General features: G+C 48.7%; 4 protein-coding genes and 1 long non-coding RNA gene across 10 annotated transcripts; all 5 read left to right on the top strand.

Moving 5' to 3' along the window:
• Positions 1-29036: 29036 nt before the first annotated feature.
• ERBB3 (erb-b2 receptor tyrosine kinase 3) lies at positions 29037-53235 on the top strand. Its single transcript, XM_003252827.4, has 28 exons — positions 29037-29394; positions 32769-32920; positions 34329-34515; positions 35856-35981; positions 36898-36963; positions 37116-37234; positions 37342-37483; positions 37864-37977; positions 38069-38189; positions 42472-42545; positions 42711-42801; positions 43070-43275; positions 43484-43616; positions 43810-43900; positions 44113-44267; positions 44973-45026; positions 45381-45522; positions 46223-46342; positions 46468-46566; positions 46765-46950; positions 47505-47660; positions 48222-48297; positions 48481-48627; positions 49379-49476; positions 49569-49760; positions 49905-49976; positions 50788-51088; positions 51259-53235. The coding sequence occupies exons 1-28, from the start codon at positions 29313-29315 to the stop codon at positions 51783-51785; spliced, it is 4029 nt and encodes a 1342-aa protein (XP_003252875.1). The 5' UTR covers positions 29037-29312; the 3' UTR covers positions 51786-53235.
• A 1322-nt stretch (positions 53236-54557) lies between these two features.
• Positions 54558-63821, top strand: PA2G4 (proliferation-associated 2G4). The gene is made up of 14 exons (XM_030822461.1): positions 54558-54865; positions 56498-56626; positions 56900-57005; positions 57097-57166; positions 57435-57527; positions 59147-59210; positions 59764-59842; positions 60319-60397; positions 60477-60610; positions 60887-60981; positions 61103-61230; positions 61397-61450; positions 62738-62804; positions 62898-63821. The coding sequence occupies exons 1-13, from the start codon at positions 54778-54780 to the stop codon at positions 62801-62803; spliced, it is 1185 nt and encodes a 394-aa protein (XP_030678321.1). The 5' UTR covers positions 54558-54777; the 3' UTR covers position 62804; positions 62898-63821.
• A 2933-nt stretch (positions 63822-66754) lies between these two features.
• LOC100587306 lies at positions 66755-67915 on the top strand. Its single transcript, XR_004032292.1, has 3 exons — positions 66755-66926; positions 67308-67330; positions 67569-67915. It is a non-coding gene; the product is annotated as an uncharacterized LOC100587306 (long non-coding RNA).
• A 331-nt stretch (positions 67916-68246) lies between these two features.
• Positions 68247-77615, top strand: ZC3H10 (zinc finger CCCH-type containing 10). Its single transcript, XM_030822460.1, has 3 exons — positions 68247-68400; positions 69181-69244; positions 70629-77615. Exon 3 carries the CDS (start codon positions 70681-70683, stop codon positions 71983-71985), a length of 1305 nt encoding a protein of 434 aa, XP_030678320.1. The 5' UTR covers positions 68247-68400; positions 69181-69244; positions 70629-70680; the 3' UTR covers positions 71986-77615.
• Positions 77616-78253: 638 nt separating this feature from the next.
• Positions 78254-96314, top strand: ESYT1 (extended synaptotagmin 1). 6 transcript variants are annotated; one of them, XM_030822459.1, is made up of 31 exons: positions 78305-78813; positions 80694-80735; positions 80903-81037; positions 81152-81225; positions 81356-81428; positions 81589-81678; positions 81839-81894; positions 82299-82422; positions 82511-82687; positions 82809-82891; positions 83844-83892; positions 84015-84101; positions 84208-84300; positions 84537-84608; positions 84769-84855; positions 87465-87614; positions 87937-88092; positions 88218-88394; positions 88559-88641; positions 89058-89106; positions 89215-89304; positions 89436-89531; positions 90096-90167; positions 90255-90341; positions 93929-94069; positions 94213-94367; positions 94470-94568; positions 94652-94783; positions 94863-94968; positions 95218-95267; positions 95461-96314. In XM_030822459.1, the coding sequence occupies exons 1-31, from the start codon at positions 78424-78426 to the stop codon at positions 95498-95500; spliced, it is 3315 nt and encodes a 1104-aa protein (XP_030678319.1). In that variant the 5' UTR covers positions 78305-78423; the 3' UTR covers positions 95501-96314. The 6 variants fall into 6 exon arrangements, 2 of the variants coding, with proteins under 2 accessions (XP_030678319.1, XP_030678318.1); XM_030822458.1 differs by having other exon boundaries at positions 84507-84608; XR_004032289.1 differs by having other exon boundaries at positions 78254-78813; positions 94863-95267.
• Positions 96315-106689: the final 10375 nt, after the last annotated feature.

Here is a 106689-nt window from a genome sequence, read left to right as displayed (position 1 = left end):
CCTATAATCCCAGCACTTTGGGAGACCAAGGCAGGCGAATCACTTTGAGATCAGGAGTTTGAGACCAGCCTGGCCAACGTGGTAAAACCCCATCTCTACCAAAAAAAAAAAAAAAAACCCACAAAAACTAGCCAGGTGTGGTGGCAGTTGCCTGCAATCTTTTTCAAATTACAATATTTGTCATTTTGGACAAATGAGATCACTTAATCACTTTGGATCACTTGAGGTCAGGAGTTCAAGATCAGCCTGGCCAACATGGCGAAACCCCATCTCTACTAAAAATGCATAAATTAGCCAGGTGTGGTGGTGCATGCCTGTAATCCCAGCTACTCGGGAGGCTGAGGCCTGAGAATCGCTTGAATCTGGGAGGTGGAGGTTGCAGTGAGCCAAGATTGCGCCACAGCACTTCAGCCTGGGCGACAGACTGTCTCAAAAAAAATTATTTGTTTTTTCATTTATTTATTTATTTTAGAGATGAGGTCTCACTCTATTGCCCTGGCTGGAGTACAGGTGCAAGCCACAGCGCCTAGCTTCTTTCATGTCTCTTTTTTATTTATTTATTTATTTATTTATTTTTACTTTTTTTTTTCTTAGTATTTATTGATCATTCTTGGGTGTTTCTCAGAGAAGGGGATGTGGCAGGGTCATAGGATAATAGTGGAGAGAAGGTCAGCAGATAAACACGTGAACAAAGGTCTCTGGCTTTCCTAGGCAGAGGTCCCTGCGGCCTTCCACAGTGTTTGTGTCCCTGGGTACTTAAGATTAGGGAGTGGTGATGACTTTCAAGGAGCATGCTGCCTTCAAGCATCTGTTTAACAAAGCACATCTTGCAGAGCCCCTAATCCATTTAACCCTGAGTTGACACAGCACATGTTTCAGAGAGCACGGGGTTGGGGTTAAGGTTATAGATTAACAGCATCCCAAGGCAGAAGAATTTTTCTTAGTACAGAACAAAATGGAGTCTCCTATGTCTACTTCTTTCTACATAGACACGGTAACAATCTGATCACTCTTTCTTTTTCCCACATTTCCCCCTTTTCTTTTCGACAAAACCGCCATCGTCATCATGGCCCGTTCTTGATGTTCGCTGTCTCTTCGGAGCTGTTGGGTACACCTGCAGAAAGGCTGTCATTTCACACTTGGAAGGTTGCACAGCGGCCAGGCAGAGGCACTCCTCACTTCCCAGACGGGGCGGCCGGGCAGAGGCACTCCTCACTTCCTAGGCAGGGTGGCGGCCGGGCAGAGACGCTCCTCACTTCCCAGACGGGGTGGCCAGGCAAACGCTCCTCACTTCCCAGACGATGGGTGGGCGGGCAGAGGCGCTCCTCACTTCCCAGACGGGACGGCCGGGCAGAGGCACTCCTCACATCCCAGACGATGGGCGGCCAGGCAGAGACACTCCTCACTTCCTAGACGGGGTGGCGGCCGGGCAGAGGCTGTAATCTTAGCACTTTGGGAGGCCAAGGCAGGCGGCTGGGAGGTGGAGGTTGTAGCGAGCCGAGATCACGCCACTGCATTCCAGCCTGGGCAACATTGCTCATTGCGTGAGGGAGACTCCGTCTGTAATCCCAGCACTTCAGGAGGCCGAGGCGGGCAGATCACTCGAGGTCAGGAGTTGGAGACCAGCCTGGCCAACATGGCGAAACCCCGTCTCCAAAAATACAAAAACTAGCCAGGCGTGGCGGCGCGTGCCTGCAATCCCAGGCACTCGGCAGGCTGAGGCAGGAGAATCAAGGGAGCCCGAGGCAGGGAGGTTGCAGTAAGCCGAGATCACGCCACTACACTCCAGTCTGGGCAACAGAGGGAGGCCGTCTCGAAAGAAAGAAACAAAAGAAAGGAAAGGAAAGAAAGAAAGGAGGGAGAGAAAGAGAAAGAAAGAGAAAGAAAGAAAGAAATAAAGAAGAAAGAAAGAAAGAAGAAAGAAAGAAAGAAAGAAAGAGGAAGGAAGGAAGGAAGGAAGGAAGGAAGGAAGGAAGGAAGGAAGGAAAAGGGAGGGAGGGAGGGAAGGAAGGAAGGAAGGAAAAGGAGGGAGGGAGGGAGGGAAGGAAGGAAGGAAGGAAGGAAAAGGAGGGAGGGAGGGAAGGAAGGAAGTTTTTGTTTGTTTGTTTTTTTTTTTTTTTTTTTTTTTTTTTGGAGACGGAGTCTCGCTCTGTCGCCCAGGCTGGAGTGCAGTGGCGCAATCTCGGCTCACTGCAAGCTCCGCCTCCCGGGTTCACGCCATTCTCCTGCCTCAGCCTCTCCGAGTAGCTGGGACTACAGGCGCCCGCCACCACGCCCGGCTAATTTTTTTTGTATTTTTAGTAGAGACGGGGTTTCACCGTGGTCTCGATCTCCTGACCTCGTGATCCGCCCGCCTCGGCCTCCCAAAGTGCTGGGATTACAAGCGTGAGCCACCGCGCCCGGCCTGTTTGTTTGTTTTTGAAATAGAGTCTTGCTCTGAAATGCTGGAGTGCAGTGGCATCGTCTCAACTCACTGCAACCTCCACCTCCCAGGTTCAAGTGATTCTCCTGCCTCAGCCTCCCGAGTGGCTGGGACTACAGGTGCACGCTGCCATGCCTGGCTAATTTTTGTGTTTTTAGTAGAGATGGGGTTTTGCCATGTTGGCCAGGCTGGTCTCAAACTGCTGTAATTCGCCTGCCTCAGACTCCCAAAGTGCTGGGATTACAGGCATGAGCCATAGCACCCAACTTTATATCACTTTCTTAATGTCTTTTAGCTCACTTTAAAATAAAATGTTATGATTTTCATCTGTTTTGTGAGCATTTCTCTGGCATGAATCTTTTTCTGTCCTCATTATCTGTTTTCTTTTTCTTTTTTTTTTTAACCTACCTATTCTCAATTCTCTTTTCTTTTTTTTTTAACTTTTTTTTTTTTTTTTGAGACCAAGTCTCTCTCTTGTCCCCCAGGCTGGAGTGCAATAGCAGGATCTCGGCTCACTGCAACCTCCATCTCCTGGGTTCAAGCCATTCTCCTGCCTCAGCCTCCTGAGTAGCTGGGATTACAGGCGCCTGCCACCATGCCCGGCTAATTTTTGTATTTTTAGTAGAGACGGGGTTTCACCATGTTGGCCAGGTTGGTCTCGAACTCCTGACCTCAGGTAATCTGCCCACCTCGGCTTCCCAAAGTGCTGGGATTACAGATGTGAGCCACTGCGCCTGGCCTCAATTCTCTTTTTTCTTATAGTAACTTTGTGTGGAATTTAATACGATACTCTTCTGTTGCTCACATTTATATAAATTTAATTTTTCTGAAGGATTTCTTCAGATGGCTTTCCTACCTAGACTAAGCTCCTTCTTCTGTCTGTCGTTTTCTGGTAGTGTTCAAAAACATGATGTCTTGCTCTCTGAGGCTCTCTACCTCTACCCCACTTTTGTTCAAGCCTTCTCTTTGTCTCTACTGTCCATGTCCTACTAAGTTTTTGGGTTTTTTTTTGTTTTTTTTTTTTTTAAGACAGTGTCTCATTCTGTCTCCCAGGCTCACTGCAGCTTTCGCCTCCCAGGTTCAAGCGATTCTCCTGCCTCAGCCTCTTGAGTAGCTGGGATTACAGGTGTGCAACATCATGCCTGGCTAATTTTTGTATTTTTTGCAGAGATGGAATTTCACCATGTTGGCCAGGCTGGTTTCAAACTCCTGACCTCAAGTGATCTGCCCTCCTTGGCCTCCCAATGTACTAGGATTATAGGTGTGAGCCACCGCACCCAGCCCATGTCCTACTAAGTTGTTTTGTTTTGTTTTGTTTTGTTTTGTTTGGATGGAGTCTCGCTTAGCCGCCCAGGCTAGAGTGCAGTGGTGCGATCTTGACTCACTGCAGCCTTGAATTCCCAAGCTCAGGTGATTTTCCCACGTCGGCCTCCCAAGTAGCTGGGACTACAGGCGTGAGCCACTGTGCCCGGCAAGGAGGGATTATTAACTGAGTCACTCAAAGAACAATGAGAGGACACAGAGATGTTTAGTTGGAGGAAAGAAATGTAAGGGGAGCCACACATGGTATCATGCACCTGTAGTCCCAGCTACCCAGGAGGCTGAAGCAGAGGAAGGGGGATCCCTTGAGTCCAGGAGTTCGAGGTCAGCTTAGGCAACATAGCAAGACCCCATCTCTAAAAATTAAAAATAAAAATATTTTAAAGGCTGGGCACAGTGGCTTACACCTGCAATCCCACTACTTTGGGAGGCCAAGGCAGGCAGATCCTCTTGAACCCAAGAGTCTGAGAACAGCCTTGGCAACATAGGGAAACCCCATCTCTACAAAACATCTAAAAATTAGCCAAGCATGGTGGTGCACGCCTGTAGTCCCACCTACTTGAGAAGCTGAAGTGGGAGGATCACTTGAGCCTGGGAGGTTGAGGCTGCAGTGAGCTATGATTGTGCCACTGTACCCCAGCCTAGGTGACAGAGCAAGACCTTTTCTCAAAATAAAATAAAATAAAATAAAACAAAATTAAATTAAAAAGAAAACTAAAGGGGAAAAGAGAGACATTTTCAAAGGTCTGAAGGGTTGTTATATACAAGAGGGATTAACCAGAGGTTAGAATTAGACTTGCTTGGTAGAAGTTATAGAGAAACACAACTGGTCTAAAATTTTTCTTCCTGCCTCCTTCTTTCCTTTCCAATTATTTTATTTTTGATCACATAAAACATGAACAAAATATAAAAAGTACAAAAGAATGTATAGTAAAGTCTTGCATTCAGTTCCTCTTCCTAGAGCCAGTTTCTTATGTATCCTTCAAGATACATTTTAAGCATATATAAACATTTTTTTATTTTTTAAAAGGAATTTAATATGCTTTTAGATAATGAAAATATTTCTTATTCTTGTAGCAGCAGTCTTGCAATGACTGTCTCAGGCATTTCCTGTCCTGGAGCTATTCAGGGGAAATAGACAAGAAATCATCTGAGGTATTTTTTTTTTCTTTTTTTTTTTTTTTTTTTTTTTTTTTTTGAGACGGAGTCTCGCTCTGTCACCCAGGCTGGAGTGCAGTGGCACGATCTCGGCTCACTGCAAGCTCCGCCTCCCGGGTTCACGCCATTCTCCTGCCTCAGCCTCTCCGAGTAGCTGGGACTACAGGCGCCTGCCACCACGCCCGGCTAATTTTTTGTATTTTTTTTAGTAGAGACGGGGTTTCACCGTGGTCTCGATCTCCTGACCTCGTGATCCGCCCGCCTCGGCCTCCCAAAGTGCTGGGATTACAAGCGTGAGCCACCGCGCCCAGCCGGTATTTTTTTTTTCTCTCTTGCAATTTATTTGTTGAAAAAACTGGATTGTACCTCCTTCCCTGTTCCAGGTGAAAAAGAAGAAAAAAAGAAAAAAAAATTGGATTGTTGTCCTGTTGAATTTCCTGCATTCTGAATTTTGCTGATCATGTGGCATCTTTCCTCTGTCCTATGGAGTTTTTGTAAATTGGTATTGGATTGAAAGGTTTGATCAAATTCAGATTTGATTATTTTGGTAAGACTACTTCATAGACAGTGGTGAGTTCTTTTTTTTTTTTTTTGAGATGGAGTCTTGCTGTGTCACCCAGGCTAGAGTGCAATGGCACGATCTCGGCTCACTGCAATATCCACCTCCTGGGCTCAAGTCATTCTCCTGCCTCAGCCTCCCGAGTAGCTGGGATTACAGGTGCCCGCCACCATGCCTGGCTATTTTTTGTATTTTTAGTAGAGATGAGGTTTCACCATGTTGGCCAGGCTGGTCTCGAACTCCTGACCTCGTGATCCGCCCGCCTCAGCCTCCCAAAGGGCTGGGATTACGAACGTGAGTCACTGCGCCCGGCCAGTGAGTTCTTCCATCAGGAGACACATAATATCTGGTATCTCTTTTTGTGATGGTCACAACTCCGGATGCTCAAAGCCTAAATCTATAAACTCATCAGAAGTTGACAAATGGTTGGCTGGTTGGGGTGGCTCACACCTGTAATCCCAGCACTTTGGGAGGCCCAGGCGGATGGATCACCTGAGGCTAGGAGTTCAAGACCAGCCTGGGAAAAAAAGTGAGACCCCCCCCCCCATCTTTACAAAAAATAAAAAATTCAGCCTGCTTGTCGCAGCTACTTGGAAGGCTGAGATGGGAGGATCACTTCAGTCCGGGAGGTCTAGGCTGCAGCAAGGTGTGATTTTACAAAAATTAAAAAATTTAGGCCAGGCGTGGTGGCTCATGCCTGTAATCCCAGCACTTTGGGAGGCCGAGGCCGGTGGATCACCTGAGGTCGGAAGTTTGAGATCTGCCTAACATGGAGAAACCCTGTCTCTACTAAAAATACAAAAATTAGGGTGTGATGGGGCATGCCTGTAATCCCAGCTGCTCGGGAGGCTGAAGCAGGAGAATCTCTTGAACCTGGGAGGTGGAGGTTGCGGTGAGCCGACATCACGCCAAAAAAAAAACATGGCACAAGAAGTATGCTGAGGAAATAGGTGGATGGTGGTATTCTCTCATTACTCTCTTTTGTTTTCCCTCTCACTATTTCTTTTATCTCTGCTTTAGTCTTTATTATTTCCTTCCTTCTACCACTTTTGAGTTTAGTTTGCTCTTCTTTTTCTAGTTTGAGATATGAAGTTGGATTATTGATTTGAGATATTTCTTCTTTATTTGCTTTATTTAGTATTATTATTATTATTGAGATGGAGTTTCGCTCTTGTTGCCCAGGCTGGAGTGCAATGGCATGATCTCAGCTCACCACAACCTCCGCCTCCCAGGTTGAAGCTATTCTCCTGCCTCAAGCTCCCAAGTAGCTGGGATTACAGACATGTGCCACCATGCCTGGCTAATTTTTTGTTGTTGTTGTTGTTGTTTGTTTTTTGAGACAGCGTTTCCTTCTTGTTACCCAGTCTGGAGTGCAACCGCGTGATCTCAGCTCACCACAACCTCTGCCTCCCAGGTTCAATTGATTGTCCTGTCTCAGCCTCCCAAGCAGCTGGGATTACAGACATGTGCCACCAGGCCCGGCTAATTTTGTATTTTTAGTAGAGATGAGGGTTCTCCATTTTGGTCAGGCTAGTCTCGAACTCCCGACCTCAGGTGATCCGCCCGCCTTGGCCTCCCAAAGTGCTGGGATTACAGGCCTGAGCCACCGCGCCTGGCCTATTTCTTCTTTTGGAAAGTTGGCATTTACAGATACAAATTTTCCTCTGAGCACTGCTTCTACTGCATCCAGTAAGTTTTGATATGTTGTGATTTCATTTGCATTCATCTCAAAGTATTTTCTAATATTCTTTGTGATTTCTTCTTTGACCCACTGGCTTTCAACAGATTGAAAACACAAAACCAAAAGTTTGGTTATTTGAAAAAAAATCAGTAAAATTAGCAAACACTTAGCTAAGAAAAAAGAACACAAATAATTAAAATCAGAAATAAAAATGAGGCTGGGCATGGTGGCTCACACCTGTAATCCCAGCACTTTGGGAGGCCAAGGGGGGTGGATCACAAGGTCAAGAGATCGAGACCATCCTGGCCAACATGGTGAAACCCCATCTCTACTAAAAATACAAAAATTAGCCGGGCATGGTGGCGCATGCCTGTAATCTCAGCTACTTAGGAGGCTGAGGCAGGACAATCACTTGAACCTGGGAGGCGGAGGTTGCAGTGGGCTGGGATTACACCACTGCACTCCAGCCTGGCAACAGAGTGAGACTCCGTCTCAAAAAAATAAATAAATAAATAAATAAATAAAAATGAAGCCTGGGCATGGTGGCTCAAGTCTGTAATCCTAATAATTTGGGAGGTGAAGGCAGGAGGATCATGTGAGCTCAGGAGTTGGAGTTAGCCTGCACAACATAGTGAGACCTTGTCTCTATACTATAAAAATAAAAAATAGGCCAGGCGCTGTGGCTCATGCCTGTAATCCCAGCACTTTGGGAGGCCAAGGCGGGCAGATTCCAGCTACTGGGGAGGCTGAGGCAGGAGAGTCGCTTGAACCTGGGAGGCAGAGGTTTCGGTGAGCCATGATCACACCATCGCACTCCAGCCTGGGCAACAAGAGCAAAAATCTGTCTCAAAAATAAAATAAATAAATAAATAAATAAATATGAAGACATTACTACCAACCATACAGAAATAGAAGGGACTATAGGAAAATACTATGAGTATTCAAACGAAACCCTGGTTTCAACACTCCAGTATGCCCTCACCTAGTGCAATGGGGGTGATGCTGCCATCCCAGTGACTCTGGACGGTGAAACATCAAGCCAAAAAGGATTATTTTCTTTTTCTTTTCTTTTCTTTTTCTTTTTTTTTTTTTTTTTGAGACAGAGTCTCGCTCTGTCGCCCAGGCTGGAGCGCAGTGGCACGATCTCGGCTCATTGCAAGCTCCGCCTCCCGGGTTCACGCCATTCTCCTGCCTCAGCCTCCCAAGTAGCTGAGACTAAATGTGCCCACCACCATGCCTGGCTGATTTTTTTGTATTTTGTTTAGTAGAGACGGGGTTTCACTGTGTTAGCCAGGATGGTCTCAATCTCCTGACCTCGTGATCCACCCATCTCGGCCTCCCAAAGTGCTGGGATTACAGGCGTGAGCCACCGCACCTGGCCAAGAGGATTATTCTCAAGGCTTTCAATCTAATGGAGTTTGCCTTGCTCGATTTTTTTTTTTTTTTTTTTTTGAGACAGAGTCTCACTCTGTCACCCAGGCTGGAATGCAGTCGCATGATCTCGGCAACCTCCGCCTCCTGGGTTCAAGCGACTCTCCTGCCTCAACCTCCCGAGTAGCTGGGATTACAGGCACCCACCACCACGCATGACTAATTTTTTGTATTTTTAGTAGAGACAGAGTTTCACCATCTTGGCCAGGCTGGTCGTGAACTCCTGACCTCGTGATCCACCCGCCTCGGCCTCCCAAAGTGCTGGGATTACAGGCATGAGCCACCGTGCTTGGCCTGCCTTGCTCAGTTTTTTTACTTGCATGGAACTCATCACCTTCTTCTTTCTGATTTCTACCTTTTGGAATGGGAATATCTAACTCATGGCTGTTTCACCAGTGTATTTTGGAAGCACATAGTCTGTCTGGTTTCACAGATTCACAGCTAGAGGGAAATTTTACCTAAGTATGAATCATTTCTAGAGTCTCACCCATACCTAATCTGATTTAGATATTTAGATGAGACTTTGGACTTGGAACTGATGCTGAAGTGGTTTTAGCCTTTAGAGAGTGTTGGGGGGTGATAGAGTGAATGTATTTTGCATGCCAGAGGTACATGAATTTGGACGGGGCAGAGAGAAAAATGATATGGAGTGAATTGTGTTCCCTAAAATTCATATGCTAAAGTCCTAACTCCCAGCGTGGCTATATTTGGAGATAGGGCCTGTAAGTGATTAATTAAGATTAAATGGGTCATAAAGGTGGACCCTAATCCAAGAGGACTGTTGTCTATAAGAAGAGGAAGGGACTCCAGAGCTCTCTCCGTGTGTGCGCAGAGAAAAGGCCATGTAAGGACATACAGAGAAGCTGCCATCTGCAAGCTGAGGAGAGAGGTCTCACCAAAACCCAATCCTATCAGCACCTAAATTTTGAATTTCCAGCCTCTAGAACTGTGAGAAAATAAACTTCTTTTGTTTAAGCCACCCAGTCTGTGATATTTTGTTACAGCAACCTGAGTAGACTAAAATACTATATATAGGAAATTCCAAAGAATTTATAAGAAAGCTATTAAAGTTGAATGAATTCAGCAAAGTTGCTGTTTATGAGATCACCACATGAAGATACATCAACCTAAAAGGAAGAAGCCAAGGCAAAATTAATGGTTTTTTGTTGTTGTTGTTTTGTTTTGTTTTTTTTTTTTTTGAGACAGAGTTAGGTTTTTGTTGCCCAGGCTGGAGTGCAATGGCTTGATCGCAGCTCACCGCAACATCTGCCTCCTAGGTTCAAGCAATTCTCCTGCCTCAGCCTCCCAAGTAGCTGGGATTACAAGCATGGGCCACCATGCCCGGCTAATTTTTTTGTACATTTAGTAGAGACGGGGTTTCTCCATGTTGGTCAGGCTGGTCTCAAATTCCCGACCTCAGGTGATCCACCCACTTTGGCCTCCCAAAGTGCTGGGATTACAGGCGTGACCACCGCACCCGGCCAAAATTAATGTTTAAGTAGAGAGTTTGTTTGGGCCAATCTTGAGGATTACAACCTAGGAGCACAGATTCAAGTTCTCCTGAATATACATGCTGATTAGCAGCAGTTACAAGTGGATTTTTTTCTTTTCAAAAAAATTTTTAGAGAGAGTATCTCACCATGTTGCCCAGGCTGGTTTCGAATGCCTAGCTTCAAGTGATCCTCCTGCATTGGCCTCACAAAGTGCTAGGATTACAGGCATGAGCCACCCTGCCCAGGAAGCAAGCAGTTTCAAGAGATGAATACATAGCTCAAACGGGGGGAGGAGGACATGATTGTTGTCTTTTTTTTTTTTTTTTTTGAGATGGAGTCTCGCTCTGTAGCCCAGGCTGGAGTACAGTGGTGCTATCTCGGCTCACTGCGAGCTCCGCCTCCCGGGTTCAAGCAATTCACCCTGCCTCAGTCTCCTGAGTAGCTGGGATTACAGGTGCCCGCCACCACTCCTGGCTAGTTTTTTTGTATTTTTTAGTAGAGACGGGTTTTGTTCATGTTGGCCAGGCTGGTCTTTAACTCCTGACCTCAGGTGAGCTGCCCACCTAGGCCTCCCAAAGTGCTAGGATTACGCCCAGTCTATTGTCTCATTTTTTTTTTTTTTTGAGACAGAGTTTCACTCTGTCGCCCAGGCTGGAGTACAGTGGCGCGATCTTGGCTCACTGTAACCTCCACCCTCTGGGTTCAAACGATTGTCCTTCCTCAGCCTCCTGAGTAGCTGGGACTACAGGCGCCTGCCACCGCGCCCAGCCAATTTTTTGTATTTTCAGTAGAGATGGGGTTTCACCATCTTGGCCAGGCTGGTCTTGAACTCCTGATCTCGTGATCCACTGACCTTGGCCTCCCAAAGTGCTGGGATTACAGGTGTCAGCCACCACACCCAGTCTATTGTCTCATTTTAATGTATCTCAGGGCCTCGTAATTAAAAGAACTGGCATTCCTCAGATGAAAGTTATTTTCTTTTATCATTTCTCTCTCTCTCTTTTTTTTTTTTTTTTTTTTTTTTTTGAGACAGAGTCTTGCTCTTTTGCCCAGGCTGGTTTCAAACTGCTAAGTTCAAGCAATCCTCCCACCTCAGCTTCCCAAAGTTCTGGGATTACAGGTGTGAGCCACCATGCCCCAACCATAAACCATTTTTTGAGAAGAATCAAAGTAAAACAATAATTGTCTGTGGATGACAAAAGACTTTTGGCTTGACTATTCTAGCCATGGTTAATGACACAATTGATAAAGAATATTTCTGTAGCATATAACAATTTAACATAATAACCGTAATTATTACTGATAACATTTATTAAGACATATCAAAATTTTAGGAATTTCAGACAATTTTGAAACATATATATTAATAACATATTTGTACAAATATAACCCAAAGAAAGTTAAACACCTTCAAATTCATATGGAATTAACCAGGGATCCAGAAGAGCCAAAACAACCTTGAAAAAGAACAAAGTTGGTTAACTCACACTTCCCAATTTCAAAACTTACTACAAAGCTACAGTAATCAAAATAATGTGTAACTGGCATATAAATAGACATATAGACCAACAAAATAGAATTGAGAGTCCAGAAATAAACCCATATGTCTATGGCCAATTAATTTTCAACAAGGGTGCCAGGACCACTCAATGGGGAAAGGATAGTCTCTTCAACAAGTGGTGCTGCAACAAGCAGACATCCACATGCAAGGGAAGAAAGTTGGGCCCCTGTTCACACCATATATAAAATTAACTCAAAACGGTCCAAAGAGTCAAACCATAAAACTTAGGAGAAAACATAGGGGTAAATCTTCATGACTTTGAATTTGGCAGTTAATTTTTTCTTTTCTTTCCCTTTTTTTTTTTTTTTTTTTTGTCACTCCAGCTTTCTTTCAATTGGCAGTTGATTCATTCTTTGTTTTTTGTTTGAGACAGGGTCTCGCTCTGTCGCCTGAGCTGGAGTACAGTGGTGCAATTTCAGCTCACCGCAACCTCCACCTCCTGGGTTCAAGCGATTCTCGTGCCTCAACCTCCTGAGTAGCTGGAACTACAGGCGCATGCCACCACACCCGGCTAATTTTGTATATATTTGGTAGAGACGGGGTTTCACCATGTTGGCCAGGCTGATCTTGAACTCCTGACTTCAGGTGATCTGCCTGCGTCGGCCTCCCAAAGTGCTGGGATTACAGGCATGAGCCACCGTGCCAGGCTTCATTCTTTTTTTTTTTTTTTTTTTTTTTTTTTTTTTTTTTTTTTTTTGAGACAGAGTCTTGCTGTCGCCCAGGCTGGAGTGCAGTGGCCCGATCTCGGCTCACTGCAGGCTCCGCCCCCCGGGGTTCACGCCATTCTCCTGCCTCAGCCGCCCGAGTAGCTGGGACTACAGGCGCCCGCCACCACACCTGGCTAATTTTTTGTATTTTTAGTAGAGACAGGGTTTCACTGTGTTAGCCAGGATGGTCTCGATCTCCTGATCTCGTGATCCGCCCGCCTCGGCCTCCCAAAGTGCTGGGATTACAGGCGTGAGCCACCGCGCCCGGCCAACATTCTATTTTTTTTGAGACGGAGTCTCGCTCTGTCGCCCAGGCTGGAGTGTAGTGGCGCAATCTCGGCTCGCTGCAAGCTCCGCCTCCCGGGTTCACGCCATTCTCCTGCCTCAGCCTCTCCCAGTAGCTGGGACTACAGGCGCCCGCCACGACGCCCGGCTAATTTTTTGTATTTTTTAGTAGAGACGGGGTTTCACCGTGGTCTCGATCTCCTGACCTCGTGATCCGCCCGCCTCGGCCTCCCAAAGTGCTGGGATTACAAGCGTGAGCCACCGTGCCCGGCCTCATTCTTAAATATGACACCAAAAGTATAAGCAGCAAAAGAAAAAAATAGATAAATCGGATTTCATCAAAATTAAAAACTTAGCCAGGCATGATGGCGTGTACCTGTAGTCTCAGCTACTCAAGAGTCTGAGACAGGAAGATCACTTGAGCCCATTAAGTTCAGGCCAGCCTGGACAAAAACAAAATTTCTTTATAAATTAAAAAAAAAATTTTTTTTAAGGCCAGGAGCAGTGGCTCACGCCTGTAATTCCAGCACTTTGGGAGGCTGAGGCAGGAGGCTTACTTGAGCCGAGTTTGAAACCAGCCTGGGCAACACAGTGAGATACCATCTCTAAAAAAATAAAATAATAATAGTAATAATAAATACAATTTTTTTTTTTTTTTTTTTTGAGACGGAGTCTCGCTCTGTCCCCCAGGCTGGCGTGCAGTGGTGCGATCTCGGCTCACTGCAAGCTCCGCCTCCCGGGTTCACGCCATTCTCCTGCCTCAGCCTCTCCCAGTAGCTGGGACTACAGGCGCCCGCCACCACGCCCGGCTAATTTTTTGTATTTTTAGTAGAGACAGGGTTTCACCGTGGTCTCGATCTCCTGACCTCGTGATCCGCCCGTCTCGGCCTCCCAAAGTGCTGGGATTACAAGCGTGAGCCACCGCGCCCGGCCATAAATACAAATTTTTTAAAAAATTAGCCAGGCATTGTGGTGGGTGTCTGTAGTCCCAGCTGTTCAGGAGGCTGAGATGGGATGATCACTTGGGCACAGGAGTTTGAGGTTACAGTGAACTGTGATCAGGCCACTGCACTCCAGCCTGGGCAACAAAGACCCTGTCTCAAAAGAAAGAAAGAAAACAGGTATTCAAACAAGTATAAATACTTGTGCAAAATGTTCACTGTAGCACCATTCACAATAGCCAAAAGGTGGAAACAACCCAAATGTCCCTCTACGGACAAATGGATAAACAATTTGCGGTAGCCAGGTGCTCATGGCTATAATCCCAGCATTTTGTGGGGCTGAGGCAGTGGGATTGCTTGAAGCCAAGAGTTCAAGACCAGCCTAGGCAGCAAAGCAAGACCACACCTCTACCAAAAAAAAAAAAAAAAAAAAAAAAAGGCCGGGCGCGGTGGCTCACAACTGTAATCCCAGCACTGTGAGAGGCTGAGGCAGGCGGATCACCAGGTCAAGAGACCAAGACTATCCTGGCCAACATGGTGAAACCCCATTTCTACTAAAAATACAAAAATTAGCTGGGTGTGGTGGCACGCACCTGTAGTCCCAGCTACTTGGGAGGCTGAGGCAGGAGAATTGCTTGAACCTGGGAGGTGGAGGTTGCAGTGAGCTGAAGTTGCACCACTGCACTCCAGCCTGGTGACAGAGCAAGACTTTGTCTCAAAGAAAAAAAGAACTAGCTGGGCATGCTGGCACGTGTCTGTAGTGCCAGATACTTTTGAGAGGCTAAGGCAAGAGGATCGCTTGAGCCCAGGAATTCAAGGCTGCAGTGAGCTATGATTGCACCACTGCATTCCATCCTGGGTGACAGAGCAAGATCCCATCTTTAAAAAAAAAAAAAGAACAATTTGTGGAACCCAATGGAATGTTATTCAGTCATAAAAAGGAATGAAGTCCTAATTCATGCTACAACATAGATAAACCTTGAAAACATGCTAAGCTGAAAGAAGTCAGACATAAAAGATTACATATTGTATCATTCCATCTATGTAAATTATCCAGAATAGGTAAATCTATAGAAATAGAAAGACCGGTGTTTGCCAGAGGCTAGAAATAGGGGGAGATAGGGAGGAACTGTCTAATGGATATAGGGTTTTATTTTGGGATGACAAAAATGTTTTGGGCTGTGCAGTGGCTCACGCCTGTAATCCCAGCACTTTGAAAGGCTGAGGCGAGCAGATCACCTGAGGTCAGGAGTTTGAGACCAGCCCAGCCAATATGGCAAAAACCTGTCTCTACTAAAAACACAAAAATTAGCTGGGCGTGGTGGCACCTCAGGCCTATGTTAACTCTCTTGCCCTCTATCATAAAACAATATGAACAGATCTGACCAGCTAAAGGTCTCTCAAAACATCACTATATTGATCTGCTACATTGATAACATCATGCAAATTGGACTGGTTGAGCAGGAAATGGCAAGTATGTCAGATGCCTTGGTAAGACACTTATACTCCAGAAGGTGGGATATTAACTAACTTTAATTCAGAGTTATTTTCAGGATTAACTGAAGTGCTTTTGGGGTGGTGGGGATGGGCGGAGACCGAGTTTCGCTCTGTCACCCAGGCTGGAGTGCAGTGGTGCAATTTCGGCTCACTGCAACCTCCACCTCCCAAGTTCAAGTGATTCTCCTGCCTCAGCCTCCCAAGTCGCTGGGATTACAGGCACCCACCACCATGCCTGGCTGGTTTTTTGTATTTGTAGTAAGGACAGGGCTTCACTGTGTTGGCCATGCTGGTCTTGAACTCCTGACCTTGCGATCCGCCCGCCTCAGCCTCCCAAAGTCCTGCGATTAGAGGCATGAGCCACCGCGCCTGGCCTAAGATGAGATTTTAATGTGACAAAATTCAAGGGAAAAAGTTTGGGACAAAAGAGAAAGTGTTACATAATGGAAGAATAAACAAGACAGCAAGAAAATATAACCACTGCAAATGTACTTGCCAATATAGATTCAGAATATACAAATACCTCTTCTAAATCTTCTTGCAAACAAGAAAAAAGAAACACAATATACAAATAGTAATAGTTAACTTTACTGAGTACCTTTGATGTGTCAGGCATGTGCCATAGGCTTTATATTTGTTTGTTTGTTTGCTTGTTTGTTTGTTTTTTGAGACAGAATCTCACTCTGTCGCCCAAGCTGGAGTACAGTGATGCAATCTCAGCTCACTGCAACCTCCGCCTCCCAGGTTCAAGCGATTCTTATGCCTCAGCCTCACGAGTAGCTGGGACTACAGGCATGTACCGCAATGTCCGGTTAATGTTTTTGTATTTTTGGTAGAGACAGGGTTTCACTGCATTAGTCAGGCTGGTTGCAAACTCCTGACCTTGAATGATCTGCCTGCCTCGGCCTCCCAAAGTGCTGGGATTACAGGCATGAGCCACCGCGCCCGGCCAGCCTATTTGATTTTTAAGACAGAGTCTAGCTGTGTTGCCCAGGCTGGAGTGCCGTGGCACAATCTCGGCTCACAGCAACCTCCACTTCCCGGGTTCAAATGATTCTCCTGCCTCAACCTGAGTAGCTGGAATTACAGGCATGCACCACGATGTCGGGCTAATTTTTGTACTCTTAGTGGAAACAGGGTTTCGCCATGTTGGCCAGGCTAGTATCAAAGTTGTGACCTCAGGTCATCCACCCGCCTTGGCCTCTCAAAGTGCTGGGATTACAGGTGTGAACCATGGCACCCAGCTGGCTTTATGTGTATTAACTCATAATCTTTATTACAATCCTATGAGAAACTACTATTATTCTCCACAATTTATAGTTATAAAATAACAATTGACAAATCTAGGAAAGAAAAAATATATATTGGATGTGGTGGCTCATGCATATAATCCTAGCACTTTTGGGAGTCTGAGGCGGGCGGATCACTTGAAGCTGGGAATTCGAGACCACCCTGGGCAACACGATATGGTGACACCCCCACCAAGTACCCCCCTTCACCTCCCACCCTCGTCTCTACAAAAAAAATCTGAAAAATTATCTGGGCATGGTGGCATATGCCTGTAGTCCTAGCTACTCTGGAGGATAAGGTGGGAGGATTCCTTGAGCCCAGAAGTTCTTGGCTGTGAGAGCTATGATTTCACCACTGCACCCCAGCCTGGGTGACAGAGCAAGATTCTGTCTCAAAAACAGGCCAGGGCCGGGCGCGGTGGCTCAGGCCTGTAATCCCAGCACTTTGGGAGGCCGAGGCGGGTGGATCACGAGGTCAGGAGATCGAGACCATCCTGGCTAACACGGAGAAACCCCGTGTCTCCTAAAAATACAAAAAATTAGCCAGGCGTGGTGGCAGGTGCCTGTAGTCCCAGCTATTCGGGAGGCTGAGGCAGGAGAATGGCGTGAACCTGGGAGGCGGAGCTTGCAGTGAGCTGAGATTGCGCCATTGCACTCCAGCTTGGGCGACAGAGTGAGACTCCATCTCAAAAAAAAAAAAAAACAAAAAACAGGCCAGGTGCAGTGGCTCATGGCTGTAATGACAACACTATGGGAGGCCAAAACAGGCAGATGGCTTCAGCTCCAGAGTTCGAGACCAGTCTGGGCAACATGGCAAAACCCCATCTCTACAAAAAAAAAGTCTAGGCGCGATGGCTCACGCCTGTAATCCCAGCACTTTGGGAGGCTGAGGCGGGTGGATCACCTGAGGTCAGGAGTTCAAGACCAGCCTGGCCAACATGGTGAAACCCCGTCTCTACTAAAAATACAAAAAAATTAGCCAGGTGTGATGATGAGTGCCTGTAATTCCAGCTACTCGGGAGGCCGAGGCAGGAGAATCACTTGAACCCAGGAGGGAGAGATTGCAGTGAGCTGAGATCGCACCATTGCACTGTCCAGCCTGGGCAAAAAGAGCGAAACTCTGTCTCAAAAAAAAAGCAAATAAACAAAAAACGAAAAATTAGCTGGTCATGGTTGTGCCCACCTGTGGTCCCAGCTACTCAAGAGGCTGAGGTAGGAGGATCTCCTGAGTCCAGGAAGACAAGTGAGCCATGATTGTGCCACCACTGCTCCCTAGCCTGGGCGACAGAATGAGACCCTGCCTCAAAAAAAAAAAAAAAGTAATATATTGTACATTTTTACAATTTTTTTTCTATGATAATGTATTTTTTAAATTTAGGTTTTATTTAGGTTCAGGGGTACATGTTTATTTTTGGTTTAGGGGTACATGTGCAGGTTTGTTAGTAAGTAAATTGTGTGTCATGGGGTTTGGTGTACAGATTATTAAATGTAGTATTAAGCCTTCCTTTGTAACTTGGTACATAGCCATTTTTTGTAAATGTTTCACATGTGCCAGAAAAAGTATATTATCTGTTTGTTAGATGTAGAAATCTCCATATATCATAGATTGAGCTTATTAATTGCATTATCCAGAATTTATAAATCTCTGCTTGTTTGTCTGCTTGATCTATCAGTTTCTTTCTTTTCTTTTTTTTTGAAACAAAGTCTCACTTTGTCACCCAGGCTGGAGTACAGAGGCACAATCTCGGCTCACTGCAACCTCCACCTCCCGGGTTCAAGCGATTCTCCTGACTCAGCCTCCCAAGTAGCTGGGATTACAGGCGTGTGCCACCATGTCCGGCCAATTTTTGTATTTTTAGTAGAGACAGGGTTTTGCCATGTTGGCCAGGCTGTTCTCCAACTCCTGATCTCAGGTGATCCACTCACCACGGCCTCCCAAAGTGGCTTACAGGCGTGAACGACTGTGCCCAGCCAGTTTGTTTTTTTCTTTTCATTTTTTTTACGTACACATTCTGTTTATGTATGATCTATCAGTTTCTAAGAGAACTATGTTGATATTTCCAGTTTCAATAGTGTTTTTCTTTTCTTTCTTTCTTTTTTTTTTTTTTTTTTTGAAACTACGCCTCGCTGGGCGCGGTGGCTCACACCTGTAATCCCAGCACTCTGGGAGGCTGAGGCGGGTGGATCACGAGGTCAGGAGATCGAGACCATGCTGTCTAACACGGTGAAAACACGTCTCTACTAAAAAATACAAAAAATTAGCCGGGTGTGGTGGGAGGCGCTTGTAGTCCTAGCTACTCGGGAGGCTGAGGCAGGAGAATTGCTTAAACCTGGGAGGCAGAGGTTGCAGTGAGCCGAGATCATGCCACTGCACTCCAGCCTGGGCAACAGAGTGAGACTCCATCTCAAAAAAAAAAAAAAAAAAAGAAACTAGGCCTCACTCTGTCACCCAGCTGGAGTGCAGTGTCAGGTTCACTGAAGCCTCTACCTCCCCAGCTCAAGCTGTCCTCCCAGCCTCAGCCTCCTGAGTAATGGGGACCACAGACACACACCACCACGCCCAGCTAATTTTTTGTATTTTTGGGGGAGATGGGGTTTCACAAAGTTACCCAGGCTAAAAAAGAATTTCTGTTCAATAAACAATATTATTGACTGAGTTAATGATAAAAGATTGGAGATATTTACAATGTCTAATATCAAAGAGGGACTAATATCTGAAATAGATAATAAACTATTGAAAATCAACATAAAAAATATGGGAAACTCTATACAAAAGTGGGCAAAGAAAAATAAATAGGTAATGCATAATTCCTTACCAAAAGTAAGGAAAAATGTGAGCAAATGCTCAAACATATTAATAATTAAAATTGCCACTTTTTTTTTTTGAGACAGAGTCTTGCTCTGTCACCCAGGCTAGAGTGCAATGGTGTGATCTCGGCTCACTGCAACCTCCGCCTCCTGGGTTCAAGAGATTCTCCTGCCTCAGCTTCCCAAGTAACTAGGATTACAGGTGTGCGCCACCATGCCCGGCTAATTTTTATATTTTTAGACAGATGGGGTTTCACCATGTTGGCCAGGCTGGTCTTGAACTCCGACCTTGTGATCCATCATCCTCAGCCTCCTAAAATGCTGGCATTACAGGCGTGAGCCACCGCACCCGGCCCATTTTATTTTATTATTTATTTATTTTTTGGAGACAGTCTCGCTCTGTTGGCCAGGCTGAGGTACAGTGGCATGATCTCGGCTCACTGCAACCTCAGCCTCTGTGCTTAAGCGATTCTCATGCATCAGCCTCCCGTGTAGCTGGGATTAAAGGAGCCCAGCCAGTCGCGATGGCTCACGCCTGTAATTCCAGCACTTTGGGAGGCCAAGGTGGGTGGATCACAAGGTCAGGAGATCGAGACCATCATGGTTAACACGGTGAAACCCCGTCTGTACTAAAAATACAAAAAATTAGCAGGGCGTGGTGGCGGGCACCTGTAGCCTCAGCTACTCGGGAGACTGAGGCAGGAGAATGGCATGAACCCGGGAGGCAGAGCATGCAGTGAGCCAAGATCGCACCACTGCTCTCCAGCCTGGGCGACAGAGCAACACTACGACTCAAAAAAAAAAAAAAAGACCAGCCTGACCAACATGGTGAAATCTTGTCTCTACTGAAAAATACAAAAACTAGCCGGGCGTGGTGGCAGGCACCTGTAATCCCAGACACTCAGGAGGATGAGGCAGGAGGAATTGCTTGAACCTGGGAGGTGGAGAGAGCCATGATCGCGCCATTGCATTCCATCCAGCCTGGGTGACAGAGCGAGACTCCGTCTAAAAAAGAAAAAAGGCGCCTGCTCAACTAATTTTTGTATTTTCAGTAGAGACGGGGTTTCACCATGTTGGCCAGGCTTGTCTCGAACTCCTGACTTCAGGTGATCCACTTGCCTTGGCCTCCCAAAGTGCTAGGATTACTGGCATGAGCCACCACGCCTGGCTAAAATGCCATTTTAAGCTCAAGACAAATTGGAAAATTGGAAACTTCAATGATGTCAAGTACTGGCAAGGAAGCTGGGATGTAGAAACCCCACTATTGGTGGTGGGAGGGTAAAGACATTTCGGAGAGTGTAGAGCTCTGTATGCACAATAAATTATAGTACAACCAATTGAGGCATGTAGGAGCATATTTATTGCAGTATCTCTTGTGGCAGCAGGAAGTTGGAGGCAATCTAAGGTTTTGTCACTGGGGTAGCAAAGTGTAGGGATCCACAAAATACAACATCTTGTGGCAGTTAAGAGCAATGAGCTGCCGGGCGCGGTGGCTCATGCCTGTAATCCCAGCACTTTGGGAGGCCGAGGCGGGTGGATCACGAGGTCAGGAAATCGAGATCATCCTGGCTAACAGGGTGAAACTCCGTCTCTACTAAAAATACAAAAAATTAGCTGGGCGTGGTGGTAGGTGCCTGTAGTCCCAGCTACTTGGGAGGCTGAGGCAGGAGAATGGCATGAACCCGGGAGGTGGAGCTTGCAGTGAGCCAAGATCGCACCACTGCACTCCAGCCTGGGTGACAGAGTGAGACTCCGTCTCAAAAAAAAAAAAAAAAAAAGCAATAAGCCTGGGCAACATGGCTAAATCTCATCTCTACAAAAAATACGAAGGTTAAATTTTGTAAGCCAGGTGCAGTGGCTCATGCCTATAATGCTAGCACTTTGGGAGGCCAAGATGGGTGGATCGCTTGAGCTCAGAAGTTCAAGACCAGCCTGGACAACATGGTGAAACCCCATCTCTACAAAAAACAAAAATTGGCCGAGCGCGGTGGCTCATGCCTGTAATCCCAGCACTTTGGGAGGCCGAGGCGGGTGGATCACGAGGTCAGGAGATCGAGACCATCCTGGCTAACATGGTGAAACCCCGTCTCTACTAAAAATACAAAAAATTAGCCAGGCGTGGTGGTGGGTGCCTGTAGTCCCAGCTATTCGGGAGGCTGAGGCAGGAGAATGGCGTGAACCTGGGAGGCGGAGCTTGCAGTGAGCCAAGATCGCGCCACTGCACTCCAGCCTGGGAGACAGAGCAAGAAGACTCCGTCTCAAAAAAAAAAAAAAAAAAAAACAAAAATTAGCCAGGTGTGGTGGATTGTGCCTAAAGTCCCAGCTACTTGGGAGGCTGAGGCAGGAGGACTGCTTGAGCTCAGGAGACAGAGGTTGCAGTGAGCTGAGATCAGGCCATTGCACTCTAACCCAGGTGACAGTGAGACCCTGTCTCAAAAAACAAACAAGGACCGGGCGCAGTGGCTCATGCCTGTAATCCTAGCACTTTGGGAGGCCAAGGTGGGTGCCCTGCTTGAGCTCAGGAGTTCAAAACCAGCCTGGCAAACATGGTGAAACCCTGTCTCTACCAAAAATACAAAAATTAGGCAGGCTGCTGGGCTCAGTGGCTCACGCCTGTAATCCCAGCACTTTGGGAGGCCGAGGCGGGTGGATCATCTGAGGTCAGGAGTTTGAGACCAGCCTGACCAATATGGTGAAATCCCATCTCTACTAAAAATACAAAATTAGCCGGGCATGGTGGCCGGTGCCTGTAATCTCAGCTACTCAGGAGGCTGAGGCAGGAGAATCGCTTGAACCCAGGAGGCAGAGGTTGCAGTGAGCCAAGATCGTGCCATTGCACTCCAGCCTGGGGGACAGAGCAAGACTTCATCTCAAAGAAAAAAAAAAATTAGGCTGGGCGTGGTGGCTCACGCCTGTAATCCCAGCACTTTGAGAGGCTGAGGCAGGCAGATCATGAGGTCAGGAGATCGAGACCATCCTGGCTAACACGGTGAAACCCTGTCTCTACTAAAAACACAAAAAATTAGTCGGGCATGGTGGCAGGCGCCTGTAGTCTCAGCTACTGGGAGGCTGAGGCAGGAGAATGGCTTGAACCTGGGAGGCAGATCTTGCAGTGAGCCGAGATTGTGCCACTGCACTCCAGCCTGGGCGACAGGGCAAGACTCCGTCTCAAAAACAAAAAAACAAAAAACAAACAAACAAAGAAAAAACAAAATAAGCCAGGCATGTTGGTGCACGCCTGTAATCCCAGCTACTCACAAGGCAGAGGTTGCAGTGAGCTGAGATCACGCAATTGCACTCCAGCCTGGGCAACAGAGCCAGACTCCATCTCAAAAGCAAACAAACAAACAAAGTAGCCAGGCATTTTGGTGCCCACCTGTAGACTCAGCTACTAGGGAGGCTGAAGTGGGAGAATCACCTGAGCTTGGGAGGTTGAGGCTGCTGTGAGCCATGATTGCAACACTGCACTCCAGCCTGGGCGACAGAGGGAGATCCTGTCTCAAAAAAAGGGAAAAAAGCCAGGCACAGTGGCTCACACCTGTAATCCCAGCACTTTGGGAGGCTGAGGTGGGTGGATCACTTGAGTTCAGGAATTGGAGACTAGTCTGGCCATCATAGTGAAACCCCATTTCTACTAAAAATACAAAAACTTAGCTGGGCATGGTGGCGCACCTGTAGTCCCAGCTACTTGGAAGGCTGAGGCAGGAGAATCGCTTGAACTCAGCAATGAGCCGAGATTGGGCCACCGCACTCCAGCCTGGGTGACAGAAACAGAACAAGATTCCACCTCAAAAAAAAAAAAAAAAAAAGCAACAGACCAGAAGACCATGAGGTCAAAGAATGTTTTGTTTTTGCTTTTGTTTTGAGATGGAGTCTCACTCTGTCGCCCAGGCTGGAGTGCATTGATGTGATCTCAGCTCACTGCAACCTCCGCCTCCCGGGTTCAAGCGATTCTCCTGCCTCAGTCTCCTAAGTAGCTGGGATTACAGGTGTCCACCACCATGCCCAGCTAATTTTTGTATTTTTAGTAGAGACAGGGTTTCACTATGTTGGCTAGGCTGGTCTCGAACTCCTGGCTTCAAGTGATGTGCCCACCTCAGCCTCCCAAAGTGCTGGGATTACAGGCATGAGCCACCGCGCCCAGCCGAATGTTTTGTTTTTTTAAGATGGAAGATATCCCAGCACATTGGCAGGCTGAGGCAGGTGGATCATGAGGTCAGGAATTCGAGACCAGCCTGGCCAAGATGGCAAAACCCCGTCTCTACTAAAAATACAAAAATTAGCCAGGTATCGTGGCTCAAGCCTGTAGTCCCAGCTACTGGGGAGGATGAGGCAGGAGAATCACTTGAACCCAGGAGGCAGAGGTTGCAGTAAGCAGAGATCAAGCCACTGCACTCCAGCCTAGGTGACAGAGTGAGACTTCTTCTCAAAAAAAAAAAAAAAAGATGGAAGATTTCATCTCAAAAAAAAAAAAAAAAAAAGATGGAAGGTATTACAGCATGTTCGTATGCTAATGTGAATGATCCAGTAAAGAGAAAAATTGATAGTAGGCTGGGCACAGTGGCTCATGCCTGTAATCCCAGCACTTTGGGAGGCTGAGGCGGGCAGATTACCTGAGGTCAGGCATTCGAGACCAGCCTGGCCAACATGGTGAAATCCCATCTCTACTAAAAATACAAAAATTAGCCAGGTATGGTGGAGCGCTCCTGTAATCCCAGCTACTCAGGAGGCTGAGGCAGGAGAATTGCTTGAACCTGGGAGGCGGAGGTTGCAGTGAGCCAAGATTGTTCCACTGCACTCCAGCCTGGGCGACAGAGCGAAACTCCGTCTCAAATGACAACAACGACAAAAATTGATAGTAGAGGAGAAAGGGGATATTGCCAGAAAAACAGTCCTTAAGGCAAGAAGGAATGAACTCCGGTGTAGAACTAGAATGTTGGGGTGGGGGCTGGAAATGAAGGAGTAACAGTTGGCTTTATTTTATTTTATTTTTTAGACAGGGTCTCACTCTGTTACCCAGGCTGGAGTGCAGTGGCATGATCCTACCTCACTGCAGCCTCAAACTCCTGGGCTCAAGTGATCCTCCCACCTCAGCCTCCAGGGCACACACCATCGTGGGCTGGCTAACATTTTGTTTGTGGAGATGGAAATCTCACTATGTTACCCAGGCTGTTCTCAAACTCCTGACTTCAAGCCATCCTCCCATCATGGCCTCCCAAAGTGCTGAGGTTACAGGCTTGAACTACTGCACATGACGAGTTGGTTTTAAATAGAAGCAAGGAGAATTCATTTTAACAGATGAAAGTTAGAACGTATGGATGAGGATGGAGGTAAATTGATCAAATTAGTTGTAGAAAGATAAGGATGTTTCCTTTTTTCTTTTCTTTTTTTTTTTTGAAACGGAGTTTTGCTCTTGTTGCCCAGGCCGGAGTGCAATGGGGTGATCTCAGCTCACTGCAACCTCCACCTCCCGGGTTCAAGCAATTCTCCTGCCTCAGCCTCCTGAGTAGCTGGGATTACAGGCACCTGCCACCACGCCTGGCTAATTTTTGTATTTTTAGTAGAGACGGGGTTTCACTGTGTTGACCAGGCTGGTCTCAAACTCCTGACCTTGGGCAATCCACCCACCTCAGCCTCCCAAAGTGCTGGGATTACAGGCATGAGCCACCAGGCCTGGCCTTACCTAGAATTTCTTTATTATTTTTGTATGATGTAGAGATGGAGAGTCTGGCTATGTCGGCTAAGCTGGTCTTGAACTCCTGGCCTCTGCAATCCTCCCACCTCAGTTTGCCCAAATTGTTTGCATTTCAGGCATGAGCCACCATGCCTGGCCTTACCTAGGATTTCTTACTGTTCTGCTGAGACTGGTGATCTGCCTACCTTGGCCTCCCAAAGTGCTGGGATTACAGGAATGAGCCACCGCACCTGGCCCAGGATGTTTTCTTTTACTTTTATTTTCACAGTAAAATAGCCAAAGTCATCAGCTAAGAGTAAGGAAAGATAAAGGGATGCTGGAAAACTGCAGAGACTGTTCATAAATAAAGCCTCCCTTCTTTCATTTATTCAGTCAGGACAACACCCCACAGAGGTGGCCGGTTACCTGGCAGCTTTATCTACTGTGTATATCCCAGATGCTTAGCATGATGTGTCCCTAAGTGTTGAAGAATCCATCGCATCTTGGGATCTAGCTGAGAGGGAAGGGTTGGGGTTGGGAAAATAGCAATAGATACAGCTAGCATTCATTGAATGCTTCTTAAAGGTTGAGCACAGTAATTCAGAGCTCCACCTGACTTTTCTCATTGAATCCAAACAACAGTCAGCTAGATGCAGTGGCTCACACCTGTAATCCCAGCACTTTGGGAGGCTGAGGCAAGTGGATCACCTGAGGTCAGGGGTTCAAGACCAGCCTGGCCAAAATGGTGAAACCCCATCTCTACTAAAAATACAAAAATTAGCCAGGCGTGGTGGTAGGCGCCTGTAATCCCAGCTACTCGGGAGGCTGAGGCAGGAGAATCACTTGAACCCAAGAGGTGGAGGTTGCAGTGGGCCAAGATCACCCCATGGCACTCCGGTCTGGGCAACAAGAGCGAAACTCCATCTCAGAAAAAAAGAAAAAATCCAAACAACAGTCTTATAAGTAGATACAACAGTTTATAAACAAGGAAACCAAAGAAGATTTTTCTCCTTCAGAACTTGGACCCTGAATACCAGGTTGAGCTGGAGCTGAGTGAGTAATAAAATGAAAGGCCCTTTAATGTGGGGGAGGGTAGGTAGGAGTGGAGACCCTTAAGTGGTATCAGCACTGTTATCTGATGGGAGTGTGAATCTGAACACATGAAGCTCCAGTCTCAGTAGAACAGTAAGAAATCCTAAGTAAGGCCAGGCATGGTGGTTCACACCTGAAATCCTAACAATTTGGGTAAACTGAGGTGGAAGGATTGCAGAGGCCAGGAGTTCAAGAACAGCTTGGGCAACATAGCCAGACCCCCCGCCCCACCCCCGCATCTCCACATCATACAAAAATAATAAAGAAATCCTAGGTAAGGCCAGGCAGTAAGGCCAGGCCTGGTGGCTCACGCCTGTAATCCCAGCACTTTGGGAGGCTGAGGTGGGTGGATCGCCCAAGGTCAAGAGTTCAAGACCAGCCTGGTCAACACAGTGAAACCCCATCTCTACTAAAAATACAAAAATTAGCCAGGTGTTGTGGCAGGCACCTGTAATCTCAGCTACTCGGGAGGCTGAGGCAGGAGAATCGCTTGAACCCAAGAGGCAGAGGTTGCAGTGAGCCGAGATCGAGCCATTGCACCCCAGCCTGGGTAACAAAAGTGAAACTCAGGAGAATGCCTTGAACCCAGGAGGCAGAGGTTGCAGTGAGCTGAGATCACGCCATCGCACTCCAGCCTGGGCAACAGAGCGAGACTCCATCTCAAAAACAAACAAACAAAAAAACAAAGTAGCCAGACATTTTGGTGCCCACCTGTAGACTCAGTTACTAGGGATGCTGAAGTGGGAGAATCACCTGAGCCTGGGAGATTGAGGCTGCTGGGAGCAATGATTGCACCACTGCACTCCAGCCTGGGCGACAGAGGGAGATCCTGTCTCAAAAAAGGAAAAAAAGCCAGGTGTGGTGGCTCACACCTGTAATCCCAGTACTTTGGGAGGCTGAGGTGGGTGGATCACCTGAGGTCAGGAATTACAGACTAGTCTGGCCATCATAGTGAAACCCCATCTCTACTAAAAATACAAACAATTAGCCAGGCATGGTGGTGCACACCTGTAGTCCCAGCTACTTGGAAGTCTGAGGCAGGAGAATCGCTTGAACTCAGCAGTGAGCTGAGATCGGGCCACTGCACTCCAGCCTGGGTGACAGAAACAGAACGAGATTCCGTTTCAAAAACAAAAAAACAAAAAAAAAGCCAGACCAGAAGGCCATGAGGTCAAACAACACAATGTTTTGTTTTTGTTTTCGTTTTGAGATGGCGTCTCACTCTGTCGCCCAAGCTGGAGTGCATCGATGTGATCTCAGCTCACTGCAACCTCCGCCTCCCGGGTTCAAGTGATTCTCCTGCCTCAGTCTCCTAAGTAGCTGGGATTACAGGTGCCCACCATCATGCCTAGCTAATATTTGTATTTTTAGTAGAGACGGTGTTTCACTATGTTGACTAGGCTGGTCTCGATCTCCTGACCTTGTGATCCGCCTGCCTCGGCCTCCCAAAGTGCTGGGATTACAGGCATGAGCCACCGTGCCCAGCCAAATGTTTTGTTTTTTAAGATGGAAGATATCCCAGCACTTCGGCAGGCTGAAGCAGGTGGATCATTCCAGCTTGGGCAACAAGAGCGATACTCTGCCTCAAAAAAAAAAAAAAAAAAAAAAAAAAGAAAAAAAAAGAGAAAGAAATCCTAGGTAAAAGTCTGAGCCCCACCTCCCAATCACCTGATCACCTCAACCACTGTCACCAGCTCGATGACCTTGGAGAGGTCACACACTTCTAGTTCCGTAAAATGGAGTTATATTGCCTAAATCATATAATTTTTATGTTAAGTGACACATTCTCTAAGGCACTAAGTTTGAGGACATACTTTGTAAATGAAATGAGATATGGAAATATCTGTATATGGTAATGGTTTTGTTGTTGCTATTATTATTATGACTGCTATACACGTGGTCTGGAGAAAGCCAACCTCCCCAAAGCAGAGATTCTCCAATAAAGAACAGGCCCTCTAGGTTGCATATCAATAGGGAGCATGTTTAAGGAATGTTAGCCGGTAGTCTTTGCTAGGTGTGAGGGGTGAAATTTTTCTTTATCAAGGCTCAACTGTTTTCGAAGTCTTCAGGCTTGAAGTTCTGGAGAAAATAACTAAGCTTTCCGGGCGAGATCCCGAATACCAGTTTAAGGGATTTGAAATGCAAGGCCGTCTGGGACTCCACTGCCACGGTTAGGCACCAGGCGGCGCCGGTCGAATCTGTCCCGGGACTAGCAAGGCTTTAGGCAGCAACCCGCAGCGAGCCCGACCGCCTCTGGCCAGGTCCGGGCAGCTGGTGGGGGAGGTTCCAGCGGTCCACGCCATTCGTGGACGCAGTCTCTAGTGTCCTCTCCGCGTCCCACTTCACTGCCCCATCCCCTTTCCTGCGAGAGCCTGGACTTGGAAGGCACCTGGGAGGGTGTAAGCGCCTTGGTGTGTGCCCATCTGGGTCCCCAGAAGAGCGGCGGGAACTGCGGCCGCCCGGACGGTGCGGCCAGACTCCAGTGTGGAAGAGGAGGCAGCTGTTCTCCCAAGCGGCCGTGGGGGGCAGCAGAGGGGACGGCGACAGGTGCGGGAGCCCCTCCCGGGGTAGAAGTGGAAAGGCGGGCTCCGGGGTCTGTTCCCAGGCTGGAAACCACCCCCGCCCCCCATCCAAATCCCCGGGAGAGGCCCGGCCGGCGCCGGGTCTGGAGGAGGAAGCGGCCAGAGACAGTGCAATTTCACGCGGCCTCTGTGGCTCGGGTTCCTGGGCTGGGTGAATGAGTTATGGGGTTTCGAGTCTGGGAGAAACTGAGGTGGCCTGGACGTGAGGCAAAAAACACCCTCCCCCTCAAAAACACACACAGAGAAATATTCACATTCTGAGAGAAAATCTACCAAGTGAACCAACCGGCTAGGGGAGTTGAGTGATTTGGTTAATGGGCGAGGCCAACTTTCAGGGGGCAGGGCTTTGGAGCGCTTTCCACTCCCTCATTCATTACCCTTCCTTGGATCTGGGGGCTTTTGGAATCTCGACTTCCCCTTGGCCTATCTCCTGCAGAAAAATTAGGGTGAGCCCCATCCTCGATCTGCTCCGCCAAGTTGCGGGACCGCGGGGCGTGGCACGCTCGGGGCAGGCGGTCCGAGGCTCCGCAATCCCTACTCCAGCCTCGCGCGGGAGGGGGCGCGGCCGTGACTCACCCCCTTCCCTCTGCGTTCCTCCCTCCCTCTCTCTCTCTCTCACACACACACACACCCCTCCCCTGCCATCCCGCCCCGGACTCCGGCTCCGGCTCCGATTGCAATTTGCAACCTCCGCTGCCGCCGCCGCAGCAGCCACCAATTCGCCTGCGGTTCAGGTGGCTCTTGCCTCGATGTCCTAGTCTAGGGGCCCCCGGGCCGGACTCGGCTGGGCTCCCTTCACCCTCTGCGGAGTCATGAGGGCGAACGACGCTCTGCAGGTGCTGGGCTTGCTTTTCAGCCTGGCCCGGGGCTCCGAGGTGGGCAACTCTCAGGCAGGTAAGTGACGCGAGAGCACCGGCGGGCTCAGCACCTGGGAGCCGGAACCCAGTGCGCGCAGCCTCGGAGGGCATGGGTAGGGTCTCAGGCGGCGCGGGGGTGTGGGTGCTGCCCCCGGTTTGCCAGGACCACCTGGGAGAGGGGCGGTCAGGCTCGGGTTATCGGCGTGGTCCGGCCGAGGGCGGCATTCCTGGACCCTCACGCTCCCCTTCCCCAGAGCGTCGCCGACCCTCTAAATGGTCTCCCCAGAAGAGGCTGAGGCCGAAACAGTAGTTCACACTTCTGAGGGGCCCTGCAGGGAGCGGAGCAAGGACCTTCATTCTGTAAACAGGAGGTGCTTGGAGGTGGGGGCCTTGGCGGAAGGGTCTCGGTTTGCTCGCCACCTGCTCGCCACCTGCCCCTCACCCCGCGCCGTTTTCAGCTACCCCTAGTTTCGTTGTTTTGCCGACAGGGCGGAGCTACAGAAGGTTGGAGGGGGTTGTTGTTCTCTGGTGTTGGAAAAACAGGAGCGGCACCTCCTCTTCCGTGAGTGAGCCTGCCCTGGGGAGGTCTGAGATTAACCAGAGGGCCAAGTTCAGGTGACATCAGGCAGGAGGCCCAACAGAAGCTGGCGCCCCCTTTCCTCAGTATAGCAGAGCTTAAGCAACATCTCTTTGTCAAGAACCAGGTCAACGCAACTCATATTTATTGAGCATCTACTATACACAAGGCCCTGGGCCAGGAGCTGTAGGGGCAAGGATGTCCAACCTCTTGTCTTTTCTCTCCCCAACCTGAGGATCAAGAGGGCACCTCTGCTACTTCCTAAGCCTCCTGCCTTGGGGAGTCCTTCCTGGGCTCAGCTTGTGCCCCCTGCCCCCATTTTGCTTATTGTCTGACGCTGTCTCTAGGACCCTAGACAGAGCCCCGGATTGCTCTTCTCCAGTCCTCCCCCGACTCCCATGCTATCTGAGCCCACCCCTTTGGGGTGTCTCTGGGACCGTGGACACCTGAGGATTGAAATTCTGTGGATCTTCTCCCCTCCCCTCAGATCTCAGCTTGGGGTTTGGCACAGCCAGGGCCCCTTCCCCAATGTGGGAGTGGAAGAAACCACCTGTGCTTCCCTCACAGTTGCTGGGCCTAAATTTAGATCCTGGGATTTTTAGATGTGAACACTCCCAGCTGGTGGAGGGGGGTGGTCTGGGGACTGGCGTGGGAGGGAGCAGTGGAGTGACTGTATAACTGTCCCATCCAGACTCCTGCAGTCTTCACCCAGAAACCCAGAAGTACCAGATTCTGGCCACTCTCCCTGGGGAGGCAGGAGGCAGGCATGGTTGGGTCTCTTTACCCTTTATCTGGGTCCTGCAGCCTCTGGGCATCCGGCCCTGTCTCAGTCCTTCTATAGCCCCTTTGTCCTGGCTGTGATGGGGGTGGGGGATGTTGGAGGGGAGGCCTCTGGTTGAGGAGGGGCTGGAGATTCTGGCTCTATCCCACCCCTAGTGCTCTCTACCAAAGGAGGGCCTGTGACACTGCCCCTCCCTATGCTCCCGGTCCCTGGGTACAGAAGGGATTTTTATGATTCCCCTTCCCTGCCCTGCTCCCCAAGCTGCCTAGCTCCTCCCCAGAGGTGTTGTTTGTGCTCCCTTCCTGCCCAGGCCCTTTGCCCCCTGTTTGTGTAATATGGACTTTACCCTCAGGGTAGCAGGGAACTGGGCTACGTCTAACACTGTAGCCTTCCGAGCACAGACACAAAGTCTGCACAAACACTTATGGGCACGTGGGATAGATGGGGCCACCTGAAATACTTCCTGCAAGGAAACCCATCTATAGATTCCTGGGCCAGCAGGACCAATGTGTACGTGTTCGTGTGTACGTTGTGTGTGTATGTGTGTGCCCACACTACTACTTCCCTGTGCAGAAAGCTTGGCTCCTCCCTTATCTAGGGAGAAGTGTTGGCACTATAACTTGGGAAAGGGGGTATCCTGCCAGGAAGGGGATTGGGGTGGGGCTGTTCCAGAAATGACTAACCTTCCTAGTCTCTTTCATTTCAACCCAAAGACCCTGGAGTTCCCAGCTCCTGTGGAACTAGCTATCTTTGCTGCGACTAGCCAGCCTTCACGGGGAGTGATAAGGAGCCCTCCAAGGTCAAGAAGTCAGACTAGGGGTGTATGTTATAGGAGGGATTGGGGCCTCACCAGTCTCCCTCCCTCCATTCCCACTGTTGCCTCCCACTGAGCTACCACCGCCTCAGGGAAGGGTGGCTGGAACAGGTGGTATCTACCCCCTACTCCCCACCCCACACATGGTCTTTCACTGAACCAGAGGAAAGAGACTGGGGTAGGGCTTCAGAGTCCAGGACTTCCCATAGCCCATTGTCCACCACATTTGCAAAGAAGAGTGAACTCCCAAGGCTGACATGCCGTGTACCTCTAGTCTAGGCTCTCCCCTAGTGCGGGTGAGGATTGCCATGGTGAAAGGCTTCTTCATGAACCTCTTCTAACAGTGACATTGGGTGGAGACTCAGTGTGGGGCATCTGCTACTGTTTCTTTCCAGGTTCCTCTGTATTTGCTGAAAAATACTCTAGGGCTGGAAAGTGATGCTGAGGTTGCTAGAGTGTGTTGGGATGGGGGACAGAGTGAGAAGGAAAGCCTGAGTTTAGGAAGGCGGGGAGGCAACTAGCTCCTTATCTTCCAGCTTTAAAGACAAAGCTCCCATTGACCCCCCCTCGCCCCACCACTGCCAGAGCTCCCCCCTCTACTGAGGTCACTTGTCTGAGCCCAAGGCTTGAGGGTGGAGGGGAGTGCTGCTGAGGACGGGGTGTCTAGGGACAGGGTGAGGCAGCCCCCCTCCTGGATAGAATCGCCTCATTGTGGGCTGGACTGTGGCCCCAGGCACTGCCCCCACCCTCTGCCCCCATCCCACCCTCAGTAGACACAATAGGGGCTGTGTACTAGCCCCAAAGAGATATTTATTCCAGGACCTAGAGAGAGGCAGGATGAGGGTAGAGAAGTGAGTGCCCTAGTTGGAGGGGGAGAAGAGGGTAATCAAAGTTGCGGCCTTTTCCTAACTTCTCTTTTCTAGGGAGGGAAACAAATTCCCTGTCTTCCTTCTCAATTAACCCCTTAGTACCCAAAAGAAGCACAGAGGGGTCCCAGGTAGAAAAAGGAAATCTTTTCACCTTCCCATTCATGGGATGGTAAGGGGATTCTGAGAAGAGGGAAAGCTCTCAGGCCACTACAGCTTCTGCCTATCGCTTGTGGGAGGGTTGGAGGCAAATGCCATCTGATCCTTCTAATGTAACTGGAAGACAGCAACCAAGGGGGTGATCTTGGGGGATGGTAGATGGGCTGAGAATTTGTGTCCAGCCCTCAGCCACTCTTCCCTCTGCTTTGAACAGTGTGTCCTGGGACTCTGAATGGCCTGAGTGTGACCGGCGATGCTGAGAACCAATACCAGACACTGTACAAGCTCTACGAGAGGTGTGAGGTGGTGATGGGGAACCTCGAGATTGTGCTCACGGGACACAATGCCGACCTCTCCTTCCTGCAGGTTAGTGTGCCCACCCTCGTTCCTCAACCTGCTCCTCTTTATTCTCCCCTAGAACCCTCCTTCCCTCTTCAGGGCTACCTTCTGCTGGAGTTCACCCTTCCTAAGACTCAGGAGTTCCTAAGATTCAAACCCGTGTATTTATGGGGACAGTGGCTGTCATCTGGGACCTACGGTCTCACTGTTGTAGCCAGGGATATATAGGGGGCAGGGGCAGGGGCAGGTGGTGTTCTATGGTAGTGCAAGGTCAGCAGGGACTAGTGCAGAGAGACACCTGAGGACCGAGAGGGTACCTGGGGAGATGAGGAAGGGGCCCTCCTGGTATGAGGAGCTTTGAGGAGAAAGCTGCCTGTCTTCACTCCCAGAAGTGACACAGTAATGTGACACAGTCTACTCCCTACTCCCAAATAAGAATTAGCAAGAGTTGGCCAGGCACGGTGGCTCACGCTTGTAATCCCAGCACTTTGGGAGGCCGAGGCGGGCGGATCACGAGGTCAGGAGATCGAGACCACAGTGAAACCCCGTCTCTACTAAAAAAAAAATACAAAAAATTAGCCAGGCGTGGTGGCGGGCGCCTGTAGTCCCAGCTACTCGGAGAGGCTGAGGCAGGAGAATGGCGTCAACCCGGGAGGCGGAGCTTGCAGTGAGCCGAGATTGCGCCACTGCACTCCAGCCTGGGCGACAGAGCAAGACTCTGTCTCAAAAAAAAAAAAAAAAAAAAAAAAGAGAATTAGCAAGAGTTAAGGCCAGGTGCAGTGGCTCATGCCTGTAATCCCAGCACTTTGGGAGGCCAAGGAAGGCAGATCACTTGAGATCAGGAGTTCAAGACCAGCCTGAGCAACATGGTGAAACCCTGTCTCTACAAAAATACAAAAATTAGCTGGGCATGGTGGCATGCACCTGTAGTCCCAGCTACTTGGAGGGCTGAGGTGGGAGGATTGCTTGAGCCCAGGAGTTTGACACTGCAGTGAGCGAGATCGTGCCACTCGTGACAGAGCAAGACCCTGTCTCACCAAAAAAAAAAAAAAAAGGCCAAATGCAGATCACCTGAGGTCAGGAGTTCAAGATCAGCCTGACCAACATGGAAAAACCCCGTCTCTACTAAAAATACAAAATTAGCCAGGTGTAGTGGCGCATGCCTGTAATCCCAGCTACTTGGGAGGCTGCGGCAGGAGAATTGCTTGAACCCGGGAGGTGGAGGTTGTGGTGAGCCGAGATTGCACCATTGCACTCCAGCCTGGGCAACAAGAGTGAAACTCCGTCTCAAATTAAAAAAAAAAGAAAAAAAGAAAGGGAAGAAAGAAGGAAGAATTAAAAGAGTTAAAGAGTCTTTAATGCCTGAAAGAGGAGAGGGGATTGAGATTATTTCGCCCTGTTGTCTCTCTCATTGACATTATCTGCCCTGTCACAGTGGATTCGAGAAGTGACAGGCTATGTCCTCGTGGCCATGAATGAATTCTCTACTCTACCATTGCCCAACCTCCGCGTGGTGCGAGGGACCCAGGTCTACGACGGGAAGTTTGCCATCTTCATCATGTTGAACTATAACACCAACTCCAGCCACGCACTGCGCCAGCTCCGCTTGACTCAGCTCACCGGTCAGTTCCCGATGGTTCCTTCTGGCCTCACTCCTCAGCCAGCCCAAGACGGGTACCTCCTTGATGATGACCCAAGACTGCTCACTCTAAGTGCCTCTTCCAAGGTGCCTGTCACCTTGGCCACTGTCTAAAGGTCCATTGCTCCCTGAGCAATAGAGGGCCCCCAGTAGGGGGAGCTAGGGGCATCTGCTCCAGGGAAAGGAACCCTGTGTCCTTGTGGGGCTGGAGTCAGAGCTGGATCTGTTACCCATTTCTCCAACTTCAAAGTACAGTGTACCGGAGACCAGGCGTGATGGCTCACACCTGTAATCCCAGCATTTTGGGAGGCCAAGGAGGGCAGATCACTTGAGATCAGGAGTTTGAGACCAGCCTGGCCAACATGGCGAAACCCTGTCTCTACTAAAAATAATAAAAAAAAAAAAATTAGCTGGCTATAGTGGTGCACACCTGTAATCCCAGCTGCTCGTGAGGCTGAGGCAGGAGACTCACTTGAACCTGGGAGGTGGAGGTTGCAGTGAGCCGAGATTGTACCACTGCACTCTAACATAAGTGACAGTGAGACTCCGTCTCAAAACAAAAAAAAAAAAAAAAAGGCTGGGCGCGGTGGCTTACGCCTGTAATCCTAGCACTTTGGGAGGCCGAGGTGGGCGGATCACAAGGTCAGGAGATCGAGACCATCCTGGCTAACACGGTGAGACCCCATCTCTACTAAAATTACAAAAAATTAGCCAGGTGTGGTGGCGGGCACCTGTAGTCCCAGCTACTCGGGAGGCTGAGGCAGGAGAATGCGGTGTGAACCTGGGAGGCGGAGCTTGCAATGAGCCGAGATCGCGCCACTGCACTCCAGCCTGGGCGACAGAGAGCAAGACTCCATCTCAAAAAAAAAAAAAAAACCAAAGTACAGTATACCTGGATGTCCCTCCTTCCCTAGGAATTCTACCTTTACTCTCCTAAACCAAACCCCTATGAGCTGGAGGAATATAGGGGTTAAAAACCACCTGTCTATCTTCTGCTTCTCCCTGTCTCAGTCAGTTGGAAAACATATGGGCAGGGCTTGGGGGAGGGGATGTTGAGTCAGAAATCTTCTCTCCCTCTCTCCCTTCCCCTCCCCCACTGGCTAAACCGGATCTGGACAGGTGACTGAGGAGGCAGGAGTTTCTTTTGGCCTGACTTCTCATCTTATAAAGGGAGTCTTCTCTGCAGCTTGGATTTAATTGGACCTATCTGTCTGCCTCATTCTCCCACTCCTGAGTCTCAGGTGTCCTTTTGGATGGGTGGAGAGGTAAGGAAGAGGCGTTCTGCTGCGGCCCTTAACCCTGTCACTTCTTTCCCTACCTCAGAGATTCTGTCAGGGGGTGTTTATATTGAGAAGAACGATAAGCTTTGTCACATGGACACAATTGACTGGAGGGACATCGTGAGGGACCGAGATGCTGAGATAGTGGTGAAGGACAATGGCAGAAGCTGTAAGTGGCCGTGATCAAGATTGCTCCCCAGTCCCACCAAACCAGAGTGACTCCCTTCTTTCCATCATCCTTATATTCCTGATCTGAACCCACCTCCCCACTGAACAAACACCTCGGGTCCCTGACTCAGCAGCCCACCAGGAGGGACCAATGCCAGTCTCCTGGAATCTAAACCACAGAGGAGGTGTTTCAAGAAAAGGAGCAGGCTGAGCTTGGTGGCTTATACCTATAATCCTGGCACTTTGGGAGGCCAAGGTGGGAGGATCGCTTGAGTTCAGGAGTCCAAGACCAGCCTGGGTAACATAGCAAAAAATCTACAAAAAATTTAAAAAATCAGACAGGCGTGGTGGCTCACACCTGTAATCCCAGCTACTCAGGAGGCTGAGGCAGAGAATTGCTTGAGCCCAGGAGGCTGCAGTTGCAGTGAGCTGTGATTGTGCCATTGCACTCTAGCCTGGGCAACAGAGTGAGACCTTGTCTCAAAAAAAAAAAAATCTCTGGGTACTAAGCAGGGAAGCCAGATCTTTAGACTCCACATCTGTTACTTGTTCCACTAGAATATACTCCCTTCTCCTTGGAGCCCACCTTCCCCTGACAATTCACATGCATATATTCCTGCATATATTCAGTTTGCCCACGAGGAACTAAGTTCCTGGGTTGGGACTGGGACTAAGGTTGGCATTTGCCCCAGTCCCTCCCCTTCAGCTGCCCAGTGGGTGGTATGGAGGCGTGGCCCCGCCCCTTGTTGACAGGTTCACTTGAGCCCAGCCCTGCTCTCCAAGGGCAGGGAGGGACACAGCCCTGGCTTTTTGCTTCCCGGGATTGAGGTGCCTGTGTGCTGACATCATACCCTGTTGATTCAAACAAGCCTTTCTTAGCCCTGATGGCCCCTTGTGTTGCCTTCCTTCCCAACCAGGTCCCCCCTGTCATGAGGTTTGCAAGGGGCGATGCTGGGGTCCTGGACCAGAAGACTGCCAGACATGTGGGTTTGAACTTCCCTCCAAAAACTTCACTCATACGCTTTCATATCCTTTCCTCCCCAAGCCTGGGTCAACACTGCGGGGGAGGCATGAGCAGTGGCCTCAGAATTCAGTCCTAGGAGCCCTAATAGCCATGCTTTCTTTCCTTCCATAGTGACCAAGACCATCTGTGCTCCTCAGTGTAATGGTCACTGCTTTGGGCCCAACCCCAACCAGTGCTGCCATGATGAGTGTGCTGGGGGCTGCTCAGGCCCTCAGGACACAGACTGCTTTGTACGTACTCTTTCCATTGCCTGGGTTCTGAAATTGGGATGTGGCCTTTGAGGAGGAGGTGGGGGTACACACGTAACATAAATCTGATGAGCCTCCTTTTTTCCCAGGCCTGCCGGCACTTCAATGACAGTGGAGCCTGTGTACCTCGCTGTCCACAGCCTCTCGTCTACAACAAGCTAACTTTCCAGCTGGAACCCAATCCCCACACCAAGTATCAGTATGGAGGAGTTTGTGTAGCCAGCTGTCCCCGTAAGTGTCTGAGGGGAAGGAACAATGATCAATAATAGTAGATCCAAGATTTTAGACAAAATTGTGGAAGGGAAAAAGAATCCAGTTGGTGATAAATAGGGAGACTGGTGAATGGTTATGATCATCTAACCACTCTGGTGAGTGACCCTTACGTCCAGTCCTCCCATGACTTCAGCTATCACCCTTACTTCTGCTTCTTGTAGCAACAAATAGTGAAGAGACTTTCGAATCTATAGGGTAGCACTTAAGGGATCTAGGGTGGCAGATGGGGACAAATCCAGTGCAGAGCTGGAGGGAGCCTAGGCCCAGAGCAAGGGTTCCATTGGTAGCTGGTGGTGTTCCTCCCTCATCTCTAATGGTATCCTCCTCCTCTTCCCTAGATAACTTTGTGGTGGATCAAACATCCTGTGTCAGGGCCTGTCCTCCTGACAAGATGGAAGTAGATAAAAATGGGCTCAAGATGTGTGAGCCTTGTGGGGGACTATGTCCCAAAGGTGGGTAGGAGATGGTAAGAAGCTGTAAAGAGACAGCCTTTCCTCTGAGCCTGCGCAGACCGCCCCCACTGAACCTCTCTTACATTTGCAGCCTGTGAGGGGACAGGCTCTGGGAGCCGCTTCCAGACTGTGGACTCGAGCAACATCGATGGATTTGTGAACTGCACCAAGATCCTGGGCAACCTGGACTTTCTGATCACCGGCCTCAATGGGTTAGAGATCCTGCCTTCCCTCCTTAGACCCCAGCCCACGCACCCCTCACAGTTCATTTTATCGGCCAAAACTTTCCTATGTAGAGCTGACTAGGAATCAAAGTCATAAAATTCTAGCCTGTTACAAAGGACGTAAAAGAATGCTTAACACATCTTCCATCCAGGCCTTGGGTCCCCTCAGGAACATCTTTGAGCAATTCGATATCGCCCTGCCAAGGAACAAGGGACAGGATCAACATATCCTCCTTCTCAAAGTTTTCTTTTTTATTCTTTTTTCTTTTTTGAGATAGGGTCTCGCTCTGTCACCTAGGCTGGAGTGCAGTGGCATGATCTTGACTCACTGTAGCCTCGACCTCCTGGGCTCAAGAGATCCTCCCACCTCAGCCTCCCAAGTAGCCGGGACTATAGGCACACACCATCATACTTGACTAATTTTTTTGTATTTTTTGTAGAGACAGGGTCTTGCTATGTTGACCAGGCTGATCTCGAACTCCTGTGCTCAAGCGATCCTCCCATCCTGGCCTCCCAAAGTGCTGGGGATCACAGCACCCAACCTCCTTCTTAAAGTTTTCTAAAAGTTCTTCCTTAGATTTGGATAAAAATCTGTCTCCAGGCCGGGCCCGGTGGCTCATGCCTGTAATCCCAGTGCTTTGGGAGGCCGAGGCGGGCAGATTACGAGGTCAGATCGAGACCATCCTGGCTAACATGGTGAAATGCCATCTCTACTAAAAATACAAAAATTAGCTGGGTGTGGTGGCGCACATGCCTGTAATCCCAGCTACTCGGGAGGCTGAGGCATGAGAATCACTTGAACCCAGGAGGCGGAAATTGCAGTGAACTGAGATTACACCACCACACTCCAGCCTGGTGACAGAGCGAGACTCCATCTCAAAAAAAAAAAAGAAAAGAAAATTCTGTCTCCCCATGACTTTTAGCTGTTTTCACTCATTCTTCTCCTTGGAGCAACAAAGAACAAAGGGACTTTCTAGTCTATAGGACAGCATTTAAAGTGTGTGTGTGGGGGGGGGGGGGGGCGGGGGGGAACCACTATGACCACCTGTTTTTTTTTTCTTCAATTTTTTATTTTGACATAATTTTAGATCTACACTGAAGTTGCAAGAATGGTATAAAATTCCCCATATACTTTTTTTTTTTTTTTTTTTTACGACAAAGTCTCACTCTGTTCCCCAGGCTGGAGTGCAGTGGTGCAATCTTGGCTCACTGCAGCCTCCGCCTCCTCTGCCTCCCGGGTTCAAGCAATTCTTCTGCCTCAGTCTCCTGAGTAGCTGGAATTATAGGTGTGTACCATCATGCCCGGCTAATTTTTGTATTTTTAGTAGAGACAGAGTTTCACCATGTAGGCCAGGCTGGTCTCAAACTCCTGACCTCAAGTGATCCACCCGCCCCAGCTTCCCAAAGCGTTGGGATTACAAGTGTGAGCCGCCGCGTCTGGCCTCCCATATACTCTTTTACCCAGATCCTCCAAATATTAACATACCACATATGGCCGGGTGCAGTGGCTCATGCCTGTAATCCCAGCACTTTGGGAGGCCAAGGCAGGTGGATCACTAGGTGTGGATCACAAGGTTAAGAGATTGAGACCATCCTGGCCAACATGGTGAAACCTCATCTCTACTAAAAATACAAAAATTAGCTGGGCATGGTGGTGCGTGCCTGTAGTCCCAGTTACTCAGGAGGCTGAGGCAGGAGAATTGCTTGAACCCGGGAGGCGGAGGTTGCAGTGAGCCGAGATCGTGCCACTGCACTCCAGCCTGGTGAAAGAGCGAGACTCTGTCCCCTGCCAAAAAAAATACCACATATACTTTATCACTTCTCTCTCTCTCTCTCTACACACACACACACACACAAACACACACACACAAACACACATACACACACACACACAAAACATGGTACTGTTTTCCTGTACCACTTGAGGGTAAATTTTCACACATGATTCTTTCTTACCCCTGTTATATTTCAGTGTATATTCCTTAAAAATAATATTTTCTTACATAACCACAGCATAGTTGTTTGAATAGGAAAATTAACATTGACACAAAATATAATCTAAGCTACAGACCTTATTCACATGTCACTAATTGTCCTCCTAAGGTTTGGGATCATACATTACATTCAGTTATCGTGGCTCTTCAATCTCCTTTATAACAGCTCCTCAGGTTTTGTTTATCTTTCATGATATTCTTGATGAGTATAAGTTAGGTAATGGGCAGCATGTTCTTCAGTTTGGATTAGTTTGATGTGTCCTCATGATTAGATTCAAGTTTTTTTGTTTTTGTTTTTGTTTGTTTTTTTTGTTTTTTTTTTGAGACGGAGTCTCGCTGTCGCCCAGGCTGGAGTGCAGTGGCACCATCTCGGCTCCTTGCAAGCTCTGCCTCCTGGATTCATGCCATTCTCCTGCCTCAGCCTCCCGAGTAGCTGGGACTGCAGGCGCCCGCCACCGTGCCCAGCTAATTTTTTGTATTTTTAGTAGAGACGGGGTTTCACCGTGGTCTCGATCTCCTGACCTCGTGATCCACCCACCTCGGCCTCCCAAAGTGCTGGGATTACAGGCGTGAGCTACCGCGCCCGGCCCTAGATTCAAGTTTTTGTAGTTTTTTTTTGAGACAAGGTCTGGCTCTATTGCCCAGGCTGGAATGCAGTGGCATGATCTCAGCTCACTGCAACCTCTGCCTCCCATGCTCAAGCGATCCTCTTACCTCAGACCCGAGTAGCTGGGATTACAGGCGCATGCCACCATGCTTGGCTAATTATATATATTATATATATATATATATAATATATATAAATATAAACATTATATATAAACATAAATATAAATTTATATATACATATACATATATAATATATTATATATTACATATATGTTATAATATACAATATATTATATATTATATAATATATATTATTAATATATATTTATACGTATATATATATATTTTTTTTTGAGACGGAGTTTCGCTCTTGTCACCCAGGCTTGAGTGCAGTGGCATGATCTCGCTCACCGCAACCTCCACCTCTCAGGTTCAAGCCATTCTGTATAGAGACAGGGTTGCAGCATGTTGTCCAGGATGGTCTCGAACTCATGAGGTCAAGCGATCCTCCTGTCTCACCCTCCCAAAGTGCTGGGATTATAGGCATGCACCACTGCCAGGCTGGAGTTTGATAAGAACACCACAGAGGCTGTGAGCTCAGGGCATCCTACTGAGGATGTATGTGATGTTGATTTGTCCCAGCACTCGCAATGTCTCTGGTCACTTAGTTATGGTGATATCTGTCAGGTTTTTCTACTGTAAAGTTACTGTTTTTCCATTCACAATTAATGAATGTCTTCGGATAATTGCCTGAATCAATTATTGTTATGATAGTTGCCAAATGATAATTTTCTAACTCCATTATTCCTTCTGCATTTGTTTGTTGGCATTCTACTGTTAGGAAGAGTCTTTCCAGCTGAGCACAGTGGCTTATGCCTGTAATCTCAGCACTTTGGGAGCCAGTGGGAAAATTGCTTGAGCCCAGGAGTTCAAGGTTACAATGAGCTATAATGGCACTACTGCACTCCAGCCAGTGCACTCACTCTGCACAACAGAGTGGGACCCTGTCTCTTTAAAAAAAAAAAAAAAAGTCCAGGTGCAGTGGCTCACGCCTGTAATCCCAGCACTTTGGGAGGCCGAGGCAGGTGGATCATGAGGTTAGGAGTTCGAGACCAGCCTGGCCAGCATGGTGAAACCCCGTCTCTACTAAAAATACAAAAAATTAGCCAGGCATGGTGGTGTGCTCCTGTATTCCCAGCTACTCAGGAGGCTGAGGCAGGAGAATCACTTGAACCCAGGAGGTGGAGGTTGCAGTGAGCCGAGATTGCTGCCACTGTACTCCAGCCTGGGTGATAGAGCAAGACTGTCTCAAAAAAAAAAAAAAAAAAAAAAAAAAAAGTCTTCCTTTCCTATTTATTTACTCTTATGGATACTTATTTTATTCTAGTCAATGGTTATAATCCTTTACAATCATTGTTTATTTTAGCCAGCCCCTCCAAGTTGGCTCCTGTGTTGTTTGGGCTGTACCCTTAATTCTTTGAGTCTTTTCTTGTTTGCACAAGATGCTCTGGGCTCATATTATAGTTCCCCCATCCCAGCCATTTCTCCAAGGAATGTTTCCTTTTAGTGGAGAATGATATTTAGAAACCAAATTCTGAGGCTGGGTGTGCTCACTGCCACTGAGTTATACCTTTACCTTATTGACTGGTTTCTACTGTTCTACTCAGAGACCCCTGGCACAAGATCCCTGCCCTGGACCCAGAGAAGCTCAGTGTCTTCCGGACAGTACGGGAGATCACAGGTGAGTGGCAGAGAGTTTGCCCTTTCTAGAAGAATAGATGAACCACTGGCATAAATTGCAGTATAACTACTTGAGAAAATCACGTCCCAAGTTACAGGGGAGGAGCCAGGAGAACCCAAGAAAGAAGAAGCCTCCCTGCCCATATGCCTCTGTCCAACTCCTCAGGTTACCTGAACATCCAGTCCTGGCCGCCCCACATGCACAACTTCAGTGTTTTTTCCAACTTGACAACCATTGGAGGCAGAAGCCTCTACAAGTGAGTAAAGGGTATGGAGGAAGTGGCATCTTCAGGCCATGAAGCCTGTGTCATAGGCATTCTTTAGGAAAATACAAGGCACTGTCTCATACAGCAGTGCCTCAAAACCAAAGAGTTTCAGAGTTTCATGTGGAAAAGGCAAAAGGAGGGGGATTCCCTCTCAGTGAATCTGACTAGCACTGAGCGAATTTCTTGACTAACATGAATCCTTTGAATAGTTAATGTTCCCTTCATAGTCTCTCCTCTCATCCTGTCTCCTTATTCTCAGCCGGGGCTTCTCATTGTTGATCATGAAGAATTTGAATGTCACATCTCTGGGCTTCCGATCCCTGAAGGAAATTAGTGCTGGGCGTATCTATATAAGTGCCAATAGGCAGCTCTGCTACCACCACTCTTTGAACTGGACCAAGGTGCTTCGGGGGCCTACAGAAGAGCGACTAGACATCAAGCATAATCGGCCACGCAGAGATTGCGGTGAGGGAAAGGGTCTGCTGGGTGGTGAGAATGGGGAGTCAGGGAGGAGAGGGCTGAAAGGACTATTCTGCCCTAGACGTGGGAGTAGGGTTGAGGGATGGAACCAAGGAGAAGGGGGCTGTTAGGCTGGAAGCAGTAACGAGGAAGAATAATGAAGAGAGGGCTTGCTGGGAGTCCTCAGACTCCTAACCCACCCCTTCCTTTCCAGTGGCAGAGGGCAAAGTGTGTGACCCACTGTGCTCCTCTGGGGGATGCTGGGGCCCGGGCCCTGGTCAATGCTTGTCCTGTCGAAACTATAGCCGAGGAGGTGTCTGTGTGACCCACTGCAACTTTCTGAATGGGTACAGTAAGGGGAGCCAGTCAAGGATGGGTGGAGGTGGGGCCCTGCAATGGAACTGTTCAGGTGGCATATAATAAAAGACAGGTTTCTGCATGTACCTTGGTGGGAGTGAGGTAGGAGACCTGTGGTTGTGAGATCAGGGCATGAAGGTCAGGACTTGGAAGTGACCCCCCTCCCTTTATTCCCCACTGCAGGGAGCCTCGAGAATTTGCCCATGAGGCCGAATGCTTCTCCTGCCACCCGGAATGCCAACCCATGGAGGGCACTGCCACATGCAATGGCTCGGTATAGTAGTAGCACCAGGATCTCCAAGGGAGACAGAGAAGGGGCAATACTTGGAGCATCTGGGGAATGATATGGCTAAGGATAGCACAGAGAGGCCAGATAATGCTAGGGCCTGCAGATAGAAGATCCTGAATGTCTGGGTTGGTCTTTGCTGGGAGGTATGGAATTGACCTTGGGATCTGATTCTTCCTGACCTTCTCTCTTCCACTCAGGGCTCTGATACTTGTGCTCAATGTGCCCATTTTCGAGATGGGCCCCACTGTGTGAGCAGCTGCCCTCATGGAGTCCTAGGTGCCAAGGGCCCAATCTACAAGTACCCAGATGTTCAGAATGAATGTCGGCCCTGCCACGAGAACTGCACCCAGGGGTCAGTGATGGGATAATAAGGAGAGGGGTCAGGTGGAAGGGTAGGAGCATAGAACTAGGGTGAGGGAAGCAGAAAGAAGAGAGAGGCTGTGATTTAAGAATCACTCCCAGCTGGCCGGGTGCAGTGGTTCACACCTGTAATCCGAGCACTTTGGGAGGCCGAGGCAGGTGGATCACCTGAGGTCAGGAGTTCGAGATCAGCCTGACCAATATGGAGAAACCCCGTCTCTACTAAAAATATAAAATTAGCCGGGCGTGGTGGCACATGCCTGTAATCCCAGCTCTGCGGGAGGCTGGGGCAGGAGGATTTCTTGAACCCAGGAGGCGGAGGTTGCGATGAGCTGAGATTGCATCATTGTACTCCAGCCTGGGCAACAAGAGCGAAACTCCGTCTCAAAAAAAAAAAAAAAAAAAAAATCACTCCCAGCTGTGTAGCGAAGGATTGGAGAAAGGGAAAATCAGTAACAGCACAAAATTACACCACAGTTTTGGGAACCTGAAATAACCTCAGTTCAAGGGAGTTTCACAGAAGAGGGGCTTGGGGAGAGCTAGTGAGCTGGAGGTGGAGGCCATGTCTTGGGATCAGCTTTGGGCTCCAGGATGGGATGCCATGGTAAGTTCTGAAACAAGCTTTTGTATGTTAGGCTGGTGAAATTGAGCCTCTGTTTTCCAAGCTCTCATTTAAGGCGGAGACTTTCTTCCCTAGGTGTAAAGGACCAGAGCTTCAAGACTGTTTAGGACAAACACTGGTGCTGATCGGGTATGATGGGGTTGGAGATTCTGGAAACTGGGGATATTTGGGAGTTGGGAGAGAGGTGGTTACCTGGAGAGAAGAGGGAGGCTGTCTTCATTCTGGCCTTTTATGTACACAGTCCACTATCACTGGACACTTGGGACTCAAGAATGCAGGCTTCTGGACTTCCCTTCCTAAAACTAACTTCCAGTAGTCTAAGACTGGTCCAGATTTAGGTTGGTCCCTTTAGTGCTTAAGGATATATATGTGAATGTTAATTTCTTGCCCCAGATCAGCATCATACCTTCAGCACAAGTATAGTTGACATTTGTAAGGAAGATGCAAACCCAGGATAATGTTGGGTTTCTATATATCCCATAGCAAAACCCATCTGACAATGGCTTTGACAGTGATAGCAGGATTGGTAGTGATTTTCATGATGCTGGGCGGCACTTTTCTCTATTGGCGTGGGCGCCGGATTCAGAATAAAAGGGCTATGAGGCGATACTTGGAACGGGGTGAGGTGAGTACTTAGCTTACTTTTGTTTTTTCTTTTCTTTCTTTTTTGCATGCCCTGGAAGTCTCTTTATAGCTTAATTTTGAGTGGTACCCTGTGCACCCAGTTGTCAGTGATGGGATGAATGTCACTCCCCTCCTCTTTCCCCAGAGATTTGATCCCTTTCTTCAAGGAAGTAGTGTGGTCGCCTAGAAAGAAAACTGGTCAGAGAAATGGGAGGCATGCATTCTAGTCCTGATTTTGCCATTAATTTGCCACATGACTTTGAAGAAGTTACTTATCTTCTCTGTGCCTCAGTTTATGCATCTATACAGAGGAAATAACATTTATCCTTCCAGGATGGCTGTAAGGGTAAAGGGGGATGATGTATGTGAAAGTGCTTTGGAAAGCACAGAGCACTGTATAAAAGATACTCAAGGTGGTAAGAGTATTACCAACTCTCCCTAGCTGTCCCCTTCCCCACTTTGTGCTCCTCCATCAAATGGAAAACCCAACCCCTTTGATTCCTGATCTCAAGAGCACAAATAACTTCCTCAATTCTCAGGATCTGTACCTCAATATGCCTATAATGCATTCCAGGACTAACAGTGCTTCCTCTTCCTGCCCTTGCAGCTCTGCCACTTTTGGCATTCACCTATGGGGAGCGGGTTGGAGTGGGACATGGGAATGGCTTTTCCTGAGTACCTCCTTCCCATTTGCTCTTCAGAGCATAGAGCCTCTGGACCCCAGTGAGAAGGCTAACAAAGTCTTGGCCAGAATCTTCAAAGAGACAGAGCTAAGGAAGCTTAAAGTGCTTGGCTTAGGTGTCTTTGGAACTGTGCACAAAGTAAGTGACCCACTGGAATTCTGGAGAGGTGGGGAAGGCATCTAGGGCAAAGGGGTGAAAGATTTTTGCATAGGATTGACCTAGGGAGAATGACCTTATGCCGACTCCTGCCCCAAACTTCCCAGGGAGTGTGGATCCCTGAGGGTGAATCAATCAAGATTCCAGTCTGCATTAAAGTCATTGAGGACAAGAGTGGACGGCAGAGTTTTCAAGCTGTGACAGATGTAAGTGAAGGAAATTCTGTATGCCGCTAGGAGAGAGGACAATATTAGATACAATCATGTAGAAGCAGGGTCCTGTGCTTCTCAGCAGCTACTATGTTAGCCAGAATGTTGGGGGTGGGGGGGCCTGGGCTGGCTGTGCACATGCTGAGTGTATGTGAACCTGTTGGTGTCCTAGATAATACCTTTTGTGTCTCTTAGCATATGCTGGCCATTGGCAGCCTGGACCATGCCCACATTGTACGGCTGCTGGGACTATGCCCAGGGTCATCTCTGCAGCTTGTCACTCAATACTTGCCTCTGGGTTCTCTGCTGGATCATGTGAGACAACACCGGGGGGCACTGGGGCCACAGCTGCTGCTCAACTGGGGAGTACAAATTGCCAAGGTGAGAGAAGCCTGGAGGAATTCTGTGATAAGAACTGTTTGGCTGGGAGCCAGCCAGGAAAAAGTGGGAAGGTTGACGTTCTGAGAGGTGGGGTCCCCAACCCCCAGGCTGCAGACTGGTACCAGTCCATGGCCTGTTAGGAACCGGGCCACACAGCAAGTGAGCGGCAGGCGAGCGAGTGAAGCTTCATCTGTATTTACGGCCAGTCCCCATCACTTGCATTACCGCCCGAGCTCCGCCTCCTGTCAGATCAGGGGCAGCATTAGATTCTCTTAGGAGCTTGACCTCTATTGTGAACTGTGCACGTGAAGGATCTAGGTTGTGCACTCCTTATGAGAATCTAACTAATGCCTGATGATCTGAGGTGGAACAATTTCATCCCGAAACCAACCCTCTCCTTCCCCTGGAAAAACTGTCTTCCACAAAACCGGTCCCTGGTGCCAAAAAAGGTTGGGGACTGCTGCTGTGAGGTACCTTCAAGATTTGGGGGAATTCCAGATCTCAGTGACTGATTCCCCCAACCTTAAGAATACTTTCTTCCCCTATACCTACAGGGAATGTACTACCTTGAGGAACATGGTATGGTGCATAGAAACCTGGCTGCCCGAAACGTGCTACTTAAGTCACCCAGTCAGGTTCAGGTGGCAGATTTTGGTGTGGCTGACCTGCTGCCTCCTGATGATAAGCAGCTGCTATACAGTGAGGCCAAGGTGAGGAGACACAAAGGGTAAGGAGGTGGGGGTGGAGTGAAGCATGGGGCCAGGGAGCAGCCAGTGGTCTCTTCCAGAGGCAAGTAGATGCTTCATGGTAAGTTCAAGAAGAGAAGGCTGCAGATACCAGATATTTTAGTTCAGAGGGCAACAAAGAAAATAATGATCAAGAACTTGGGACTGGCCGGGCGCGGTGGCTCACGCCTGTAATCCCAGCACTTTGGGAGGCCAAGGCGGGTGGATCACAAGATCAGGAGATCGAGACCATCCTGGCTAGCACAGTGAAACCCTATCTCTACTAAAAATTCAAAAAAAAAAAAAAAAATTAGCCAGGCATGGCGGTGTGCACCTGTAGTCCCAGCTACTCAGGAGGCTGAGGCAGGAGAATGGCGTGAATCTGGGAGGTGGAGCTTGCAGTGGGCCAAGATCACACCACTGCACTCCAGCCTGGGTGACAGAGCGAGACTCCGTCTCAAAAAAAAAAAAAAAGAACTTGGGACTTGGAAATGCTAAGAAAATTTGTGGAAATAAACTTGTGATACCTCTATCTTTAATCCACAGACTCCAATTAAGTGGATGGCCCTTGAGAGTATCCACTTTGGGAAATACACACACCAGAGTGATGTCTGGAGCTATGGTCAGTGCATCTGGATGCCCTCTCTACCATCACTGGCCCCAATTTCAAATTTACCTTTTGAGACCCCCTCTTAGAATCACTAAGCACTTCAGATTTTTGTGTCAGATCAGGTTCTGCCTTCCCTTCATTTCATGCCCATGTCTACTATTTTGCCAGTGACTAGTCCATGTCTTCCTGCACCAGGTGTGACAGTTTGGGAGCTGATGACCTTCGGGGCAGAGCCCTATGCAGGACTGCGATTAGCTGAAGTACCAGACCTGCTAGAGAAGGGGGAGCGGTTGGCACAGCCCCAGATCTGCACAATTGATGTCTACATGGTGATGGTCAAGTGTGAGTTACCTGCTGAGCCCAACCATTTTCTTTCTTTTTCTTTTCTTTTTTTTTTTTTTTGAGACAGAGTCTCATTCTTGTCACCCAGGCTGGAGTGCAATGGTGCAATCTTGGCTCACTACAACCTCCGCCTCTCGGGTTCAAGCGATTCTCCTGCTTCAGCCTCCAGAGTAGCTGGGATTACAGGCACCCACCACCACACCTGGCTAATTGTTATATTTTTAGTAGAGAAGGGGTTTCACCATATTGGCCAGGCTGGTCTCAAACTCCTGACCTCAGGTGATCCACCTGCCTCAGCTTCCCAAAGTGCTGGGATTACAGGTGTGAGTCATCATGCTCGGCCTGACTGCAGCCATTTTCTGCCTTCCCTCTGTACTCCTCTTATGGCTCTTCCTTTTTTTTTTTTTTTTTTTTTTTTTTTATGGAGTCTCGCTCTGTTGCGCATACAAGAGTGCACTGGCGTGACCTTGGCTCACCGTGACCCCACGTTCCAGGTTTAAGCAGTTCTTCTGTCTCAGCCTCCGAGATAGCTGGGACTTTAGGCGTGCACCACCATGCCCAGCTAATTTTTTTTGTCTTTTTAGTAGAGACGGGGTTTCACTATGTTGGCCAGGCTGGTCTCAAAGGCCCGACCTCAGGTGATCCACCCGCCTCGGCCTCCCAAAGTGCTGGGATTATAGGTGTGAGCCACCGTGCCCAGCCATGGAATGTATTCTCTTTTATGTCTCTACCTCCTACATCTTATCTCCAGGTTGGATGATTGATGAGAACATTCGCCCGACCTTTAAAGAACTAGCCAATGAGTTCACCAGGATGGCCCGAGACCCACCACGGTATCTGGTCATAAAGGTGAGTAGGGAGTAGGAGGTGCTAAGGAAATTTAGAAAAAGGAGGAGTTGGCTGGAACCAGGACTCCCCCTAACAATCACCTATCGATATAGAGAGAGAGTGGGCCTGGAATAGCCCCTGGGCCAGAGCCTCATGGTCTGACAAACAAGAAGCTAGAGGAAGTAGAGCTGGAGCCAGAACTAGACCTAGACCTAGACTTGGAAGCAGAGGACGACAACCTGGCAACCACCACACTGGGCTCCGCCCTCAGCCTACCAGTTGGAACACTTAATCGGCCACGTGGGGTAAGACACCTTCTAATTACCCAACACTTTGCACCCTGAGCCCTCACAAACCCTACAGATACCCAGAATAACTAATCAAAGGCCCCCATGGTGAATGTAGATTTCTCCCTTCATCTTAACCTTTTTCTTATTTTTTCATCCTAGAGCCAGAGCCTTTTAAGTCCATCATCTGGATACATGCCCATGAACCAGGGTAATCTTGGGGAGTCTTGCCAGGTAAGTTCTGTTGCTGAGAGTCTGGGTTTTAGGATCAGATTGATAGGAGTAGTATGGAAGACATTAGAAACCTTTGAGGTTTATTTTAATCAGTGTCCTGCAAAAAAGAAGGCAGTGAGAGCCGGGCGAGATGGCTCACACCTGTAATCCCAGCCCTTTGGGAGGCCAGAGGGAGTAGATCACCTGAGGTTAGGAGGTTGAGACCAGCCTGGCCAACATGGTGAAACCCCATCTCTACCCAAAATACAAAAATTAGCTGGGTGTGGTGGTGCACACCTGTAATCCCAGCTACTCAGGAGGCTGAGACAGGAGAATCGCTTGAACCCGGGAGGCAGAGGTTGCAGTGAGCTGAGATTGTACCACTGCACTCCAGCCTGGGTGACAGAGCAAGACCCTGTCCCTTAAAAATAAATAAATAAAAGGCCAGGTGCGGTGGCTCACGCCTGTAATCCCAGCACTTTGGGAGGCCGAGGTGGGCGGATCATGAGGTCAGGAGTTCGAGACCAGCCTGGCCAACATGGCAAAACCCTGTCTCTACTAAAAATACAAAAACTAGCCGCACATGGTGGCAGGTGCCTGTAATCCCAGCTACTCGGGAGGCTGAGGCAGGAGAATCACTTGAACAGGGAAGCAGAGGCTGTAGTGAGCCAAGATAATGCCACTGCACTCCAGCCTGGGTGACAAGAACAAGACTCTACCTCAAAAAAAAAAAAAAGGCAGTGAACAACCCAATTTCCTTCTAAACAAATCTCTCTTCTTTCCTCATCATGTAAATCTCCTTGCATTATTTTCTGTTTATTTTCTTCCTTAGGAGTCTGCAGTTTCTGGGAGCAGTGAACGGTGCCCCCGTCCAGTCTCTCTACATCCAATGCCACGGGGATGCCTGGCATCAGAGTCATCAGAGGGCCATGTAACAGGCTCTGAGGCTGAGCTCCAGGAGAAAGTGTCAATGTGTAGGAGCCGGAGCAGGAGCCGGAGCCCACGGCCACACGGAGATAGCGCCTACCATTCCCAGCGCCACAGTCTGCTTACTCCTGTTACCCCACTCTCCCCACCAGGGTTAGAGGAAGAGGATGTCAACGGTTATGTCATGCCAGATACACACCTCAAAGGTGCCTGACTCTTCCTAGGGCTTTCCTCAATTCTTCCTCGAATCCTTTCCCTGGGCTCCTCTTGTTTTTTCTTCTCTGATCATATGCCTCTCTGTCCTATTAATTTTTTCAAACTTTCCCCTACCCCCATGAAGTTCTTCACATACCTAGCCTTTCTTCTCAACCCCCAGGTACTCCCTCCTCCCGGGAAGGCACCCTTTCTTCAGTGGGTCTCAGTTCTGTCCTGGGTACTGAAGAAGAAGATGAAGATGAGGAGTATGAATACATGAACCGGAGGAGAAGGCACAGTCCACCTCATCCGCCTAGGCCAGGTTCCCTTGAGGAGCTGGGTTATGAGTACATGGATGTGGGGTCAGACCTCAGTGCCTCTCTGGGCAGCACACAGAGTTGCCCACTCCACCCTGTACCAATCATGCCCACTGCTGGCACAACTGCAGATGAAGACTATGAATATATGAATCGGCAACGAGGTGGAGGTGGTCCTGGGGGTGATTATGCAGCCATGGGGGCCTGCCCAGCATCTGAGCAAGGGTATGAAGAGATGAGAGCTTTTCAGGGGCCTGGACATCAGGCCCCCCATGTCCATTATGCCCGCCTAAAAACTCTACGTAGCTTAGAGGCTACAGACTCTGCCTTTGATAACCCTGATTACTGGCATAGCAGGCTTTTCCCCAAGGCTAATGCCCAGAGAACGTAACTCCTGCTCCCTGTGGCACTCAGGGAGCATTTAATGGCAGCTAGTGCCTTTAGAGGGTACCCTCTTCTCCCTATTCCCTCTCTCTCCCAGGTCCCAGCCCCTTTTCCCCAGTCCCAGACAATTCCATTCAATCTTTGGAGGCTTTTAAACATTTTGACACAAAATTCTTATGGTATGTAGCCAGCTGTGCACTTTCTTCTCTTTCCCAACCCCAGGAAAGGTTTTCCTTATTTTGTGTGCTTTCCCAGTCCCATTCCTCAGCTTTTTCACAGGCACTCCTGGAGATATGAAGGATTACTCTCCATATCCCTTCCTCTCAGGCTCTGACTACTTGGAACTAGGCTCTTATGTGTGCCTTTGTTTCCCATCAGACTGTCAAGAAGAGGAAAGGGAGGAAACCTAGCAGAGGAAAGTGTAATTTTGGTTTATGACTCTTAACCCCCTAGAAAGACAGAAGCTTAAAATCTGTGAAGAAAGAGGTTAGGAGTAGATATTGATCACTATTATAATAATTCAGCACTTAACTATGAGCCAGGCATCATACTAAACTTCACCTACATTATCTCACTTAGTCCTTTATCATCCTTACAACAATTCTGTGACATACATATTATCTCATTTTACAAAAAGGGAAGTCAGGCATGGTGGCTCATGCCTGTAATCTCAGCACTTTGGGAGGCTGAGGCGGAAGGATTACCTGAGGCAAGGAGTTTGAGACCAGCCTAGCCAACATAGTAAGACCCCATCTCTTAAAAAAACAAAAAACAAAACAAAAAAAACTTTAGAACTGGGCGCAGTGGCTCATGCCTGTAATCCCAGCACTTTGGGAGGCTGAGATGGGAAGATCACTTGAGCCCAGAATTAGAGACAAGCCTATGGAAACATAGCAAGACACCGTCTCTACAGGGAAAAAAAAAAAAGAAAGAAACTGAGCCTTAAAGAGATGAAATAAATTAAGCAGTAGGTCCAGGATGCAAAATCCTCCCAATTCCTATGCATGTGTTCTTATTGTAAGGTGCCAAGAAAAACTGATTTAAGTCACAGCCCTTGTTTAAGGGGCACCGTTTCTTGTTTTTGCACTGAATCAAGTCTAACCCCAACAGCCACATCCTCCTGTACCCAGACATCTCATCTCAGGAAGTGGTGGTGGGGGTAGTCAGAAGGAAAAATAACTGGACATCTTTGTGTAAACCATAATCCATATGTGCCATAAATGATCTTCACTCCTTATCCGAGGGCAAATTCACAAGGATCCCCAAGATCCACTTTTAGAAGCCATTCTCATCCAGCAGTGAGAAGCTTCCAGGTAGGACAGAAAGAAGATCCAGCTTCAGCTTCACACCTCTGTCCCCTTGGATGGGGAACTGAGGGAAAACGTCTGTTGATCACTGAAGTTTTTTGTTTTGTTTTTATACGTGTCTGAATAAAAATGCCAAAGTTTTTTTTCAGCTTCCTGTCTGTCAAATGAAAACATTTCGTATGTCAGATAAGAGATCTGCTCCTCAGCAGTGGATACTCACCTTTCTGTCTTCTGACAGTGCTAGTCTGTCCCATGCAGCTTTCTCTAGTCCTACTATTACTTCTATTTCTTTTTTTTTTTTTTTTTTTTTTTGAGACGGAGTCTCACCCTGTCGCCCAGGCTGGAGTGCAGTGGCGCAATCTCGGCTCACTGCAAGCTCCGCCTCCCAGGTTCACGCCATTCTCCTGCCTCAGCCTCCCAAGTAGCTGGGACTACAGGCGCCCGGCTAATTTTTCTGTATTTTTAGTAGAGACGGGGTTTCACCGTGTTAGCCTGGATGGTCTCGATCTCCTGACCTCGTGATCCGCCCGCCTCGGCCTCCCAAAATGCTGGGATTACAGGCGTGAGCCACCGCGCCCGGCCTACTTCTATTTCTTTAGAACAAGCATAGCGCATACTCCTTTTCATTAAGGGTTTTAGTAGGAATCTACAAGGCAACCAACTGGGAATAACAAAAAGAACCCACGTGCTTGAGGACTTATAAAAAGCCCTACACGTGTCTGGTCTCCTTCAGAGGCCAAATACTGAAACCTCCAGATGCTTCTGAATTCATTATCTTAGAAAAGTCACCAAATCTTTTTATTTTTTCACGGTAAGAACTCTCAACAAACATGTCTTTCTGAACACTTCCCTTAGGTACCCCATCCAGGTGCCTGTTATTGGAACAATAAGGTCATGTTACTTCATTAGGAGTCCGGTCTCTAGATTGCGAGGCCTTTAAATGGATGATCCCTCCGGTGTCTGACTGCCCAGTCAGCCCCCCGTTCCCAGCACCCTTGGTCTTCTTCCACCTGTCTGCCCCTCCCTGTTTTCTCAGCTTCGGAGGACGACTGGACCGGCTGGGCGGGTTTCGCCAGCCGACTCAGGGATCCGAAGAAGGGCGCACCCAGCCTCCCCGCCCTAGGCGTAGACACACTGCCCACCAGCTGCGGCTCCACTCTACTCCACCCCCGCCGGCTCGACTCTAAACCCATTTCCCCGCCTAGCTCCGCCCCTCTCCCCTCAGCCCGCCCCTCTCTGTTACTGGCTCTCGCTAGCGTTCTCGGTGGAAGTGGTTTTTCCGGGAGAGACCACGCTTCCCCTCAAGCTCCCCAACGGCTCCGCCTTCCCGCCGGAGCCTGACCCTTCCCAGCGTGCCCGACGATTCCGGCGTGCGAGGCCCTTGGAGGGCAAGGCCCCAGGGCCTGGCTTAGAAGCGCGAGAGGCAGGCTGGGAATTGTAGTTCAAAAGCCCTCGAGAGCGGCTAGAGGCTGGCGGTGGAGAGGACTAGTTGTCCCAGCGTGCCCTGCGCCTCAGCCCGCGCGCTCGCAGCTTCTCGCTCTCGCCTGCCGGCCCGCTCCCTTGCTTGCTCGCGCTTTCGCTCGCCCTCTCCTCGAGGATCGAGGGGACTCTGACCACAGCCTGTGGCTGGGAAGGGAGACAGAGGCGGCGGCGGCTCAGGGGAAACGAGGCTGCAGTGGTGGTAGTAGGAAGATGTCGGGCGAGGACGAGCAGCAGGAGCAAACTATCGCTGAGGACCTGGTCGTGACCAAGTATAAGATGGGGGGCGACATCGCCAACAGTGAGTGCGGCCTCGGGGGTCGGGGAATCAAGGCTGATAGGGAAAGGTAACAGGCTGGCCCCGAAGGGGCTGGAGCGGAGGGGTCATGCGGACTGAGCTACTGAGGGGCTCGCACCGGTCCGCTGGGGACGGCGTGGTGGGAAGACCCGGTGTCGCGCCTGGGACCTGAGCGGCCAGGCCGCTGAGCGGCCAGGCTTCCTCTGATTCTGGCAGCGGCGAGGCCACCTCGAAAAGTAAGCGCCCAGCTATTGGCGACAGAAGCGCCCCTCTGTTTTTGTAGCGTCTCCGGGGCGTCAGGAGCCGAGCCGGCACGTGTTGCTGGGTCCTCTTGCGGATGGCTGGCCCCCTTCTTCCTCCACTACCATCCCTGACACCAGCTTCCCCACCACGTGCTTTGCTGGAGCCTTTCCTTCTTTACTTCAGCTCTTACCCTGGTGGGGGCCCCCTTCTACCCTTGGGCCAGCTAAGGGGACCGTTGGAGAGCACTCCTGGAGCTTCTAATACAAGTCTTGGAGATATATATGGCTTTTCTTGAAGTTACTCATTACTACCACCTTTCCAATCTCTGCAGATAGCCTTAGTTAGCATTCACATTTGTTGTTCTCAGTGACGTGACAACTCAAATGTTTTGGGGTCTCCGTCTTATCCCAACTAGGCAAGCTTGTGAACATTACTGGAAAAGGGAGGACTGATTGTAGGATTTTCACAAGTCATCCTTATTCCAGGTGTGCTCTGACGATCTCAGCAGTTGCTTGTCACTCTAGGCAGATGCCACTTTCTCTTTTCTCTCTTTCCAGTTAGCCTTTCCATTTTATTTAAAACCCAGTTAGGGAGATACAAACTGCTTGTCATTGTGCTTTTAAATGGTTTTAACAGCAAAGATGGTGGGGAACAGGTATTTAGGATGCCTCCCGTCCTGTGGGTGAAAATCTGAGTTTTACCAGCTTTCGAAGAATCACCAAAACTGTGATTTCAAAAATCAAACCTGTGCTTTATATCACAGTGGACATTTAGTATCGTACCCTGGTTTTTTGGTGCCTTTTAGTATTTGAGATACTAGTGGTTTGAATCAGAAAATCTCTTTCTTAGAGTTTATAACTTTGGCCTCATATTTGTTTTAGATAAGCCATGATCCCCCAAAATGAAACCCAGGGACCTTAGATTAAGTTCCCTTGGCTTATGCACTTGTTTATGAGGAAATAAATCTATATAGATTGAGATTCCTAACACCTAATTAGAGTGTCTGAGAAAGGAATGCGGTAACATTTAACAGTGCATCGGCTTCGAGTCAGCAATTCTGTCTACCTTCTTGTCCCTGATGCCTATAAATTTCATCTAGTCTTTGCGTGTATGTGGGGATACCATGGCGAACCCTCTGAAGTTCATAACTCTGTCCTGTCACACCAAAGGTAGCATCTTTGGAAAGTCCAAGGCCTTACCTAGGGAGATGGGTTGCACATACCCAGTTGTCACATAATGTAAGGAAGAGAAGGGAATATTGACCTTTCAGCCTCAGGGCAATGGCACTAGGGAGTATTACAGAAACTCTTAAATTCAACTTCCAGGTATTCCTTGGGTGGTAACTAGACAATGAATACATACAAGGCTGACATGATGGGATTCTGTCCTCAGGGGTACTTCGGTCCTTGGTGGAAGCATCTAGCTCAGGTGTGTCGGTACTGAGCCTGTGTGAGAAAGGTGATGCCATGATTATGGAAGAAACAGGGAAAATCTTCAAGAAAGAAAAGGAAATGAAGAAAGGTAAAAAAAAAAAAAATCCCTCACTAATTTCCCGTTTGACACTTATTTGGTACTATATGTTTTTATTTTTTTCACTGTAATGACGCAGTCCCCACCCCAGCTCTGGCTGAGGTATGGAAATTTGGAATGGCAAGTGGGATACAAGCAGTTTCCTACCTAATCCAAACTGATGAAACTTAAGCAAGACCCTGAAAAAATCCTTCTACATTTCTGAAGGGCACTAGGGCTCCCGGGAGACAGCAAGGCAGTAGGCTGATGATTCTTTCTTTACAGGTATTGCTTTTCCCACCAGCATTTCGGTAAATAACTGTGTATGTCACTTCTCCCCTTTGAAGAGCGACCAGGATTATATTCTCAAGGAAGGTGACTTGGTAAAAATGTAAGGTTAAACCGTTTTAAAGCATTTTTCTTTTTTTAAAGCATTTACAAAGTGCCAGTTCCTAATGCAGTACTCTGATCTTGCCTTTCAGTGACCTTGGGGTCCATGTGGATGGCTTCATCGCTAATGTAGCTCATACTTTTGTGGTTGATGTAGCTCAGGTAGGTGGCCTGCTTTTGATCTCTGTTCAGCCTTGGGGGTGGAGGGAATGCACTGCCATTTGCTTCTTATCCCCACCTCCAATCACCACGTAAGTTGAGAGAGTCTCTAGAGAAGCAAAAGGAGAAAGGTTTTTGTTGTTGTTGTTGTTGTTTTTGCCCTCCTGTTCATTGGCTGGTCTTCGTATGTGGGCTCACAGATATTAACCAGATAGCCAGCTGAGTTAACAGACTTTCCAAGAAGATACTGATTGCATGTCCTTATCTACAGGGGACCCAAGTAACAGGGAGGAAAGCAGATGTTATTAAGGCAGCTCACCTTTGTGCTGAAGCTGCCCTACGCCTGGTCAAACCTGGAAATCAGGTAAGCTATTTTATCCAATTCCAAAGCTCGGTTGAACCAAAGATGCATTAGGCACCTGTAGCTACTCTATATGAAACTACCAACCTTCCCTACAGACCCCTTATATAACAGCTTTTTAAAATTAGCTATATTTGGCTGGGCACAGTGACTCACATCTGTAATCCCATCACTTTGGGGTGCCAACGTAGGAGGATAGCTTGAGGCTGGGAGTTCAAGACCAGCCTGGGAAACATGGTGAAACCCCATTCTACAAAAAATACAAAAATTATCTGGGTGTGGTAACATGTGCCTGTATTCCCAGCTTCCAGGGAGGCTGAGGTGGGAGAATCACCTGAGCCTGGGAGATTGAGGCTGTGGTGAGCTATGATCATGCCACTGCACTCCAGCCTGGGCAACAGTGAAACCCTTTCTCACAAAAGAAAAAGGAAAAATAAGCATTTGCTGTCCCCACAAAACAGATTAGAATGCCAGGTAAAAAAGGATAAACACTGGACTTAACATTATAGGCATGTGGTGGCACATGCCTGTAATCCCAGCACTTTGGGAGGCCAAGGTGGGAGGATTGCTTGAACCCAGGAGTTTGAGACCAGCTTGGGAAACATAGCGAGACCCGTCTCTACAAAAAGAAAAAAGAAAACCCAGGTTTATGACCACGTTTTTTCACTTAACAGTCATTTAACCTGGGGCAAATCATTTAACCTGAGACTCAGTTTCCTTGCCTTCTAGATTGGGATATACATCTGCCCTGTTCACTTGCAAAATTTATTGAATTAGACCATCTTTGTGAAAGCACTGGGTAAAATGATATGCAGATACAGCTGGTCCTCAGCTTGATGCTACATTCAGTAGAAGCTATACTTTGAATACGTATACAACCATTCTGTTTTTCATTTTCCATATAGTATTTAGTAAATTACATGAGATATTCAACACTATTATAAAATAGGCATGTGTTGGATAATTCTGCCCAACTGTAGGATAATGTTTTTTAAGTGCTCTGAGCACATTTAACATATGCTAGGCTATGATGTTAGGTAGGTTAAGTGTATTAAATGCATTTTTGACTTAGTGATATTTTCAACTTACGAGTTTTTTGGAGATGTAACCCCATTGCAAGTTGGGGAGCATCTGTATAAAGTATTTTTAGATTGTAGGGATAATCAAGCTATGAAATGAAAAACCAGTGAATGAGAATCATTGGGACTTGATGGAGGATATTAGAATGCTCAGTTCTGCCAGGTGTGGTGGCTCACGCCTGTAATCCCAACACTTTGGGAGGCTGAGGTGGGCGGATCACGAGGTCAGGAGATTGAGACCATCCTGGCCAACATGGTGAAACCCCGTCTCTTCTAAAAATACAAAAATTAGCTGGGCGTGGTATTATGTGCCTGTAATCCCAGCTACTCAGGAGGCTGAAGCAGGAGAATAGCTTGAACCTGGGAGGCAGAGATTGCAGTGAGCCAAGATCACACCACTGTACTCCAGCCTGGCGGCAAAGCCAGACTCCATCTCAAAAAAAAAAAACAAAAAATGCTCAGTTCTTTTATGCTTCTTATTCTCATTGTAGAGAACTTACTAGCTCCTGATATCTCACCTTTCATTTGATGTTGTACTTCTAGAACACACAAGTGACAGAAGCCTGGAACAAAGTTGCCCACTCATTTAACTGCACACCAATAGAAGGTGAGAACAGATAACAGGGTTGAGGGTCTAAGAATGAGTGGCTTTGCCAGGTGCGTTGGCTCATGCCTGTAATCCCAGCACTTTGGGAGGCTGAGGTGGGCGGATCACCTGAGGTCAGGAGTTTGAGAGCAGCCTGGCCAACATGGTGAAACCCCGTCTCTACTAAAAATATAAAAAATTAGCTGGACTTGATGGTGGGTGCCTGTAATCCCAGCTACTTGGGAGGCTAAGGCGAGATAATCGCTTGAACCCAGGAGGAGGAGGTTGCAGTGAGCCAAGATTGCGCCATTGCACTCCAGTCTGGGCAATAAGAGCGAAACTCCATCTCAAAAAAAAAAAAAAAGAATGAGTGGCTTCGCAGAATTGAGGCTTTTGCTCCCTTGAAGATCTATCCTGGCTATAGCCCAGTCTAAGCCAGAAATCTCAGAGCCCTGTGTTTCCATAACCAGGTAGTTTTCTCACTGCCTACCCCATCAAACTGCTGAAGTGGGTGGATTTGGAAACCTTTTGGGATACTGGATAGCTCGTTCCATAGGTTGTGTCCTGTCTACAGGTATGCTGTCACACCAGTTGAAGCAGCATGTCATCGATGGAGAAAAAACCATTATCCAGAATCCCACAGACCAACAGAAGTAGGTGCCAACCCTACTTATCACCTTCTACCACACAAGACTAGTCATCAGGTTTTTTTCTATACTCCTAACTGAATCTTGTCTACCCTCTACTCCATGTTTTCAGGAGTGACCTGTTGCTCTTAATATTCCCTTTCTGTAAGCCGGGCGCGGTGGCTCACGCCTGTAATCCCAGCACTTTGGGAGGCTGAGGCGGGTGGATCACCTGAGGTCACGAGTTCGGAACCAGCCTGACCAACATGGCGAAACCCTGTCTCTACTAAAAACTACAAAAATGAGCCAGGCGTGGTGGTTTGCGCCTATAGTCCCAGCTACTTGGGAGGCTGAGGCAGGAGAGTTGCTTGAACCCAGGAGGTGGAGGTTGCAGTAAACTGAGATTGTGCCACTGCACTCCAGCCTGGGTGACAGAATGAGACTCTGTGTCAAAAAAAAAAAAAAAAAAAAAAAAAAATTCCCTTTCTCTCTATTCCTTTTAGGAAGGACCATGAAAAAGCTGAATTTGAGGTACATGAAGTATATGCTGTGGATGTTCTTGTCAGCTCAGGAGAGGGCAAGGTGAGGAGAGTACCAGAGTTGGCAAAGAGGGGTGACAGAGTGTTCACCAGACCAAATGTTACTTAAATTACTCTTTCAGGCCAAGGATGCAGGACAGAGAACCACTATTTACAAACGAGACCCCTCTAAACAGTATGGACTGAAAATGAAAACTTCACGTGCCTTCTTCAGTGAGGTGGAAAGGCGTTTTGATGCCATGCCATTTACTTTAAGGTACTATACTTAGCAATGATAGTACTTGGAACCAGTCTGACTAACAGACCATACACCCAGGGACACTTTTTCCTCTCCCTTCCTGCCTAGACTTGTAGCGTGCACGTGCTCACTCCCTCCCTCTCTCTCCCCATCTCCTTCTCACTGAAGGTAATGTAAAAGAGCAATCCTAAGCATGATTTCTGCCTGAGGGTAGGAGCTATTTTAAAATATGAGCAAAATGGTAAGACTTGATGGGGAGTTAAAGATACCTCTGAATATCATCTTCCCTGCCAGAGCATTTGAAGATGAGAAGAAGGCTCGGATGGGTGTGGTGGAGTGTGCCAAACATGAACTGCTGCAACCATTTAATGTTCTCTATGAGAAGGAGGGTGAGTTCTAAAAAGAGCTTCACTTTGGATTCCCTGATTATATGATATCCTTCCTGTAAGTTCAGAAGAGCTAAGTATGACAAAGGAACTTTATCAAAACACATCTTCATTTTTGCCATAGGTGAATTTGTTGCCCAGTTTAAATTTACAGTTCTGCTCATGCCCAATGGCCCCATGCGGATAACCAGTGGTCCCTTCGAGCCTGACCTCTACAAGTCTGAGATGGAGGTCCAGGATGCAGAGCTAAAGGTTAGTATGGAATAGAAGGTGGTGAGTATGTACATGGTATCCTGCCTGTGAGTGAGGGCTAAATGCCAGCAAAGTCCTGAAAAGAGCTACAGTACTGAAAGTAACCCTTTGTTTTTAATTTCCTCCACATTCCTCAAAATTTTTTTTCCTTCTTCCTGTTTTCCAGGCCCTCCTCCAGAGTTCTGCAAGTCGAAAAACCCAGAAAAAGAAAAAAAAGAAGGTGTGTTATTACGATCATCCCTCTCTGGCAAGGTGGACCTGATCCCTCTTTCTCCCACTGTGTTAAGTTGTAGTGGAATACGGATTTTTATACAGATGCTCCTCAACTTATATGATAGAACTTTGTCCCAGTAAACCCATCATAAATTGAAAATACTGTAAGTCAAAATGGATTTTTAAAATATATATATATATATTTTTTAAGAGACAGAGTCTCAAACTTCTGGCCTTGAACAGTCCTTCCACCTCAGCCTCCGAAACTGTTGGGATTACAGGCATGAGCTGCCATGCCCAGCCTTGTTTTGGCCGGGCACAGTGGCTGATGCCTGTAATCCCAGCACTTTGGGAGGCCAAGGCAGACGGATCACTTGAGATGAGGAGTTTGAGATCAGCCTGACCAACATAGAGAGAAACCCCGTCTCTACTAAAAATACAAAATTAGCTGGGTATGGTGGCACACGCTTGTAATCCCAGCTACTCGGGAGGCTGAGGCAGGAGAATTGTTTGAATCTGGGAGGCAGAGGTTGCAGTGGGCCAAGATCGCACCATTGTGCTCCAGCCTGGGCAACAAGAGTGAAACTCTGTCTCAAAAAGATGATCTCACTGTGTCAGCCAGGCTGACGTGTAGTGGCATGATCATAGCTCACTGTATCCTCAAAACTCCTGGGTTCAAGTGACTGTCCTTCCTTGACCTGCTGAGTAGCTACCACCGTGCCTGGCTCAAAATGGATTTGATATACCTTAACCTACCATGAACCTCATAGCTTAGCCTAGCCTACCTTGAATGTGCTCAAAACATTTATTGAACAAATTATCATGTATCGAAATATCCATATTGCTTTCACACCATTGTGAAGTTGAAAAATCACAAGTTGACCATTGTAAGTCAGACACCTGTATATCTTTATTTCAGCTGTGACCCAGAGGATTGAGATAACTTTATGGCTGGGTGTGGTGGTTCACACATATAATCCCAACAGTTTGGGAGGCCTAGGCAGGAGCATCACTTGAGCCCAGGAGTTCAAGATCAGCCCAGGCAACATGGTGAAACCTCATCTCTACAAAAAATACAAAAAAGTCGCATGTGGTGGCATGGCCTATAGTCCCAGCTACCTGGGAGGCTGAGGTGGGAGGATCACCTGAGCCCAGGGAAGTTGTACCACTGCACTCCAGCCTGGACGACAGAGTGAGACTTTCAGAAAAAAAAAATACTTTTATCTCTGGTCCCAGACACCCCCAAGTAGTTAGAAACTGACACGTCTTCTCCCTCTCCTTTTCTTGCATATAGGCCTCCAAGACTGCAGAGAATGCCACCAGTGGGGAAACATTAGAAGAAAATGAAGCTGGGGACTGAGGTGGGTCCCATCTCCCCAGCTTGCTGCTCCTGCCTCATCCCTTTCCCACCAAACCCCAGACTCTGTGAAGTGCAGTTCTTCTTCTCCACCTAGGACCGCCAGCAGAGCAGGGGGGATCTCCCTGCCCCCACCCCAGTTCCCCAACCCACTCCCTTCCAACAACAACCAGCTCCAACTGACTCTGGTCTTGGGAGGCGAGGCTTCCCAACCACGGAAGACTACTTTAAATGAAAAAAAGAAATTGAATAATAAAATCAGGAGTCAAAATTCATCGTCTTCAAGCCCCTCTTTCTAGCCTTTTCTACTACTCTCTGCTTGGTCAAGGTTTGTGCCCTACTACAGAACAGGGCTAAATTAGCCACCACCACTGAAAACTCAGCTGAATTTTTTTATACCACTGATGTCAGCATTTTTCCATCTGTTTGGGGCTTTTTCCTCTTTTTTCCATTCTCCCCAAATATTTTATCTGGCTTCAAAATTAAGAGGATTATTTTTCAGATTGTTTTTATTCAGTGTGGCCGATTCCTCATCTGATTCAGGCTGTCCAGCCAGGCCCCTCCCATTTTAGGAGCTGGAGCCTTTATGAAGAGATTCTCATCTATGAAATGGACCCTCATTTGTAAATCTTTTTTCTTCCATTTTCACAAAGCTGTAAAGAAATAATCCATCTCAACCTTACCCTTTTCTTTGGAGTCAGTGGGGTCTTTCCTCGCTCCATCTTACACAAACCTGAGGTGGAAGCTCAACTGGTTTTGTTCCCTGTTTGAAATATTGTGATCTCCCTCCCTTGAAAGAAAAACCAAGAACCAGAGGAGTAGACTGACTGAAGACACAACTCCTGGCTTTCTGAAGCTATGGACTTGGATTGGATTGCTGGGGGTTTGTAGAGAAAGGTGACAAATTTCAGTACCTCTGGCATGCTGTCCCAGGAAACTAGGGCTCCCACTAACTTATGAGGTTTTTAAACACACTGAAAATGACATGACATTAAAATAAATTTGGATTTGCTCATAATGATGTGCTTTGTTTGCTGCTCTTATTTGATGGAGGTGGGGAGAATGTCAGTTGAAGTGGTATTGGAACTGTTCCTCCACAGTGCCATGCTCTACCTTCCCAAAACGAGGACTGTCTTGACTTGCAGAAGACACAAATCCTAGAATCTTTGATGATACAGTAAGTTATCTGCTGGAGTTGGGTGGCGTAATTTTCTAAGTAGAAACAGTCCTCACTGCTAAGATTTGTTTGCGGCGGGGCGCGGTGGCTCAAGCCTGTAATCCCAGCACTTTGGGAGGCCGAGGCGGGCGGATCACGAGGTCAGGAGATCGAGACCATCCTGGCTAACACGGTGAAACCCCGTCTCTACTAAAAATACAAAAAATTAGCCAGGCGTGGTGGCGGGCGCCTGTAGTCCCAGCTACTCGGGAGGCTGAGGCAGGAGAATGGCGTGAACCCAGGAGGTGGAGGTTGCAGTGAGCTGAGATCACGCCACTGCACTCCAGCCTGGGGGACAGAGAAAGACTCCGACTCAAAAAAAAAAAAAAAAAAAAAAAAGATTTGTTTGGGGCTAGGACACTTAATGTGTACTGCAAAAACAGCACTGCAAGTGTTTATCTTGAGTTCAAGAAGCCAGGAAGAATGTCTGGTACACTAGTTTTCAGGGCCAGACTAAACTCAGATGGGTAATTAGTTTATCTCACTACATGTCAGGAATTGGTAAACTAGAGATACTACAAGTGAACAGAACACAGGTCAAATGTGTAATGATGTATATCCACCATTAAAAGAGTAGTTTCAGTGCCCTAAAAATCCTCTGTGTTTTGCCTGTTCATCTCTCCTTGCTTACGCATTTGTCCAAAGGCAAGGAATGTACAATGCCAAGAGTGAACCCTAGTGTAAACTAAACTATGGATTTGGGGTAATAATGGTATATCAATGTAGGTTCTATTGTTAACAAATGTACCACTCTGGCAGGGTGGAGTGATGTTTATAAAGGGGGAGGCTATATGTGTGGGAAATGTCTATACCTTTCTCAATTTTGCTGTGAACCTAAAACTGTTCTAAAAAATTAAGTCTATTAAAAAAAAGAAAAAAAAAACGGCCAGGTGCGGTGGCTCATGCCTATAATTCCAGCACTTTGGGAGGCTGAAGCAGGCAGATCACCTGAGGTCAGGAGATCAAGACCAGCCTGGCCAACATGGTGAAACTCCATCTGTACTAAAAATACAAAAAGCCAGGCTTAGTGGCGGGCGCCTGTAATCCCAGCTACTTGGGAGGCTGAGGCAGGAGAATCGCTTGAACCCAGGAGGCGGAGGTTGCAGTGAGCCAAGATCGCGCCACTGCACTCCAGCCTGGGTGACAAGAATGAGATTCCGTATCAAAAACAAGCAAACAAAACAAAATTTCCCTCAAAGAGCTTATAGACTAGTTGGCAATCATCAGTTGAAATCTTGGTGGAATTGATACAAAATAATTCTGCTACGATTTTTTTTGTTTCAAAAAAATTGTTATATATATTTGGGTGGTGACAATACTACAACTACTTAGAAGAAACCTAATTTTAAAAACGTTTTCAGGGATTGAAAGTGAAATGCTATCCTGGAATATAATAAAGGGAAATCACAAAAAAAGAGGGATTGTAAAAATCACATACAAAATGTTACAGTATTTTAAACTATAAGATGAAGTCTCTATGGGGAAAGTGTTCTTTTTCATCCCCCATTAACTCAAAAGTTTCCTGTAGCCAAATCTTAGGGGATCTGGCTGTTTTCCAGTGCTTCTCACCTGAGCATACAATTAACACCAAATGTCATACTTTCCCTAGATTTAGCTAATTTTCTCCCTATGTCCGTTGGTTCGCTCTTCACCCCTAGAGAATCACTGCATAGGTCACTGCAGCCTCGACTTCTGGGCTCGAGATTCCCCCACCTCAGCTTCCCAAAGTGCTGGGATTACAGGCATGAGCCACCGTGCCCAGCCCGCTGACGTATTTTCTGAACGAATAATGCATTGTAGCCAGGAATCTCTAGTGATATTTTGCTTCAGGCATCGTGGGGAAAGACCATAATCAGCTCTTATTCTTGAAATTTAGGAAAAATAATTGCTCTATCTTAAATAGTGAGAGAATATTTTTTGAAGTATGGCAGCTTTCCCGAATCCCCACTTTATATCTTCCTATGTTCTGAAATCTTAGGACCTTCGATGGTTCCCGAATCGAATCACCCTGCAGCAATTTATTTTAGAAAATAAGGCAAACCGGCTGGGCGCGGTGGCTCATGCTTGTAATCCCAGCAGTTTGGAAGGCCTAGGCGGGCGGATCGCTTGAGCTCAGGAGCTCGAGACCAGCCTGGGCAACACGGCGAAACCTCGTCTCTACTAAAAATACAAAAATTAGGCAAGTGGCGCGCGCCTGTTGTCCCAGCCGCTCGGGACGCTGAGGCGGGAGAATCGCTTGAACTCAGGAGGCGGAAATTGCAATGAGCCGAGATCGCGTCACTGCACTCCAGCCTGGGTGACACAGTGAGATCCTGTCTCAAAAAAGAAAAAAAGAAAAAAGAAAAGAAGACAAACCAGTAAAACAAGAATTTCTGTACAGTCCGCGCCTATCCATAGCAAAATGGAGGACTTCTCCAGGGAACTGCAACTCCCAAGAAGCGATGCGAGGGAAGGTGGAGATCACTATTCTTTCCCCGTCTGCACCTCTAGGTGCAATATTGGAAATAGGTGCTGACGTTTAAATAACACAGCGTCCTCATACTAAATCTAGGGGGGAATTGGTAACTCGAAAACCAAATACTCAGTCTTCCGAGAGAACTAACTCAACCTACCCCCACGCAAGAGGGTCCGAAAACCATCGTTAGGCCTATTGGGTAGCCCCGCCCTTGGGGGGAAAGGGCGCGAAAGCGGAAGTGACGACGCCCGGCGCTCCGTTAAATAGCCGTAAACGGAACCTCGGCTTTCTCTCGGCCTTAGCGCCATTTTCTTGGGTGAGTGTGTTTGTTTCCTGTGTTCGGATTCCGTGTACAATCCATAGATATCCGACGTCGGCACTTACCATCATCACAGCAAACTAACTGTAGCCTTTCTCTCTTTCCCTGTAGAAACCTCTGCGCCATGAGAGCCAAGGTGAGCGGTTCCTGGTAGTAAGCTTGGGAGGTAGGAGTTGGCGAGTAGTAGGGGGGAGACTAAGGCAAGTCCGCCATACCTCCTGAACTACTGGGTTTCAAGGGTGCCCAAGAGCTGGTGGGAGAGAAAAGGTAGTTTGTGAGAGAGCTAGCGGTTAAGTGCTATGGGTAGAGAGGGTGGGATTAGAAAAGGGTGGAATTCTGATTTTATGGTGGGAAGGGTGTCCAAGTTACTGATGTAGTTGTTACGACTAATCTTTTATACTTGGTTAAGAATCTGTCCGATTCTAAAGAGTGCATTTCATATCCCTCCTAAGCCTACTAATAAACTTCATCTCTCTGTTTTTTTTTGAATTATCTGCTGCTTGTGATCGTTTGCTAGTGGAGGAAGAAGCGAATGCGCAGGTATGTTGAGACTTTGCCAGCCCAGGAGGAGGGAAGTTCCTGGGACAAAACTTAGGAGAAAAATGTTTGAGTGTTTTCTTCCTAGAGCCAAGAATTGAACAGAAAAGAGGACGATAGAACCGTAGTGCTTGTTCATTTTACCACCTCATTCTTTATATGGACGTTTGATTTAATGTGGGAGGGAAAGACAACTCTGGTTTGAGGATAGGTGTATTCCATTCCTGTGTCTGCTTTTCAGGCTGAAGCGCAAAAGAAGAAAGATGAGGCAGAGGTCCAAGTAAACTGCTAGCTTGTTGCACCGTGGAGGCCACAGGAGCAGAAACATGGAATGCCAGACGCTGGGGATGTTGGTACAAGTTGTGGGACTGCATGCTACTGTCTAGAGCTTGTCTCAATGGATCTAGAACTTCATCGCCCTCTGATCGCCGATCACCTCTGAAACCCACCTTGCTCATAAACAAAATGCCCATGTTGGTCCTCTGCCCTGGACCTGCGACATTCTGGACTATTTCTGTGTTTGTGGCCGAGTGTAACAACCATACAATAAATCACCTCTTCTGCTGTTTTAGCTGAAGAATTAAATCATTTTGTCTATTTAATGTTTTTTATGGTTCCATCGGGTGGGGGTTTTCTGTCATTACAGTTTGCCCTGTCACTACCTGTGCTATGGAGGGTATCGAAGCTATAAAGGCAATAACCCGGGTTATGTGGTGTGGTTTGCATCTCGCTGGAGTTGGATGAGATATGGTACATCTCTGGAGGCAGGTTTTAGGTTTCGCGGGTTATTTGGGGCCAATGCTGGTACCGCCCCTTCTTTCCAGGATGGCTTCCTTGGCGACTACTTCTAGACCATGTCGTGCCTTTGGGTTGCCATGGTGACACGCAAAGCGTGCTGGGAACTTCCTGCGGCATGTCGCCCGCATACTTCGTACACCATAGAGTATGGTTCCGGGTCTGGTGGCTAGAGCGTCACTTCTTCCGCAGGAAGCGGAAGAGCGAGCGGGTGGGCGGCTCTTTGTCGAAGCTAGAGGACCGGCAGGCGGCAGCAGCAACTACGGCGGCGGCGGCAGGTGAGGGAGGCGGGAGAGTTAGGTGGAGGCCGCGCCCGGAGGGGAGGAGTCGGGGCCGGCCCAGCGGCTGGGCTCGGCCGGGCCACACAAGGCCCCCCAGAACCGATCTGGCTCGTCCTCACACCCCAGGGCAGTGCCCCTTTTCTGACTGACCTCGCATCGCGAGCAAACGCCAGCTTCGTGACGTCACAACCCTGCCCATCCCCTCAGCTTGATGACACCTGGAGCTCCAGCTCCCCGCTTCACTTCGCGCGCCCTTAGTGTCCCATTCACGTAGCCCACGGCTGAGCGCCGGCGGCACTGCACGGAACCTGCCAAGCTAGAAGACTTGCTGCGGGAAAACTCCTAGGACTTCTTTCGCAAACTCTAGGGTGCTGGGAAGCGTCACAATCACTGCCTTCAAGTCTAATCGGCCATCCCAATGCACTGTCAGACGCTGCCCTTTTAAGGTTCCTCACTAGCCATTACTAACTCCAACCTTTAGCCGGGGTCTGACCCTCACATCCTCTTTCATCTTGAGGCAGGGCGCCCCGCACTCTTTGTTCATTCAGGGCTGGTTTTCCAACCCATCCTCCCAGTCCCTCCGAATTAGTTTTATCTCTTACACTTCTTACTGGCAACTTCTCCCTTGGACAGGTGAAGTTCAGTTTGAACCCTGAGGAAATCCTGACGTTCCCGAAGCTTTGCCGTTTTGTCAGATTTCTTTCTTGTGACAACCACCCCATAGTCCTCCACTCTTACTCCTTCTTCCACCCAAGTCTCTGTTTTTTTCCTGCTCAGAACCCAGCAGTGATGTGGAGGTGGAGACCCACAGGAGCCCCGGACTTCACCTGAGCTACCTCAGGTATCAATTCTGGGAGAGTTGGGTGGGGAGGAGCATCATAACTAATTATCTGCTGCTGGTGCGACTTGCAACATGAGCCAGGCTTGGATAGATGGCATTTGTACTTCACCTGGTCATCCCCCTTTACTAAAAGTTTGTATCTTTTACCACGTCTTTCCTTGATTGCTTCTATTATTCTGGGATTACCTCTCTTTAGAGGAGGAGAACCCTCTTACAATTCTCTTGTAACTCTGGCCTCTGGTTTGTTTAGTTCATTTTAGGGAGATCTGAAGGCAAAGTCACAGCAGTGGGGTGGGGGTAGGTCAAGGCCAAAGTAATCAGGAAAGATTCCCTTATGCTCAAAGGGAACAATATGAAGTTTTCCTATTTCAGCAGCAGGGGGAGCCTGAACACCGCATAGGAAAGGCTTGGGAGGTCAGACACGTGGTAGCAGGGACTCCAGGTCCTACTGGGGGTGGAGAGAGGGGAGGGCTAGAACCAGGGCAGTGGACTGACATTCCAAAGCTCTCTTGGGAAATAGGAGACTTAAAAAGCTTTTATGGAGTCTATAAATAAAGAGGATCTTTATGGGTTGAGGAATGGTGTGGTTGGGATCTTCACATAGGGGAGTAGGAAGGGGGTGGGGAATGGGGAAAGGTCACTTGTTCCTGTGAAATTAACTCCTTCCCACTTGACCTTATCACAAATGGTTTGTCCTCGGAAATCTAGAAGTAGAGACTCTAACTTAGAACTTCTACCCTGAAATAGAGGGGGCTGACCTCTCTGCCGTTGACAGTGATGATGGCTGGGAGGGAATACTAAAATATGACAGGTTTTGAGACTCCCCTGAAGCTGGTGACACCGGTCTCTTCACCCAGGATTTCTTGGCTTCTAGAGATTTGATGTGTACAGACCCCTCACCTGAGGAAAAGGAAAAGGGGTTAAGGAAGTTTTGTTAGCAGTGTCCCATCTTCTACAGCCCTAGTAGCTCAGTAGCCCATCTTGGGCACTATTCCCAGTTTCCTCCCAGACTATTCAGATACTGACTGCAGTTTTAATTTCACTTCCACAACTTTAATAAGGTCAGCTCAGAAGGAAAGATGAAATCCAACACTATTTTTTCCCTGCTCCCTCCTGGGCCCATCATCATCAGTGAAACAAGGTGGCTTCACCCCAACTCCTTCCCTCCTCCGTTAGCCAGGCAAGTGTGAATCATTCTGACCCAGACCAGGTGCACAAAAGCCTGGGCGGGACTTTTGATGAGTCAGACATTTCAGCCAGAATTCTTATCCCTTAGATTCTCCATCTCTAAAGCCATTGCCCCTCTGGGCTGCCTGCTTTATAGTCGAGAAGAGTGGGATCTCCCTGGAGGACTCCTGTTTGATACAGTTCTCCTCTTTTGTAGTGGTCACCAAGAGTGGCAAGATAAAGAAAACCCTGAGTTGGGCGGGACCAGGATGCCTGACCGGGACAGCTATGCCAACGGTACCGGGAGCAGCAGTGGAGGCCCTGGAGGTGGTGGCAGCGAGGAGGCCAGTGGGGCAGGGGCAGGCAGTGGCGGGGCCAGCTCAGATGCCATCTGTAGAGACTTCTTGAGGAATGTGTGCAAGCGAGGCAAGCGTTGCCGATATCGCCACCCAGACATGAGCGAGGTGTCCAACTTGGGGGTGAGCAAAAACGAGTTCATCTTCTGCCATGACTTCCAGAACAAGGAGTGTAGCCGCCCAAATTGCCGTTTCATCCATGGCTCCAAGGAAGATGAGGATGGCTATAAGAAGACAGGAGAGCTTCCCCCACGGCTCAGGCAGAAAGTAGCAGCTGGCCTTGGCCTTTCACCGGCTGACCTACCAAATGGCAAGGAGGAGGTCCCTATCTGCCGTGACTTTCTCAAGGGTGACTGTCAGAGAGGAGCCAAGTGCAAGTTCCGTCACCTGCAACGGGATTTTGAGTTTGATGCTCGGGGTGGAGGAGGCACTGGTGGGGGCTCAACAGGCTCAGTCCTCCCAGGACGACGTCATGATCTCTATGATATCTATGACCTTCCTGACAGGGGCTTTGAGGACCATGAGCCAGGCCCAAAACGCCGGCGAGGTGGATGCTGCCCCCCTGATGGCCCTCATTTTGAGTCATATGAATATAGCTTGGCTCCATCGCGAGGGGTGGAGTGCAGACTGCTAGAGGAGGAGAATGCCATGCTCAGAAAGCGGGTAGAGGAGTTAAAGAAGCAGGTCAGTAACCTACTGGCCACCAATGAGGTATTACTGGAACAAAATGCTCAGTTCCGCAATCAGGCCAAGGTCATAACCCTGAGCTCCACTGCACCAGCAACTGAGCAGACTCTGGCCCCCACTGTGGGCACTGTCGCCACTTTTAACCATGGCATTGCCCAGACTCACACTACTCTCAGCAGCCAGGCTCTACAGCCTCGTCCAGTGTCCCAGCAAGAACTGGTGGCCCCTGCTGGAGCTCCAGCTGCTCCCCCAACTAATGCTGCACCTCCTGCTGCTCCACCACCCCCACCCCCACATTTGACCCCAGAGATCACGCCACTGTCAGCTGCCCTGGCTCAAACAATTGCCCAGGGAATGGCACCCCCACCTGTCTCCATGGCTCCTGTGGCTGTATCTGTGGCTCCTGTGGCCCCTGTGGCTGTATCGATGGCCCAACCCTTGGCAGGAATCACAATGAGCCACACCACCACTCCCATGGTGACTTACCCTATCGCTTCCCAGAGCATGCGCATCACGGCCATGCCACACTGATGGGGCTAATGGACACTCCCCTGGTATAGCCTCCCAGGGCTGGGGTCAGGGGGCCCTTGCCCGCTCACCTAGCCTTCCCCAGCCCTGTCTGAAGGGCTCCCTTGAGAACTAGGACAAGAGACTACAAAGAGTATGTCCGGAGGAGGGGTTGGGATGGTGTGTTTTCTCTCACCTCCCTTTTATGAGGGTCCTCTTGTCCATCTTCAAGCCTCACAGTGGGGGCTTGCAGAGGAGTGCAGACTGAAGCCAGCAGAGAGGAAGGACTGACTGAGGGGCTGTGTCCTCTTACGGGAATTTGGGAACATCCCTCGTCTTGTCCTCTCTTCTGCACAGCACAGGTTCCAGCACTGGTTTTGAAAGAAAAAAATACCCTGCCCAGAGGGAAAGCCAGGAAAGATTGGGAAGTGGGTGGTTAGGAGAGAAGGCCTGATAGGAGCCTTCAGACAATTTGGGTCCTAGCTGGTTGGGTTGGACAATACAGGAATTGCTTCTGGGCCCTGGGAAAGCTGGGACCATAGTGCTCCAGCCCAAAGACTAGCGGAGCATTCATTACCCTAGTTTGACCTGAAAATCCATAGGGCAGGGCCCACTACCCAAAGAAATAAAAGAACAATTATTTTTAACAAATGGAGGCAGTGAAAACTTGCTTAGATATTCTGTGTGGAAGATGGGAGCAGTAAATAGATCTCATGCCAAAATGGGATAAAGACCCCAGCCTCACATAGCTTTGGTAAGATGGATAGAAGCCAGTGAAGAAGGGTAGGGACCCAGAACAAGACCAAATGGGGCTTTGGGGAAGGCACTTTATGGGGTAAAAGCTTTGGAGCCACCTAGTCTAGTTTAAAAATAGTCCCATCTGTTTTTGGTCTCTGTCTGTATGTGCTATTCCCAGGTTGCCTTAGTAACCAGGGCTCCTAGGGTCATTTAGCAGGGCAGGCAGTAAGGAGAGTGTATTTGCTGAGAAATGGGGATGGGATGTTACATAGTTGACAGATCCTTATTCAAACAGCAGGACAGGTGGAGTTGATGGCAATTGCCGCTCAGTTGATGGCAGTTAATGTCCCTCCTACCCCACTCCTTCAGTGGCCAGTTCCTTAAGCCTTCAAGGCTTGGGAGGTCTGCGAAAAGAGAGTCCTTCTAGGGACACAAGCCTCAGGGTCCATTCCTTTCCTCTGTCTCCACATAGGACCAGAAGTTTTAAATCTACTTAAGTCAGTAAGGCCAGGGGCCCCAATAATCAAACCTCACTTCCTCCTCAGCTCACGGCTGATGCAGGGAAAACAACTCAGGTGTCTAGTCTAATGGGACAGTAGATTTGGGGGTAGAGAGTGATCCTGGATTGTGTTCCCCCTCATCATATCTCCTGCTACCTCTTGCTCTCTCATCTGGTTGATCACTCAGGTCACATCTGGGATTGAAGATGGTGGGCTAGGTCAAGGCCAGTCATTAAAAAAAAAGCCTGAAGACTAAAAGTGGGCTAACATTGTGGATTTTAGAAACAACACATTGATAAGCTTAATGTTTTTTGGGACACAATTTTTTTTTCTTTTTTTTTTGAGATGGAGTCTTGCTCAGTCATCAGACCTGAGTGCAGTGGTGCAATCTCGGTTCACTGCAACCTGCGCCTCCTGGGTTCAAGCGATTCTCTTGTGTCAGCCTCCCGAGTAGCTGGGACTACAGGGGCCCGTCACCACGCCTGGCTAATTTTTTTATTTTTAGTAGAGACGGGGTTTCATCGTGTTGGCCAGAATGGTCTCGATCTCTCGTGATCTGCCCGCCTCAGCCTCCCAAAGTGCTGGGATTACAGGCGTGAACCACCGTGCCCGGTAATTCTAGACTATTAAAAGAGATGGTTTAAGAGCATTTAGAGAAGAATGTAACCATAGATACCAACATGAATTCTCAGTCAAATCCTGACTGACTTTATTTCCTCCTTGCCAAGTTATCTCCAAAGAGGTAGATTTGGGAAACTTTAGACATTGTATGTCTTGTATGTATTTACTCCAGCTGAAGACCACCAAGAATACACCTGGTAATTGAGCAAGTTGGGTTTAATGCTCATTGCAGTGAGGGGGAGGGCTCACCATTGGGGATAATGTGGTGTGTCTCAGCATGAGGGTGTTAGGAACGACTTAGAGAACTTAGACTTTGGTTAAGTGATTTTGGGGAAGATTCAAGAAAGTGGGTGTTCTTTTGGATTGGGTGCTGTTAAGGGAATCCAGGATAATTGGGTAGCTTGTCTAGAAGAAGGGCAGACAAGTGAACCTAAGCGCAGTCGATGATGAAGTCACTCACTAGCTGGGAAAGGGGATGTTTGCCGTTTTGTGGTTTGTACATTGACCTTGTTTTGTGCTTAAACAAAATTGTGTAGTGATTTTGTTTTTTGTCTCACTTCATCGCAGTTACTGAGTGACCTTGTCTGATGCTGGTGTTTTGTGAGATTGTTTGTGTTCAAGAGAACTCATTGGCTACCTGTGAGCACCAGGTCAGCCCTAACAGCTCTGAAGCCTGGCTGTGTCAGGCCAGTTCCCAGATTACAGGAGCTGCTTTCCTCTCTCTCACCTGCTAAGTCATCACAGATAAGAGGAAAATTATGGGTCAGTTAATAGTAGCATTTTTTCCATGCAAATGGCTCTGGTTAAAAAATAATGAGAAAGAAATAGTAGCATTTGGTGGAATCAAACTGAACACTTGTACTTAGTGTTGGTTAGTGCATTTGTGTTAGAGAAATCTCTGTTCTCTGGTGATAAGCCCAAGGGCTATGTTTTCTTGTAAAAACAAAAAACCCAACTCGGGTAAACATATAAAAAACCCATTTATCAACAGTAACACAGGAAGAGCTAAATAATATTCAAAGTGTTTGTAACTTGGATTGACTAAAACACTGGAGCACTCTCACACTAAAAAATTGCTTAGATCTTGAACTAGTCTGAGGAACAACGTTAGAGATCCATATTAGCAATAATTCACATGAGAACAAACTAGGACTTCCAGTTGGCTGCAAAAAAATAGAATCTTAGCCCTCAAGATGTCCGTTTATAAATATTTATTAAGAGCCTGCTCTGTTCTAGGCATCTTTCTAGGAGCTCCATAAGGGTAGTAGAACCTTGGTAATAGATTACAAATACAGCAGTTCTATGTTCTGCCTAAGTGTAACCACTTAGTGTGTTGTTCTAAATGTAATTTTTAAAGAAGGACATTGAGAAACCAATGTGTTGCTGGAAAAAAGAAAAGGCTGGCAAGAGAAAGCTTCAAATAGAAGTCTTCAAATATTTGAAGGGCTGCCCACTGGAGGAAGATCCTGTTTGCTACACAGGAAATAAAAAGGGATTTCTAGAATAATGGCTAATTTTTTTTTTTTTTTTTTTTTTTGAGACGGAGTCCAGCTGTGTGGCCCAGGCTTCAGTGCAGTGGCGCGATCTCTGCTCGCTGCAAGATCCGCCTCCAGGGTTCACGCCATTCTCCTGCCTCAGCCTCCAGAGTAGCTGGGACTATAGGTGCCTGCCACCATGCCCGGCTAATTTTCTTTTTGTATTTTTAGTAGAGACGGGGTTTCACCGTGTTAGCCAGGACAGTCTCAATCTCCTGACTTTGTGATCCTCCCACCTCGGCCTCCCAAAGTGCTGGGATTACAGGCGTGAGCCACCACACCGGGCCGGCTAACATTTGTTGACTGCTTAATATAAGCCAAGGCTCTGTGCTAGGCACTTTACATGCAACTTCTCGTTGACACAATGAGTACTATTTTTGTACCCATTTTACAGAGGAGAAAGCAGGCTTAAAAAGTAACCTGCCCAGGGTTCTGCAAATAAGGAATGGGGACAGGAATCTATTCAGGCAGTCTGACTCTAGACTTCACATAAGAAAGTTCTAATGGTACAGCCATCCAACAAAGCTACTTGGCAGTAATTTTTTTTTTTTCTTTTTTTGAGACGGAGTATCACTCTGTTGCCCAGGCTGGAGTGTAGTGGCGTGATCTCGGCCCACTGCAGCCTCCGCCTCTCGAGTTCAAGTGATTCTCCTGCCTCAGCCTCCCAAGTAGAGTAGCTGGGATTACAGGCGCATGCCACCATGCTCGGCTAATTTTTGTATTTTTAGTAGAGACGGGGTTTCGCCATGTTGGCCAGGCTGGTCTTGAACTCCTGACCTCAGGTGATCCATCTGCCTCGGCCTCCTAAAGTGCTGGGATTACAGGCGTGAGCCACCGCACCTGGCTTTGCAGTAACTTTTGAGGAATAAAGAATACGAAAGGAATTTCCTCAAATCTTGTTGCCCTTCCCTTCTTTGTGAGCTGAGATCAGAGTGCTGTATCTCACCCTCTGCCTCTTGGAGGTGATTATGGTTTACATATAAATGTAGATTGCAAGTCCAGGAAGTTTACTCTCTCTCCTCCTGTAGGCCTCATCCTGTAAGACACTTCCTCTAACAAATGGCCATCCCTTCCTGTTGTCCACTTACTGCTTATCACCACCAGGTGGCACCTGGGCAGCAGAATTGTCAGTGGGCGGGGACCCACCCTGTTTACTTGTGTTGGTAACTGCATTGCAGCTGCTGATCCTGTGGCTCCTGGGCCCCAGCTGGGACAAGAACTTCCTGAGGATGAAGTTTTATCCCCTATATAATTTCTGATAATCTGGATGAGGTGAGGAAGGGAGAAGTTTGGAAAAGAACCTCCATAGGTCACCCTCTCCATTCCCCCATTCTCAGGAACCTCCTCGCCTACTTCAGTGCTTGGCAAATTTCAGTTTATGAACCTCTCTAAGGTTCATCCATGTTGCCTCTGTAGTTCTGCTTTATCAGTTGGTGAGCAGATCACTCATAATTCCTCCAAGTTCCTTGTTTCCCTTTTCTGCCTGCTCACCTCTGGGAATATGGAGGATACAGGAGACAGAATATTGTTTCTTAAATAGTTCTGCAAACTGAATGAAGCAGTCGAGATACTGCTAGCCCTAGGGAAGTAGAGAAAAGGAAGTGAAAAAGTTGAAGGGACAGAGGCTGGGCAGGGACAGGTTTTAAGCAGCTTTGGTAAACACAGGCTGAAGAAATCTATGCCCTGCAGAAGCAGATAAAATTTATCAGCTGCAGGCCTCATCCTGTAAGACACTTCCTCTAAGAAATGGCTAGTTTCTCCCCAATGACCAACCCCAGTTCTTCTGCTGCATCTGACAGATTTACATAATATGCCCCATATGTACTGCATTAAAAGGTAATCATCTTATGACCAACACTTCCCTCATCAACTTCCAATTAGCCTAGTATCTAGATCCTAGGACAACACTCCAACTCTAAGGCCAGTTAACTAGTAACAATAGTCATCGGTGTACCCTGCACTTTTTCCTTCCTAAACCTACACCGTACACTGTGGGACTGCATTAATTCTGCACCTGACTGTATGGCAAACCTTCCTTCTAACTCAGGCAAATGTGAAAGGGAATTGTCTTTCCCTTATTCTCGATCCCTCATTTTAGTGTCCTAGAAGTTCTTCAGGGTCAGAACATTCTTGGAAAATGTAATAATTTGCGCTGCCTCCCTCCCTTTTGGAGCCAACTAGTCTTACATCCATCCTCTAAGATAGAGATGACTTACTCTTGGAAATTTCCAAAAAGAAATAAAGCCTCACTTTCTATTCACTCTGCTTTTTTTCCCCCTTTCCCTGAAGGCTGGATTATCTCAACTCTGTAATTCTCTGACTCTCCAGTTTTCTCCAGGGTCAGTCGTTACACCACACAAACAAGGTAGGGGATTGGAGACGGGACAGACAGGGTTAGTCTTCAAACACTTTCATTCCAAATACGATTGTATCCTTTCCTTTTGTAAGGGCAGGCAGGAAAAAGTTGAACGATAAGGAATGTGCTTAGAGTATGAAAACTAGAGAAAGTCGGTAAAAGAACATATATATGTCCCAGACCAAATCCTGCCAAACCGTCCGAATGAGTAGAGGGAAATCCTGAAGCTCCACAGCCCCTCAACTTCGCAACTTGGGCTTTCTCCAAAACCAAGAAATTGGCGGTGCGGCTCCGCATGACGTCATACCACAGGCACTCCAATCCCACGTGGGGGAGCTCTTGGTCCCGCCTCTCCTGAAATGGTGCACCACGCCTCCTCCTCTTTATTACCAATCGAATGCCGCCCCTGAGCCCGTTTCTTCCTTTTCCCGCCATCTCAGACCTCCCATCTTGGCCTTCGGGCCCAATCAGGGAGGCCCTATCTATCCGAAACCCGGTCCATTCCCCGCGGAAGAGGGGAGGAGTTTCAACCTTGTAACTCCACCTTGGTCTGTGCAGCGCGGACCAACCCAAATCGCCAGGAAGGAGGGGCGTGGCTTGAAGTCCCCTCCTCCATCCCCGGGATCACGTTTTGCCGGGGGGGAGCTGATCGCAAGACTAGGCAACCTCCAGCCAGTCCCTGGGTCGGGCGGATCCTCCCAGAGGTGGCACAATGGAGCGATCTCCAGGAGAGGGCCCCAGCCCCAGCCCCATGGACCAGCCCTCTGCTCCCTCAGACCCCACTGACCAGCCTCCCGCTGGTCACGCAAAGCCAGACCCAGGTTCTGGGGGCCAACCTGCTGGCCCTGGCGCGGCGGGTGAGGCCCTGGCAGTGCTGACTTCATTCGGGAGGCGGTTGCTGGTGCTGATACCTGTGTATTTGGCCGGGGCAGTGGGACTCAGCGTGGGTTTCGTGCTCTTCGGCCTCGCCCTCTACCTGGGCTGGCGCCGGGTCCGCGACGAGAAAGAACGGAGCCTTCGAGCAGCGAGGCAGCTACTGGACGACGAGGAGCAGCTCACGGCGAAAACTCTTTATATGAGTCATCGAGAGCTACCTGCCTGGGTGAGCGACCACCCTCGGTCCTCTGTGCAGCATAGCCCCCTTCCACCCCTTCCATCTGGGGCTTTTCCTCCTTACGCCTAGAGTCAGCTCCCTGCCTTGGGACAGTGGGCCCCAGACTTTCCCCTCTCTCCCCGCTAGCCGCCTGCCTGCTGGACGTGCCACTCTTGGGACCGACTGCTCACTCTCCCCACCCACCCTTTCGCATGCCCAGACTGGATCCTTCCACAGAATCAGGACTTCTTCCTTTACTTGGGCAACAGCAGTAATAACATCTGGGGACCCCGTCTCAGCCGAAGCTCTCCCTCCTAGCCAAGCCATCTTGAACGTCCCTCTTGCCTTTGGTGCCACTCGCGCCTTTGCTGCTCCTGGAAATCCTGGTCCCGTTACCTCTCAAAGGTTTCCCTAGTCTTTCCCATCCTCCTCGAGACTTTTTACCTACTTAAAGCCATACGGTTCTCTCTTTTCTCGCTTTTATCCCCGGATACCCGCTAGGACCCAGCCCCGGCCCCTGGACAACCCCCGGGCAGCCACCTTCAAGCCTCCAGCCGCCAGACTGCAGCGCGGCAGAGGCTGCTGCTGGACGGAGGGCGGGCTACGGGAGGAGGTGGTGCGACTGCTGCAGTGCCCGCGGCCCACACTCCCCCCCACCCCTCGGCCGGCCACACCCTTTTCCGGACTGTGGGCTGCGCTTGTTCCGTTGGGCCAGAGACCCTTATTTCTGCGGCGGCCACGTCTCCTGTGCTGAGGCGGATGCCTTCTCTCTAGTCTTGCAGAGGCGAAGCCCGTTACCCGGCCCCTCCCAGCAGAGGTGCCAGTCTAGGGGGAGAATGGCAGCAGAGAGGAATCAAAATTGACACTAGGCAGACACAGCCAAGCTTCCCAGGCCCTGGACTGGAAAGGGGAGGAGAAAGAGGGGAAAATGGCCCTAGGGGACCTGTAGCCTAGGCAGCAAGTGTTTGTCTCCTCCTCATCATCATGGAAACCAATCTTCCTACCCCCGATACAAAGCGCAGGTGTCCTTTCCCTTAAAAGGAGTCACACAGAGAAAGATAAAGGAAAACACACACACCCCAAAAAAACCCACAAAGCCAGGCATAATTAGGTCTTCTGGCCCCTCCCTGACTCAAGGAAGGACTTGCTTCCCTCCTCACCTTCCTGCTGTAGAAGCCCCGTCTGAGGGGAGTTGAGAAGGCTGGAAAAGGGGACTTTTTTTTTTTTTTTTTTTTTTTTTGAGACGGAGTCTCGCTCTGTTGCCAAGCTGGAGTGCAGTGGCACGAACTCGGCACACTGCAGCCTCTGCCTCTTCAAGCGATTCTCCTGCCTCAGCCTCCTGGGTAGCTGGGATTACAGGCATGCGCTACCACGCCCGACTAATTTTGTATTTTTAGTAGAGACAGGGTTTCACCATGCTGGTCAGGCTGGTGTCGAACTCCTGACCTCGTGATCCGCCGGCCTCGGCCTCCCAAAGTGCTGGGATTACAGATGTGAGCCACGGCGGCCAGCCTGGAACCACGACTTTTTAAATCCCAGGATTCCCTCAAACTCCAATTTGACTGGACCTCCCCCTCCAGAAAGAATGTGCCCTTCTCCTCCTCCAGCTCCTCTCTCTCTCAGCAGCTGTCATTTCACCACGTCCCTGAGCTATCCACAGGGCAACAGTGTGACCTCTACCCTGTCAGCTCCCCTTATTAGAGAGACCTCAGCCCCCAAACTCTGCGAGGAATGAACCTTTGCGGCATCCCAGCCCCTCGCCCACCCTGAGTGTGAGGAGTCTGTCACACTTACACACTCCCTCTCCTCTGCGGCACACCACCAGCATCTTAGTAGGAAACCAGAGGCGAGGGTGTGCACGTCACTGTCTCTGCCTTCCCTGCCTCCAGGTCAGCTTCCCAGACGTGGAAAAGGCTGAATGGCTCAATAAGGTGAGGATTGATTTGATTTTTAGTCTTCATGAGGGGAGAATGGGAATTTGTTTCTTCTTGCCAGACCCACCTTCAACCCTCAGTGCCCTCCGTGGGGAGGATTCTGAAGGAACTTGCCTTGAGAGGGAAGACTAGGCTCTCCTCTGACCATCTCCCTTTCCTCCCAGATTGTGGCCCAGGTCTGGCCCTTCCTGGGCCAGTATATGGAGAAGCTTCTGGCTGAAACTGTGGCTCCCGCTGTTAGGGGATCTAACCCCCATCTGCAAACATTTACATTTACACGAGTGGAACTGGGCGAAAAGGTATGTGTGGAGGAGGGAAAGTGAGGAGGTGGGCTAGAGAGGGTGAATGGCTCGGAGTAGACTGAGGTACTTCTCCGTTTCCCTCCCCTCTCTCAGGAATTTCTCTCTCCCTAGCCATTGCGCATCATTGGAGTCAAGGTTCACCCAGGTCAGAGAAAAGAACAGATCCTGCTGGACTTGAACATCAGGTAATACCACTCACCACTCTTACTGCTTCCCCTTCAATGTGTCCTGGTCAGTCCAGGCTACTTCACTCCCCCTCCCCGCAACTTCAGCCAAGGACTAACTTTCTTGGTTCTCTTCTTTATCAATCCACAGCTATGTAGGTGATGTGCAGATTGATGTGGAAGTGAAGAAATATTTTTGCAAAGCAGGAGTCAAGGGCATGCAGGTAGGCCAGATGTCAGGGGCCACATAATAGGGAATGTTTGACCTGCGTTTCATGGGATATGGGGAAGTGCAAGGTTGGAAAGACCAAGGCTGAGAATGTCTGGGAGGACAGAAGTGGGACTTTTCTGGGGAAAAGCTTTGATTTTCTCTTCTTGCCTCAGCTACATGGCGTTTTGCGGGTGATTCTGGAGCCACTCATTGGGGACCTTCCCATCGTGGGGGCTGTGTCAATGTTCTTCATCCGACGCCCGGTAAGGGAAAACAAGGAAGGGGTATGGGGAAGCAGGAGAAACAGAAGACTGGGAGGATGAGGGCAGCCAGTGATGGGGAATGAGAGGGGTTCTGGCAACTGTTGGATGGGTATGACCACACCCCATGGGATCTGTCCTGACCCCTGCTCTTTCCCTCCAGACCCTAGACATCAACTGGACAGGGATGACCAACCTGCTGGATATCCCAGGACTTAGGTATCAAGGACTTACTGAGCACCTGCTGAGTGTTCCAGCGCTGGGTTGGGGGTTTAAGGGACATAGAGCAGTCAAAGATGCTGCTTGTGTCCTCTAGGAGCCCCAAGTTCAGTTGGGGAGTGAAGACAAATACCCCTGGAAAGTTTGATACTGTGAATTTTCTTCGGGTTGGGGGAGCAGGTGGGGACTGAAGAGGGCTGAAGACTGCAAAAGGCAATGGGGATGGCAGTGAAGAAGGGAGAGAGCAGTAGGTGGGGGATTAGGGTAGAAGAGTAGCACAAAGGATTTTCACAAAAGGACTTTCTTACAGCTTTAGGTCTCTCTTGGGTGTGGGAAACATAGTTGGGGTTAGGAGAAAATTGGAAGTTGAGGCCATACCCAGTCTTTTCTACTCCCCCATTCAGCTCACTCTCTGACACCATGATCATGGACTCCATTGCTGCCTTCCTCGTGTTGCCCAACCGATTACTGGTGCCCCTTGTGCCTGACCTTCAAGATGTGGCTCAGTTGCGTTCCCCTTTGCCCAGGGTATGGCCTTTCCCCAACTAGACAGATCCCTCTCTCAGGAACCCCTTGCTGGGTCCTTAGTTTCTCACCATCTGATTCCTTCCTCCAGGGCATTATTCGAATTCACCTGCTGGCTGCTCGAGGGCTGAGTTCCAAGGACAAATATGTGAAGGGCCTGATTGAGGGCAAGTCAGACCCATATGCACTTGTGCGTTTGGGTACCCAGACATTCTGCAGTCGTGTCATTGATGAAGAACTCAACCCACAGTGGGGAGAGACTTATGAGGTGGGAAAGTTGAGCAGCTCTGTGAAATGGGGAAGCCCCAGGAGGTTGTGAGAGAAGATGCTGATTGGATGATCCTCACAGCTGCAGCCCCACGAGACACTCAGCCTTCTGTGTTCCCCAGGTGATGGTACACGAGGTCCCAGGGCAGGAGATTGAAGTGGAGGTGTTCGACAAGGATCCAGATAAAGATGACTTTCTGGGCAGGTGAGATTCTGCCTGTTAGGATTCTAAAGCCCATGCTGGCTGGGCACGGTGGCCCACGCCTGTAATCCCAGCACTTTGGGAGGCCGAGGCGGGTGGATCACGAGGTCAGGAGATTGAGACCATCCTGGCTAACATGGTGAAACCCCGTCTCTACTAAAAATACAAAAATTAGCCGGGCGTGGTGGCGGGCGCCTGTACTCCCAGCTACTTGGGAGGCTAAGGCAGGAGAATGGTGGGTGAACCTGGGAGGAGGAGCTTGCAGTGAGCCGAGATCACGCCGCGGCACTCCAGCCTGGGCGACAGAGCGAGACTCCATCTCTAAAGAAAAAAAATAAAAATAAGGGTCGGGCGCGGTGGCTCACACCTGTAATCCGAGCACTCTGGGAGGCCGAGGCAGGTGGATCACAGGGTCAGGAGATCGAGACCATCCTGGCTAACACGGTGAAACCCTGTCTCTACTAAAAAATACAAAAAATTAGCCGTGCGTGATGGTGGGCGCCTGCAGTCCCAGCTACTCGGGAGGCTGAGGCAGGAGAATGGTGTGAACTCGGGAGGCGGAGCTTGCAGTGAGCCAAGATCGTGCCACTGCACTCCAGCCTGGGTGACAAAGCGAGACTCCGTCTCAAAAAAATAAATAAATAAATAAAATAAAAATAATAAAAAAAAAAAAGCCCATGCTACCGAGGTTCTGGAGGTAATTATACTCACTTTCTGGGCCTGGGAATCATGTATCATTTTCCTTCCTAACCTCCCCATCCCTCCTAACCTCCCCATCCCCAGCCCCTACCATGCACATACTCACGCATGCAGGTGAATATCTTCTGAGAGGAAGAAGGGAGTCTGAGATCTGCCAGTCATTTCTGGATGCGTGAGTGGAGGGCCACTGACATGCTGCTAATTACAACACTCCCCTTTTCTTCCTTTCACTACCCTCTCCCCTCCCCACCCCCAGAATGAAGCTGGATGTAGGGAAGGTGTTACAGGCTGGCATTCTGGATGATGTAAGTTGGGAGAAGAGGAAGGTGTGGGCTGATCTCACCCTTTGGGTAGACGGTAGTTGCTACATTGGTAGGGAAGTAGTTGAGCAGGTATCTGATCTCTACTACATCTCAATTTCTTCTAGTGGTTCCCTCTACAAGGTGGGCAAGGCCAAGTTCACTTGAGGCTAGAATGGCTGTCACTTCTGTCAGATGCAGAGAAACTGGAGCAGGTAAGCCACATGGGAAATAGGAAGCTGGCAGGGGAGAAATAGGTAGCTGGAAGTGTAGGGGACTTGGAACGGGGACCAAGATCTGACTACTACCACCCCTCCCCAGGTTCTACAGTGGAATCGGGGAGTCTCCTCTCGACCAGAGCCCCCGTCAGCTGCCATCTTAGTTATCTACCTGGATCGGGCCCAGGATCTTCCTGTGAGTTTGGCTGGGTGAACAGGAGCCCTGGATGTAGCATTCCCCAACCCTGCCTTGCTGAGGATGCAAGTGTCCCTGCCTGCTTTGCTCCAGAAGTATCAGCATGTAACACAAGGGTCCCAGGGAGGGGATCAGATCCATCTCAGGGAAAGGATTCTGATGCGATCCCACCTTCCTTCACCAAAACCAAAACCAAATCCCCCAAGATGGTGACCTCTGAATTGTACCCACCACAGCTGAAGAAGGGGAACAAGGAACCCAACCCTATGGTACAACTGTCAATTCAGGATGTGACTCAGGAGAGCAAGGTGAGGGCCAGGACATCATTGTGGGGGGCCAGGTAGGACTGGGAGAGGCCTACTCTTGGGATGGTTTCCCCTTTAGAATGCCTGTTACGTGCCGGGGTTTTCTGCAGAAACAGGAGTGGTGCTGTGGTATACACCCTTAATCTCTCCTCTACATCTCCAGGCTGTCTACAGTACCAACTGCCCAGTGTGGGAGGAAGCGTTCCGGTTCTTCCTACAAGACCCTCAAAGCCAGGAGCTCGATGTGCAAGTGAGATAATCACCTCTTCATCCCCTCCTGAATACCCTATCGTGTCTTCCCAGATCTGTACCATTTCTTCTCTCCTTCTTTTCCCTTGATTCCGATTTTTAATCCATCCAGGTAGACTCCCCACCTCCCTGAATATCTCTCCACTGTTCCCCAATTGTCGCTCCAGAATAATTTTTTTTTTTTTTTTGAAATGGAGTCTTGCTCTGTTGCCCAGGCTGGAGTGCAATGGTGCGATCTCGGCTCACCACAACCTCCACCTCAAGCAATCCTCCTGCCTCAGCCTCCCGAGTAGCTGGGATTACAGGCACATGCCACCATGCCCGGCTAATTTTTGTATTTTTAGTAGAGACGGGGTTTCACCATGCTGGCCAGGCTGGTCTCGAACTCCTGACCTCAGGTGATCCGCCTGCCTCAGCCTCCCAAAGTGCTGGGATTATAGGCATGAGCCACTGCACCTGGCCTTAGTTCATATGTACTTGTTCTTGAATGATTTTATATATGTGTCTTGTCTATGAAACTGGCCAGTAAGCACTGTGAAGGCAGATACTATGTTTCATGCTTTTTCTATGACCTTTAAAATGCTGAATGTTAACAATTTTATTGAGGCATAATTTACATACCATAAAATCACTCATTTTAGGTATACGATTCCCAATTATAAAAAATTATTCTGGCCGGGCGCGGTGGCTCACGCTTGTAATCCCAGTGCTTTGGGAGGCCGAGGCGGGCGGATCACAAGGTCAGGAGATCGAGACCACAGTGAAACCCCGTCTCTACTAAAAATACAAAAAATTAGCCGGGCGTGGTGGCGGGCGCCTGTAGTCCCAGCTACTCGGAGAGGCTGAGGCAGGAGAATGGCGTGAACCCGGGAGGCGGAGCTTGCAGTGAGCCGAGATTGTGCCATTGCACTCCAGCCTGGGCGATAGAGCGAGACTCCGTCTCAAAAAAAAAAAAAAAAAAAAATTATTCTGAGGCTGGGCGTGGTACCTAAAATGAGTGATTTTATGGTATGTAAATTATGCCTCAATAAAATTGCTAACATTCAGCATTTTTTTTTTTTTTTGAGACAGAGTTTCGCTTTTGTTGCCCAGGCTGGAGTACAATGGTGTGATCTCAGCTCACCGCAACCTCCACCTCCCGGGTTCGAGTGATTCTCCTGCCTCAGCCTCCTGAGTAGCTGGGATTACAGGGATGTGCCACCACGCCTGGCTAATTTTTTTTGTATTTTTAGTAGAGACGGGGTTTCTCCATGTTGGTCAGGCTGGTCTCAAACTCCCGATCTCAAGTGATCCGCCCGTCTCAGCCTCCCAAAGTGCTTGGATTACAGGCGTGAGCCACCGTGCCCGGCCCAACATTCAGCATTTTAAAGGTCATAGAAAAAGCACAAAACATAGTATCTGCCTTCACAATGCTTACTGGCCAGTTTCAGTTTCATAGACAAGACACACATATATAAAATCATTCAAGAACAAGTACATATGAACTAAGGCCAGGCATGGTGGCTCAAGCCTGTAATCCCAGCACTTTGGGAGGCCAAGGCAGGTGGATCACCTGAGGTCAAGAGTTTGAGAACAGCCTGGTCAGCATGGTGAAACCCCATCTCTACTAAAAATACAAAAATTAGCCGGGTGTGGTGGTGCGCGACTGTAATCCCAGCTACTTGGGAGGCTGAGGTAGAATTGCTTGAGCCCGGGAGGCAGAGGTTGCAGTGAGCCAAGATAGCGCCACTGCACTCCAGCCTGGGTGACAGAGTGAGACTCCGTCTCAAAAAAATAAATAAATAAAAAATTAGCTGGGTGTGGTGGCATGTGCCAGTAATCCCAGCTACTTGGGAGGCTGAGGCAGGAGAATCATTTGAACCCAGGAGGTAGAAGTTGTAGTGAGCTGATTTCACGCCACTGCACTCCAGCCTGGGCGACAGAACAAGACTCTGTCTCAAAAAAAAAAAAAAAGAACAGAAGAACAACAATTACATATGATTTGTGGGAGTAAAATATCCATAGTATAGGACTAAGGAGGGTCAGAGAAAGGGACAGGCTGGAGTAACTAGGGAGATTTTGTGAAGCAAGAAGTAGGATTTTAATTGAGTCTTGAAGGATGAGTAGGATTTAAATAGGCCGAGGGAAGAGAATGAGGACTTTCCAAATAGTGGGAACAGAATGAACAAAGGTGGAAGGGGCCATAGATTGGGCAGAGGACTATAAAAGATGGCTCTGGCCGAGGCGGGCGGATTGCCTGAGCTCAGGAGTTTGAGACCAGCCTGGGCAACACTGTGAAACCCCGTCTCTACTAAAAAATACAAAAACTTAGCCGGGTGTGACAGCATGCGCCTGTAGTCCCAGCTATTTGGGAGGCTGAGGTAGGAGAATGGGTTGAATCCAGGAGGTTGAAGTTGCAGTGAGCCAAGATGGCGCCATTGCACTCTAGCATGGGTGACAGAGTGAGACTCTGTCTCAAAAAAAAAAAAAAAAAAAAAGATGGCCCTGAGTGGAGCAGGAGGTTTGTGATTGGTACAGAGAGGAATGAATCTGGAGCCATGTTATCATTTTCACAGTATGTCTCCCTTTCCCCTAATCCCTTCACTACAGTCCTTCCTCCTGTGCATGTAGGTGAAGGATGATTCCAGGGCCCTGACTTTAGGAGCACTGACACTGCCTCTGGCCCGCCTACTGACTGCCCCAGAACTCATCCTGGACCAGTGGTTCCAGCTCAGCAGCTCTGGCCCAAACTCCAGACTCTACATGAAACTAGTCATGAGGGTATGGAAATAGAGGAGGTACTGAGGTGTGGGGGAAAGGCCTGTTGATTCTTTGGTATTAAGAGTAAGGTAAGGGAGCCCCCTAAGATTAAATGAGCTAATACATGTAGAAGTGCCAAGCAGGCACAAAAACATATTGATCTGACTAGTGGAAGGAATGGCTTATGAGTTGAGGGGGTGTGGAGGGAACCATGTAGAGATGAGCCCAGCCAGGGCAGCACCTAGTTCCCCTGTCACAGCCCCTCCTCTACCCCACCCCACATGCCTTGCCTGCTGGTGGCGAGCTGCACTTCTTTGATTCAGCATCATACTACCCTTTCTAGATCCTGTACTTGGATTCATCAGAAATATGCTTCTCCACTATGCCTGGTTATCCTGGTGCTTGGGACGTGGACAGTGAGAATCCCCAGAGAGGCAGCAGTGTGGATGCCCCACCTCGACCCTGTCACACGACTCCTGATAGCCAGTTTGGGACTGAGGTGAGTCTATTATCTGGAAAGGACTAGGGTCTGTTTGCCCCGCTAAGTGTGCAAAGCCTGTTTCAGGGCAGATTCTGACAGGTCTCTCTCCCTTTGCCATCTGGCACCCCCCGTCCCTTTTGCAGCATGTGCTTCGGATCCATGTATTAGAGGCCCAGGACCTGATTGCCAAAGACCGTTTCTTGGGGGGATTGGTGAAGGGCAAGTCAGACCCCTATGTCAAACTAAAGCTGGCAGGACGAAGCTTTCGGAGCCATGTTGTTCGGGAAGATCTCAATCCCCGCTGGAATGAGGTTTTTGAGGTCAGAATTGAGTGGCTGTGACTCCTGGTTCTGCCCCATTTTTCCCCCATCCCAAAAGTGGTCCAGAAACCTCTGAGGTTCAGTTGACTGGGGGAACTTTTCCTCTTCATTTGCAGAGGAAAAGGAGAGAATCTTTTTTCATCTGCACTATTTTCTCCCACTAGGTGATTGTCACATCAGTTCCAGGCCAAGAGCTAGAAGTTGAAGTCTTTGACAAGGACTTGGACAAGGATGATTTTCTGGGCAGGTGAGAGCGTAGAAGTCTAGGTGAAAAACAGGCTAGGGGGCCGGGCGCGGTGGCTCACGCTTGTAATCCCAGCACTTTGGGAGGCCGAGTCGGGCGGATCACGAGGTCAGGAGATCGAGACCACGGTGAAACCCCGTCTCTACTAAAAATACAAAAAAATTAGCCGGGCGTGGTGGTGGGCGCCTGTAGTCCCAGCTACTCGGAGAGGCTGAGGCAGGAGAATGGCGTGAACCCGGGAGGCGGAGCTTGCAGTGAGCCGAGATTGCGCCACTGCACTCCAGCCTGGGCAACAGAGCGAGACTCCGTCTCAAAAGAAAAAAAGAAAAAGAAAAACAGGCTGGGGCTCTTTAGGCCATGGAGTCTGGCCTCCTTGGTTCTCACCATCTAGCTTTTGTCTTAATCTTTCTCTTCAACAGGTATAAAGTCAGTCTCACCACAGTCTTAAACAGTGGCTTCCTTGATGAGGTGAGCATGGAATTAGAGTCAACGACCCCTCCTGATCCTGCCTAAGCTTCATTCTCATAGTTCTCCTGTCTGCATATCCCCAAGTCTTCACTCTGCCTACTTCCATAGTGGCTGACCCTGGAGGATGTCCCATCTGGCCGCCTGCACTTGCGCCTGGAGCGTCTCACCCCCCGTCCCACTGCTGCTGAGTTAGAGGAGGTAGGGCAGGAGACTGGAGGAAGGAAGGGACCCAAGGTGGGGCAGGATGAGCTCTTCTCTTAGCGTTCAAGGCACATGCCAGAACCCAAGGTGTCAGTTACCACTCCCCAGCCCCGTGTGCCCCTCTACAGGTGCTGCAGGTGAATAGTTTGATCCAGACTCAGAAGAGTGCAGAGCTGGCCGTGGCCCTGCTATCCATCTATATGGAGAGGGCAGAGGACCTGCCGGTGAGATCCCGCTCCCTCCTGTGCCCCATAACTTCCTGGCCCTTCTTTTTTTTTTTTGAGATGGAGTCTCGCTTTTTCACCCAGGCTGGAGTGCAGTGGCTCAATCTCGGCTCACTGCAAGCTCCGCCTCCCAGGTTCACACCATTTTCCTGCCTCAGCCTCTCCGAGTAGCTGGGACTACAGGCGCCCGCCACCACGCCTGGCTAATTTTTTGTATTTTTAGTAGAGACGGGTTTCACCATGGTCTCGATCTCCTGACCTCGTGATCTGCCGCCTCGGGCTCCCAAAGTGCTGGGATTACAAGCATGAGCCACCGCGCCCGGCCTTTCCTGGCCCTTGCACCTCCCTCCGGTTTGGATGGTCCTGGAGTATTTAGAATAGGAAAAATGGCCCCTCTCTTTCTGAGGGTGGTGCAGGGGTGGGAAAAATTGTCTGTTCAAGGCCACAGGGGTAGTGGCTGCCAAGTAATAATGGAGACATGGCTGCTGGCTGTGGATATAATTTGTGAGGGGGATCTGCCTAACTAGATCCAGATTTAAGACTAACACAGTATTGTCTTTCTAGCTGCAAAAAGGCACCAAGCAACCCAGCCCTTATGCTACTCTCACTGTGGGAGATACTTCTCATAAAACCAAGGTATGAAGAAATGCTGCAGGGTAAAAATGGGAGGGACAAGAGAAATAAGAGTATCAGCCACTGATCATAAGCCCTCATCTCCACCAGACTATTTCGCAAACTTCAGCCCCTGTCTGGGATGAGAGTGCCTCCTTTCTCGTCAGGAAACCACACACTGAGAGCCTAGAGTTGCAGGTATTGTAAATTCATTCTTCAAATATTTAGCAGATTTTTGCCATGGCCAGATAGGAAACCAGGCACAGAGCATTCAGAGTTGAGATAAAAGATTGACTTTTTTTTTTTTTTTTTTTTTTTTTTTTGAGACAGAGTCTTGCTCTGTCACCCAGGCTGGAGTGCAGTGGCACTGTCTTGGCTCACTGCAAGTTCCGCCTCCTGGGTTCACACCATTCTCCTGCCTCAGCCTCCCAAGCAGCTGGGACTACAGGCGCCCGCCACCACGCCCGGCTAATTTTTGTATTTTTTTTAGTAGAGATGGAGTTTCACCATGTTAGCCAGGCTGGTCTCGAACTCCTGACCTCAGGTGATCCGCCCACCTCGGCCTCCCAAAGTGCAGGAAATACAGGTGTGAGCCACTGCACCCAGCCAAAAGATTGACTTCTTATCTTTATGGAGCTCACACTCTGTTTTGGGAGAAAAATAACCAGATGAAACTTCCAGAATGATAACTGAGGTAAAAGGCACTGTGGGGAAGAAAGGAAGGGTTCAGGCTGGGGAAAGGCTGGAGATAGGCATCCTTAGATGACCCCTGAGCTTGAGGGTAGATTTTTTTTTTTTTTTTTTTTGAGACTAGAGTCTCGCTCTTATTGCCCAGGCTAGAGTGCAGTGGCACAATCTCAGCTCACTGCAACCTCAGCCCTCCAGGTTCGAGTGATTCTCCTGCCTCAGCCTCCCGCATACCTGGGATTACATGTGGGTGCCACCACGCCCAGCCAATTTTTAGTAGAGACGGGGTTTTGCCATGTTGGCCAGGCTGGTCTTGAACTCCTGACCTCAGGTTATCCATCCACCTCAGCCTCCCAAAGTGCTGGGATTACAGGTGTGAGCCACCGCACCCGGCCTTTTTTTTTTTTTTTTTTTTTTAGACAGGGTCTTACTCTGTCACACAGGCTGGAGTGCAGTGGTGCAATCAGGGCTCACTACAGCCTCAACTTGTGGGCTCTAGCAATCCTCCTACCTCAGCTGGGGTAACAGGTGCACAGTACCACACCTAGCTAATTTTTGTATTTTTTTGTGGAGATGGGGTTTTGCCATGTCATCCAGGCTGGTCTTGAACTCCTGGACTCAAGCATTCTGCCCGCCTCGGCATCCCAAACTGCTGGGATTACAAGCTTGAGAACCACGCCCCAGCCTAAGGGTAGATTTACCAGTTCTTTCGGACCAAGAAAAGAAGAGCAGGAAAACTCTAGGCTGAGAAAAAAAATGGAGGAGAGAGAAGGCATATTTATTATAGATCAGAGAGGCAGGCAGAGCAAGATCATAGGGGCTGTTGAATAGTATGCTAGAAATACGGATTTTATCCTAAGGCTTAGGGAAGCCTTTGTTTATTTTATTTATTATTTTTTTGAAACAGAGTCTTGCTCTGTTGCCCAGGCTGGAGTACAGTGATAAGATCTCAGCTCACTGCAACCTCCCTCCTGGGTTCAGTTGATTCTCCCACCTCAGCCTCCCGAGTAGATGGGATTATAGGTGCCCACCACCACGACCAGCTAATTTTTAAGAGAGACGGGGTTTCACCATGTTGGTCAGGCTGGTCTCTAAGTCCTGACCTCAAGTGATCCTCGGCCTCCCAAAGTGCTGGAATTACAGGCGTGAGCCACCGCGCCCAGCCAGGGAAGCCTTTAATGAGAGGTCACATATCCAGATTTGCATTTTGGGAAGATTTGCATAGGGATAAGAGGGTAAAGAATGGACTGGAGAGGGACAACACTGGGGGCAGGGAGATCAGTGAGGAGACTGTTAGAGCAGTCAAAGCAAGAAACGACGAAAGCCTGGGCCGGGCGCGGTGGCTCACGCTTGTAATCCCAGCACTTTGGGAGGCCGAGGTGGGCGGATCACGCGGTCAGGAGATGGAGACCACGGTGAAACCCCGTCTCTACTAAAAATACAAAAAAATTAGCCGGGTGTGGTGGCAGGCGCCTGTAGTCCCAGCTACTCGGAGAGGCTGAGGCAGGAGAATGGCGTGAACCCGGGAGGCGGAGCTTGCAGTGAGCCGAGATTGCGCCACTGCACTCCAGCCTAGGTGACAGAGCGAGACTCCGTCTCAGAAAAAAAAAAAAAAAGAAACGACTAAAGCCTGATGGGATTTGAAGATTGCTGTGATATGGAGCAGGCTGAGGAGCAAGGAGCAGCCTAGACACTAACTCTGGGGTTTTTGGCACAGGGTGGCTAGATGGATAAGGGTGCCATTGCTGACTTAGGGAGTGCACAGAGAGGGAATTTTGGAATTTGAGATCTCTGCAGGACATCCAAGGGAAGACATGCAGAAAACAAATCTATTGCCCATGAGGTGTTCCTGCCTTGCCCTCTTATTGGAACATCATGAGCAAGCAACCACTCACAAGTGTAGTCATGGGTGAGATCTCTTAGGCAGCGTGGAGAGTGAGGAGGAGACAAAAGATGGCTATGAGCCATCTTACAGGTGTGAGCCACTGTGCCCGGCTGAAATTAATAGAATTTAATGTAACTTAATGCTAGCAGAGTAGAAAGGAGGTACAAACGAGCTCAATTCTTCATCTTATAGCAGGGAATCAATAGATACTACAAGCAAATTAGAATTCCGTGAGAACAAAGAAAACAGGAGGATTTTAAAGGTCGTTACATTTGGAATATGGCAATAGGAGTAGGATGGGCAAGAAACATTTACTTTTAGTCTGTTTTTACTGTTGTTTTCTGTACTCTGCAGGTATTACTGGTATAATTTCTGAAAGCTAGGTCGGGCGTGGTGGCTCATGCCTGTAATCCCAGCACTTTGGGAGGCCAAGGTGGGCGGATCACGAGGTCAGGAGATCAAGACTATCCTGGCTAACATGGTGAAACCCCGTCTCTATTAAGAATACAAAAAATTAGCCGGGTGTGGTGGCGGGCGCCTGTAGTCCCAGCTACTCGGGAGGCTGAGGCAGGAGAATGGCGTGAACCCGGGAGGCGGAGCTTGCAGTGAGCCGAGATTGCGCCACTGCACTCCAGCCTGGGCAAGAGAGCAAGACTCTATCTCAAAAATAATAATAATAATTTCTGAAAGTTTATGAGGTAAAGATGGTCCACTCTACTCTGGTTAAGAAAGGAAGGACAGGCCAGGCACAGTGGCTCACACCTGTAATCCTAGCAATTTGGGAGGCCAAGGTGGGTGGATCACCTGAGGTTGGGAGTTTGAGAGCAGCCTGACCAACATGGAGAAACCCCAGCTCCACTAAAAATACAAAATTGGCTGGGCGTGGTGGCAGGCACCTGTAATCCCAGCTATTCAGGAGGTTGAGGCAGGAGAATCACTTGAACCTGGGAGGCAGAGGTTGCGGTGAGACCAGATCGCACGCTATGCACTCCAGCCTGGGCAACAAGAGTGAAACTCTCTGTCTCAAAAAAAAAAAAAAAAAGGAAGGAAGGACAGAGGGAGGGACTAGCAACTGTTACCATGGCTTCCCTGCCTTTCTCAAAGGGAAATCTCACCAAACCACCTGTGAGTCCAAGCGTTTGGACCTTTAACACCAGGATTAACTCATTTGTCGATGCATTCGCCTCTTGATCGTGGTTCTGTTGCCCCACAGGTTCGGGGTGAGGGCACTGGCGTGCTGGGCTCATTATCCCTGCCCCTCTCAGAGCTCCTCGTGGCTGACCAGCTCTGCTTGGACCGCTGGTTTACACTCAGCAGTGGTCAGGGGCAGGTGCTACTGAGAGCACAGCTAGGGGTGAGTGACAGGAGATGGTGGGCAGGAGGAGGGGAGGGCCTTCACAGCTGAGGGACACCCAGGAGGGTGGGAACAGAGGGGTGTGTCCTTAGAGTGAGGGAACTGAGAGAACTCTGCCCAGCTCACAGCTTTCTTACCCCTAGATCCTGGTGTCCCAGCACTCGGGAGTGGAAGCTCATAGCCACAGCTACAGCCACAGCTCCTCATCTCTGAGTGAAGAACCAGAGCTCTCGGGGGGACCCCCTCACTTCACCTCCTCAGCCCCAGAGCTCCGGCAGCGCCTAACACATGTTGACAGGTAAAGGGCTGGGACAGGAAGGCGGGACACAGTGAGAAATAAAAAGTATTACAGGTTCACTAGGCTCTACATTTCCCCAGACCTACTGATATTTCTCCACAGTCCCCTTGAGGCTCCAGCCAGGCCTCTGGGCCAGGTGAAACTGACTGTGTGGTACTACAGTGAAGAACGAAAGCTGGTCAGCATTGTTCATGGTTGCCGGTGAGACCCCATCCCTCCTATCCTCCAGGTCGCCCCCATCCCTTCCCTCAGGTTACCGTATCACCTACATCCTCCTGTTGCAGGGCCCTTCGACAGAATGGACGCGATCCTCCTGATCCCTATGTGTCACTGTTGCTGCTGCCAGACAAGAACCGAGGCACCAAGAGGAAGACCTCACAGAAGAAGAGGACCCTGAGTCCTGAATTTAATGAACGGTCAGTCAGTGGGCATTCAGGTGGAGAGATGGCAGGCTTGGAAAGGACTCCTGGCCCCTAACACCCAGTCCTACCCCAGGTTTGAGTGGGAACTCCCCCTGGATGAGGCCCAGAGACGAAAGCTGGATGTCTCTGTCAAGTCTAATTCCTCCTTCATGTCAAGAGAGCGTGAGCTGCTGGGGAAGGTAAGGGGGCAGGATGGCAGGACAGAGGTGAGGGCTGGAAGCTGCTGGTACCAAGGTTATAGTCCCTGTGAGGAAGTAAGTACCCCATGTGATCCTTTAGAGGTGACTCTTTCACCTTTGCAATGGTTTGGGACGAGTATGTGATGAAGGAACATGGTCTTTGGAGATTTCAAAACAGCATCATCAGAATGAGATCCTGTCTCAAAAAATAAAAAAATAACATCTTTCCCCCATCATCCTCCAACACAGGTGCAGCTGGACCTAGCTGAGACAGACCTTTCCCAGGGTGTAGCCCGGTGGTGAGTGTCTGCGTGGGTGGGGGATAGTCTGGATATTTCAGTGGGAGAAATTCCAATCACAAGAAAGGAAAAAAAGATACAATCTGAGGAGAGAACCATTGATTCTATCAAGTAGAGAAGCCCTTGGATCATGTCTCATTTATAAAGATGACACAAGAGTCATCTTTCTACATGAGCCCTCTTGTTTTCACAGGTATGACCTGATGGACGACAAGGACAAGGGCAGCTCCTAGGAGCTGGCGAGTCCCAGCCTGACTCTGCTCTGTCTTCCTGCCTTCGTCTCGCGCCAACACTGCTTCAATATGATGAGCCTAAAGCTAGGGTCCAAGGGCAGAGCCTGTGCCCTTCAGCCCTTTCACCTAACAGGCCCATATTCGGGCCTTTGCCTGACCAAAGAGAAGAACCCTATGTTCCCTTTACTGCACAGCCTTTATCCTTCTGGGCCCCTGGGGTGGGGACCTGAGCTGGCTGTTTCCTGCTCTGCCTGCACATTGTTCTCCCTTCCTCCCAACTCCTCAGGGCCTTCTGTATCTGTGCCTGGCCACTGGCAGCACTAGCAGTGGTATTAGCTTATGCCAAATACAGCTTTGGAAGGATCTTTTTTTCTTTAACTAGATGGTCACCTTCTTCCCTACCACACATGGGTGGGAGGGTGGACAGGCTAACCTCTCCAGCTGTGAGCCTCTTAGACTACTGCATGTAGCAAATGTTCAGCAGCTCAGGCCCCCATGTCCAGTTCTGTCCCCACTTTCTTCAACCCTGTCCTGAAAATTCTACTGCTCTGATGGCTGGGGCCAGTCTCTTGTCACTTTGGAAACTGGGGACACTTGGATTCTACCCAAGCCTCCAAGTAGTGGCATATCAGTCTTGGAGCTCCTAGCTGGTGATACGGAGAGGGCTTTGGAGGACTTGGGACAGCAGGGCCAATTTTTTTGCCCAAGTGCCTAGGCTGCTAACTCACTGACTAGAACTTAATCTGGTACTCTTTAGTTTTGCACCAACTCTGCCAAGCCACTGTATCTTACATTAAACATCATACTCAAACCAGCTGTGGTTCTTTTCCTTAAGGATAGGGAATCAATCTACCCATCTGATGTTTATTCCTACTGTCAAAAGCCTTTATCCAATTCGTGAATCATGTCAGTTTAATTAATGGTCAAAGCCTACTAAGGTTGCAGCCACCAAGAATGTTGAGGATGGTCAAGAGACCTGTATAAAGTAGCTGCTGTTGCATTTCAGGTGAGACTCATTTCCAGTCACAGTGATGAACTCTGTTACCCACCCAACTTGCCTGCTGACCACTATAGGCTTTCCAGGGAAGGGATTCCTAAACCTGGTAAACCTGGGAGCTCTGTGCCACTGCACAGGCTCCTGGTGTCTCTGTGCCATCAGGGCATGCTCAGCTACATTCAAAAGGGCTTCAGGCCCATCTAACAGGGGCTGAGAAATACACCCATTTCGATCATCTGTACACCTTGAACTCTGCTCCTTGCAGGAACTTCCCTGGAATGCAAGCTAGAGAAGCTGTGCTCCATCTGTCCTGCCAATTGAAAGGACAGAGATGGACAGAGTGAACTATTGAAAACAGGGTCACTGGCATAGGAACTTGGGGATTTCATAACTGCCTCAGGGAGACTTTACTATCTTCTCTTGAAAAATATAAACCTTAGGATGCTGCTCACTGGGAGAAGAGGGAAGACTCAGGGGAAAGGATTCCTGCTCAGTTCCACAAGTTGTCGAAATTTGCTTAATTAGCAAAAACTGAATTTAAACTCTACACCGTCTACAAACTCGGCCTCTTGTTTTCAGTGACACTTTTGTATTCACTGCTGGTTCCTCTGCCATCTCCACTTCCTTCCCATCAACGTAAGAGGACCCCAAGCCTTGGCTTTGAGCAACGTCTTATTTATTTGCTCCATTCCCCAACTCCGGCTCTAAAATCATAGGGGGAAAAACTCCAAAAACAGAGCAGAGAAAATTTTTAAGGTCTCTTGTCAAATTTCTAGATACTAGCCGTGCGCAGTGGCTCACACCTGTAATCCCAGCACTTTGGAAGGCCGAGGCCAGTGGATCACGAGGTCAGGAGATCGAGACCATCCTGGCTAACGTGGTGAAACCCCATCTCTACTAAAAATACAAAAAAATTAGGCCGGGCGCAGTAGCTTATGCCTGTAATCCCAGCACTTTGGGAGGCCAAGGCGGGCGGATCATGAGGTCAGGAGATCGAGATCATCCTGGCTAACACGGTGAAACCCCGTCTCTACTAAAAATACAAAAAAATAGCCGGGCGAGGTGGCAGGTGCCTGTAGTCCCAGCTACGCCGGAGGCTGAGGCAGGAGAATGGCGTGAACCCCGGGGGGCGGAGCCTGCAGTAAGCCGAGATCGCACCACTGCACTCCAGCCTGGGTGAAAGAGCGAGACTCCTCAAAAAAAAAAAAAATTAGCCGGGCGTGGTGGCGGGCGCCTGTAGTCCCAGCTACTCGGGAGGCTAAGGCAGGAGAATCGCTTGAACCAGGGAGGTGGAGGTTGCAGTGAGCCAACGTGGCGCCACTGCACTCTAGCCTGGGCGACAGAGCAAGACTCCATCTCAAAAAAAAAAAAAATTCTAGATACTAGCTGGGCATGCAGCCCAAGGTCTGATGTTCTAGCTGGCTTCAGATAATACAACCTAGGATTTTGTAATGTGTGATTTTAAGAAAACATTCTTGAGCTAGTTTATCACTTCAAGTAATTACATTTCCAGAAAACTAGAGGACATGGCACAAATTCTCCCATCCCAGAAGGGTCCCTACTCTTTCCTAACCTTTTTGAGTTCAATAAATATAAGGGAAGAGGTACTACTTTACATATTAAATACAAGGTGATCGCTAAGTGTGATGGCTCATACCTGTAATGACAACACTTGGGGAGGCCGGCCGAGGCAGAGGATCCAGAGAAAACCCCCACCCTTAAAAAAAAATTAGCCAGGCTTGGTGGTATGTACCTGTAGTCCCAGCTACTCAGGAGTCTGAGGCAGGAGGATCGCTGGAGCCCAGGAGTTCAATGTAATAGTGAGCTAGGCTCATGCCACTCTACTCCGCCCTGGGTGACAGAGTGAGATCTTGTCTCCAAAAAAAAGAAAAAAAAAAAAAAAAACAACTAAGATGATGACAACCAGAAAAAAAAAAAAAACTAAATACATACAAGATGAGACACAAAACACAATTGCACATTTATATATGAAGATGGAACACATTTTAAGGGTCATTAGTCACATGAATTAAATATACTTCTGTCATTTCTCAAACAACTGACTTTTGACACACATACACAATGCATACCTTTTCCGGAGAAAGATATGACTGCATATGGTTACGCTATCACTGATGTTTGCAAATACTATCCTCTTGGAATGTGTTTTTATTGGACCAAACAACGTGCTGTAGTTAACTAGGTGTGGCAACACAGTTGTCGGGCCGGGCGCGGTGGCTCATGCTTGTAATCCCAGCACTTTGGGAGGCCGAGGCGGGCGGATCACGAGGTCAGGAGATCGAGACCACGGTGAAACCCCGTCTCTACTAAAAATACAAAAAAATTAGCCGGGCGTGGTGGCGGGCGCCTGTAGTCCCAGCTACTCGGAGAGGCTGAGGCAGGAGAATGGCGTGAACCCGGGAGGCGGAGCTTGCAGTGAGCCGAGATTGCGCCACTGCACTCCAGCCTGGGCGACAGAGCAAGACTCCGTCTCAAAAAAAAAAAAAAAAAAAAAAAAACACAGTTGTCTACCCAACAGCCAAATATTTCCCCTCTTCCCTACATACAGAATCCCAGAATGTCCCTGGTGGCAGTATGCCAGCCCCAGGAAATTAATCAAGATCCCCGTTGCTGAATAATCACTTTCCCTTGCAAGTTGAAATGACCCTGACCCAGTTTTGGTCAACAAGATGTTAGAGGAAGTCAGTTAGGGACTGTAGCATCTAAAGAAGAAAGCCCTCATTGCCCCTTCCTTTCTGTGTAGGTTATTGGTATGAGGATATTATGTCTGGAACTGCAGCAACCTTTTTTTTGAGACAGAGTTTCGCTCTTCTCACGCAGGCTGGAATGCAATGACGTGGTCTCGGCTTGCAGCAACCTCTGCCTTCAGGGTTCAAACAATTTTCCTGCCTCAGCCTCCTGAGTAGCTCAGATTACAGGCACCTGCCACCATACCCGGCTAATTTTTGTATTTTGAGACAGGGTTTTCACCACATTGGCCAGGCTGGTCTCAAACTCCTGACCTCAAATGAGCCGCCCGCCTCGGCCTCCCAAAGTGCTGGGATTACAGGCATGAGCCACCGTGCCAGGCCAGCAGCAGCTTTTTTTTTTTTTTTTTTTTTTTTTGAGACAGAATCTCATTCTGTTGCCCAGGCTGGAGTGCAATCTTGTGATCTCGGCTCACTGCAACCTCCACCTCGCGGATTCAAGTGATTCTCCTGCCTCAGCCTCCTGAGTAGCTGGGACTACAAGTGCCTGCCACCATGCCGGGCTAATTTTTGTATTTTCAGTAGAGATGGCGTTTCATCATGTTGTCCAGGCTGGTCTCGAACTGACCTCAGGTGATCTGCCTGCCTCAGCCTCCCAAAGTGCTGGGATTACAGACATGAGCCACTGTGCCTGGCCACGAAGATATTTATATACATCTCACATTATTTCCTTAAGGTAAGTGGGGCCAGGCGCCGTGGTTTACACCTGTAATTCCAACACTATAATCCCAGCACTTTGGGAGGCGGAGACCAGCGGATCACGAGGTCAGGAGTTCAAGACCAGCCTGGCCAACATAACAAAACCCCGTCTGTACTAAAAAGACAAAAATTGCCAGGCGCGGTGGCTCACACCTGTAATCCCAGCACTTTGGGAGGCCGAGGCGGGTGGATCACTAGGTCAGGAGATCGAGACCATCCTGGCTAACACAGTGAAACCCCGTCTCCACCAAAAAATACAAAAAATTAGCTGGGCGTGGTAGCAGACGCCTGTAGTCCCAGCTACTTGGGAGGCTGAAGCAGGAGAATGGCGTGACCCGGGAGGCGGAGCTTGCAGTGAGCCGAGATCGAGCCACTGCACTCCAGCCAGGGCGACAGAGTGAGACTCCTTCTCAAAAATAATTAATTAATTAAATTTTTAAAAAATAAAATAAAAATAAAAATACAAAAATTAGCCGGGCATGGTGGCAGGTGCCTGTAGTCCCAGCTAGTTGGGAGGCTGAGGCAGGAGAATCGCTTGAACCCAGGAGTGCTGGGATTATAGGCATGAGCCACCATGCCCAGCCAACTTCTATATTTTAATGACTTTTAATATGTTCTTCCAAACTGCATTCTAAGGAGGTTATATCCATCTTCTATATCCCCACCAGCATTATGTGAAAATGTGTTTTCCTATATTCTCTCCAACCCTGAATTTTTTTTTTTTTTTTGAGATGGAGTCTCACTCTGTCATCCAGGCTGGAGTCCAGTGGCTCGATCTCTGCTCACTGCAACCTCCAACTCCCAGATTCAAGCAATTCTCCTGCCTCAGCCTCCTGAGTAGCTGGGATTACAGTCTTGTGCCACCACACCCAGCTAATTTTTTTGTATTTTTAGTAGAGACGGGGTTTCATCGTGTTAGCCAGGATGGTCTCGATCTCCTGACCTCATGATCCGCCCGCCTTAGCCTCCCAGAGTACTGGGATTACAGGTGTGAGCCACCGCGCCTGGCCTCCAACACTGAATATTATAATTTTTAAAAATCTTGCCAGGCCTGGCACGGTTGCTCACTCCTGTAATCCCAGCACTTTGGGAGGCCGAGGCGGGTGAATCACGAGGTCAGGAGATTGAGACCATCCTGGCTAACACGGTGAAACCCCGTCTCTACTAAAAATACAAAAAAATTAGCCAGGCGTGGTGGTAGGCGCCTATAGTCCCAGCTACTCGGGAGGCTGAGGCAGGAGAATGGCGTGAACCCGGGAGGCGGAGCTTGCAGTGAGCCGAGATCACACCACTGCACTCCAGCCTGAGTGACAGCAAGACCCTGTCTCAAAAAAAAAAAAAAAAATCTTGCTAATTGATGGGTAACGTTTTGCCTAGTTTTATAGATTTTCCTGCCTCTCTCACTGTCAGACTAACTTGTCATTTAACTTGTCATTTCTGGCCAGGCACAGTGGCTGGCACCTGTAATCCCAGCACTTTGGGAGGCCAAGGCAGGCAGATCGTGAGGTCAGGAGTTCCAGAGCAGCCTAACCAACACGGTGAAACCCTGGCTCCACTAAAAATAGAAAAATTAGCCAGGCGTGGTGGCACACGCCTGTAATTCTAGCTACTCAAGAGGCTGAGGCAGGAGAATCGCTTGATCCCGGGAGGCGGAGGTTGCAGTGAGCCAAGATTGCGCCACTGCACCCCAGCTTGGGTGACAGAGCAAGACTCCGTCTCAAAAAAAACAAATAAATAAAAATAACTGTCATTTCTTGTTGGTGTCAGTAAGACTTTTCTCCAGCACCAATCCCCCTATCTGTCAATTTTCATTTCTAATCTTGGGCTAGAATCCCCTAAGATGAATGGAGCATTTCACTAGGTAAGTACTGCTGGAAACAGTACCAGATTTCCCTAAAGAATTAAAAACCTAAAGCCAGGCGCGGTGGCTCACACCTGTAATCCCAACACTTTGGGACGCCGAGGTGGGTGGATCACGAGGTCAGGAGATCAAGACCATCCTGGCTAACACGGTGAAACCCTGTCTCTCCTAAAAATACAAAAAATTAGCCGGGCGTGGTGGCGGTCACCTGTAGTCCCAGCTACTTGGCAGGCTGAGGCAGGAGAATGGCATGAACCCAGGAGGCGGAGCTTGCAGTGTGCCGAGATGGTGCCACTGCACTGGGCGACAGAGCGAGACACCATCTCAAAAAAAAAAAAAAAAAAAAAAAAACCTAAAGCTAGCCCAGTGTGGTGGCTCACACCTGTAATCCCAGTACTTTGGAAGGCTGATGCAGATGGATCACCTGAGGTCAGGAGTTCAAGACCAGCCTGACCAACATGGTGAAACCCTGTTCCTACTAAAAATACAAAAATTAGCCGGGCGTCATGGCAGGCGCCTATAACCTCAGCTATTTGGGAAGCAGAGATAGAATCACTTGAACCGGGGAGGCAGAGGTTGCAGTAAGCCGAGATCGCGCCACTGCATTCCAGCCTGGACCACAGAGCGAGACTCTGTCTCAAAACAAAAACAAAAACAAAAAAAAACTTAAAACCAAAAGGAGTAGAGAGATAGGCAAGTAGAATAACTATAACAAGGCCAGGCGCAGTGGCTCACGCCTGTAATCCCAGCACTTTGGGAGCCTGAAGCTGGTGGACCATCTGAGGTCAGGAGTTTGATACCAGCCCGACCAATATGGCAAAACCCCATCTATACTAAAAATACAAAAAAATTAGGCCAGGCGAGGTGGCTCACATCTGTAATCCCAACACTTTGGGAGGCTGAGGTGGGTGGATCACAAGGTCAGGAGATCGAGACCAGCCTGGCCAATATGGTGAAACCCCGTCTCTACTAAAAATACAAAAAAAAAAAATTAGCTGGGCATGGTGGCACACGCCTGTAATCCCAGCTACTTGGGAGGCTGAGGAAGGAGAATTGCTTGAACCTGGGAGGCAGAGGTTGCAGTGAGCCAAGATTGCGCCACTATACTCCAGTCTGGGCAACAGAGCAAAACTCCATGTCAAAAAATAAATAAAGAAATAAAAAAAATAATAATAAATTAGCCGGGTGTGGTGGTGCTGGGATTGCACCACTGCACTCCAGCCTGGGTGACAAGAGTGAGACTCCATTTCAAAAAACAAACAAAAAAAAACTATAACAACTAAATATAAGAAATAGCCAGGTATGGTGGTGCACGAATTTGAGGTTGCAGTGAGCTATGATTATGCCACTGTATCCAGAGCCTGGGCAACAGAGAAAGCCCCTGTTTCTCGGGGGAGAGGAAAGGAAATGTATACAGAGGCCGGGCGCAATGGCTCACGCCTATAATTCCAGCAGTTTGGGAGGCCAAGGCGGTGGCTCACCTGAGGTCAGGAGTTTGAGACCAGCCTGGCCAACATGGCAAAACCTTATCCCTACTAACAATACAAAAAAAAATTAGCCAGGTATGGTGGCACACACCTGTAATCCCAGCTACTTGGGAGGCTGAGGCATGAGAATCACTTGAACCCAGAAGGTGGAGGTTGCAGTGAGCTGAGATGCACCACTGCACTCCAGCCTGGGCAACAGAGCAAAACTCTTGTCTCCCAAACAAAACACAAAAAGGAATGTATACTGAATAAAAGCGTTGAAGAGAGGAGCTAAAGGGCCCTAATACAATCTCCTTCTACTTCTCTTCCTCTCAACCTTTTCCACTGTGCTCTCTGGGAGCCTATTTCCACATAACACTTCCCACCCATTCCACCTTTTTTTTTTTTTTTTTTTGAGGGGGGTACGGAATTTCGCTCTTGTTGCCCAGGCTGGAGTGTAATGGCATGATCTCGACTCACCGCAACCTCCGCCTCCCGGGTTCAAGCAATTCTCCTGCCTCAGCCTTCCTGAGTAGCTGGGATTACATGCATACACCATCACGCCTGGCTAATTTTGTATTTTTAGTAGAGACAGGGTTTCTCCTTGTTGGTCAGGCTTGTCTCGAACTCCCGACCTCAGATGATCCACCCACCTCAGCCTCCCAAAGTGCTGGGATTACAGGCATGAGCCACTGCACTCAGCCTTCTCTTTTTTTTTTTAGATGGAGTCACCCTTTGTTGCCCAGGCTGGAGTGCAGTGGCACAATCTCAGCTCACTGCAACCTCCGCCTCCTGGGATTCTCATGCCTCAGCCTCCCAAGTAGCTGAGATTACAGGCGCCTGCCACCACGCCCGGCTAATTTTTGTATTTTTAGTAGAGACAGGGTTTCACCATGTTGGCCACGCTGGTCTCAAACTCCTGACCTCAGGTGATCCACCTTCCTTGGCCTCCCAAAGTGTTGGGATTACAGGAATGAGCCACTGCACCCAGCCTGCTTTTTAAAAAAAATTTTTTAAGGACAGGGTCTCACTCTGTTGCCCAGGCTGGAGGGCTGTGGCACAAACGTGGCTCATTGCAGCCTTGACCTACTGGGCCCAAGTGATCCTCCCACCTCAAGCACCTGAATAGCTGGGATCAGAGGCACAGGTGCCACCATGCCTGGCTAATTTTTTAATTTTTTTTGTAGAGTTGGGGTCTCTTGCTATGTTGCAATGGCTGGTCTTGAACTTCTGGGCTCAAGTGAACTTCCCACTTTGGACTCCCAAAGTGCTGGGAATGTTGATGTCTGATTAACCCCAGTTTTGGGAATGCCTCTAAGATTTCTATTTTATCTACTGTTCCTTGTGTAAGAGCATGTACTTACCATAATTTCTCCTTAGATCAAAACAATCTCGATCATAAATCCTGGGCTTACTAAGTATTCTTGCCTTTCCCCGCAGGGTAGACTTCAATTGTCCTAGAGGTTCCTTCCCTGTGGTAAGTCCTGGGGTCAGGACTTACCCCAGGGGATAATGTCCTGGGGATCCACCATCGTGTCTCACCACTACCCAAGACACAGACATGGCTTCTGTTCATAAATTCTTATTAAATATTTCTAAGAAACTGGATGTGTCAGCCTCCTTCCTCAACCTCTTAGCTTCCTTGGACTTTGGGGGTAAGTGTGCATAGACCTGTGCACTGTGGAACAGCTCCCCAGTGGCTTTCCATATTCTTTCAATCTAATGGGCCACTCTGGACAGCTGAAAATGTGGAGGTTCCTAGAGGACGGCATGCCTAGGGAAGGCAAGCAAGCTCCGGACTCACCTCCCTCCCTGCCCACAAAATGCAATCTCTAAGAATATACAGGCCAGTCAAGGTAGGTCATACCTATAATCCCAGCACTTTGGGAGGCACCTGAGATGGGAAGATCACTTGAACTCAGGAGTTTGAGACTGGGTAACACAGTGAGACCTCATTTCTAGAAAAAAACAAAATCAAACAAAAATAAGAATATACAAATCACATGCTAAGCAGGGAGGGGAGAGAGGAGAGACAGGCATTTCTCACAGATAATTCACGTATATAATCACCCTATGCCCAGTTAAGACCATGTTTCATCCAGTTTATGTTATTTATGATCAAGACAGGGATGGCACAGAAAACGAAGGACAGCCTTCCAATCTCTCCAAGGGTCTTAATGTTTTTTCCCTGTACTACTTCTCTATAGAAAATGCTAGAAAGTCAGATGATGCCTTAACCACTCATACTTGGCAAAATGCCCAAAGTGGGAAAAGGAAGGAAAAAAAATTACAAGAGCCATATTTTGAAATTAATGTCTGCAAAAGTGATGAACGCCACACAAAGGCATCTATAATGTGGCCCTTTCCCAGTATTATAACCACTTAAAAATGTATTCCTTCTTCCTCTCTGTCTCTTCACAACACCTATTGATCCTTACTTCATTGATGTAAAATGGGGAAAATATCAGCGACCTCATACCTTGGGAAGATTAAAGGAAAGTTATTTAACAAAAACTTATACAGCACTTATGCTGTGCTGTGCCAGGCCTATTCTATTTTACAAATTTTTTTTTTTGAGATGGAGTCTCACTCTGTCACCCAGGCTGGAGTGCAGTGGTGCGATCTCGGCTCACTGCAACCTCCCAGGTTCAAGTGATTCTCCTACCTCAGCCTCCCAAGTAGCTGAGATTACAAGCGCCCGCCACCATGCCCAGTTTTTTTTTTTTTTTTTTTTTTTTTTTTTTGGTATTTTTAGTAGTGACAGGGTTTCACCATGTCGGCCAGGCTGGTCTTGAACTCCTGACCTCAGGTGACCCGCCTGCCTCGCCTCCCAAAGTGCTAGGACTACAGGTGTGAGCCACCAAGCCCGGCCCTATTTTACCAATAATAACACTTCGAATCCTCCTAAGAGCCCTATGAGGTAGGTACCATTATCACTATTTTACAGATGAGGAACTGAGGCCCAGGAGAGATAACTAAATCTGCTGATGGTCATTAACCAGGACCTGGCAGAACCAGGATTCAAATCTGAGCAGGCTCGTCTGAACCCCATGCACTTGAGCACCCTCTGAGATAATTTAGCCCCTTCACCGGTACCAGATCTATGACGGCCTCCAGAAATGGTTGCTAACTTACTATTATCGTTATTTCTGTCGTACAATTCATTTCTACCTTTCCAACAAACTTTTTCCAACCAGTGAACCTCACTTACTGCCCATAAAGTTCACCTGTGCCTCACCACCCTGCCCTCGCCCGAGTTTTCTGCTCTGATCTAATCCTCACACGCCTGTGCAGCCCCAGCTTCCAACACCAGGAGCACCGCCAGGGTATTTACTGATCCAGTGAGTGAAGGTGGGCCCGGCCGGGCTGGTTCCCATCCTCTGATCAACGCCTAGGGG

This window comes from Nomascus leucogenys, chromosome 11, assembly GCF_006542625.1.
Source record: "Nomascus leucogenys isolate Asia chromosome 11, Asia_NLE_v1, whole genome shotgun sequence".
Lineage (NCBI taxonomy): Eukaryota > Metazoa > Chordata > Mammalia > Primates > Hylobatidae > Nomascus > Nomascus leucogenys.
The sequence above is the reverse complement of the archived record's forward strand: the minus strand, read 5'-3'. Positions and strand labels throughout refer to the sequence as shown.

Bases quoted from the DNA above. Each gene is read 5' to 3' on its own strand.
- ESYT1 (XM_030822458.1), top strand. From the start codon at position 78,424: ATGGAGCGATCTCCAGGAGAGGGCCCCAGCCCCAGCCCCATGGACCAG. The intron at 81,226-81,355 runs GTAATACCACTC...ATCAATCCACAG, and splicing joins CTGCTGGACTTGAACATCAG to CTATGTAGGTGATGTGCAGA. The intron at 87,615-87,936 runs GTATGGAAATAG...TACCCTTTCTAG, and splicing joins ACATGAAACTAGTCATGAGG to ATCCTGTACTTGGATTCATC.
- ERBB3 (XM_003252827.4), top strand. From the start codon at position 29,313: ATGAGGGCGAACGACGCTCTGCAGGTGCTGGGCTTGCTTTTCAGCCTG. The intron at 37,978-38,068 runs GTGGGTAGGAGA...TTACATTTGCAG, and splicing joins TGGGGGACTATGTCCCAAAG to CCTGTGAGGGGACAGGCTCT. The intron at 46,951-47,504 runs GTGAGAGAAGCC...CTATACCTACAG, and splicing joins GGGGAGTACAAATTGCCAAG to GGAATGTACTACCTTGAGGA.
- ZC3H10 (XM_030822460.1), top strand. From the start codon at position 70,681: ATGCCTGACCGGGACAGCTATGCCAACGGTACCGGGAGCAGCAGTGGA.
- PA2G4 (XM_030822461.1), top strand. From the start codon at position 54,778: ATGTCGGGCGAGGACGAGCAGCAGGAGCAAACTATCGCTGAGGACCTG. The intron at 57,006-57,096 runs GTAAGGTTAAAC...CTTGCCTTTCAG, and splicing joins GAAGGTGACTTGGTAAAAAT to TGACCTTGGGGTCCATGTGG. The intron at 57,167-57,434 runs GTAGGTGGCCTG...CCTTATCTACAG, and splicing joins TTGTGGTTGATGTAGCTCAG to GGGACCCAAGTAACAGGGAG.